Below are 140,443 nucleotides of genomic sequence, written 5' to 3' on the forward strand. Positions count from 1 at the left end.
GAGCAGCCAGCTTCCCCGCGGCTCTGAGCGCATCCCGGCGCTCCTAACGCGAGGGCTCGGGGCGGGCTCCGTCGTTGCTGCGGCCGAGGCCGCGACCCGCCCGGCGCTCCCCGCTCCCCGCCGCCCGCGGATCGCTGTGGCCGCGCAGCGCTCCCCGCCCCCGGCTCGCTCCCGGCGCCGCTCCGCAGGGAATCGCACGGAGCGTCTCCCCCCACCGGTGCGAGCCGCGGCGCCCCCCCCCCACAACCCCCCTCCGCCTCCCGCAGCCCCGCGGAGCCGCTGCCATTATGCTCCGCCGACTCCTGGCCGGGCCCAGCGGCGGGCGGGCGGCCGAGGCGGTGCTGACCGCGGCCGTGCCCGCCTGAGCCCGGCCGGGCCCGGTCCGCAGCAGGTGTGTGTGCGCGGGGGCGGAGGTTGCATGCGGTGGGGGTCGCCTCCTCCCGGCCCCGCGGAGCGCGGCCTGCTCCGCACCGCGCGGCACCGGCGGCCGCCTCCCCATCCCCCCCCCTTCTCCTCCTCCCTTTCGCCGCCCGACGCTCCGAAGGGCCGCAGAGGGGCGAGCGGGCCCGGCTCGAGGGGGGGGAGGGCGGTGCGCGGGGAGGGGTCCCCGTGCGATCCGCGTGCGGGATGGCCGCGGCCGAGGGAGGGCCGCGCGGGGCCGAGGCGGCGGAAGAAGATGGCAGCGATCCCCGGCGCGGGGTGGGGATGAGGGATGCGGGAAGGTGGCGGCCCCCGGCTCTCCCGGAGGGGAAGGCAGCGCGGGTCGTGCCCGACCTCGGCTCTTAGTTACAGGTGCGGCTGCGGAGGGGCTCGGCGGTGTCGCCGGGTTGGCAGCTGGCCGGAGGGACAGAGCGAGCCTCGCGCAGAGCACGGCGGCGAGATGGGGCTCGGCACGTAGCGAAGGTGGTAGTTACGGGGTGTGCAGAGCCCGGGGTGAGTAGCCAGAGCCCAGCCGAGACGGCGCTGCTGCCTCGGGCGGCCCGGCGGGGCGACGCGGCCCTGCTGACGGCCTCGGCCCCGAGGGCCGCAGGCAGCGCTGGGGCAGCAGCAGCAGCCATCTTGGCGGGGTGGGCCGCGGCCTCCCGTGGCCGTGGGGGCTGCAGGGCGCGGGGTGCTCGGCCGGGAGCCTCGAAGGGCCGAGCGGCAAAAAGGGAGTGGGGGGGGAGGGAGATAAAAAGGTGGCGGTGGGGGAATAAATAAACGTAACAAGGCCGCGTCGGCAGCCCGGCTCCCAGCCGTTCGGAGGGGGCCGAGGAGCCGCTCTGCAGGCATCTGGCTGCTGCGGAAATGGATTTCTTGAGGGGAGGGAGGTGCGTGCGTGGGTAATCCCTGCCCGTTCATGCCGCGCCGAGAAGGGAAAATGCCACCGAGCGGCCCCAGATGTGGGAGCAGAGGGGAGGGCGGCCGCCCCACGGCCCTGGGCGCGAGGGCAGAGGTGACGCGGCTCCCCCCGGGCACGGCCGTGTGCCCGCCGCTGCGGCCGAGCCTGCCTGGCGCCGCAAGAGAGATCCTGCGAGGGTTCTGAGCGCGGGCTCTTTTGTTAGCTGCGGCCAGGCACGCACGCGGCTCGCGGCCAGGTGGTGGGAGGTAAGTAGGGGGGGGAAAGCGGGGGGCACGGAGCGAGGGGGGGGCGGCGGGACGGGGTCCGGGGCTCGTCGGCCCCGCAGAGGCGAGCAGAGCCTTGCGCTTCCCAGGGACGCGTTGGCAGCTCCGCGAGGGTTGCCATAGCTTTTATGTAGGGTGACCAGAACCGGCTGGAACTGGTTTGAGGCAGATCAGCTCCTGAACACAATGCAGTCACTGAGCTGCTACAGTGGGGATAGCTTCCTCCCTCCATGGCAGCCAAAAGCAGAGGAGCTTGCAGAAAGATACCATCCCTAAACAGTATGTGAATGCACACTTAGACACACAGCACTGGTATGTGGCTATGTAGTCCTAAAGGGTTCTGTATGTAAATGTACATATTTGCAGTAACTGAGATGACTCGGGCTTTTTCTGCCTTTTTTTTTTTTTATGCTTAAGGAACGGGCAAGAGCTGAGATTTATGACCCTTATTAAAATATTTTTGCTTTGCAAGGGTGGGACACCGGTTGTGCAGTCTTATTTTAGAACTAAACTAAATAAAACGGATTGAATGATTTGTAATTGTAGCTGTGCTTGCGAACTGAAGAATGCCGCTTTGCATGCTGTGTTGTTTGCAGGGCACTGTCTTGTGGTTTTCTTCTGGAGGGGATGCTGGTGGGGGGATGCTGAGGGGGGCGGGGGGGTCTGAAAGGCCAAAAGGAAGCAATGTTGTTGTGGAATTGTGCGTAAAGCATTGCAAAGGTGCTGTAAGGCATACTGGTTTCTCCTTTTCCTTTCTTTTCTTTTTTTTCTCTCCTTGTAGGCCTGTTGATTGGGGCTGCCTTTAACCCTTTCATATTTGCAGAGGTAATCCGTCTGTGGCAGTAACTGAGCGTTGGCCAAAATTAACCCCCCTTTCCCCCCACCTTTCAGAGGTCAAGGTTCACAAAGGTGAGACGGGTGTGTGTGAGTGTGACAGTGGTGTGTGTGTGTGTGTGTGTGAAAGGCAGACACCGCTTCCTGCTGGCACACTTGGCACATTGGTGAGAGGGGACAGCGGTGTAAGCGTGTGAGTGAAGAAATACTGACCTCCAGGTTTAATGGGATTAAAGCTATTGTTTGTAAAGGCGTACTGATACCTGCGCTAAATACGGGCTGTTTCGTCTCAACGTCTCACACCCGGATGCACGCTTTTTTCACAACGCTGTGATAAAGGATAGGCCTCTGAGTGGCAATCGTAAATTGCAGACCACATGGCAGCGAACTGTTGGAGCTGCATTACAGCAGTGCCCGTCCAGAATTTGCTGTCTGCTTGTGCAAAGGTTGCTTGTTTGGCCGTATGTGAGTAACCCGATGTTTGTTTCTGAATTCAGGTCTTCGGTGTTAAAAAGCCTGTGCTTAATATATCCTGCGTAGGAAAACGTGCAGAATAAGGATGGTGTTGCTCGGGCTGCTGTAACCCAGGGAGAATTGTGGAGCAGCCAAGAGGAGAGATGCATTTCAGAGGTCTGATGGAGCTCCAGTGGGTTATTAGTTGCATGAATTATAATTTTGTGCAGTAATGAAATAAGAATAGGAAACCAGATGAGCAGTGCTTCGGCTCCCGAGCGATGGCCACTTTTAACTCAAAGCAGTGGGTAATGGATAGGATTCTTTTATTATTATTATTATTATTATAGATATATATTTTTCTCATCTGAAAAACAAATGTGTTCTTAGATGTGAGCTGGCATTTGCATCTTGTAGAGAAAGCTGAAGGAGTCAGAGGGAGAGGGGGAGAGGCAAGAAAGCAGTAATGAATGTAGCAAAGGGAAGAACAAAGGCTGTTAGAGCTTGCACTATTGGAACACTGAACATTTTTGCCTTGGGGATTCTTTTGCCAGAACTGTTACTTCCTTTAACAGGAAATCAGCAACTCTAGAATCTTAACGCTGTATGATTTATAAAAACAAAACCTGACCAGCCTTGGCTGTGTTGGCTGGTTTGGTAATCTGCAATCAAGATAAATATGGAGGCAAAATGGTGAAAACGTTCTGGTCTGGTGTGAAATGAGGGTCCTTCCCTCTGTGCTCAGCAGATTAAAGTAGACAGTCTTGAAAGCCCTGAAAGACTGTGGGATTCGGGTAAGTTTTATGGTGGCTGATGATAGGCAGAGCGCCTGCATCGCATCAGAGTGTGACAAATACAAGGGAGCCTTTTTATTTCTGACTGCAGCAGATTACATAAGGTACTTAGATATTAATTGTAGGAAAGTGAAAATAGCATGCCAGTGTTTCTCTCGCAATTGTGTTTCTGTGGGGTTTAATGCAGCTGCAGTGTATTGTTTCTCAGAATCAATGGGGCAGTAGGTAGCAGAATGCCTAACGTCACTATGCTGATCTCTTTCCATCTTTGCTGTGATTTGGGTGCGTAGGTTCTGTATTTCATCAGGCATCTGTAGCAAAATTATGCTTTACAAGCATGCGTTCTTAACTGCTTGATAGGAATTGTGCCCATTGCTACTGTTAATGCATGCTCTTTTCCAAGGGCCAGCTAAAATGTAACGTGAGAGCCCCTTTTGGGTGTGTTTTTTTTTCTCTCAACCGTAACAGTGAAGGGCTTTAAAGTTTAATGCACTTGAATGGCCACAAAAATCAGTGCATCTGTTTTATTTGGGTTTTTGAACAAGCTCTGTACTGTGAATTTTTGTTTTTAGCAAAGGAAGTTTCGAATTTGCAGGGCTTTCTTGTGGGCTGTAAGGTAGGAAACCTGAACAGATGCTGGAGTCTGCAGTGTTCTTGGTGAGTTGGTGGGTTTGGGGGCTTTTTATTTCTTACTTTTCAATAGATTTGGAAGATTTGTAAATACTCTTCACTGGGTTCTTTTGCACGTAGGCCAGCTTCCCTGCAGAAAATGCTGCTGAATGCATGGGGGTTGGTCCTGTCTTAGCAGTCATGAGCTCATCTTCCATTGAGGCTTGTCTTGGGTGTTGGATCCTGCGAGCGGGGGTTGTGATTTACCAAGTCCCAAGTCTCCTTTCAATTAACCAACTGTTTTTATTCATCTTCAAAGTAATAATGGGAAATAAAATGCGAACGTGCACACAGGTTGCTGGGTTTGTATGTTTAAAATGCTTTGCCTCTCGTTGCTAGCATTGCCCCTGCAGGCCGTGCCTGGCCTGGGGCTCTCACTGAGGCTGTCTGCAGCAATGTCATGCTGCTGCTTAGCAAGAATTGCCATCTACTTAAAAAAAAATCACAGGAAATAGGCAGGAAGCAAGTGTAGTTTAGCGTGTGGTTCAGAGCTGCACTGAGTGGTGTGGTCTAGCTGTAGGACTCAGTAGGTCAGATTGGTGGTTGGGCTTGGCAGACTTGAAGGGTTTACCAGCTTAGATAGTTCTGTGGTTCTGAGCTGGAAATCTTAACGTTCACGTTGTTGTTGTACGTGCAAATTACTGACGTTGCTGTACTGGCTCAGTACAAAATCAAGCTGTTGTAAAATAGCGTGCAAAAGAATGGTGTGGGGGCTTAGCAACTCTTCATTGTCATCCTACTTCTAAGAGAAATTCAGGGAGCTACAAGGCCCAACATTTTGGCTTGATGTTTTGCATTAATGACAGAGAAAGCTTCATGTTCTGTGTTTTTTTTTTTCTCCTTCAGACATCCAAGTTTGTTTAAAGCATCTTTACTGTTCAGCTTGCATGAAAAGACGTGCAGTCAAATGTGAACTGTTACTGCCTGTTGTGGAGGCATTTTCCTTCTACTCTTCAAATTTCACAATTTCCTTTTTTTTTTTTTAATAAAGAGAAGTGAGTTTCTCCTGTTACGCGGTTTATGTTTACATGTTATGCCTGAGGTTTGTGACCTTGAAACCTGAACTAGCTCTGTTGCTGCTAAGCAAGACTTCTGCAGGGCTCTGCTTGAAGCAGCGTACCTGCAGCTGTTCTTGGGTCTGGGGATAAAAAAGGAGAGGGATGTGGACATATTTCACATCTGTTTTGCTTAGAACCTGACAGCATGTAGCTAGCTTCAGTCTCAGAAAACTAAAGAGAACCATTATGTGTATCCAGTTGTGCCATCTGCTTTTGTCTGTATGTCTTTGTCCTTGTATGGTGAAACCTACATTTGTCGAAGTAGGTAGAAATAACTATTGCTGAAAGCCAAAAAACTTCATTTAGTAATTTGTCGCGAGTTAGCAACACAACACAGGGAGATTTCCTTACTGCTGTGATGGTCGTGATCATGATGTGTATCTGCATCATCTTCTGTATCCCAGTCATCCCATGTATCCCAACTTATTCTTCTAACAAGCCTTTTACATTCTAACACGTGCATTCAGTTCACTTCCACTGACAATCCATTGGCTAGAAAGCAAGCAAGCTCCACAAAGAGCAGAGAGCTCGTCTTATGCCTAGGTACGAAACACAGCTGTTCATTCAGACCTTCTGTCTCCTTTCTAGAGCCTCATTATTAGAGTTGACACCCGACCAGTCCATGCTGACCTCTCCATCTCCCACATCTCCCCCTTCTTTACCAATGAAAAAGGCGTGATTTAAAGAATCTTGGATCACTTCTGAACACATTGTAACAAGCAAGAATGCAAACTGAAACACAAAGAAAAGTAACAGGACAAACTACCCCTATATTTAACACATTCTGTATCCACACTCCTGGGCTTAATTTTACACCGAGCAGAGTGATTTCTGTAAGCAGATATAAACTAGAATTAACACACTGAGCTAATGACTGATTCTTTCCTCCATAGTTAAAATACAAACAACAGTCCACTGTAACTGAACCCAACAGTCCCACAGCGGTGGCTGGGTCATCTTTGAGATGGCAGCATTCAGCACCATTGCTGCAGCTGGTGTCCAGCGTGGCGGTGATGATAAGTCTGGATGTCCTTCCAGTAATCTGAAGTAGGGGTTTTGCATACAGGAGATAAAACACCAGCATCAAATTGTTGACAAATGGCTGGGCTGTTCTTCATGCCCCGAGGTAACACAGTCCAATGGTAATGACAACAGGGTTCCCCATTGTTATTGGAGGGAACCGCGTCAGAGCACAGTGGGATGCAGAGAAAACAGCCTTTTAAGTCTGTTACCATAAGTGGCCACGACTGTGGAAGCATAGTGGGGGAAGGCAGCCCTGCCTGCAAAGAGCCCATATCTTCAATAGCACCTGTGTCCACTGGTCAGAGACGTGACTTTACTGACCTCTCCATCTCCCACAGTAATTCTGCTGTAGCAAAGTTGTGTCTTTGACCAGTGGACACATGTGATTGGATGGCTGTGTTTTGCAAGGGGAGAGCAGTTCACTCTGCATTGCTAGCCTTCTAAATCACTGTTCCAGAATGTTCTACCTAATGGCGATAGGAGCTGGGATTGTGATCTGGATCCAAAGTCTGTGGGCAATTCTCAATAAGATTCCATTTAATGGAGCAATCTGAGAAGCATTTAGGTGCTGTAAATGAGTGTTAAGGCAAGCGAGTGCAGGTAGGTCTGAATGCTGGTTACTGGTCTTTGTGTTACGGGTGGTCAGACACTTGAACCTGTCGCCCTGAGAGGGTTTGGAGTCTCCATCTTTGGGGGGACTGACATCCTGCTATAGTTGATCTTGATTTGAGCGGAGAAGTTGCAGCTCAACCTGATTTGTTTTATGATTCAACGAAATGGCTGCTGAGAACTTCTGATGAAGAATAAATGTTGAAATTCTTCTGATTGATAGTGGCAAAAACCTAGAAATTTTAGGGTTTGAAATACTCTTTGTAATGCTTTCCTTCCTAAGCTTTTTCTGAAGAGGAGGGAGGGAGAAAATAGATAGAAAGATTCTTCTAGAAACCCAGAAATACAAATTCAGATGTCTCTGACTTGCTGAGGTTTGGAAGTGGAAGCAGACCTGGTTTTCTTTTTGTAAGGGGACTCCTCTGTAAAATGTTGGAATAGCAGAGTGCTTGGTATAAATTCTGGCTGTAAAACACACCAGTACTTCAAAGGGATGCCTAAAAAACTAAGGACTGGCACAGCAGCTGCCTGTAAAGAAAGTTACATTTCTGAAAGCAAGAATCTGTATGATTTTTGCGACAGTAACAAGTCGTGGGAACCTTGATAAGCCAAAAGGCCTGTATTGTATGTGAATGTGATCAGCACTGCTGATTGTGGTTGAAGCGGCCTCTTGCATATCCTACTTGCCTGCTGAGTATTTCAGACCGCACTGAGTCATGATTTGAGATGTGGTTCTCATTTCCTGACAAAGTTTTGGTGGCTGAGCTAGCGTGCTGCTTTTGTCTCTCCTTAGATACTAAGCTTTCAGAGTAAATAATAGATGTTGGTCCATCATCATTGCTCTTGTATGTTGCATAACTAATGAGCTGCTTGCAGGCTGCGTGTCAGGCTGACATGTGCCTTGGCTTGGGAGATTCTGCTGTAACTCTTATTGAATCACTTAAGTCTTCTCTACATGATGAAGTTTCTTGGCATAACAATACAGGAATAAAAAATATGTATTTTCATGCTGGTTCAGCTCGTCTGACTGTTTACACCAGAAAAGTACCTTTCAGTTTCAACAGAGGCGGCTTGGCCTTCCTTGTGGAGAATAACGTACCCCATTTACAGCTGTCCTAAAGCCCAAGCTACAGGATCCATCATCTTTAGAAAGTGGGAACAAATGTTTTATTCTGCGTGTATTTTTCCCTCTTGGCAGAGGGGAAAGGTAGGCCGGTACTGGAATGTGGAACCTAGAGCCAGCTCAGATACAGGGCCTGACAAAAAATGCCTTGCAGTAAAGCAGAATTGCCTACCATCCTTCAGAAGCGCTGCTTGCTTCTATGCTCTGATGTTTCTCCGGTTGCTGTTTATGCCATCACGTGTAGATGTCAGGAAGGCTCAAATACAAAGCATCATTGTAAGAAAGCTGTCCTTCAGAGTGGTCTCTCCTGTCTGTAGAAGAAGCTCCCAGGTACACTCTCCTTTGCATACGTTCTCCCCTTTTTCTGGTGCCTGCCTTTGAAAAATCTTGGAGTGCATCTTTGGGTTTTCATCTTAACAGCCAGGATGTGAAGGCCCAAAGGGCACACAGGAATGCAACTATTTCTCATCACATTCCTCTCCTGCTTGCTGACTGTCTTGCTGACAGTAGAGAGTTCTCACAGATGGGCTCTTGTTTTGACATAATTGCCCGAGTGAATGCTTCACAGGAATGTGTTATCAGATGGAGTGAAAAGGCTAACAGGAAAATGCGGAGTGAAGCTCGGGGTGCCTTCCTTGTGCTGCTCAGGGAGGTCCTTATTCAGGAGATGCCTTTCCAAAGAAAGAAAAGTCGATGCACTCACAACAGCATGCTTTGAACACAGAAACAAAATCATCGTGGTTTCTCCTCCAGAATTTAATTCAGACCCTGCGTTTCCATAACATGCTGATACACACAAAGGTATGGGCTTCGCTCCCAAGGAGATGAATGGAAACCACGAAGTAGGGATATTCTTACTGGTCCCGGAGCCTGTGATCTTTAGGTCTTTGGGTGATCTTACCAGAAGTCCGGTCATCTACCATCAAAAAAAAACAGAACCTAGAAGCGTTGTTCCTCACTACCCTACAGCTCTCTGGTTGTACGGTTCCTATTGACCATATTGACTTCCACCACTGAATCATCTAGAAAGCAACACTTGAATTTTTAAATAACTTTTTTGCTATTTTATAAAGTAATGTGTATCTTCTGACAGAAGTGACAGCTTTTTCCATGGCATCATCTGACAGTGAAGTGGAGAGGTGAGAAGTAAAAGGGGTGTTACGAAGTCTGACCACCATCATCTGGGCAGAGCCAGCACATCCAAGAAACAACTCTTTATATGTACCCCCAAAATTAAGGATGCTTAATTTAAGTTACAGTCTGTCCAGTGTGTTTTGTAGTATACACTTCAAGTGGTCAGTCATGATTTGAAGTGGATTTTGCTGTTCTATTACTTAGAGATTAAAAAAATGAGTATTTCAGAGGTGTTGGAGGAGGTGGAGGTCCTGCAAGTTGTTTATTTCAGTATGTTTGGTTTGTGAGGTCCAAGGAGTGTTTGCTGGGTTACTTGAGTGTCTCTTGGAGACGCTGGGTTTTACTCTCAGCACTTCTCAAAGAAAGCAGTTCTCAAAAGAAATTCCAGTTCCTGGAAAATGAGAGTTCCCAAGGGAGTCAGGAACTTGCCTTGTGTTCTGTCTGCAGTACTTGCAGGCTTCGTGCTAGGGCAGAGCAGGAACAGGCCAGCAGCTTGTGCAGCAGCCAAGGCCTCTGTTGGTTTCAGTCGTGGGTGAAAGGCAGAGTTTTGGCTTTAAGAGACAGGGTCGTGGAAGGGTTTTTGGGTAAAAAAGGGAGCAATGTGGCTTTGGAATCCTGACAGTTGTGATGAAAACTAATTAATGCACTGAAAGTTACACCGATAGTCTAGAACGGCAAGTAAGGGAGAAATAAAATGTGAAGGTTACAACTCTGTTTACGTGTTAAGCAAAACTCACCAGGTCTTTTTTCCTTTCTTGTTTGATTTGGATGGCTTTAGAGGTTTGCAGAATGGGAGACATATCTCGGGGTAAGTTTGAGATCTCAGTTTAAAGTTGAAGAACTCTATGTTCTTCTTTTCCATTTGGAATTAGCCTTAAGGAAATTTCTCAGTAAAAAACAAATGCGTCTCTTGTCTGTTATGTAGTTCTGCTCTTAAAGATACCTGATGAAGTTGCCTTTACTTAACGTTGCTGTTGCTAAATATTGATGACTGCGGCATATGTAATTGGAGGAAGTTTTACATGAGTGTGTTTAATAACTGCAGAGAAGCCATCCATGGATGGATGCGATGCGTAGTGAGACAGCACTGCGGTGTATTGAACCATGACAATCTGTCAGTTTAGGCTTTGTTTGTATGCTTTGGCTTTGGACTCAAGAACCTTTTGCATGTAATTCTTACAGGGAGTTTCTTTGTAATGTTAATATTGTGCGTGTATGTGATTCTTATTGTTTGTAAACAACAGAAAGACGTTAACACCTTGCAACCCAGGACATTGTAAGCAGAGCATTAAAGTTGTACTTCAGACAAAGTGAACCATTATGTAAATAGCACTGCGTGTTTTTAATCAGTCTAGGTATCAGCTTTAGCTCAGCATTGTTCCTCTGTGTGTGTTATGTTACCGCGGCTCTGGTTATTTGCATGGCAAATAAAGCATAGCTGGCGCAGGTATAAGAACACTGTAGACGTTTGTATTTCAGATTAGGTTCATGACGGTGCATTCAGTGTGTTTTCTTCATCTGTGCTTCATTTATGCTCAAGTTATGCCTCCAATTGGAGACAAGGGATGAAAGTCTGGTAGTTCTCAATGGTCTTCCATTCTTTGCTTTGCTGGACTCTGGGCCACCACCCTCTGTTGGTTTCTGTTGGTTCTCACTTCATATATTCATCGAGTTTCCTGCAGTATTTTCCTTTTCTTGTTCGTACAGTCCAGAAGTGAATTAAAAATCCAGTCATGTCCGCACCACAGCCATACGGACTGCCTCTCATTGTGCTGGTGACATGTTGTAGTTATTTGGTAGCTGCCTTTGTCACTGCACCCCTCTCACATGACTTTGAAATCCTCTGGGCAGAGGTTGGGCTGAAGTCCAGACTCCAGCACTGTGGATAAATATGATAATCAAAACAGTCTGATATGAGAAGGTGGCTGCTGATGCATTGTGCGCTGAATGCTGTGAGTTAGCTTCTGGTGATGCTGAAAGAGAGCTGAGCTGTACTGACTGCTTTCCTCAGATCTCTGTGTTGGTTTTATCCCAGTTACCAGTTTTAAATGGATGATGGCCAGAACTTTGCTTTCAAATAGATGGATGGTTAAAACTTAAAATTAAATAATAATACTAGGATTACCAGCATAATAAAACACTCTTACATCTGATAAATACAGCTTACAACAGTGTGATTTACAAAAGCAGTGAAACCTCAATAGTTTACTGCGATTCTCTTCTGTGTACTCGCCAGTAAGTAAAGAAATTCTGAGTTAGTTAAGGAAGGTGAATTCATGAATTGCAATAGTATAGTCATATTTTCTAAAAATCGAATTACGAATTCATCTCCACAGAATTTGGTGTAATTAAAATAACTTAGTAAGTTAGATATAAGCAGCGTAACTATTAAGCAGACCGTGTAAACTGTACTGTATTTATTTAAGGTAGCAAATGTAGTGGCAGTCTGTATTCCAGTGTTCTTTTCCTTGACAAGTTTTCCTTGTAGGCCTTTCTCAGAGTCCATAATGGCTCCCAGTTGGCCAGCATTGATGCACGGACAAATCTACAGGGTGTTTTTCAGGCGAAGAATTTATACTTTCCAAATAAACCACGTACATCTGCAGAACTGTTAAGAGTACCGTCCATCTTGATAAAGATTGGCATAAAAATGTGCTCTTAACCATAGCATCTGCGTTTTGACTGGTGCTTCTTGACTTCTCTCTATAAAAGACCTCAAGATAAACCACGAGGAGGAGGAGATGATGTGCTGGAGTTGTAGGATGCATCTCTGTTTGCAAGTGTGTTCCAACACGCCATTTTCCATGGGGTATAACGCAGTAGCTTCTCACTTACCTGAGCTAACTTGAGGAACTTGGAGATGCTGCGGTGGTTTAATCAGGCAGCGTCTCTCTGATGGACTATGCTAATCAATACTGGAGGCAGCATATTGAGCTGTATTGGAGAATGTTTTTCAGTCTTTCAGTGCTGGTACAAAGGCAGAAGGGCAGTTAGGAGATTGTGCTTTCTGTAACTGATTTTTTAGATCGGTACAAGGGGTTCATGTTGCACAACTTTGCATGTTCTTGAAATACGTGGAAAAGCAAATACCGTAGTGGGATTTACAATCTGAAAGTATGCACAAAAGTATTAGTTTTCTTTTTTTATGCAGCATTTATAAGGTTTCAGTTCTGACTTAGCTACTGCATTTTTGAATAGGAAGGAAAAAAACAATATTAGAGGCCAGTGGTGAATGGAAAGAATGGGATCTGGAAATTATGAGGATAAGAAATAAAACTAAAGATTGGTGTTGTTCAACTTAAAACTGGAGAGGGACAGTGGGAATTAACATGAAGTGCTCCTGTGGAGTGGAGAGGTGAATAGAATCACATGCAGTTCATTCAGGTTGCATCAAGAGACATTTGGGTTGTGCAGTGCGAAATGCACAATGAGGAAAATAGTGAGTGACTGCAGTAAGTTGCATTGGAGGTTGTAGGATGCAAGGTCTTTAAAAGTAGGTGAGACGCCTGATAGGAGTAGTGTAAGTACAGCAGATCCCTTGTCGGAGCTACTGGAAAAACACACTGTAGGCACTGGGGAACAAATGTTCCATAATTCAGATGAAGTGGTTTAATTTACAGAAAACAGTGCAATACTCTTAAGTTTGCTCTGCTGTCTTTGAGAAGGCTCATCAGGTTGAAAGTGCAAATACCAAGGAAAATCTAGGCTTAGGAGGGTATACAGATAGCTCATTATTTTTCTGAAAGCAGTATCTCGCTGTATTCATGGCATGGGTGGAACAGGGTAGGAGAGCAGTCAGGAATGAAGTCACTTGAAGAGAAGGTATGTCCCTAGGATGAAATTACTAGGGTGCAGCATATGAACTGGATGGATTGCTGTAGCTCCTGGCATTGTAATTCAACTGTACGTTACACGCCTGCACTGGGATACTGTTTGTAATATGTAATTGCTGAAAATGCCGCTTGAGAAGTGAAATAGCACCTTTTTGCATGGCACGTGAGAACGTGCGCTTATTTGTTAAGAGTTTGCTATTAGAGCTTAAAATACTGAGATGAGGACTTTCTGCTTGTTTTACAGATTTGCCTACAATCAAATAGATGACCATGGGGGATATGAAGACCCCAGATTTTGACGATCTCCTTGCAGCCTTTGACATACCAGACATGGTTGACCCAAAAGCAGCTATTGAATCTGGACATGATGACCATGAAAGCCAGATAAAACAAAATGCACACACGGATGAAGATTCTCATACGCCATCATCATCTGATGTTGGTGTGAGTGTCATTGTGAAAAATGTACGTACCATTGATTCTTCTGAAGGAGTTGACAAGGACGGCCACCATTCCACAGGCAATGGCTTGCACAACGGCTTTCTGACATCCTCAGCTCTTGATAGTTACAGTAAAGATGAAGGGAAGCCATTTAAAGATGATGGGTCGGCTTCTGAGACAACACTGAAGGATTCGGCTTTCAACCAGTTTAGTCCAATTTCAAGTGCTGAAGAATTTGATGATGATGAAAAAATTGAGGTAGATGACCCTCCGGACAAAGAAGAGATGCGTGCAAATTTCAGAACAAATATCTTGACAGGTTCTGTATCTCAGCAGGAATATGACAAACTAAAGGCACTTGGGGGAGAGAACTTGATTAAATCTGGTATCTCAGTTTCAAGTAGTATAGATAAAAATAAAGTTGCTAAGCGGGAAACAGAGACCAACTCTGTGAACTTAAGTATTTATGAGCCTTTCAAAGCTCGCAAAGCAGAGGACAAATTGCTAAAAGACAGTTCTGAGAAGCTCCTTGACAACAGAGTACTTGATGGAAAACTGGGTGCTGAAAAAAGTGAAACAAGTCTTGCCAGCATTTCGCAGTCCAAAGCAAAGTCATCGGCAAAGCTTTCTTCGTGCATTGCTGCGATTGCAGCACTGAGTGCTAAAAAGGCAGCTACAGATACCAGTAAGGATTTGCAGTCTAATTCCAGAGAGTCTTCTCCTTTGCCAAAAGATATGAGTGAAAGTCCCCGGACTACTGAAAAATCACCTGAATCTCAGAGTCTTATTGATGGTGCTAAAAAGCCATCTGTTAAACTGCCTGATAGTCCCAGAAGTGTATCGAGTGAAAACAGTAGCAAAGGGTCTCCGTCTTCTCCTGCAGGGTCCACACCAGCTATTCCTAAAGTTCGTATAAAAACCATCAAGACTTCCTCGGGGGAGATCAAGAGGACTGTAACTAGAGTGTTGCCAGAAGTTGATTTGGACTCAAGTAAAAAAACAGAGCAGACTGCTTCTATGGTAACTTCCATGACATCCCTCCTGTCCTCACCAACTTCTGCTGCTGTTCTTTCCTCTCCTCCTAGAGCTCCTCTCCAGTCTGCAGTCGTTACCAATGCAGTTGCATCTGCAGAACTCGCACCAAAGCAGGTCACTATCAAACCTGTGGCTACTGCCTTCCTCCCAGTTTCAGCAGTGAAAACAGCAGGTTCACAAGTAATTAATTTGAAGCTTGCTAACAATACTACAGTGAAAGCCACTGTTATATCTGCTGCTTCCGTGCAGAGTGCCAGTAGCGCCATTATAAAAGCTGCCAGTGCCATACAGCAGCAGACTGTTGTGGTGCCAGCATCAAGCCTTGCGAGTGCTAAACTTGTGCCAAAGACGGTCCATCTTGCCAACCTTAATCTTCTGCCTCAGGGTGCTCAAACCACCTCTGAACTCCGACAAGTGCTAACGAAACCTCAGCAACAAATAAAGCAGGCAATAATATCTGCAGCAGCCTCACAGCCTTCTAAAAAGGTGTCTCGAGTCCAGGTGGTGTCATCTCTACAGAGTTCTGTAGTGGAGGCGTTCAATAAGGTGCTGAGTAGCGTCAACCCTGTCCCAGTTTACATCCCCAACCTTAGTCCCCCTGCCAGCGCTGGAATAACGTTGCCCACACGAGGTTACAAGTGTTTGGAGTGCGGTGACTCCTTCGCTCTTGAGAAGAGCCTGACTCAGCATTACGACAGGAGGAGCGTGCGAATCGAAGTGACTTGTAACCATTGCACAAAGAATTTAGTTTTCTACAACAAATGTAGTCTTCTTTCCCATGCTCGCGGGCACAAGGAGAAAGGAGTTGTAATGCAGTGTTCACACCTGATTCTAAAGCCAGTCCCAGCAGATCAAATGATAGCATCTCCTTCAAGCAATACTGCTACACCCATGCTTCAAAGCCCAGCAGGAGCTGGCTCGCACACTGTAGCTAAGATACAGTCTGGCATAACGGGAACAGTCATATCAGCCCCAGCAAGTACACCCATCGTCCCAGCCATGCCACTAGATGAAGATCCATCAAAACTCTGTAGGCATGGTCTAAAGTGTTTGGAGTGCAGTGAAGTTTTCCAAGATGAGACATCTCTTGCTACACATTTCCAGCAGGCTGCAGACACAAGTGGACAAGTAGAGTATCATACGTTTAAATTCCAATGTTTCGCCTATAAGCCTAGGGGACTTTGGAAATGTTTTCTTTTCATTTAGCTGTTAATGGTCTGAACCTCCATGATTAAAAACATAAACCAAAACAACAGAAAACTTGCAAGCACTTTCATAGTGAATGTCGACATTTTGAACTAAGAGTTTATCTTAGAGTTTTTTTAGGCCCTGAAGTCTAATCCAGTGTATATTTTTGCTAGAGTTTAGCATAAGCTTTGTTGCAGCTGAGTATTATAATAATGAAATTCCTAATGGTCTCTAAGATTTTTTTAATGATTATTGCAGTGCTTTGAAATGAGATTGTCCTGTGGAATCCACTTAATTGGCACCCTCATTAGCAGCACACCTATTTAATCTGAGTAGTTGTTTTTAAGTGATTCATTCCTGATTTATCTTTGGTTTTTATGATTCTCATATAGCACTAGAAGTGAGTTTGGCATTCCTGTTACCTGCAGGGCGAAACAACTACTAAATGGCACGTTGATTCTGCTGAAAGGATATGCATGCTGGTGTCTTCAGGTCTTTTTTAACCAAAAGATGGTATTCACTAGCATGCTTATCTTGCTGTGTGACCATTTATTTGCTTCTGTTGGCTTTCATTTCCCCTCACAATTGCTACTGAGTTAAACTTACATTAGCAAAGATTTTTAATACGGTTTATATGTGGCCTGATGTGAAAGAACGCACCATTCAATAAAAGTATTGATCAGTGTGCAGTGTATTTCATAACCCTATAAGATTCCGATCGTTAATTAAATGATGGTGTGCCAATTAAAAGGAATTCTGGTTTATTTCAAAGCATTCAGTTAGTCTTGATGCAGCAGCTTGTTGCTGTGCATTGGCAAGGAGCTGAAAGGCTCTATCACTGCTCAGACCAATCAAGCCAGGAATGTTCTTGGAACCTCGCAGCAGTGTGCAGGATAGGAGCTTAAGTCCTTAAGTTAGGAAGGGAAGTCTTGTGCTGGTGCATGTTAATCTTACTATCCATACTAGGTCCTTTAATTATCATTCGTTTTACAATAAGATCCAGTAGACCTTAGGAAACCCCTGTAGCGCTTGGTACTATGAAGACAAGGAATTAAGGCAGTGCAGAAGCACAGCAAATCAAATGCATGAGACCGACAGATTTCCAGTGTTAATAGGTTGGAAGGATGAGGCAAGAATAAATCAGGAAAAAAAGAGCAACGAAGTTTAAATAATAAAAAGTTCTGTACTTCCTGAGGGGCCTGTTTTGGTACAGGACAGGGATGCCTTTCTGTAGAAACACCTTTGGCCTTTCTTGCTGCCTCTTCCCAGTGTTTTTTTTTTTGCCCCATTGCTGCAGAGGAGCAGAGGAAGGCTCATAGAGGTACAGGAGATAGCATTGCCCACTGGTGGTGTGTTTGTATCTCTTATTGGAAACTCACTGTCTTATGAGGACTGAGGTATGAACAAGGGCTTAATACCTGCATAGTAGGGCGTGCATTTCCAGATTTCAGGAAAAAAAGAAAAGAAAAAACAAAAAACAAAAAAACAAAGCACTTTTCATGTCATTGCATTTTAAAAGAACACTGTTAATAAACGTAGTTGTAAGAGTTTGCCTTAAAAAAAAAAAAAGCATTAAATATTTTTCTTAGTCATTTTGATATATCGATCATCAGTTTTCATTATGTTTTTTTAAGTTGTGTCTTACTGCATGCTGTGTGGTGTAGCTGTATGGATACATCGTGGGAGCCATCCAGGTGAAGGGTTGCGTTAGTGAGAGCAGTGCCTCCCGCTTTCCTGCCTTTTCTTCCCCTCCTCAGCTAGTGTGTGCACCTCTGCAAGGGCAGTGTTTGCTGAAGAAAGTCTTTGTGTAGGTTTGTTATAAGAATTAGTATGTCGTTCGTGACACGTTACCCCTCTGAAAGCTTGAAAAAGAAACTGATTTCTCTTTGTGCCTGGCACTGAGATTGTGTTGTTGAAACAGTGGTTATTTTGGGGGAGGAAAACAGGAAAGCTAGATAAAGTATTTCTACTTGGGGAGGAAGGAATGCGAAAATATTTGGATTGTGCAGCTCAGCGATGAGTTCTTAGTGTCCACCTACTCTTGAAATGGAAATTGCACACAGTTTTGTGTGCTGCATGAGTCTAAATAGGAAGGAGCTGTTACTTCTTTTTCATCTCTTGTTATGAAGGTAGAACGTTTAGTTTTGAATAATAATAATAAAATAACTAAAACATCCTTGGCAGCTAAAAAATCTTTCCTGTAACGTTATCTTTCTGCAATCCCTCGCTTCTGTTTGTAATCCTGTTAAAAGGAATGAGACCACCCAGTGATGGGTTTCATGGCTGAGCGAAGCCCTCGCCAGCTTACTGAGGCAACAAAGCAGCAAGCCTGGTCTAATTCATGTTGTTAATGGTTCTCTTATCTGCAGCTGTAAGTGTGTTGTTCTTGTGGGTGCTGTATAGCTCATTTGTCTCCATACTCATAGTTCCTGTCTATCTTTGTTTTCCACCTCCACAATTTTTTTTTTCTAACTCCTTTTTTTATTATTATTATTTTTTATTTTTTCCTGTAACTTTGGCTTCAGAGGCAGGCAGGTGATGGTTTTCAGAAACTCTGTTTTGTTTTGGTATGGGTTGAAATGAGAGAACTGGAATTTAATGCCACCTTAAGCCCAGAATAAAATGGTAAGCGAAAGTGAATTTCAGAATTTCACAGTAGATTCTTCTACTGTGATCAGTTTCAATTAAAACTGCTGCCGTGCTTTTCGAACTATCAAACCAGCAGCCCTAACAAAAAGCACTGCTGGCATTTTGTGTTGGTCTGCATTACTGGCAGATGAGTCTTGCAGAATTGGAATCTGGGATACCCTCATTTAGGGGTGGTACATTGTATGGCTGCGAAATAGCGTAGCATTCAGGTTTCTTTTTGTAGTGTTTTGGAAGGACTGTCATGTATATGACAAAAGGTACATTTTAGGAATGGTTCTGGATCTGAGTAAATGCAGCAAACACACGTTAAGCCAAAGTTAGTCAGGCTTTGGCCATCTTGCTCACAGGCAAAGTTGGCGTCCCATGGCAGTTCTGTGCAGTGTCAGAATGCAGGGCTCAGTGGCTCAGACTGTGCCAGCTGTTCAGCTGAGGACAAACACTGGTATTTCAGTGGATATCTGTTGGTGTTTGAGCACAATTTCAGCCTTCCTGTATTGTAGAAGTACTAATCAGAGCGATAATGCAAAATGGCTGCAGGTCAAATATCTCAGACAAAGCTTTATGCAACGATATGTACCAGTTCTTTAGCCTGGTAGCAATGCTGATATCCAGCCTGGGTTGGGTGAACAGTAGGTTTTCTTTGGTTAACTTCTTCTGTTTCAGGGTTTTGCATTTTGCCATCTATCATTCATCAGGATGTTTGAGAGCTGTGTTTGGTTGGAGGCTGTTCAGACACACAGTGCAGTGATCACAGAGCAAACATTAAACTGAGCCATATGAAAGAACACATCTGCTTTGTGTGACCTCCAGATATTTCATGTTAGCATTTCTCCCCAAAACTGATGTTTAAAAAATAATGTACAACTGCTTGTATGCAGCCTCAAAAAGGCATTTAGTTGGAAAAAAAAAGGAAAAAAAGAAGAGTTTGCAGGTCCCAGTACAAAAATACTCTTGTTCTTAGAACATCAGTGGCATTGTCAGTATATAGGGCAATTAAGAAATTACTTTTAGACCTCAGTATTAAACAGGGTTCTATTTGGGGGAAAAAAAACAATTGTACAGGTGTTGTGCTTTAGTCATTGCAGTTAGGGTCTGTCTTGTTGATTAAATGAGGGCTTTTTTCTTCTAGCAAAGTTGTCAATACTAATAAGACTGAACTCCATGAAGCCTGTTTGTAGCACTGTGTGCTTTCTTCTGTGACAGTAGCTTTGGTTCTGCTGCTGGATGCTCTGACTCTGACCATTTTTAAGAGACTTAAAGGAAAGGGGCCCAGATTGGAAGAAGGGTGTGAGTCCTGGTGAAGGCCCAGTGAGTAACTGCTTTAATGTGAGGAGAAGGATTTTCTTAATTATTTGAAGCTTTATTTGTCCGTAGGTTAGCAAACCATTTTTAATACAACCCCAGAGATGTGGTTTTGTCTGTGATCTTGTAAAACATAGGCATCCATCTGCAAGACTCTTACGGATAACGCTGCTAAAATATGTAAATCCCATGTTCAAAAGCAGCCGTGTCATGTAGGAGTCTTAGTTTTGCTTTCAGATCTTCCTAAGTCACTGATGAAGTTCGTAATTCCCCAGTCATAAGAAATAATGATTTAAAACGCCTTACAGAGAGTAAGGTCTTAGGAAATGAGGTTAAACTCATTGTTCTGCAAAGGCTTGTGCTGGTATTTCTGTTGGAGTCAGTGGAGCGACGTCCGTGATAAAAGTTAAGCTCCGTACAGACTGTCAGCAGCTGCTTAGAGCTCCAGAGATGTATTGCTGTAAGTGGAACCCGTGGTGTTACAGGTTCTGTTCTTTGTGCCCTCCAGGGATGGAAAGCAGCTGTGAGCAGCAGTGAACCCCGTTGACAGCTCCACTGCATCGTTTGTGTTTAACCCCAGCAGTGGCACAAAGCACCCAGAATAATTCAGTGTTTCTGACTCGGAAAATGGTCAGAAAAATTATTTCTGTGTAACAGGATGCCAGAAAAGACTCAGTATAGGAAGTAACACCCGCACTTAGGAAGATGGCCCTACAAAGACTTAGTAACTGCGTTAAATACCTGTAGTTTTAGATGCACTATAGGTTGATATTTTGTGGTGCAGATGCTGGAGTTTAGCCTGAGAAATGCATTTTGAAGTTATCTGCAGGCTTTCTGGTGGACAGTACCCCACTTATTGGTATTGAGGATATCCCCATTAGAATTCACTGGGAGTAGGGATCAAAGAAAATGAGTATGATGTGCTTGGTGGGTTTTTTTTCTGCGTGTTTTCTTGTTTGATTGTTTTTGTTGGTTTTATTTTCATTTCCATGGTTGAAACCATTAGATTTGTTTCCCAAGCTTCCCCTTGCACTAGTAAAGTAACCTTGTGAGGCAACTAAATTAAACGTGAGTAAACTACAATACAACTTCTGTGGTCAGTGATGAATGGAAGAGCTTTGTTGTGTCAGAGTCTGGCCCAGAATGCCAGTATATGTAGTGCCAGCGTGGACCGCTTCGGCCCTGCAAGGTTGGTCAGTAGAGTCTGAATTTAGACCTTACCTGGTTCTCTTGGCTCACATCACAGTCGTAACATTTAACCTTTTATTTATATTACAGTGTTTGACACGAGAAATTCTGTTTAGCTGAACCCAACCTTTTGTTTCATCTATTTTGGTTTATCGTTTAGAAGACATGCAATATCTGCCAGATGCTGCTTCCTAACCAGTGCAGTTTTGCATCACACCAGAGAATTCATCAGCATAAATCTCCATACACGTGTCCTGAATGTGGAGCAATCTGCAGATCTGTCCACTTCCAGACTCATGTCACTAAGAACTGCCTGCATTATACTCGAAGAGTTGGTTTTCGGTCAGTATTATGATTACTTTTGTTGTCAATTTATGTGTAATTTATGCTTTCAAAAGTAATTTTCCATTTTCATAAGCATTGTTTGTAGAATAGAGCTTCGTGAGTTTAAGGTTGTCATGGCAACAATTCTATTAGTACTACAATTTTTTGAGTAAATACTGCATTAGAATTCAGCTTTGTTTTGAGCATCCGCTCTTGTATGTTATTAAATCAGAATATTAGCTAATTTCATCCAGCCATAAAATGTCAGATTCTGGGCTTCACAGTTTCTAAGGTCTAAGAAAATTCAGATGTATTTTCTTAATTTCAGTTTCATAACAGGCTTCTTGATTTTTCTTTCAGAACATTGAATTTTAGACTGTTCTTTCTGGTAAAATAATCGTTTTCTTATTTTCTACCAGAATTTATTGTCAGGCTGTGGGTGGCCATTCTGGAACTAGACAGCTAGACAAAGCTAGAACAGCTTTGTCAAGTTGTTTTTAATCTATTTGCTGTGGGAGGGAAAGATTCCTCCGCTTTACACCACTTGAAGATGACGTTTCTCACCCCAGCAGCCTGCTCTTCTGGCTCCTCGTCGTTACTCTTTGGTTTTCCTTCTGTTCTTTTGTTTAACTGCAACTCACCGAGAAAGCAGGGATCGGAGGTGTATCATGGAAGTGCTGAGTTTCAAAAGGCTTGAGAGCTGTGTTATCTGGGAAGGCTACCAGCTGGCTGGCAGGCAGCATGGCGAGGGATGGAGCAGCCCACAGCCCTCAAGCATCACCGTTCTGTCCTGTCTGACTGCAGAAAGGAGAGCTAGAAATCCCACTGGGCAGGCAGCCTCTGCTCCTCATAGAACCCAGTTCCTTTGCTGGGGTGGCTGGGACATCTTCCATTCAGGAGGGAAGTATTCTGCTTGCATCCAGCCAGCTGCTACAGCAGTCAGTTCTCAGTCCGAATCCATGGCCTGACACGACTCTCAGCTCAGGTTTCTTTGGATTCCTTTATTCTTGTCTCCCAAGCACAGCAGTCCTTTTTATTACATATTCCTTACATCTGGCTCCTCCACTCTCCTCCTCTTTCCCCTCACCTGTGTCTCTCAGCATCATCTTGAGGGACTGCTGGCCTGCACCAGCAGCACCAGGAAATCTGTAAGTCCTTCATGCTGAATCACAACAGCGTTACCGAACTTCTCAAGATTTACCATTAGCATTTCATGTCACGATAAGTCAGAATTTCTTCATTTGAGGACACCAAAAATGCCCAGGCAAGGAGAAGTGGTATCCAGGAGAGTGTAAGGCCTTCCTTGCAGCCTGTCCTGCCTTTCTGAAGGACCTGCGAAGCAGCTGAACATCCCAGCCTTAAGCTGAATTGCATCCCTTGCGTGCTGAGAACAAAAGTGACCCAGCACTCCAGGAAAGGAAGGTTTGGGCCTTAGGAGCTGCTTTACAACAGTGGATGCTGAGGACTGTTTACAACTTTGCATCACTGGAGAATCACGGCCCAACGGTGGGGCAGGGAGGGATGAGATGAGAACCAGCACTGCTGAGGGATGCTGCAGCAGGCAGTGGGGCAGTAGGGACTCACTGCAAGGAGAGGGCCACAAAGCAGAGCTGATGGACTGGGAAAGCCGTTTACTTCATTAAATGCCCAGGAAGTGGAGCCCAGATGGATGCAAACTGAGCTAGTAGTATTAGAATGGAGTGTCAAGTGCTTAAAAAGGAAAGGGTGATATTTGATAACACTGAAAGCTGGGATGTTTGAACAGAAAAACAATTATTGAGTGCTTTTATTATTATTTTTTTGCTATTTCCCTCTTTATGTCTGTCATCTGTTGGAAAGCTTTATGATGTTTATACAAAAATCGTGCTGCTGTGGTAGGTGCAAAAATTATTGTTCAGGCAGTCTTCTGGGTTTAAATGGTACAGTACTGCAGGGTGCTGATCAGTGAGAAGTGGGTTGGTCTGAGAGGTGGTGATGTCGCTGTTTATTGCAGCATATCCATGTGCATACTGGGTAGCACTTAAATCCACAAGGTGCATGAAAGTCAGAGGGGCCGCCGTGTGTGGGAATGCTCGTGTGCTGATCTTAATCCCCCATTTCTGATGGTTTTGTTTTAGAATAGATGCGGGGAGATCACAAATTTCCCACATTGAAGAAGTATGTCTTTGAAATCTACTTTGAGAATTCCAATCCGATAACATGGTTGTGATCGCTGAGATTCGGTTTTAGTTGCCCTGAATTTAAATTTACTCTTTTTCCTTTAATCCAAGCGTTGATTTAATTACCGGTTCAGAAAATCATTATGGTTATGTCTTCATTAAATCTAAGCAAGGGAAATGGGCTTAAATGTTTTGCTTACTGGTTTTCCATTCTGGTGGTAGAGGTGTCCCTTGCACAATCTACTGCATGTGCAAAAAAAAAACGTGCAATTTATAAAAACTCTTAAAATTTGCAGAGGTTTTAAGCATTCTTACGATCAGCAGAATATTTCTCTGTTCACCCTTCTTTCCGTGCTGCTGTAATCCCATAAAATGCTCTGAATTCGTATCTCTTAAGATCTACAAAGTTAAATTTGGGAAACCTATTTTTTCGTGGTGGGTTTTTTGATTGGTTTGTTGTTTTTTTTTCCCTCCTTTTTTGATATGCAAATCTCTGCTTATGTTGATTCCTACTCTGTCGTTTATGCTTTTGAATTGACAGAATAATGTAGTTTTATCTGGTTGTGGATATATGCTTACCTCTCCCACTTGCTTGAAAACCAGTGTTGATTCCGTGTCTTGCAGTACTGCTTTTTGCTAGGCTGAACTGACTCTTCTCCACTCTTTTTGCAGCTGCGTGCATTGCAATGTTGTATACTCTGATGTGGCGGCACTCAAGTCTCACATTCAAGGTTCTCATTGCGAAGTCTTTTACAAATGTCCTATCTGTCCCATGGCATTTAAATCTGCTCCCAGCACACATTCCCATGCCTATACACAACACCCGGGTATCAAGATAGGCGAACCAAAGTAAGCAAAATTAATCTTTTACTGTACTTGCCTGCATTTTAATAACTTGTGGAATTGCATTCTGTCTTGTGCTTACAGCAGAAAGTTCTGTACAGCCAACAGTTTGTCATCCGTTGGTAACGTGTGGTGGTGTTGTGATGTTTTTGTGAGTTTTTCAATAGGAATTTGGCAAAAATTAACTTTCCATTCACAACGGCAGCAAAAGTTCTTTAAGCGCAGCACTACAGGAAGGTAATACAGTAAGAGAAGGGGGAGTTAGGTCGTTGTTGTGCAAGCTGCAAGCACTGGGTTTTAGCTCTGCTATGGCTGTCACGTCTGTCAAGCCCAGGCTGATAGGTTAGAGCTGCTGGCTGTGCGCCTTGTCCAGAGTTGCCCTCCAGTTCAGAATAAAAACATGCATAGAGCTGTACTGTGTAAGCTTTTTGTGACACACGAGCTCTCTATTCTGCATTAAGGCTGAACTGTTTCTGTTCTGCAGCTGGGAAGGTTGCATGTCACATCAGTGAGTGCTTTGCAGAAGGCAGCCGGGGCCATAATTAGGAAGTGAGAATCAGATCTCAGTTGTACAGATGTTGAATATTCAGTTGGTGGGAGCTGCAGGTGCAGCTTTGTGCTGTGCAGACCTCAGCCCCGTACTTGCAATCTTCTGCCTTCATCCTCTGCTGCTATGAGTGTGGTGCTGAGAGTGAATGCCTCACTGTGTAACTGCATTCTGTCCCTCTGAGGGGCACAGAGCACGCTGCGAGCACTGCAGAACCTTGTCACAAACAGCAGGCTCAGGGAAATGGAAGGGAGGTGGAAGAAACAGTGCATCGCGTGTTGTATTAATCAGGAGTCCTTCTTACCTCTTTTCCTCTTGGCCTATGAGAAGGAGATTTTTAAATTTTATTTGGCAAAATAGCCCCAAAATTTCTGCATCTGACACTGATTTAAGACAGAAAGTGCTGTTGACATTAAATTAGTTTTATCACGGCGCTGTAGGGCTTTCCCAGTCCCTGTGGTGTCTGGAGTTCCATGCTCCATCATCACAGGTGTCTGTAGGAGTGCTCAGGATGCCCGCGTTGATTACTGCCTGACCTTAATAAGGTCTGTCTCACCTACAGCTCACTATCAGTTGAAAAGGGAAGCTGTTAAGTGAATTGGCTCCTGAGGGTAGTTCTTGGCCAACTGTTCCTAGCACAAATTCTCATTTACCTGTAGTGTTGTGTGTTGCATTCAAAGAAGTGCATCCACATTTGATGAATATGCCATAATATAAAAAAAGTCCATTGCGGCAGCTCTCAAATGGTTGAAATGAGATCATTTTAATATAGAGCATTTAATATAGAGCAGCAAATGGCTTTCAGCTTTCAGTCCAGGCAGCTCTCTCCTGCAGCGCACCTGAGGTGCTTTTATGTGCAACCAAAGATTACGCGTGGTTTTATTTTTTCAGTAGACCAAGAGCAGCATTCAGGTGCTTTCCAGGGCTGATCTCTTTTTGAATACTGGATTGAACTCTTGCTTATGAAGGCAGATGATGAATATATACCGCAGTCCTGGTACGAAGTGCGTTGTCCCACAGGTACTGTTTTTTAGCGAGGGAAAGTGACAAGTTGACAGGCATGTCAGACTGTTGATCAGATGGACGTTCTCCTGCCTGCAGCAGCTGTGTGAGCGAGTGCTGTGCTGCTCAGGGCATTCAGTGCTCTGCAGCAGCAGCTCGGGTGCCCCTGGTGTTTGCAGGCTGGTGAGCAGTCAGCTCTGACATTGCCGGTGGAGATGCAGACAGCGCTGTAAGAGACAGCTCCTAAGGGATGGAAGAAAGGTGTCTGACACCCCAGAGTTAGGGAGTGTGTGCGGTTGGTACCAGCCCTGCGTGTGTTCAACAGAAGATTCGCTGCAGAGCTGCAGTACTCCCCTGTGAGCAGTGAAAGCACTGCCTCCAATTACCTTGAGCTGCTCTGCTAGGGTAGAGTGTGCATGGATGCTCAGCAGCCAAGGGATGGGATCCACTGCACAGTGAGTGCTTTGGCTCTTAGGGCTCCAGCAGTGCATCCTGCACAGCGCTGTGGCTGCAGTAGCACTCTGCCTGGTTGGGGTTCTCCTGCATCCATGGCAGCTGATCTGCTGGGCAGTGATCAATTCCTGCTTCCCTGGAGTGGTCTCTTGGGATCTCAGTTGAAACTGTTAGTGGAGTATGTGGGATTTATATGGATGAGGAGGTGTGTGAGGTGAAACAGCACTTCAGAGGTCTGTTCTTCTCCCTACCTCTTAACATCAAGGAGCGTTCCCTATTTCTGGCAAGCTCTTTAACGCCTTTCTTACAGGACTTACCCAGGCAATCAGAATTCTGAGAAGCAGACATCAGCAGTAATGTGGCAAACTGGAGTGCAGGTCACGAGTGACGTCTGAGGAGCATTTGTGCCCAGCACTACAGAGCAAGTGCAGCCAGCAGTGCTGCTCTGTGCTGCAAGGGGTCCCTGCAGAAAGCAGTGCAGTACAGGTCCTGAGGGGATGCAGTTTTTCATTATTTCCAGTATCAATGAATGTGTGGGACTTGTTCTTGTCACTTGCACAGTGCAGAGTGGTCTTTTGAGCTCTTTCAGACAGGGTGCTGTTGGAGAAAACTGTCTGGAGGGAAATAGGAAGGACTTTGGGTAGTTTATATGGATAACAAGACAATGCAGCGTGCTGACAAGGTCTGTGGTTGGTGCTTTTTTATGGGAAAGTCAATTCTTTAGGATGGAGATCGGTGTCAGGCTGGTGGGGCTGGGAAGGCTGCAGCCATCCTTGAGCTCAGCTCTTGCTCCTGGCTTTCCCTTATTTTATCTGCAGTTTCTCAGCAGTGCCAGTATGGATGGCCAGTGGATGATGTTTCTTTCTCACCTGCCCGCCTGTGGCAAATGTCTGTGTGACTTTTCTTTCATTCATTTTCAAAATCAAAGGCTGACGCAGCTTGAGAGAGGAAGTTGCAGTTCTGGTGGTGTCTGCATCGCGTTCATAGATGGGTTCTTAATGGCTGGTAATGGCAAACCAGGGAATTGTCACCCTGGGAGGTTTCAGTTTCAGAGCATTAATGGGTTCCAGACCTGGCGTTGCCATAGTTTTGTACTGGAGGCTCAAAGCCATACACACTGGTAAAAATGAGTTTATCTGGGGGTACATTACTGGTTATGGTCTTATGAGTGACTCCCTGAAAACACACTGCTTTTGCAATCTGAAAGAGGTACACTCTTTGTCCCACAGTTATTGCATGACTTCAGGAACTGACAGTGTTTTACCTTCAGAGTATCGTAAGCAGAAGTTGATGCTACATATGTAACTGGCATATGCTGTTGTTTTCTGGCTTAATGGTTTTTAATGTCTTCCCATTTCTCTTCCTTTTCTGCTGCTGCTTTATTTTGACTTTGGAGGTTGTTTTGAATTAGTTTGAAATGATTGCTTAAACGTGTCAGATCTTGTCTCTGCTGAGAAAAAAAGTTAACGTTATGATTCTTGCGGGTAGATGATCAACATGACTGACACTGTTTATTGTACTTCTGTTTTAGAATAATATATAAATGCTCTATGTGTGACACTGTGTTTACTCTACAACCTTTGCTCTATCGCCACTTTGATCAGCACATTGAAAACCAGAAGGTGTCTGTTTTCAAGTGTCCAGACTGTTCTCTTCTGTATGCACAGAAACAGCTTATGATGGATCATATCAAGGTGTGTAGGCATCTCTTGTTTTATTCTTAGATACTGTTTGTCATGCAATGTGTCATTTGGGAAAATACTGTTGAAAGGCTCACAATACAAGAAGGCTGCTGGAAGAAATGTTAGCGGTTCCAAAAGAGTAATCTGTGAGCAACAATCACCAATGCTAAAGTCATACATTTTGTATAACTTCCAGCAGCTGCACTGTAACCACTTACTGCGTTTTTCTGTATTGGGTGTTGGTTTTGATATTGCAGGAATATCTCATTGCGTTGCATTCAGTGTGTCATCTCATCAGAATTATAATGGGGTCAGTGAGGTAAGCTGCCCCAATCCTGGCAACTCTTGAGCCTTTATTTAGAGTGTCGAAGAATTATTCCCATTGTTAGGAGCTGAGAATGCTGAGTATGTGACCAAATCAAGTCTGTGATGTTCAGAACTCGCTGGTGGGAGCCAATGTGTTGCTTGAATAGGTGCAGAATGTGTGTGTGCATGCTTGCAAACACACTCACAGACACACATGAACACTTTCAGGAAGAGAAGAGAATCTGGAAGTGTAATTTCTCATCAGTATCCCTATAACTGCATGAATGAATTTACTCCAGATTTACTGTCATCCTGTTAACTGAGCATCAGCAGCCCCTGGCTCTAACCTGCTAGCTGTTCATTTTAAACACACTGTTGGCAGGAGCTTGTAAGCAGGATCTGGTACCCGGTCACTGTTATTTAAATAGTAAAATTTGTAGTAGTGAAAAGTAGGACATCTTTCTTGTCCACTGAAGCCATCACTTTGTGTTTTATCCTCAACTATGGTACCTTTAAACACCAGAAATCACTGAATTTGTGAAGAAAACAACATCAGAAGTTTTGGAGAGATAGTTGTCCTTAAAGCCAGTTTTAAATTGATTTGGAGGTAGGGAAGGGCTGATCCGAGGTGTTCAGGAATACAGCGGCAGTGTGCTTTCAGTGATTCTGAGCCAGTTTGTGTTTACAGTAAGAACTGCCTTTAACCTATGCCAGAAAGCACCATTACATCTGCACATACCTTCTTCTAAACCACTATGTTAGAGCATGATCTGACCATAGTTGGAGCCAGGAGCTGCTGTTGTGGGCTGGGGCTGCTCAGCACCTCACTGTAAAACTACTCTTTCACTTTGGATTTGGGTGCTTGTAACTCTTCTGGGTACAGTTTTTCCATGCCATAATTTGTACTGATGAACATTGTGATCGTTTATAATGATGTTTCATTATAAACGATCCAGGCCTTTGGAACAAGACTAGAGCATCAGAGCAAAGGCATTCAGTGACAGTATTACTGCTGTTATTCAGAGTCCCTCATGCTTTCACATTCAGGAAGCGTGCATATTAGTAGTAGCAGCAGCTGAGATGGGTTAGTTGGACTTAATGAGGAAAGAAGAAGGAAGAAGCATGGTACAGATAAAAGCAGAAAAGAACACAGAGAAGGGAAGGCTGCTGGACAGGGGCAGAGCTCAGCCGTTTGGTATGGTTAGACATTAACCAGTAAGGCAGAGACCACGTGCATGAAAACAGAATGGAAAAGGGCAGAAAGAAAAAAAAAAAAAAGCCAATCTGGGATAATTCCTGCTGCTGAGGATGTGTCTTGTTGGCAAAATGTGTATCTTGTTTTCCTCCGATGGCTCAGGAGAAGAAAAGGTCTGACAGCTGAGAGCAGGGAGCAAAGGTCTGGACTGGAGGTGTAACGTGCTCGGCTCTGCTGATGGTGTATGCAGTGACCACTGCTAGGTGTTGTGACTCATTGTTATGCATTAGTGCTTTTCTTGTTTTGTTTTGTTTTGTTTTTTAATTAAGAAGTTCGTTTTCAGGTATTTTATTTAAAAGTCATAGAAAGCTGAGCACCAGCATCTTGCAGTCTCAGGAGTTAGACTGGGATGGAACCTCCAGATCAGCCTTCAGCTGAGTGAAGTTAAATGAATATTCAATTACAAAAGTCCTGAAGCTGCAGGACACCCCTGCCTTCCACCCCACTTTCATCCTCCACATCCTCATGCAATAGGAACTCCAGGCAACCACTTCTTTACTGCACAGCTTGTCTTTGCTCTCGGCACCTGTCTGTCAGTTTGGTGCTCTTGGCTTTTTAATAACATTTCAGCTTTTTTTAAAGTGCTGGCTTTCTTTTCCAAGCAACTATTTGGTAGAAGAATATGTTCTGCAGGTCAGGTTGACATTTGCAGTTGAACCAGCAGGCAGTCCCAAGAGCCACATGATTTACAAAAGAGCTCAGTACAGAAGCATTATACCTGGGGGTGCAGATGGGTATTCCTACTCAGAATCCAGAACACGTTAGTTGCTTTTTGTTTCTGAAGTTGCCTGTGTGTTTAGGGTAGTCAGACACATCACCCAGGGTAGTTATAATGCAGGTCAGTGTATGAGATGATGAGAGTGCTGCCATTGTAAATGGCAAGTCTGTGGGATGGGAAGGAGCCCTTGCTAATGGGTCTGTGCTCAGCAATACATTCGCTCTAGGTTGCAGCCATCAGTCTCGGCCCAGAACCCTGCTGGCTGCTTCCTGTTGCATCCATGTTCATGTCTGAAATTCAGGCACACAGATGAATCCCTGGGCTTCCTCTAGGAGTTGTCTTCTTTGTAGGCTCAGGAATTAACGCTGCCATGTGGCACTGGCTCCAGGAGCTGGGAGAGGGGAAGTGGAAGAGTTCCTCCCATCTCACAAATTAGTTCTCTAATCTTAGATCCTAGGATTAATTGCTGGAGGGAGGGTCACTTCATGAGAGCTGCAAGGAGCTGAGCAGCTTCTTAGCTGTCCCCTGCACACCCTTGGTTCCAAGGACTGTTAGCAGTGTGAAGCCCTGAGCATGCAGTGAGACAGAGCTTAGCACAGGCTTAACATAAAATAACAACATACCCTAAAAAACATCACTGCCTGATCTTTCCAGAGTTGCCTTTTCTTGTCTTATTTACCGATGCTCTAAAATGAAACTTGTCAGTCAAAACCCTGCCTTCTTGGAAATCTCTCTTTAGACACCATAGTTTGAAACGAGGTTGTTAATTAACTACCTTGGGTAAGTAAAGCAAGAGGCTGAATGTAACCTAATGCACTCCTTGAGCCCTTCCTTTTCGTTCAGCAGCAGCCTTCACAGTCTCACCTTTGGGTGAACTGCTCTGTAGTGTTGCTGGCTAGTTTCTGCTTGTGCTACACGTTACCTTCATGTCGTCATCGTATTTTAAGTTAGGAATGTGATCTGAAAGCAGTATGACAAAGAACTAGGTAGACAGTTTGGATTCAGAGGGTATTCGGCATTTTGTCTGTACAGTTGTATATGCCTGTGTTAATTGCTTACCTTTTTGAATTTATTTTATTGTAGTCCATGCATGGAACTTTGAAAAGTGTTGAAGGGCCACCAAACCTGGGGATAAATTTACCTCTTAGTACGAAACCCACGAATCAGAACTCAGCCAGCCACAAGGAGGACACAAAATCCATCAACGGAACAGAAAAGTTAGAGAAGAAATCTCCTTCTCCTTTAAAGAAAGGAGAGCCTAAGAGAGTCAGCAGCCGTGGCTGGACGTGTTGGGACTGCGATAGGTTCTTCACGCAGAGAGACGTTTACATCTCCCACATGAGGAAAGAACATGGAAAGGTAAATGAATATTTAATGACGAAAGTGTGACTTAAGCCTAAAATATGAGGTTATGTTGTTGTGTTTTGGGGGTTTGTTTGTTTGTTTTTAATGCAGTTGTTGCTCTTTTGCGGATAATTGAGTTCCACCATTACTCTTCTTCGTTCTTACACGTATTTCATCTGTCTCTCTTTTGCTGCTTATTTCTTGGCAGTTTCTTGTAGCTCTTTTTGAGAAAACCCAGACACTTTTAGTTAATTGTGGACTTGTTCATCCGTTACCAGAATTTCTTCACGGTGGAAAGAATGAAAGATATTCCAGTACTTCTTCCAAGTTATCTCCTCTGGTCCAGGTTCTTACTTTTTTCCTTTGTGCCTTCACCATTCCCACCCCCCAATCCTCATTAGCTGCTAAGATCAGAGAATGGAGTCTTGTTTTATTGGTCCACATTTCATTTTAAAGGTATACTCACTGCAAGGTGAAGTCATTGCTCTGCTCCTTCACTTGCAGGTTCAGTCAACAAAGCAGATGAGTTAACAAGGTGAATTTTTTACTGAAAGCAGCGAGATGTGAGATAATGTATGCTAAGTTCATTGAAAGTGAAACATGGAAATGCGGTGTTCTCAGGTCAGCAGAAAGACAGCTGGGTGTCCTTGCTGCATCCCAGAGCTTTTCCAGTTAAATGAAAATGACTGACAGGTGGGCAGTAGTGAAACTGAACAGTTTCCCTCTGCTACTTCTTGCAGGGAAGGGAGCGATGAAATTGACTTCTTAAATATAGCTAAGGAGGAAAAGTGTAGTGATAAGGACAACACGCAGCTGACTCAGACTCCTCCATTCAGCCTCATCTCTTCTCCATATAGGTGGAGGGAGATCGATATAGTTAAGACCTAAAATATACTGTCTCCGTATCCTTGTGAACAGAACCTTTAAATCAGCTGCTGGTTAAACATTCGTCCTTTAGCAAAGGTGGCATCTTGCAAAACATCAGATGTGCTTGAAACAGTGGTAGGTCTTATAAAAACAAAACAGAATTAAAAGTATGCAAGGAAAATCTGTGTATTTTCCAGAATTTGAGGGTTACCAGGTAAGGAGCAAAAATAGCATTTCAAGGTTGAGCATAGGAACGTTGTCAAAGAGAGGCTTTAAAAGGCAAGTCATTATTTGTAGGAGTTGGTTAGAATGAAGACGTTTAGCATATAAAAGTAGAGTCTCTTCAGATTTTGCGGTGTGCTTTTACTGTTTTCATGAGCCATTGACCTGTAGGCTTCCAAACTAGAACTCTCCCTCAGCTGTTTTTCTGGAGAGGGGTAAGCAGGAGGCTCCTCATAAGAGAGTCTGAAATGCTCAGTTTGCAACCCTGAACATCTCAGTTTGTTTTATGACCAAGTGGTACCTGTGTCTTACAGCAGCGCAGTTCGAGGAATCCACCTTCATACGCTGCAGCAGTTTTGTGGTTAGTGATGAGCTTTCCATTTTCAGTTCAGATTTCATTCTTCCACGTGGTATCGTACTGTGGATTTGGGTGCCAAGTGCATTGAAGTCAGTGGGATTTTCAGCTTGGTGCAGTTTGGATCAGAGCTCGTGCTGCTGCTCCTGGCAAACACCTGAGTCCTGGGTGAGTTGTGTAGGTGGCAGCAGGGCTTTGCACAGGGTCACTCAAGTGCATGAGTATTTACAGCAGTGAGAGCAAAGAGCTTATTATCAGGCAAACATGGCCCATAGAGGAAAGCAAATGGTCCATGCCTTTATTTCAGTCTTGGGTTGCTTCTACTGCTGTAGAAACTGCACATAGGAATGAGGCGCTGGTTCCACGGAGCCTGGACCACTCTCTCCAGGAGCATGTAAAATATTGGTCAGTCCTGCTTTTCCAGTTAGTGCCAGTATTAACTCATCAGCGCCTTTACTGGCAAACATAAATATCTGCAGGACCAGAGACACTTAGATTTTAACACTGATGCAGTTCTTAAAACCAGAGTTCAGTAATGCAGACTGCCCATGACATTGCTTGAGAATGAGCTGGAAAATCACATCCAGTGTAATGAAACCCGCATCCAAGTGGCAGAAGGCACGTAAGATAAGGTTAGCACCATATTGATAATGCTTTGTGGTAATAACTTTAAATATATATCTTCCTCACTCTCGTCTTTAATGAGAATGTGCTTGTAACCTCAGGAAGAGCCCTTGTTGTGGAATACCAGATAATTACTGCACTCAAACACTGGCCTGGAGGGCCAATTCGTTGCTTATATTTGTTTACTTATATTTTATCCCTATTAAATGGCTCCTTGATAAATGGGAGGCAGATGTAGACTGAATAGATACCCCTTTCAGAGATGGGTGATAAAGGGCAGTTTGCCACTCTTCTTCCAGGCCTCTTGAAACTGTCATTGATTTTAGCTTTCTGAACGGTTGTATTCAAAACATACTCTGTTACAGACGCATTTTATTTTAGGGAGACTAGAAATGGTCATAAGATAAAGGAATATATGAAGTGGGTCTAATTAATAACTGCATTAATTCGTAGTCCGCTTTTCTTAAGAATGCTAGGTAAGGATTATTTGCTCTAAAATTACCTACGCAGAATGTGCATTATAAACTTTAATTAAGCAATTCATGAGCTATTTACAGAACGCACTGTCAGGCAAAGTACTTGAAGGTAATTAGTTTCAAACTCTTTAATTGCTGCTGTATATTCGCAGTGAAGGTGTGGAGCTGTAACCCCCTTTTAGCTGATCCTGGACCAAATTATTCAGACAGAGGAGAGGTACAGCCACGTATGTTCTCTTTGGGCTGATTCCTGACAGTATGGGGAAGCAATGGCAGGTACATACATCCCCTTCCTGAGCTGGCTGAAGGATAGCCAGATACCGGAACGTTTGTAGCCAGTGTGGTGTGGTTCTACCTCAATGCTGTGTCTGAATAAGGAAAGTGCTATCCCCAAAATTAGTTTATTCTTCTTTTTTTTTTTTTTTATTGGCCTTTAAACATGAGAAGAAAGTAATCTATGTTGAGGAACATGGTGCCTCTAAGGGCATTATGTAAAGGACTATCCCTAGTATGATAGCCATATCTTGATTCCCAATGGGAGGAATCCCATTGGCATCAGCAACCTTTCAGAAACCCACTTCTTCCCCTGCATTCCCTGTGATGTTGGTCTTGTTAGCAAAAGGTCTCTCATCTCCATCAACACTTCGATGTGACTTGAGCCATATATTATTTGGGCTTGAGAATTGTTTTGTTATTACTATTACTAGTTTAGATCAGGCACCAGAGAATGACTCGTATCACATTAGAATTTTCATGTGAACTGTTGCCTGTCTCCACTGTGTAGGAATGTGTTGCTTCCTCACAAGCTGAAACCAAGCAGGCCAAACCCTTAACATTCTTCTGCAAAGATCATCTTTGCTGTTGAATGCTTGGGAATGTAGGGATGGATCTTGTATGGATTCTCTACAGGAGCTAAGTAAGGTCCAGTCCCAAACGTTGATCCAAACCATTGGCTCAGTGGCTTCAGCTGGAATGGCAGAATGAGGTTGCATTATTTGTTTGGGTTTTTTTCCAGTTTCCCAAAGAAATGCAGGAAAGAAAATATTATCAGGACTATGAAGGAAAGCTCTGATCTCCGCTAGAGAAGGACGAGGCAGTCTGGGAACATGGGAGTTTTTCTTCTAGATAGCTGGACTGATCTCATAAGTATGTCCATTCCTGCAGCTGAGTGTGGGGCTCTGGCCTCAGCTGGATTGTCAAAAGGTTATCTGAGAAAGTCTGGAATGAGATCTGTTGGGTCACTGTTTGGCTTCAGTTGTCAAGATGTTGTGTTGGTTTCATTATTACTACCTGGACAGTAGAAAGTTACAGATAGGAGCCTGAAAAATCTGTTTAATTCTAGAAGGTAGGAGATTTGATTGGGAATATCTCAGACCCCTTGTTGCAGCTACTGATAAGACAGGCCAATCTGGGCTGAGTTCTAAGATAGTGATGTACTAATAAACGATTAAGACCTAAAGTGTAGGTCTGTGTCATCTGTTCTTGGGTCTTCTATAGTTCACAGCTTTGGAGTCATTTCTTCAGATACCAGAGCTCCTGTGTTCAGCTGGAATGGCATAGATGGAGAGTCTTCCATCCCTCCTTCCTTTTCTTTCTCCTTCCACGTAACAAATAGTGATATAAAACACACAGAATTCCCCAAACAGGTGTTCCTCAGGTTGGCATCAGACTGTATCTCACATATCCTTGTGACTTTCCTGAGCCTTGTTGGCACATCAGTATTCATGATGCTTTGCTTTGGTCCTTATCACCCCTCGTCTTGTGGGCGATGGGTAACCTCTTGCTCAGCAGAACTTACCAGGCAATGGGAAAGGTGACTTTATGGTGAAAGCACATCTCTGCTCATTCTGCCTTTGCCAATACAGAGATCGCCCCCTGATCTCCCTGGCCTCTTTGATGGAAGAGCTTCAATTCACCTTGCAGTCTGGTTTCTGTTTGCAGTCTCTGGTAGTGTGTGCAGGCCACACTGCTTTGAAAAAGATGTAGTTCCTGCAGTGCTGCTGTAGGAATGGTGTGTGCGTGTCAAAATGTACAGGTAAGTACGTTTCTTTCCTGTTATTGGAGGTTTTGGCACACGGACTGCTTTCACTGAGGTTTTTTTAAAGGAAATTAATGTGTTTTTCTTCTTCTTTTAAAGCAAATGAAGAAACACCCTTGTCGACAGTGCGACAAATCTTTCAGCTCATCCCATAGTTTATGTCGTCACAACCGTATCAAGCACAAAGGCATTAGGAAGGTTTATACCTGCTCGTAAGTACGGCTTCTGTTTTATTTTTCAGTATAAACCAGCAACAAACACTATGAATTGAATTTCTCTTCTTCATAACTTCTCCAGGCACTGAGGTTAGACTAACCCAACCTAACCTCAGTCTCATGGGCTAGCTCCATGGAGATAAAGAGTTGGGACAGAATTGAGACTCCTTTGGAGCTAGCATCATCCCTCATGAAAAGTGATTGCTTTCTTGCTCAAATTTAGTTAGGGAGAACTTGACAAAGTGTTAAATTGAATGTATAGTTCAGTTACGTTAAGAGAGGTACAAGAAATAAACCCATGCTTTGTTGTGTGTGGGTGGCAGTACCCACTGTGTGGGGCATTGTCTTCAGAGAGCTTTTCTCTCATTAGCTGTGAAAGAGCAAGGAGGTGCTCAGACATTTCTAGCTTTGTTTTTAGTTGTTTTCCCGTTCTGATAGTGGTTGTGCAATTGATTGGAAGAGTGCTGTCTTTGCTATTATCGTTAGTAGATTGGACTTGTCTGCACTTATTTGCCAGCTCTCTTCTCATTCTTCAGAGCAGCACATCTCTTTCTGAGCATGACATTTGGACCTCTGTATGCCTGCTCTGTGTTTATACAGGCACTGCCCAGACTCCAGACGTACCTTTACCAAACGACTGATGCTGGAAAAACATATTCAGTTGATGCACGGCATTAAAGACCCCGATGTCAAAGAAATGGCTGAATCGACTAATATGGAGGAAAGGGAAGTAAAAGAAGATGCAAAGGTAACTGCTTAGAGGATTCATTCGGTCACTGAGTTTTTGTGGGGATACATTCAGGATCTTTACACAGATATTTCGATTCCCATAAAGTTCTGCTTTTCAAAACTTTGGCAGCTAAGTCCTCTCATAGCAGTAGTGAAGTCGCAGGTTGCAGAGAAGCAGGGTGAGCTTATCCCACATGCCCAGCCTTGAGCTAGTCTGACAAACCACTGCAGTCACTGCGTATTTATGCTTACAAAAGTACTATGTGTGACTCTTTTTAGGTTCCTAGCCCAAAGCGTAAGTTGGAAGAACCTGTCCTGGAATTCAGGCCTCCTCGAGGTGCAATCACGCAGCCACTGAAGAAGCTAAAAATCAATGTTTTTAAGGTTCACAAGTGCGCTGTCTGCGGCTTCACAACAGAAAATCTCCTCCAGTTTCACGAACATATTCCTCAGCATAAATCTGACGGCTCTTCGTACCAGTGCAGGGAGTGTGGACTCTGCTACACATCTCACGTGTCTCTCTCCAGGCACCTCTTCATCGTACACAAGCTGAAGGAGCCGCAGCCAGTATCAAAGCAGAACGGGTCTGGGGAGGATAATCAGCAAGAGAACAAACCCAACCACGAGGACGAGCCGACCGACAGCGCGGTGTCAGACAGGAGATGCAAAGTGTGTGCAAAGACTTTTGAAACTGAAGCGGCCTTAAATACTCACATGAGAACACACGGCATGGCCTTCATCAAGTCGAAAAGGATGAGCTCGGCCGAGAAGTGATCAGATCATTGGGGATATGGAAATCTCTCTCTACATTGGAATACTAGTGACGTTTTTGCTACAGAAAGTTCAAGGTATAATAGTGTTAACAGTACTGTTCAGGCTGTTGCAATATATTCTGCATAACGATGCCCCCCTCCCCCCCACACCTCATTGTCTATACCCTCGAAACATTGAAGCAGTATTTGAGTTGAAAAGAGTTTGTATATATTTAAACTAATAACTTTTATACTCTTTGTTACGTGTTTGTATCGGTATCTAGTGGACATTTTTCGTTTGTTTTGTTTCTGTTTTGTTTTGTGTTTTTTATTGTAGTAAGTTTCTCTAAAAACAGAGTTCTTAATGCTGGCTGGTGCAGTTTCCTGGGGTCTCTTAAACTGTTTCTTATGCGAGTGCTTCTGAGGGGACATTTAGCAAACGGAAGCACAGCAGAAGGCAGCGCCTGGAGGGAGAAAGAAGCAAGGAAGCCTTGGGGATATGCCACATCCTGCAGGACTCTGGATGGTTCTGCTTGTGGCAATAAGCTTTCGGGCTTTCTCTCCAGAACAAGTATCCCTGCACGTGCAAAGTGCAGTGATGGTTGAGGTGCTGATACCAGAACAGATGCAGACACCCCAGGGTGAGCACATACTTCTGACAAGTGTAATTGCACAAGTATATATATATATATATATACATATATGTATCATGAAGTAATGTGTAGCCATCAGGTGCTTGTGGTCAAAGCTCCGATAGTTGTAACAAGGCTGGGCTGCTCTGATTTAAACAAGTAAGATGTAACTAGAGGCATAGATTTATCATTACAACGTTTTGGGGTTGGTTTTGTTTTTGTCATGTAATTTATTAAACATACAGAAGCTATGACACAGCATTCAGTATTTTCCTTTATCTCTGGTTATCAAAAGAAAATACCCAACCCTCGGTGATGGGGTTGGCGTTTCCCAGCTCTGTTTGCTAACACCAAGAGTTCTGGCACTCAGTGTTCAGCCACAGCCATTGAGGGAGCAAACACACACCAGCCCAGGTGGGTACGACTGGCACTTCACCTTTAGCACAGACCTCACGGAGCTTCAAAGTGCATCCAGCATCACTGGTGAGCTTTCACTGGGTACGGAAAGGTACCGCGCTGCCCCTTTCACACGTGGTTCTCTGTGAGAGTTATATTTGTGTTTTCTTTTGGCATTTTATACCTTGTATGTATCCCTAGAAAAACCTTTTTTGTACCTTTTTTTCTTTTTAAGAAAAAAAAATAAAAAGAAACAAATCCTGTACATATAGATAGCTGCATGATATACGGTAGTAATTGTTCGGTTCCTTAAAAGTCTTGCTGCTGTCAGATGTTAGTATACACTACGTCCATTACGACTGTATTAAGCGCATTTCTATGTAAATAAATGTGGAGCATTTTGCCCCAAAATATTTGTGAGATTCTGTTATTTATCGTTAAATTTTAGCAACTTTAAAAATGGAAGTGTATGGGGAAAAAAAAATACAGATCCTTCTCAGCCGCCTCCATAAACCTTCTTAATCACTCTGGAAGTTGTGTATCAGATACATGAATTCTGCTCTGTCTCTTCACCCTCATTCATACTAACTTGGTTCGTTGGTAAATGCTTCCCATCCTGTTGCTATTACTCATACATGAGTGGTTGTGAGGTGCTCCTCTCCATCCCAGCATCACCCCGGCCACCACCGCCCTCCTCGCTGAGTGTATACCTCCGACACTTGTTTGTTGATGTGCACTGTCAACTGTACAACAAATGAGTTATCACTATGCAGAACGGTGTTTTGTATACGGTGAACAGATAATAAAAATTAAATTTTCACAGCCATTTATAAACACTTTGGTTTATTTCACCACCTCGTGGTCCCACGCCTGCAAGGGATGCTGCGAGCCGTAGAGTCGTGTGTGCGTCCCAGGGATGCCAATGAGACGGAGTTATGCAGGGCAGTGAGAACAGAAAATGAATGCAGAACACCAGCAGGCAGAGCAGAGCTGGGCAGGCACAAGGCAGGGCAGACAGCAGATGGATTTTACACGTGAGCATTGGATGGGGCAAGGGATGGGCAAAGCAGACGCTGCAGAGACCGCTGAAGCCGTGATGATGATGAACAGGGATGCCTGATACCTTCGTGAGAAAGGAGGGCGAAGGGCTCAGAGGTGCTTCTCCATCTCATATAAGGGACTCTGCGGCAGGATGCTACAGATCCTGAAGGTTAGTAGAGATTAGAGGGAGCAATGAGCAGGTCCCTCAAACACAAAGACAGCTTTCCTGCCTTCAGGAGTCCCTGTCCTCAAAGCCTTGCTGGTCACCCTGGTTTTGTCTTTCTCAGAGGCACAGCACAAGTGAGACCAACCATTGCTCTGCTTCGGGCAGGCCCTGTTGTCTCTTTCTGGTCCAAGCTGTACCTTTTTCATGCATGCTGAGCTCCAAGGGGCTCTTCCTGCTTATTCCACGGGCTGGGGGGTGGCTCATGCTGACCACAGCTGCCGACTGTTCCTGGCTTCCACCAGACATTTGCAGATGCAGAATTCGACCTTCTGAAGGCCCCTGACTCTCTCAGTTCTCAACTGCTGAGTATCCACGGGGAATTCAGTGTGCCGGGGCTATTTAGTTTTAAAAGGATTTTTATTAAACGGTGACCTTTTCATTCTGTTGGTATTACCTTTCTCAGCACGCTGGCCACGCACGCACACGCGCGGCTGCTGGGAAAATAATGGGACAAAGGGGAAAAAAAACCCTATTTCACTGTAAAACCTTTCTCAAATATTGGGTCAGTTGAGGAGTGAACTCCTTCTGTTTGAATATCAGCTTATTGCAGAAAGGTTATCTGCCTGGGCTCCCAGAAGGACGAGGGCTGGGTAACGCAGCAAGGAGAGAAATCAGAGCACGGGGTAGCAAGAACAATAAGTAGGTCCCTCCTTCCCTTGGAGAAGAACAGTGCTGTCTCCTCCCTGGTGACCGCACTGATCTGCTTCATTAATGCTGCCGTAGCAATACTGCAGGCTGCACACCTGACTGTCAGCTCAGCACCAGGCAGCGCTGCTCTGCTCCTCTGCTGCTGGGAGAGCAGGCACTCGGGTCCAGCTGGAAGTGGAAGCACTGCTGCTCCCTGCTCCAACAACAGAGTTTATGGCTCGAAGGAAAAAGGATGTATTCCGAGCAGTAACGTGACCACCCACAAAATAATCCAAGCGCTGTATCCCTCACAGATGCGTCCCCTGAACGTGGTGCGTCAGAAGCCTCCATCCCGTTAGTTTATATTCTCCAATTCTCCCATTCTGTTTGCACAGACTGTCATCAGACGGCAGAGCTGTGGCTGTGCTGCCCTGCAAGCAGAGCCCTGGGAGCACGGCCGGCACCGCCGCGCATCCATAAGCACGGCCACAAGCCGCAATATTTCTGCTCTAAGTGACCGCTGCCTTCTCAGTTAACATGCAGAGCGGCTCCTGATGAGCGCCATCAGGACACAACTGGAGGAGCTGCTTTCTCAGCACACCACTCGATCATTGCATTTACATACTGCTGCCGCGAGCGGGGCCAGCAGAGCCCCTGATGTGCACAGAAGGTCTTCTCTTCATCAGCCGCCTCCACGCAGCCTCGCATGGTTTGCCTGGCCAAGATGCTGCCCACGTATGCTGCCCTCCCATCGTGTAATGTCAAGCTCTTCCAAGCACTCATAAAAGTCAAGGCAGGAGCTATGCGCCCAGAGGCCAAATTTATCTCCATTGAACTTAGTTAACATGGATCAAATCATCTCTGATTGAGGCTCCAAGGGCCATCGCAGGTATGATTTCTTGGGCAGTGCTTTAGGCTCAGCTTTTGAAGCAAAAAGCAAAGCAAATGGATGCCATTATCAGCCTGAAATGCTGCTGATCTTCCCAGGTCAAAGCTACGGCAGGGAGAAAGGTACATGAAAGTTACAACTATTCCAAGACAGGATGATGAGAATAGAATCACAGCATCATAGAATCGCTCAGGTTGGAAATGACCTTAAAGATCATCACATCCAACCACAGCCTGACCATCCTACCCTAACTAACAACCCTCCGCCAAATCCTGCCCCTGAGCACCACATCCAAAGAAAGAGAGATAGAGAGGGCCACCACATCCCCTCATCCCAGGAACCTGGAGTGCACGTGGCCACAGCAACACAGAGACATTAACCCTCCTTGCACACAACCTGCTGATCCTGCTTTTCAGCTCAGTGCTCTCTCCCTGCCTCATCAAAACGCTGAAACCAATGCACACATCCCAGGCTGACCGAGGACAGCACTGTGTTCATTATGAACATGGGCCCAAGTTGCTTCCAAAGCACAGGCTTAAGGGAACTGCGCTCACCCCAGGTGGCTGCAAATGGAGCTTTCCTGTTAGCCAGCATTGCTCAGCTCAGGGACGAGGTGTGAGCTCTTTGCCAACACCCGGACTCTTTGAACACAAAGAGCCGTAACTCAAATATTTTTCTATAGGTAACACTCAGGTCCGGCTGTTTGCACAGGGCTGGTGGAACAGACAGAATGTCAAAGAGCTCCATTTTTTTCTGCGGAAGAAAAAAAAATGAGCATAAATTTTCTAACAGCCGAGCTCCCGAAAGAGCTGCTGTACAAACATGGAAAGCAAACAGAGAACAGAAAGATTCAAGGATACGTGTAACCTTGAATAGCCAAAACCATCCCAACAGGAGAGCAGCAGCCAGCAGCACAGCAGAGGGTGGAGGAGGAAGAAAAGCGCAGCCCTAACACGGATCCCTCAGCTTGCTAAGTGTGCTCTGAGCCCTGCAAGGCAGATCACAGCGATGCAAACCCCATTCATTGTCACTGCTTGTAATTGCCTGCCGCTGTTGGGGCTGAAGTCGGTCCTGCCACACTAACTCAGCGCAGCACTCACTGCAGGTAGAAGCACTGATGGGGCTAACATGGTGGGGCTAACATGGTGGGGCTAACAGGCACAGTTTGGCTCTCTGTTGGCCTTAATAAAGCAACCACCTGGGAGCGAAATGCACTTAGACAACAAGTAGCTCATACGATGTACTTTAATTAGCGGTTTTCTGGCATCTCTCAGCTGTATAAACACCAGTGAAGCGGTAAAGCCCCGTTCTCCTATAGCCCATCTCGGCTGTCACGGTTAAACACGGTATAAACCCTTCTGCCTTTTGGGGTAGGCAACAGCCCACCCACCAACCCCTCCTGCCGCCACGGCCGCCAATCCGCCGCGCCCACGCCACGAGAGCTGCCCGGCAGCCGCCTGACCCAGCCGGTGCGGCCCTGCAGGAGACCCCCCGCCGCGATGCTGCCCCGCGTACCGTCTCCATTCGCTCCACGCCGCCGCCCCCACCGCCCCTCGCCCCCAGCCCCCATTTCCCTCGGCCGACGGAGCGTCCGGCATATGTGCGGGCAGGCGGGGTCCTCGCGCTAGGACCCCCCGTTTCGCGGTGCATGCTGGGAATTGTAGTCCTCACGGTTCGCTCTAGACTAGGCGCGGTGTGGAACAAGAACTACAACTCCCGAAGAGCCGAGCGCTCCGGCTGTGGGAGCGGTAGTGCTGCGGGGCCTCGCTGGCGACCAGGGTTGCGAGGCGGGGATCGGCGCTTCGCCGCGGGCCGCCATGGATCTGTTCGGGGATCTGCGGCGTATGAACAAGCGGCAGGTACGGCGACATGGCGGTACGGCGGTACGGCGGCATGGAGGCCGGGCCGGGCGGGGATGGGGGGCGGCTGTCCGCGGGCTGGCGGCATCTCGGGGCCGGCATCGGTACGAGGCCTCGGCGCTGCGGCCCGTTGTTGTAGGCCGGAGTGAATGTAACCTGGTGTTAATGGGACTCTGTACTCATTAACGTGGTCTCGTCCCGTCTAGCTGTATTACCAGGTCCTGAACTTCGCCATGATCGTCTCCTCTGCCCTTATGATATGGAAAGGGCTCATCGTCATCACCGGCAGCGAGAGCCCCATCGTTGTGGTGCTCAGGTGGGTGACGGTGCCGCTCTCGGCCCTGCTGAAGGCCTCGGGCGCCTTCCCTGCAGGGCTGCATTGCACACACATAGAGCAGAGCTCCGTCCGTGCTCAGCAATGGGGCTGTCAGTGACGTGTATGGAGCAGCAGTGGTGTGAGACCTCGGTCTGTTGCCTTTAGGTGTAGAGCTTCTTTCTCAGTGGTAATTTCTGGTATTCAGGACCTGCAGCCCCCCGAGTGCTGTTCACATCAATGAAACTAAATGCATGTTCGTGGAAGGCTCAGCCTTATAGAAACAGAATGTGCATCAGTTAGGAATGATGCAGGAATAAACAGTGTTTTAATGGGAAAAGTCCACTGATTTGACCAGTGATTGGACCCGGAATCCTACCTTGAAGACTATTACCAAAATAACAGTGTTTGACTCTGGAAGAAAGGCATCAGTTTTTTGGATCCTTAATAGCAGTCAGTGATGTAAGAGCAAGCTGCACTCGGGTCAGATAAACTCTAGCCAGAGTATTTCCTGGGTTTCTGTGAAACACTTATTGGATTTTGCCTATTAGATTGATTGTCTTAACCTGAATGGCTCGTTTTGTTCCTTTGTTGGTGCTGTCACATTTCTGTAGAGCTTATTTATTACTTTCATTGAGGCAGTGAGAATGTCTTCTATGGACTGTCCCAGCCTGGGGCTCACTGGGGTTTGGGTTGTGTGTTAACTTGTCTACGTGGTATTCCTGAATGGGTGAAGCTACAGATTGCAGTTAGAATTATGGGTTTATATCTGAGAATGAAATGCTTGTTGTTTGCCTGGTTGTTCTCCTGTTTGCCATAGTGCTAATGAACTCTCTCCTTCTCTGTTTGTTTGTAGTGGCAGCATGGAGCCAGCTTTTCACAGGGGGGACCTCTTGTTCTTAACAAATTTCCACGATGACCCAATCAGAGCTGGTGAAATAGTCGTCTTCAAGGTGGAAGGCAGAGACATTCCGATCGTTCACAGAGTAATCAAAATTCATGAAAAGTAATGCAGTTTGGCGTTTTCCTTCTTTCTAAATGCAGTTTCTCTCACCACGACTTCCACTTAGTTTTCAATTTGGTAATATCTTGTGAAAAAGAGCAGTTGAGGATTTGCTTTAACATAAAGCTGGTCTCTAGGATGTGATCTGCTCCCATCCCTCAGCAAAATTACTAGGGTTCAAAGTGGGTCAGCGTATGCCACAGGGAGTTCTGTTGTTTTTACCCTTGTGGCCTCACACAATGAACAGTTCTTCCCAAGTGTAAGAGGCAGTTTTACTTTTTGCACAGTGAAAAGGTGGTGTGGATATATAGGAAGCACTGGAGTGTTTGCTCCTTAAGAGCTCTGGGTGAGCGTTGAACCAGAATCCTGCATGTGTCATCCATACATAGTGCTAGAAAGGGAACAAAACTTTACAGATTTTCTAATGCCAGCGGTTTAAATTATATCAAACAAAGTACAAAACACTATTTCCATTTGAAGCAGTGGGGAAAGGTTATTATATGGGTATGTTTAGGGTTGAAAATCTCTGTTGCTGCAAAAGGAATGAGCCTTCTTAATGGGGATATCAGCACTGATGGGCCCAGAGCACTGCATGCAGGATTTCCCATGCAGTAACAGCCCCACAGAATGTTTTGTCCACTTGATGATATTTAAAGACTGATTACGTGTATTTTATCTTCCCTTTTACAAATATCAAATGCAGCTGAGGTTTTGCTGTGTTGTTTAACTAAAGAGTAAGTGACCTGAAAGTGTGTTGCGGTGACAAAACATTGAGTTGGATGCAGATTTGCAACTGTGTTGAAGTGCCTTTGATTTTTATTAGCATCAGAGGAGGACTAAGCTAAATGTTGTGAGATCCTCCATTAAAGAAACACTGTCTCTTAGGGTTGGTTTTATGGTTGGTTGCTGTTTGTTTGTTTGTTTTTTTAATTAAAATTTATGTTCTCTTGCAAATACAGAAAATAGTATCTTTGGGGTTTGGTTTGGTTTTTCCCAGATCAGCAAATACAAACAGTAAAACTAAAAGATAGATTTAAGATGTTAAAATGAGCACCTTTCATATTCATCACTGACATCAGGGGACAGTCTAGGACTGTTTTATACAGCATCCCCTGTTGAAATTTGTTGTCTTTCAATAAAGGCTGTAATGTTAATGACTTAATGGGGCCTGTTAAATAAGCGGGAGTGGAAGTAAACATTGTTATCTAATCTTGTAGTACTTCCCGTTTCCATTGTGTGCTTTCAAGATGTTGATTGAAGTTTTCAAATTAAGTGGTTCAGTTTTATCACCTCGTTGCCTTTTAGAGAAAATGGGAACATCAAATTTCTGACCAAAGGTGATAACAATGAAGTCGATGATAGAGGCTTGTACAAAGAGGGACAGAACTGGTTAGAGAAGAAAGACGTTGTTGGGAGAGCAAGGGGGTAAGTAATGCAAAATGGCTGTGTTCTTTTTAACTAAAATAGAGAACGAGTGATGAACTTAAATCGATTCCGCTGGGTACAGAGTGGAAAGCATGGTATTTCTTTTAACTTCTTAAATAGGCTGGTAGTTCAGCTAACTCCACTGGAAAAGTTACTTGCTGCAATCTCCTTGCCGTTGTGGGGAGGGAATTAGTTTTGTTAAGAAGTATAACAAAAATAGTTCACCAATGAGTAACAGTCAACCAGTCAACCTTGCAACTGCTGGGAACTGCCAGGAAATGATTTCCACATCCCACAGTAATTTTGTGCAAGGTCTCAGCTTTTGTCCACTTCCCCACTTGAAAAGGGGTTTTTCCCAAACGATCTGTAGCTTCATGTAAGAAATATGTATTTGGAACACTCTTGCTTGGAGCCTTGTGCCATTTAAAGGTGCGTGTGTATTTTTAATGCTGTGAATAATATTTAGCAAGATGAAGCATTTGTGTGATGGAAGGAGTGGGGTCTGTGAGTTTGCTTCTGAATTTGTGTTGTCAGGCACTCATCATCTTTAAAGCCCTTGTTGTCTGAGTGTTTGTTTTCTCTGAAATCCATTATCTAACATTTTCTAGACCGAGTAACATTGAAACTCTTGAGGGTTAACTTTGCATTCATCTGTTCTGTCCATTACAGATTTTTGCCTTATGTTGGTATGGTGACTATAATAATGAATGACTATCCGAAATTCAAGGTATGTACACAGACAGTTTGAATACTTAAATGTAAAGCTATAAAATACCAAGTAAGGTAATAAGTAAAGAGTCTTGCTTATAATAATACTTGTAAATAGGCTTAGTTGTATCACTTGTTGCCTTATGTATAATGATTGTTCTCACGTCAGCTTGTCTGCGTTCTGTCAGAATGTGGTGTTTTTATTGATTTGGAAGCAGTTTACAGCTACCATGAGTTAAACACACAGTTGTAATGCTTATTTATGAAGAATTTGGTCACAGCGAAATATTGCTGCAATTCTGCAGGAACTGTAACTGCTCGTCTGCCACCTGTAATGTTGTAGAGGGCACGTTTTGAGCAGTTTGTAATGTCAGAACTTCTCTAAGGAGGAATTGTCATCATTCTCCATTCTGTATCTTCTTCTGCAGTATGCTCTTCTGGCAGTAATGGGAGCTTATGTACTGCTGAAACGGGAGTCCTGAGGCGCCAAAAAAAGTCAGCTTTCCAAGAATGACGTACAAAGTTGAATATATGGGGATAAAAAAGCATAATATATTTCAGATGTTTTAATTTCTGTCTACGGTTACAGAGCTGTGCAAACTTTTGTCTTGTCTAAATAAAGGGCGTTATTGATGAGTTAAGCTTTTGGCTCTTGGTTTATTACTGAGTGGCGTATTTACCACGTGAAATAAGTAGTGCTTCTAGTTGGCCTTTTGCAAAAGGAAGATACTGACCGTCCAGTGCTGGAGCAGCTCATGCACTCAATATGCTGTGGATGCAGTGCCCTCAGACTGTGGTGTGATGGAGGCTCTCCTTGCTTTCTCCTGCCTGCCTGTCCAGGTATTTTGCTGTTTCTGTTCCCAACCTTATGAGGTGTTCTGTCAGCACTTAGAAAGACACAGCATACATGTTGGAACAGGATGAGTTGTAGGAGCTTGGTCACACCAATACCTAAAGAAAACTATCTGGATATGACCTGGAGGAAGGAAAAATGACAAGAAAAACAATAAAACAGGAAGAAATTTTCACTCTGAATTGAGAAATAGAAACTTCTTTTCTCTGAACGTGAAACTTGCTCCTTCATGTTCTGGAGACGAAGAAGGGAAGGACCTGATTTTTTGGGTCACGACATGATTCTAGAATTCAGGCTGTTGACCTTCTTGCCTTTGTGTTTCTAGCTGTGAAATAAAGCCAACAATTTTTTTCCTGGGGCTTTACAGGTACCCAAATTACTAGATGAAAGGCACAGTTGTGTGCTCAGTAATATTACCAGTAAGGGAAAAGCATAACCCAGATTCCTGTTTTGAGGATGTGTTGTTCTGTCTATGACACCTGAAGAGTGTCAAATATAAAATTGATCTTTCGTTTTAAGCTAAGAACAGTCTTAAGTGAAGTGCTGGGTCTTCTTGGCTTCCAATGTCAGTATTGTACCCTCAACAAAGCAGAACTTGTTTTCTTTGCACGCTTTGTTTTTGTAGCTCTGATGAGGAACAGCATGATGCTTTTTTTCCTACGGAGTTTTGTTTCTTCTGTAATCCCTCACCTCTGCAGAAATACACCGTTATACAACAATGGCACCCCTTCTGCTCTAACTGAAAGGCAGGCAGCTGCTGGGTTCTTCCAAGTACTGTGCCTCTTTTGTGTCCTACTAAGCAGTTTTCACAACAAATTCTAATATAAAAATGAGTTATTCCATATCAATTTGTGTAGAATTAGAATTGAGTATAATAAAGAGCCTGTCAAGAGTAATGTAGTTACTCTTAATGCAGTCTTGCTGGAAGTGTGCCACCACGGTTAAATAAAAACACAGTAATTTGGGGGTTCAGTGTATGGGTGGTGTTCCTCAAATTAGAAGTTACTTCCACTCCCCTACAGTCGCAGTTCTAACTTTGAGAGTGGGACTTTGCACGCAGCTCTGATGATCAATTCATCCCATTTTGATAGGGATTTTGTGTTGAGGAAACACGAGTCGGCCAAAAAGAAGCCAGAATTAACTTAGCTGTGCTCAGAAGATTGTAATTCTGGAGAGAGAGAGGCTGCATCTCACTTTGACTCCCTGATAACCCCATCCTGTGGAACTGACTCGCATGGTAGGGTGAAATGCAGATGTACCCGCATTCCCTGCTCTTATTATACTGCCTTATACGTACCTGCTGTACCTGCTCTTCAGTGGTGTGCATGACAGCGCAGCTCCATTTACCTTCCTGATTTCAGCTGGGTACCTGGAGATCTGCTAATTGCATCCAAATAAGCAGCTTTTGTAAACTCTGTGCAGCTTGTTCGACCACGCAGCACAGCCAATCCACTTCTTGGCCTTTGGGGTCTGCTGGGTCTGAGGTGGAGGTGTTGAACTGGGACCAGTCTGAGAATAGGCCCTTTCCCAATGCCTGCCTCCAGAGGGCTTCATGTTAGTGTAGGAATGGGATGTCTGATGCTGATGACTTCTTGCTCCTCGCTGCATCCATTTGTTGAGGTATCTGAGAACTGAAAACCAGACTGCTACAACATGAGGGCCTGTAGTGCACCATTTAAACACCCACGTTCAGAGGAGCCAGTGCAATTTGGTTGGTTGTTCTCTGTTGGGTCTGTGAGTAGAGCAGACTCACCAAAGCACCTGGGAAAAAGAAAAGCAAATGCTGGCTAGCCTGAGAGATCCTCATATCCAGGGTGTTGCTGGAGAAGCAAAGAAACACCATAAGATAGGTCACTGGTAGCATCTGAAGCCATAAGGCACAGAGCTCTGTGGGCACCATGTGAACCCTTCCTTGCACTGAAGTTCTAGCTCACGGCAGTGAGCGGATGTGAAATGAAACCACCTGAGGGTTTAAGATGCCTTGCAGTGCCAAGGCCTTACATGGCTCCGTGAGAGCATTTGTGCTGTAATCATAGTGCTTCTGTCAATGCAGAATATGAAGCCTCTTTCTCAGCAGAGAGGAAGCGATGCTGTATATTAAGCCTGGTTAATCACGTCTCTTTTTCTCAGAGAAAAAAAATGCAAATGATGCAGCACATGCTTTTTGCAGAAGGAATGCTTTACACAATGCCAACAGCCTTGCTTTTCTGACTCGGAACACCAGTGCTGCTGACAGGGTTTACACCCAGGGGGAAATGCTTTCAGCACTCACCTCTTCACAGCGCAGAAAAGACAGCTCAGACTCCTCTTTGCCTTTTCTGTTAGTCACACATTGCTCTCTCTGTCTTTTCTTACTCAGTCAAGAGCCCCAAGCTGAGGGTGCTTTGAAAGGCAAAAAGGAGAGAAAGCAGAAAGCTGCTGTATGTCTGTCCTGCGATGGCTGTCAGTCCCACCAGGAGGAGATGGGGTGCCTACAGGACCAGCCCAGCCTTGTCAGATGGTCCTTTTCTCTCTGTGTTTAGTCAAGATAGTGAGCAACAAGTGATGAAAATGGTGCTTTCCTCTGCCTGTGTGGGCTTTATCAGTGTTTCTTTGAACATCTCGTGGGCCTAAAGCAAACAAAATGCAAAGGACAAAAAGTTAATGTTTCCCTGCTCTATAGCTTGGCTTAACTCAGCCTATTTCACCCCTCATGTCATTGCTTGTACTCCAGCACCTTGCTTTGGTACACAGAGACAACTCTGCTTCTCTATCGTCTGTGTATGGTGATGCTACCAGCAGAAACTGAAAACCTGTATGGGGTGTGTGTGTCACCTATAGAGATATATGAAAATCTGATGTGGATGTGGGTATCGTCCCCATTCTGAAGCCATCTGAAAACTGAACATACATCTGGATCTGAGTTTGACAAGCAAAGCTGCTCCGGACAAAGCTCCATTCTGTTTGTGATGATGTTAGGGCAGCAGCTTCCAGGACAGTGAAGGTCACACTGGCTGAACTGAAAGGTGTGTTTGGAAAGTGGGATGCCTGCAGGCCAGCTCCAGCATCTGCTACGTGGCTGGGGCTGTATGTGCCCCGAGGCCCAAGGAGCTGCACTGGCTCCTGCTTCCAAGGAACATCTTTTTGCAGCTGCTTCACTGCTGTGCTTTGTGGCTGGAGCCTGGGGCTTCCTTGCTCTGCACCTCCTGTCACCTCTGCTTGCACAGTGCTCTGCCTAGCAGCAACCCAGCCTTCTGCAATGAAGTTTCCTCCGTTTTAGTTTCTCAAACACAAACAGAACTTATGAATTCAGCACCAGCAGCTATATATGGAAGGAAGTTGGCACTTGGGAGGATTTGTTTCCTAGCAGCTGGAAGGTCCTAGCAGGTGAGACCTCCAGGTTCACTACTAGAGAGTCCAGCTTTTATACTGCTGATTAAACAAGCTTACATACCTCCAAGTATGGGAATACCTGATTTAGTTCTCCCTGTTTGGATCCTACCTCCAGCCTGGCCAAGGCTCAAGGAGGAACCAATGAGTTTGTGTACTACTGAGCCTTGACATCATGCCTCTAAACAAAGGAAGGTCAACGCATTTTCATAATGCCTTATCTAAGCTACATCTCTTGCTAATGAGACACCGTACCCAAGATATGTATTTTTCTAATGGTCATATCTATTTGGTTAATGACTGGATGCTGATGATGTGTAACGTGTTGTGAGATTCATCTAAAGGCCCACATTGGTTCAAGGCCTACAGTTCAAGCCTTAGTACTTCAGCATCACAAAGAGCGCCAAATTTCTTAAACTTCACCTTGTTAAATAAAGGCACACCACACCGTTCACTTCTGCAAAGCTGCGGGGCTCCTTTCACGGGAACATCAACAGGATGAAGCTCTTCACAATAAGGGCAGAGAGGCGGTGCTGCCCCATCCCTGCACACAGCCAAGGTCAGGCTGGGTGGGCTGTGAGCGCTGATGGAGCTGTGGGTGTCCCTGTGCATTGCACAGGGTGGGACCTGAGGGCCTTTAGGGGTCCTTTCCCATAGAGAAGGTTCTGTAGTTTTATGGATTGTCTGTTTGCAGAGCGCTGCCCCCCACCTCGCCCTGCACCATTCAGCATCTCCAACATTTGCAGAGCACTCCCCGGTGATGGCTCCGTTATTACACTGCTGATATGCTTAAACCCCTGTTTGCTCTGTACATACACCAGAGCTATCTGTAACGTCAGAACCGATACAAAAGGCGGTGAGAGGCGCAGCGTTTTTCTTTCGTCCCCCTTTTATTTCCATAAAATCTGATTCACTGATGGTCCACGTTTGTCTGAAATGCAAAGGATGCAAAATAAACAGCGGTGCTGTGAGAACAGCATTAAACCCAGTGATGCTTTCCACGCAGTCTCTCACTTTGACATGTGGGCAGATCAAGGAGAGCTGCTCCTTGAAACTCACATACAAGTAGATGTTACTGGGTTCCTTCTTTGGGGCAGAAGAGTATCCCATAGGACTCAGTCCCCCCACCTGTTCTCATTGACTTTCAGGATGACTGTAAGGCTAAAAAAAGGCAGGCAGGCCTTCAGAGTTGCTTCCATTTTGCACAACTTTTGGTTTTCTCTTCCAAAAAGACCCAAACCCCTCAAGTGGAGTTTTTGTTGCTGGCTTACTCAGCTGAATGCCTGAGGAACATCAACAGATGTCTGTATTAGTGTCTTGACAGAGAAAAAAAACACACCTTAAACCCTACTTTGATTCCCCCCTGCAGATCATTACTTTTCACCATAAATGTAATGACCTACAGGGAAACAAATTAAGACCAGAAGACAAGATATAAAAACAGAAGTGCTCCAGGAGCAGCCTCGAAGCAGAGCAACCCAAGGCAATGTGAAGTGAGACCCAATGTGAGAGCACATAACATGTGGGATGAACACGGACGTGTCCTGCACATGCAAAGTATGAGAAAGGTGCAGCCGCTGTGGCTGAGGAAAGCCAAATGCTCTGCTTTAATGCTGTTGTTTTTCTGAAAATAAACTTATTTTCCCCCCTTTTTCCTGAATTTTCCACTTCCTGGCTTGAATGGAGATGAGCAATTGGGATGTCCCACGGACGGCGATGCTGTCACTCAGCACAGAGCACTTGTTTTCCATAGCCGTGATGCACAGTGAAACTCCTGACTGAGGCATGAGAATACCATTGTAAATTAAACAAGAATGCGTAATGAATAACCAAAATGAAAGAGTGAATCACATGAAGCGATAAAAGGAGATGCAATAAACAGAGACTAAACAAGGGAACAATTTAGCTCATACAGTAGGGTACACGACTGACTTCAGAAGTGCTTGAGCCGGATAATCTGCCCAGTAATTGCGTTACTTTACATCCATGGCAGCTTCCAGCAGGAAGCACTGTGGGTACGGCTTGGTGCAGCCCTGTGGGGTCAGCTGAAGGACCTGGCAATGCCTCGCAGTCAGCTCTGTTAACAGCATCTCCAACCTGATGACGTTTCTCCAGACGCAGAATCGCCACACCAACCAATTCCACGTGGCTTCACCCCTGTGGCCCGTTCCCCTCGGGGACAAGCAGCACATCAGGGCTGCACTTCCTTCTGACACTCATCCACCTTCACTCCACTGAGGCCTCTTTGAAGTGTTTTTGTGTTCTGCCTCTTGGTGGCCTTTACAGCCCTCTGTCATCCCCTTCAAGGATTCACCCACCCTCTCCTTCTGGCTCTCAGCAGGGTGGAAATCTTTCCATTCATTAACACAGCTGCCCAGCTCTGGAACATCACGAGGAGAAAGTGCTGCAAACCCGAGTTATGTTCATAAATACCCGAAGCAGTAACTTCAGGTGATACTGGAAATTAAACTCTTTGCCTCGGTGCTTAAAGTCACTTTCTGTTTTGAGTTTGGTCATTTTCCAGTTCGCTTTTACTCTGAAGAAGATAGGATTCATTTTGACTTTTGTCTTCTTCCTGCAATGGAGATGTCACCCGGCTCCCCGCACCAGGACGTGATGATGGCACTTTGCTTTAGGGTGTAAATTAGTACCTACACATGAGAACCTGCGCCGACGACGGTAAAACCGCACCGTGCTACGGCCATCCCCCAGCCCATTTCCTCTCACCCCCGTGTCCCATTCTGGGTCCCTGCAGCAAAGCCCCCCAGCCGCTGCCGGCCCCGCGCCCTCCGAAGGGACCCGAGGGGAAAACCCACTGCTAGGGAGTTTCTGTTTTGCAAACAAAACTGCTGGTAAAAACGGCCCCGAGCGCCGTTTTGGGAGGTGTCTCCATTAGAACGAGAGCTGCCACAGCCCGGCTGCCTGCGGAACGCGGGGACACCCCGGAGCGCCGACGGCACCGGGACAGCGAGCCCAGGGCCCGGCGGGGAGGGAAGAGCGGCACCGGGAGGGACGAGCGGCACCGGGACGGCCGTCGGGCAGCACGTGCGGCGGGTGGGAGGCAGCGCTGGGGCTGAGCTCGGGGACGGAACCCCACCGCCTCCCCCCGCCGGGAGCCCTCCGGGGCGGGGAGGCGGGCGGGGGGGTCCGGGCTGCTCGCGGAGGCACCCGCCCCCGCCGGAGGCAGGACGGCGGCACGGGGGGCCGGGGGCGGCCGCAGCCCCGGCCCCGTGAGGAGGCGTCAGGCGCCGGAGCTCCGCTCGCGCCCGGTCCCGGTTCCGTATAAATGGGGGTCGGCGGCTGCAGCGGCGGCAGCGCTCGTCCCAGCCGCAGCCAGAGCCGGAGCGCGAAGCCGGGCGGGGGCCGGCCCGCAGCGAAGTGCGGCTCGACGGCGGTGCGGGCAGGGAAGCGGCACCGGCACCGGCACGGGCAGGGGAAGCGGCACCGGCAGGATGGGCGGCGGCGGCCCCCGGCGGACCGGCGCGCTGCCGCTGCTGGCTCTGCTGGCTTTGCTGGCTGCTCAGGGCGGAGCGGCCCCGCTGCAGCCCGGCGGCTCCCCCGCGCTCACCAAGATCTACCCCCGCGGCAGCCACTGGGCTGTGGGTAAGTCTCCGTGCCGCCCCCCGCGCTCCGCTGGCCGCTCCGGGGGCTCCGTGCTGCCCGCGGGCCGCTCGCTGCCGCCGTCGGGTCTTCTTACCGGCTCTCTCCCGGGTGCTCCGGGCGGGCTGTGGATGCACGGGGCGAGTTCCCACATCCGACATCAAGGCATGAGAAGTCTGAACTTTCAGCTTCTCCACCCACAACTTCCTTGTTCCACCAGTTCTAACCAGGTGCTTCTCCCTAGTTCCCGGCAAAATGCTTGGTTCTCTCTGTCCGGTTTGTAGCAGCGTTCCCATTGCCCATGTATGAAATCAGTTGTGTGTAACACTGACAACACCTTCACTACCTGCTGTGCTTCAGTTTTGACATCTCCCTTCCCTTCCCTTCCCTTCCCTTCCCTTCCCTTCCCTTCCCTTCCCTTCCCTTCCCTTCCCTTCCCTTCCCTTCCCTTCCCTTCCCTTCCCTTCCCTTCCCTTCCCTTCCCTTCCCTTCCCTTCCCTTCCCTTCCCTTCCCTTCCCTTCCCTTCCCTTCCCTTCCCTTCCCTTCCCTTCCCTTCCCTTCCTTTCCCTTCCTCCCCCCCCTCCATGCCATCCTAGCTGATGTTTGAACTCTTAAAGCCATGTTTTGCCTGTTTGGATGGATTTCATGCCGCAGTCCTTGTTCTTCCAGGGCATTTAATGGGGAAAAAGAGCACTGGGGATATTCCTTATGCATATGAAGAAGAAAACAAGAACTCATTTTCAGCATCACCTGAAAATATCAAGCAGATGGATGACTATCTGCAGCGGGAAGAAATGTCCAAACATTTGCTTCAGCTGCTGGAAGGGAATGAAAATAAAAGTGCTCACTTCTCGAAAGGAGGGCTTCCCTGGCACACCAGGAACTCTTGGGAGACAGATGACAGCAGCAGCTGGAAAGATGTAAGTAAGACAAGATGTGTAAACACATTCCTTACAGACACCTTTTGTTTTAAAGTGGTATACCAGCTCCATCTGACTCCTGCATTGTCCTGAGTGTTATGTGTCTAACATGGCAATTATTTGTTAAAGCAGGATTTTGCTCTTGATTAGGGATCGTTGGTCACATACAGCGTGCTTTATGAACTGATTTGCAGTTGGACATAAACTCAACAAGTGTTCTGCAGGTCTCAGTGTCCGGATTCCCTTCCAGCTCCCTGGTTGTTAACATTTTTTTTTTCTCTTTTCTGGCACTTTTTGTCAGCAGCAAGTTCTGTGTCAACCCAGCAGAACCCAGCTGGTGTGAAAAACAAGTGTGCACGCAGGGAGAAGGCAAAGAGCACCCTGTATAAAGCTGCCCCACATGGGCTGTGTGTTCTGGCTGCTGTTACCTGCTCTGGCTTCTGAGGTGCCTCATCCTGGAGCAGAGCAGCTCCCAGCTCTGTCCTCAGTGCACCCAAATCCCTTCCCCAGGCATCAGTGTGTCTGTCTGATGATGCTGACCGCTGCTGTGGTCATGTTTGGTCCCACAGAATCGATCTCTGCCTTCAGGCGAGCTTTAATGCACGCCATCATTAATCCAACCTCTTCTTCCCTTAAGCAATGGTGCGTATGAGTGCCAGTTCATGGGATACGGCTTTGGTACAGATTCATACCTATTCCTCTGGCTTTGGTACAGATTCATGCCTATTCCTCTGGAAAATCCCGTGAAATGTACTCAGAAAGATGTTGGTGAGGTTTTACAGAAGGTAACGGAGATCCAAAAGAAGGCTTGCAGAACTTACAGCACAACTCCTTTCCTTGTAAAGCATCAGGTTCCAGGATGGTGATGGAGCTGCACGGTTCCTTTGAGCAGCATTGAAATGGTATAGAAAGGGTGACGCACACTGTTAAAGGTGTTGGTAAGAAGGGTTTTTCTTCCCATCTCCTTCAGCAGTGCATATTCCTGAGCTAACTTCGCCCTGCTCTCCCTCCTGAATTCCCAGCGCGCTGAAATCATTGCTGCTGACTTGAGGAAGGATAAAGATTTACTCATTAAATTAAGCTGTGATTTAAGTCTCTTACAGCACTGATGTGAACGCTGTCTGTGTGTTTGTTTCTGGCTGTGGCTTTATGACAGTGATGTTTAAAATAACTGTGATTGATACGGTCTAGAAAGGAAAAGCTGTTTGTCTCCTCCTCAGTTCTGCAGTGTGCAGCTCTGTAATCCAGTTAGACAAACTCCATTATGCTATACGGAGAGGGAAGTATTTTTACTTCTAAAAGCATCTGGTAATAAATCGTACTTAAATGGCCAGATGTTGCCCTTATTGAATTCTATTCACATCTGTGTGCTTTTGCTCTAAATTAATATCCACCTTTTTCTCTTCTTTTTATTTTAATTTATTTTTTGGTCATACACTGAATGTATGTGTGGAATAGTAATGGAGTAATAACAAATGCGTGGAATAACATTGCCTTAAATCTCCAGAATTATCAAATGAGGGGCAAAATAAATCACATTTCCCATGATACATGACCAGCAGCAGAGCCTCGTTTTGCCATAGAACCTTTAACTTCCAATGTGCAAAGTTATTTTGTCTCTCTCCTACCCCATTCTCTCCTCTTGCTGGATGCAAACACCCGACTGCACGCAGCCCAGAGTGAACAGGATGCACCGTGCTTCCATCAGCTTCCAAAAGCAAAACCCCAGCACTCAAAAATCAAACCGTCCCTCTGCTGAGGTCTGCCTTCCAGGTGCAGAAGGTCTGAAGGCCAAAAGCGACGTGCTTTGATGTGTGCTCAGATGCTGTCCCGGGGGATGTGGTGCAGTGGGATATGCTGGCAGTGTTGGACTGGATGGTCTCAGAGCTCTTTTTCAGCCTTGGTGAATTTGCGATCCTTTCCTAAACATTTAAATAATGATTGCTGTTATTTTTTCTTTACCAATGAAGCTATGTGGAGGCAAATTCTGGTAGATAGGAAATTCAGCCATATGTGTACATGGTGACATGAGAGCATAGGTGACTTCTGGATTTCTGTACTGTAGATCTCTCCGGGTATGAGGGGTTCCACCTTGCACACACTTAGCCCAAACTCTTCCTGTTAATGTTCTGTGGAGGTGCCTGCCTATGGTGGCTGGGAGTCAGGTGGCTGGTTAAACTGATAGTGATGGGGTAGTGATTATGGGATGTTTGCATTTGGCTCTCAGTGCTTTTCCAGCCGTAATGTGTTTGAAACAGAAACTGGCTGTGAGAGGAAGCAGACCCTGTGTTTGGAATTGGCTCACTGTGAAACTGCCCCAATGGGAGGTACTGAAATGTGAGCAAGAGTGTTTTGTGAGCTCTGCTGTGCAGCGATGAAATACCTTCCCTGGGACCAAATAGTGACCAGGGCAGCTGCAAGCAGGGAGCAGTGCTGTGGTGCTGAGCACAGGGAGCTGCTGTGCCCATCCTCTGAACATCACCGAGGGCAGACCCTGTTGGGAAGGGCTCTGTTCCATGGACTCTTTCAAGTTTCACCAGTGCAGGTTTTGAATCTAGAATCATAGATTGGAAGTTACTGAAGCCAAAGGCTGCAGCAGTAAATTCAGGTCTGCCCTTCAGGTAACTCAACTCAGAGCCTTGGATGTGAGCTCATTTGCTCTGAGCATTATCTACTGTCAGTGCTCATGCTGTGCTGTTCAGTTCTCGAGAACAGCAATAAGAAGAAAACCATTTCTGAAAGACCAAAACACAGTAGGATGAGTATCAAAACAGTCTAAATGGGAGAGAACTGAGCAATTCAGCTGCAGGTGGAGGACCTGAGTTCCATCCTTGTGCCTTCACATAGCAGTGGGCAAAAGGAAGACTTTGCCTGCTCTTCATTCCGTGAGTAAATTGCAATTGAAATACTAAAGATCAGAAAGGAAATCTGTCCTGCAAGCTGGCCTTGGTGTAAGAGTAAGTTGGAAAATGAGCTTTAAGCTGTTCCTGTGTCTTGGCTTTTCAACAGTAATGAGGCATTATATCAACGAGATGGCAGACAGAGTTCCCTGGGAAATGACTTTCCTCTTACTTTGCCGATTGGTTATTAAGCTGATCAAGACAAATTATGCCTTTCTGTATATGAGGCTGATGAGCTTAGAGAGTAGCTTCTGCCAGGCCTGCTCTATAAATGCCATTTTCTCTCTCTCTCTCTTTTTATCAGATGATGGAGTATCTGCTTCAGGTTGTGAATATGAAGGAGAGCACTCCGAGCTGAAAGAAAGTCTCTAAACGTGAAGAACTGGAACACTTCCCATAAGAGACTTACGTTTCACAAGCACTTGATTGTATCAGATAATCAGCGAGGTTTCTTTCCTGTAAACAAGATTTCCGTTGTGTAAGATACCTAAATACACGTATTCTTCTATGTTTCGGCAACGATCACGCTCCCTACTTCATTTCCTACTTCATTAGCCCCTCTTGGTCCGGTCGGACACCGCACGGCGTCCCGGTGCTGCAGCAGATGGCGCTGATGGAACGGGCCGTGCGGGCTCTCCCGCTGTGCCCGCTTTGACCGCCAGGGGGCGCCGCAGCACCGCGGTTACGGTGCCTGCAGCGCACCGGGACCCCCGCAGCTCCATCAGCTGCTCAGCGCCTCCATCGAGCCTGACCTTGGGATGGGGCACCACCACCTCTCCGGGCACTCAGTTCCTCACCACCCTCAATGTGAAAGACTTCTTTTGTATATCCAACCTAAATCTGCCCTCTTTAAGCTTGAAGCCACTTCCCCTTGTTCTGTCACCGCAGACCCTGTTAATGAGTCCGTCCCTTTCTTTCCTGCAGCTCCCCTTTAGGGAGAGGGTTTCCCTGGAGCCTTCTGTTCTCGATGTTGCACAGCCCCAGCTCTCAGTCTGTCCTCATAGGAGATGTGTTCCATCTCTGGGATCATTTCTGTGTCCCTCCTCTGGATGTGCTCCACATCTCTCCTGCACTGAGCACTCCCCATCTGCTTGCAGCACTCCAGTGCAGAGCAGAGGGGCAGATCTCCCCTGCTGGCCACCCTGCTTTGGATGCAGCCTGGGATACAGTTGGCTTTCTGGGCTGCGAGGGAACACTGCTGGTTCATGTCCAGCTGCTGTCCACCAATGCCCCAGGTCCTTTTTGGCAGGGCTGTGCTCCATCCTTACATCCCCCAGCTGGGACTGATGGTGCAGGTTGCCAGAACCCAAATGCACTCCTTGCACTTGGCTTTATAGAACCTCATACAGTTTGCATGGGCTCACTGCTCAGCCTGCCCAGGTCCCTCTGTATGGCATCCTGTCCCTTGGGATTGTTGGCATCACACAGCTGGGTGCCACCCACAAACTGCTGAGGGTGTGCTCTGTTTCTCTGCACGTAGGGTGGCACTCTGTTCAACACACTGCAGGATGCTGGGTGTGATGTGACACGGAGGGACATAGCAGACATGTGCCCATGGCAGCTGTGTGGCTGCAGGACCACGAAGCCCTGAACAGCCATGCATGCAGACTGCCATGCAGGCCGTGCTAGGACTGCATCCTCTGTGCTCACTGCACTGCTCCCTCCCATAAACCAGCAGCCTGAGCTGCAGCTCTGCTTCCTCCTAACGCCATCCAAATCCATGCTGCCCATCACTGCTCTCCCCCGGATGCCCCAACCTGCTGATTTTAACCTCTTTTCTATGCAGGACCAAATATCTCAGGGCTTATGTCACAGTTCTTAGTGGGGCAGGAACCTCATATGCCAAAGGGCTGACGTGTCAGCCAACATTCACATCATGCATTAGCAAAACAGAGAAGACACAATATCGGTCCTACCAGAAAGCCCAGCAGTGCTGTCAGGATGGCAGAATCTCCCTCTAATCCGTTTCTCCTCCCTGGCTTCTGGTTGTGTCCCTGCACACGTGCAGGCAGGTGACATCAGCTGCCCCTCCCACGTAGCCCAACAGCTTTATGTTGTGGATGAAACAGATGCAGAGATGGGTTTGGTCCCCAGGTCCTCTGCCCACCCCCCAAAGGTGGAACGGGCACAGCTCAGCCAGGATCCCAGCACGGTGCCTTCAGCGCAGCCAGCACCCAGCGCACCCTCCTGCCTACAAACAGCTCCATCACAGGGTGGCCGCATCTTTTAATAGCTCCATTTGCAGCTGCTTTATCGGTGCGACTCTCCCTTGGAGCTCTGGTGCTGCACAGGACGGGAGCAGGCGTTGTCAGTGAGGTCCTGCTGATGGAATTGAAGCAAAAGGAGAAAGAGCTCCGGCAGAAATGGCCGCGCTAAGAGCCTTAGCGCAGTTAGAGCAAAGAAGTGGTTAAGGATCTAGATGATTTAATCCAGTTTTAAGAAAAGGTTTTACAGTGAGCAATTAGATGCTGGTTAAGGAATTAATCACTAATGGGTCATTAACTCTGACTGCTATTGTACAGTTAACAAGCCGAGGCAGGATTATTAGACTCAGCACCCAATTAAGGAGGAGAAGATATTTACAACAAACGGAACAAATGGGATTTTAAAATGGAACGGGACAATCGGAAAGTGCAGGAAGACAGAAAACCAGACGGGGTGCGGGCGTGTTTGTGCTCGGCCCTTTATTGGCTCCGAAAACATTTACCTTTCCACGTTCAGGTGGCTGAAGTGCTAAAGCCGTCACTTTCGTCGGAGGATGCGGCTGCACGCAGCGGCCGGTAATCCAGTGCGGGCTTCGGGGGGACCGCAGGCGACAGAGGAGCTGCTCCGTACGTCCGTGGATGAGTCCCGTCCGCACAGCCGGACGCGGCGCGTCTTCTTTCGCCTGCGAGTTCTGGATAAAGAGCTTGATGAGAGCGAATGGGTGTCCGCAATGCCCCGCCGCGCCGAGCAGAACGCAAAGGGTCCTCCTGGCGGCCGTGCGGGATGCGGGAGGCAGAGGGGAGAGCGGGAGGGGGGTGAGGGGGTGGGAAAAGGTGAGCGAGCACCCCTGGACCCCAGGGAGCACCCCCAGATCTCTGGGTGTTGCTTGCTGACCGTGATCAATGAGAGCAGCAGGGGGTGTTCCAGCCAGGTGATGCACGTGGGATTGCGGAGCAGGAGGGGAAGCGCTTCCGAAATAGGGGGATCCCAGTGATTAACTGCACCCGCTCCATGGACACCTCGATGGGGGGGGAGGTGGAAGGAGGGGGGGGCTGCTGCGAAGGAGGCTGCAAAGGGATGCTTAGAAACTGCTATCTGAGGTTAAAGAGCTCCCCGAAGTGAAGCTGAGCGGAGCTGACATGCTTGCTCCTGACAGGGCTCTTAAAGATATGCACAGATTGTGAAAATATAATTAGAAGCCAGCCTTTGTCTGGCCACAACGAGTGGGAAATGGTGAAAGGAAAGGCCTCCCGGCCGGCATTGAATCGTCCCTGGGACACAATAAGGGCGCTTGTGCATCCTTCTCCTTTCCCTAATGAGAAACGTTAATTGCCACAACCTCCAGAGTGTGCAGAGCGCCCCGTGCCCAGCGGAGGAGAAGGGCAGTTTCATTACAGCTTCTCAGCCCCATTACGGGCAGTAACGGAGATAATGGAAAAAAAAGGGGATGCTGCAGCTATAGCTGAGGTGGCTCAGGAAGGGTGCTGTGCTGCAGGGGGTGAGCGGCCCTGTGCCCTGACAACATTCAGCCCCACAGCTTTCAGCCCCGCAGCACTCAGCCCTACAGTTCTCAGCTCCACAACCCAACAACATTCAGCCCCACAGCTCTCAGCCCCACAGTGTTCAGCCCCACAGTTCTCAGCTCCGCAACCCCCAGCCCAACAGCATTCAGCCTCACAGCTCTCAGCCCCACAGTGGCCCTACAGTGCTTGGCCCTGCAGTTTTCACCTCCACAGCTCTCAGCACAGCATTCAGCCCAACAGCATTCAGCCTCACAGCACTCAGCCCTGCAGTGCTTAACCCCACAACATTCAGCCCCACGGCACTTGATCAGCCCCTCAGTGTTTGAGCCGGCAACACAGCCCTGTTGTGCTCAGCCCCTCAGCATTCAGCCCCTTGAAACTCAACCCTGCAGTGCTCAGCCCTGCAACATTCAACCTCGCAGCGCTCAGCCCCAGAGCCCTCAGCCCCCCAGTACTCAAACCTGCAGCACCCAGCCCAGCAGCCCTCAGCCCCACAGGACTTGCTCAGCTCTGCAGCACTCAGTCATACAGTGCTCAGCCCTACAGCTCCCAGCCCCGCAGCTCTCAGACCTGCAACACTCAGCCCCACGGTACAGCCATCCCCCTCCCAGTGCAGCCACTGGGGAGCACAGGGCTTGCAGGACCCTCCAGTCCCCTTCTCTGGAGGCAGTGCGGGCCAGAAGCATGGGGTAGGGTAGCAAAGGGAATTTAGACCTGCAAAACTGTGTGAGGATGGCAACCACCACTGGGCCGCGACCCCGGCGGAGCCCTGGAATGGCTGAGGGAGCATCATGGCCACAATGGGGGTCAGGAGGACCCTGGGGGCTGGTAGCCCTGGCAGCCCCTTCGTGCACACACCCTGTGTGCCAGCGGTGCTGCTGAATGGCACAAAGCAGAAGACCCTCCCCAGACCCCGTGGGCCGCAGCTCCCAAGGCACTCCATGCAGCTCTGCGCCCTACTGCAGCTTTTATTGCAACTAAAACATCCAGCCAACGAGGGAGGGTGGGAGAGCTTTTCCTAAGCTACAGCCCGGCCCCAGCTCCGCAGGGCACACGGCACAGGGGGTTTAAAGAGGACCACGAAACACAAAGTCGGGACGCGGGGTGATGACGGCGGCAGAGCGGGTCGGGGGCGTCCCACTGCCTCCCGGACCCGGGACCCTCAGCGGCCGCATCCCAGCGCAGGGGAGGAGGGGGAGGGGGTTCAGATGGTCTGCCAGGGTTTGCCGATGGACTGGATGTGCTCCTTGGCCTTCATGCGCAAGGCGGCAATGCTGGTGTTGCGTGGATCCCCTTCATCCAGGGGGAACTTGTCCACAAAGGCGGCCCCGCACTGGTAGGGCGGCGGTGGTCCCATGGCTCCCAGGGGCTGCAGCGCGTGGGTCACGGCCGGAGAGTTCAGGAAGGGCGGTGGTGTGTAGCTGGCAGGCAGCCCCTGAGGAGGGGCCGCGAAGCCGGGCAGGCTCTGCAGGGCCGCGCCGCCGGGCACGGGCGGACCGAGCCACGTCTCCAGCGGCAGGCTGCTGCCCAGCGCGCCCACCGGGGCCGCCTGCGGGGAGCGGCTGAAGGAGAGGATGGGCGAGTCCTGCAGCTTCATGGAGCTCACCTCCAGCTTCTCCTGCCGCCGCCACTTGGCCCGACGGTTCTGAAACCACACCTGCAAGTACAACCGCGTTACTCGGAGCGGCACGGCACCGGGGACCGCAGAGCAGTGCGAACCCCGTGGCGGAGCCGTCCCGCCTTCCCCGGCCGTCCGTCGTCCCGGCACGCAGCGCCCGAATGGGGACACGGCGGAGAACCGGCGGCAGCCGGGCCTGCGAGTTCTCACCCGCGACCGCTCGGACGGAAAGCGGCCCCGCGGCTTCTCCCGGCGGGGAACAGCCGGGACGGCGGAACCGACAGCCGGGACGGCGGAACCGACAGCCGCCACCGCGAGTGCGGGTCTGCGCAGCGCCGGGACGGGGCTCCCGGGAGACAGAACGCGGGGCCGAGCCGAGCCGAGCCGAGCCGAGCCGAGCCGAGCCGAACCGGCAGCCGGAGCGCGGGCGTTACCTGCACGCGGACCTCGGGCAGGTTGACCTTCATGGCCAGCTCCTCGCGGCTGTACACGTCGGGGTAGTGCGACTTCTCGAAGGCGCGCTCCAGCTCGTGGAGCTGGTAGGTGGTGAAGGTGGTGCGGTTCCGCCGGTGCTTCTTCTTGGGCTGCTCCTCGTCCGACGGCTTCCCGTCGCCGCCGTCGCCGGCGGGCAGCTCGGGGCTGGCGCTGCTCGGGCAGTACGGCTCTGCGTGGGGAGACAGACGGGTGAGCGGCGGCGCGGCCGCCTCCGGGCCCTCCCCGGCTCGTGGGACACGCGCCCGCCGCGCTCACCCTGGAAGCGGCCCTGGTGCTCGGCCGGCGGCGGCTCCGCGGGTCCCTTCGGGAGGCAGTGCCGCGGCCCCCGCTTCTCCGCCGCCTCTTTGGCGCTGCCGGCGCCGCCGTCGGGCTGGAAGGGGCCCAGGAGGCCGTCATCCTTGGTGAACCCCAGGATGGCCTCGATGCTGTGCAGCCTCGACGGGTTCCCCCCGGGGCTGCGCGCCGCCGGAGCCGACAGCGAGAAAGCGCCCTCGGCCATGGCGAGCGGGGCGCCGGGAGGGTGCATGGGGCGGCCGGCCCGGGGCGGCGCGGGCGGCTCTGGCACGGCACGGCGCGGCGCGGCGGGCTGCCCTCCTCGGGGCGGGGGAGGAGTGCCGAGGGGCGGTGGGCGACGGGGAAGGCCGGGCCCCGCGCCGCTCCGGCCCGGCGGGGGGAGGCAGGGCATCCCCAGGGCCCCGCCGGCGGAGCCCGCCGCCCCCCCCCCCCCCCCCCCAGCCCCCCGTGCCGCCACGCCCCGCCGGCTCCGGGCGGCCCCGGGCGATGCCATCCGGGGCCCGCGGGGCGGGGAGGGGCGGCCCCCGGCTGCCGATGGGGCTGGACCCGGCCGGGCAGCCCGACGCGGACCGCGGCTGCCGAGCCGGCTGAGCGCCGTCGGAAAGCGTCGCGGGACGGCGGACGGCGGGGACCGGACGTTCCGCGACGGGGCTGCGCTGGAACGGGAGCCCCGGGATGTTTGGGTCAGGGGCCGGTGGGCAGTCGGCTCCGAGCCCTGCGCGCTCTGCGGCCTCCCTGTGTTGCCGGGTTCCCGACTGCCGCAACCTGCGTTTGGAAAGCACGTCGGCCCCGGGGCAGTTTCGACGTGGCACTGCCCGGGAGTTTAGTGCACAGAATAAAACGTACTGCGGGAAAAAGGTGTTGCTGTCGGGGTGCTACCCCTGCGCCAGACTGCCTTCGAACTGGTGTTTACTGACCAAGTGCAAATGCACGTGGGTGGGAGCCGCCCTCAAACTTTCGGCCCTCCTCGTGAGGAACGCTGGAAGGGACAGTGATGGGGACAGTTTCCAAGTTGTAGGTATTGCTTCTGATAGGAAAGGAGTTGGTTTCACATCCCCATACCCTGCGGAGGATGTGGGGCTGAGGGTTAAGAGGGCAGGGCTGTCCCTTCGGTCTGTGCCCTCCTCCCAGTTTGTGGGATTTCCTTCTGCCTTTGCCCACACCTTTTTAAGGTTTATGGGCTGATGTCTCAGAGTTAATTCCTTCCAGATCCACTCAGGTTCTTCTAATAGATGCAGGTGAGGTTGGCTGTTGCCGACTGCTGCTTGGAAGAGATGGGGGGAAGGGAGAGGTGTACAGAAAGAGCTCAGCCATCCATTGGCAAAAAGGGAAGAGGCCAACAGAAGAGACAAGAAAAGGTTAGTGTGGCTTTTGTGCACAATATAAAAAGCAAGTCAATACCATTGGAGGGGCATTGGAGGGTACTCAAAGCAATCAGCCAGGGGCCATTGTGTTCCTTTAATCTACATGTGTATTTCCCAAGAACTCTATTAGTGAAGATGAATGAACTGTGCAATGTCCCTAATTTCTTCTAATTTGGAGCTGGGTTTTTATGGCACTCACAACCAGCACAAAACATGTCTGGCCCTCCAGAAGCTCTGGGCACGCTTGGGAGTCCTTTTTGCCTGTTGTAGTGAGAAAGGAGACAGACAGCAAGGTGAGGTGGAGAGGCGTAGCCGTGTGGACAGACTCTGGGCTGACAGTAAGAGCCATGAAGGGAACTGGGTCCTGGTGCAATTGCTGCCTCTTGAGCGCCTGTCAGAACTGGCAAACATAGGAACAAGACCATTTTTGCTATTAATCACAATGTAACATACAGGAAAATACTTCCACTCCCAAACTGGTGTCTATATCCCCATAGCTGTCCCCTATGCCTCCTTCCTGTGGATGCATAATGAAATCTAAACGGGAATAATTTTGGTCCTATTGATGTTTTTGAGAGAAATGAATGGTGTGGGGCTTCAAGCCATGAAATCAGCACATAAAATGCCGTAGGTTTTGCTTCCTTTCCCCTGGTCTTTATGTTGAATGGGAGTAATGAGGTCAGCCTGCAGGTGGGACTCTGCAGACCGGTGATGTGCAGCAAGGATCACTGCCCTGAGTGACGGACAGGACAGCAAATCATGGAGGGGAAGGTGGGAGTAGGGTGAAAAGGGGAATGTTCGTTATCAGGAGCCTGTGCCCTGTTTGCTGGTTGCTCTGCATCACCCAATGAGCTCAGGCATTGGGCTCACCTTGCTGATGTGCCCCTCCGGAGCAGGGGAGTGGAGGTTCATGCTGTAAGGCTATATTAATGCAATCCTTCTTTACTTGTTTTCCAATTAGCCTAATTGAATTCGGATTGCTTAAAAGTGGGCACCAGAGACATTTATCTTGATGGGATGACGGCCTTGAGCTCTAGCGATCCTATTAACTGTAAGAACACAAATCCCAGGTAGGGCCCGTCCAGCAGTAGCTCCCATGTGACCTAATGCCTTTAATCTTCTCCTTTTCCATGCAGCACACACACACACACAGACAGGCATGCACACACGTGCACACATGCGCACCGGTGCATGCGCATGCATACATGTGAGTTTGTGCACACATGTGCACATAACACACACATGCAGTGCCTGCCTGTCAGGAGAAGTATTCTATGCAAGGCCTTTGAGAAAGGCCTTTTATTATCCTTAGAAGTTCACAGAATTGGAATCAGAGGCTTCTTAACTGGTTGGGATGGGCAAGGTCCTCTGTCCCTCCCCCCCCCAGTCATGCTGCTGGGGGCAGAGGCAGCTCCTGGGCTTCAGGCTGTGCCCAATGCACTGGGCAACACTGGAAAGACCTGGCTGCATCTTCATCGCATCGTCCCTTCAAGTGTTTGTGTGCACTGGTTGAGACATTCATAAACATGGAGGTGTATTTATATACACTGAGTTGGAGCAGTCAGTGTGCTGCCTGTCTGCTTTGCTGCCCCACTGTCTGACCCCAGGGCTCAGCACCCACTGAGCTGTGCAGGGCTCAGTGCCCCCAGCTCCATGCTGTCTGTTCAGGGCTGCAGGATGTGGGCATGCTGCTGGCCCTGCCATTGCTTGGGTCCCCTGGCTTCACTCCAAGCCAGCTGCTGCTACTTGCAGGTCAGTGCTTTCTGGCGGTGTTAGGATTATGCTTGCACTGCATTACATTGCACTGAATTGCATTGCATCTTCCTTCATTGGCTTGCATTGCATTTGTGTTAGGGTTAGGGTTGCATTGGTTTTGGCTTAAAGTTAGGTTAGGGTTGCGTTAGGGTTAGTAGCAAAGGTGATCTTGAGGTCTTGGTGACCACAACTACATGCTGTAAGCTCCCACCACCCAGGGACACTCCAGCCAGGATGCCATCCAGCACCTTGTGTGACCTGACCCTGCTGTGCCAGGCTGAAGCTTTTTATGTCTCTGGCTCTAAAAATGGTGCCTAAGGCACTGCGGGACCTGCCAGCAGCAGATCAGCTCAGCTGTGCCCAGTGCCTGGCCTGGCAGTGTCCCTCATTGCGGGTGGGGGGCTCTCATCCCACTCATCCCATCCCCCAGCCACCCCCAGCTCCACTCGCCTCTGCTGACCCAGACCGCATTTTGGAATCTCGTTAATCACTCGTTTGGTGTTTCTGACTGTACTTTCTTCTCTGACCCTTTAAACCACAAAAACGCTGATCCTGTATGTGCTTACGAACTTAATTAGCTCCTTTAAACCACCAGATGCTTTCAATAAGATTTTCAGGATGTCCCAGGCACATTTTAATTCAAAGGTCAAAAGTCTTAGGCCTGTTTACCGCGGCGTTTTATAGATAGGATAACTCAGCCTGAAAAGCAGCAGAAGAGCACAGAGGCGCTTAATAACCTTGTACAAATGCAGAGGGAGGTGGATGGATCCTTGCTAATCAAAGGCCAATGGAGCTGGAAGGGAAGGGAAGGGAAGGGAAGGGAAGGGAAGGGAAGGGAAGGGAAGGGAAGGGAAGGGAAGGGAAGGGAAGGGAAGGGAAGGGAAGGGAAGGGAAGGGAAGGGAAGGGAAGGGAAGGGAAGGGAAGGGAAGGGAAGGGAAGGGAAGGGAAGGGAAGGGAAGGGAAGGGAAGGGAAGGGAAGGGAAGGGAAGGGAAGGAAAGGAAAGGAAAGGAAAGGAAAGGAAAGGAAAGGAAAGGAAAGGAAAGGAAAGGAAAGGAAAGGAAAGGAAAGGAAAGGAAAGGAAAGGAAAGGAAAGGAAAGGAAAGGAAAGGAAAGGAAAGGAAAGGAAAGGAAAGGAAAGGAAAGGAAGGAGAGAGGAGGGGAGGGGAGAAAAGGGGAGGAGAGAGGAGGAGAGAGGAGAGTAAGGGAGGGGAGGGGAAGAAGGAGACAAACCATATTAGTGCATTTATTCATTTTGAATGAATATTTTTATTTGACTGGGTGGAGACTGAGAGAGAAGAGACTTACAGACCTGTAGGGAGGTGCTACATATCCCCATTTGCATATTTAATTAATTCACAAACCTCCTCTTGAAGAATTTACAAAGTGCTTCGCTTTACATATTATCAGGGCCCTGTATGAGTGCCATTATGTGTATCAGCCCTCTGGGAGGGCAGTGTAGCTCTTGTGTGGGGTTTTGTGTACAGTATCTCATTGCTATGAGTGTCCTGCAGGTCCCCATCACAAACACACATAATGACACGGTTGTCCCAGGTGGCAGGTAGCATTTTATGCTTCGCTTTTTGCCTTTAAATTTACAGCAGTGGTGATCAAAAACAATCTATTTTTTTAAAGGATCCTCACAAAACGTTTGAATATTGCTTTTGCTTTAAAATGTTTGAGTCGAGGTGTTTTCGATCACATACGTATATTTCTGAGAGCGGTATTAAATGAGTGGTTACCTGTAGGTTATGCAGTGGAAGCACAGCTGTACTGGACAGTGACACATTTAGTTGCATTTTGAACACTTTGGAAAGGCACGCTTTTCCCCCCAGCATTTCCATTTCTTTTTTTTCCTTCTTTCTTTCTTTTTTTTATTTTTTTTTTTATTTTTTTTTTGTTTTGTTTTCAAAGCCATCTTTTCCTTGAGGAAAAATGTTATGTTAAAAAATAAATAAATAAACAAATAAATAGAATCATCATTTCTGCCTTTACACTAAGCAACTACAGCACCTAAATATACCCACCCTGGAGGCTTTGATCTCTGTCTCTCTCTCCTATTGACATGTATTACCATAGAGATAGGTAGGTGTACCCCTCTGCCCGCCCTCACCCCCACCCCTGTGAGGTGGGGCTGGATTGACAGCCCTGGGGTCTCCCCTACATCACAGAACATTTCTGCTCAGCAGCCTGTTTGATTTCGGTGAAGGTGGCTTGTGCCTTTTCCTTGATTGCGTCCATGTCCATATTCTGAATGTTCTGCAACTGTCCCAGGATAGAGTCCTTGTCTTCTTCTTCTATCTGATCCTCTGCCACCATCTTCTGGAGGTCTTCTGGCAAACCCACGTCGTCTCCAGCCATCTGTATTTGGTTCTCATCCAGTTCGCTCTGACACAAAGAACAGAAAACAAAAGCAGTGCTCAATGGGGTTTCAGGACCTAACAACGAGTCCCCTTTGGTTTGTTTGGCTTTGTTTGTTTCCACAGAGCCACAGAATCACCAAGGTTGGAAAAGACCTCCAAGATCATCCAGCACAACCACCCACCTACCATTACATATCTATGCAAAGAGACCTGCAAAACCAAGCACAGTGATGGGGTCTACCACAAACCCATAATTGCAACCACAGCACCCGGGTCTATATTCCAGTTAGTTCTGACACCTGTTTTCTGTTCCCGTCTTGGAGTTTCATCCTGGGAGGTTGCTCTTAGTTTTGCATTTTGTGTACTTTCTATTGGGATGAAAGGAGTAAAAGGTGACGGTCCAACGTCACATTAAAACAGGGAGCACTTCAGGCGGTGAGCTGCTGTCTGAGCAGCCAGACGTGCAGAAGAGAACAGACCATTTTTTGGTCTGCAAAGAAAATCATTGAAAGAAAAGAAAAGAAAAGAAAAGGAAAAGAAAAGGAAAAGAAAAGAAAAGAAAAGAAAAGAAAAGAAAAGAAAAGAAAAGAAAAGAAAAGAAAAGAAAAGAAAAGAAAAGAAAAGAAAAGAAAAGAAAAGAAAAGAAAAGAAAAGAAAAGAAAAGAAAAGAAAAGAAAAGAAAAGAAAAGAAAAGAAAAGAAAAGAAAAAAGGTGTAAATAAATTGGGTTTCTGGCACTGAGGTCTGAGCACTGCTCTAGGCTCTAGGCTTGCTTCCTGCCCGCCGGCTGCAATGTGCTATTGCTGCTGCTGTGTCAGCTTTAAACAATGGTGATTCTGTTCACATTTCGTGGTGGATTCCCGACGCATCCAGAGCTCAGAAGGACGGGATATTTTGACACAGTTCACACATCAAAGATAAGCATTAATGCCTCGTTACATCTCCAAAATGAAGCATGACAGCAGCAAAGGGCTGATATGAATAAGCGGCAATGCTGTCAGCAGGAGGTGTTCTTGAGAGTGAGGGTTCTGCGTGAATGAATGAATGTACGAGTGAATGGAAGGATGTATATGAGCAATGGCTGTGTAGTTTCGGGGCTTTATGAGGACAAGGCAGGTTGGTGTGCTTGACTGCACAGACATTATTTTAACATTACGTTTATTTGTTCTGTTTGCAGCAACTGTGCTGCTCTTAAGTCTCATTTCTCCCTGTATCTCTTGTGAAAAACACGGAGGGGTTTTTCATGATGGATGTGGCTAAGGTGGATGAGGATGCTGCCAACAGATCTGTGGGAGATAGAAACCACATCCCTATCAGAACAAGAAGTGTTCTTTACTGGTGGTGTAGCAGGAGCAATGTTTTATGCTTTCCATCCACAAGCACTGGCTATAGGACGAGGTACCCCTCTGAAATGCTCAGTACAGGGAGATAAAAAGATATGGAGTTAGTTATTGCAGTCCCTCTAAGCAACCCAGCACTCATTTTCTTTCTTTTAGGGAGACTTAGCGAAGATATCGTCACTGCATGCTACCAGGTATTCTGTGTAGATATGGCCATACAACACACACAGTCCACTTTGGCATTGCCAAGTACTGCTTGGCATGGCTCTGCAACAAAGCCCTGTCCTGCTGAAGCCTGAGATGTGACGCACAACACTGTTTGGGGTTTCAGAGGGATCTCTGACCTCAGATTTGGACGAAGGTAGCACAGTTCTGCCAGAATCACTGAGGTTACACCTGCTTCTGCATTCAGCCTGGCCCTCAGCAGCCCTAACGCAAGCTTCAGCAGCAGGGGTTTTGCTCACCAGCAAATGAAAAAAGCCTAGTGAAAAAAATGTGCATGGCCTCTTCTTCTTCTGAAGTTTGTCAGATCTGGCTCTGTCACTTGAGTACTTAAAATGAGATGTTGCATTAAATGTCTGAATACGGGTCTGAGTTCTGAGTTTGTTTTCCTGCGTCTGGCTTTTAAAGCCTGGTGGAAATAAGGTTTGTTTTCTCATGAGGGGAGGTGAGATTTTCCCACAGGACGTTCTTAAAGTCAGTCTAACACCACAAGCTCCAGGCACTCTGCATGCAGTGCTGATGATGCACTGCTGTGCTGTCCTTTGGGGCAGCAGTGCAGGTCACATTGCAGCTGGGACTGCAGCTCCCTGCTGTGCCAGCAAGCACATGGGACAGCACTGCCCGCCTCCCAAAGCCAGCTACAGCCCTGTATCAGGATATACCCATCTCTGCAAGGCCTCAGTCACCCTTTTGGGGTCTCTGCCAGCCCAGGAGAACATCTATTGCTTGTCCATTAAACATGCCTGGCACTGGCCTCTTGCCCCAGGGCCAGCTGGCCTGCAATGAGCCGCAGCCGTGCTATTGAGCTCTCTTGCCCTACAAAACAGGGTGCTCCCATCCAGCTGCCCATTGGGAATGCTTGTCCTCACTCCCAAACCAGCCCTGTGAGCTGCCTGGGAGGCTGCCCAGGCCAGAAGTGGGGCAGACATCGCTCTGACAATTCAGCAGCACAGATGATGGAGCCCAGCCTGGGAATGTTCTTTGGTCCTGACTGTCCTCCTGATGCAGTCAGACCCAGCCAGGTCAGTTCTGTTACAGGAATGATCCAGCAGAGCTCTTGATACAAGCATAACACACAGGCATAAGCAGAAATGAGTCTAACTATATGCTGTAAGCAGAAGCAATGAAAGCTTGCAGATTAACCACAGTGCATCCGGAGCTGTTCCACTTCGGGCTGTTAACGAAAGATTTGGATCATCAAGAAGACTCTTCAAATTCAGCATTTTTGTTTGCTTGTTTCTTTGTTTTCAGGTACTCATCTGAAGCCTGCATGTATTGAGGAACTCCTGAGGTAAGTTCTTCTTCCTGCCTGGTTAATATGCATCTCCTTTGGCACAGCTAGAGAGCGGTATTCATTACACTGGGGCTTCACAATATTCCTATCTCAATGCAATAGAGCAAAAGCTTTTTGAGATGACATGACTGCATGTTCTGCTCACCGTGAGATGCTTTCCTTTCAGATGTCTTTATCAGCACTTGCTATTGAAATGGCACCTGATGGCATCTGAATACTCACTCCCTCTGAATACCAGCGAATGACAAACTGTTCAGCAGCAGCATAGAACTGGGGGAGCAGTGCCCACATCAGCGCATTGGGCTGGGGCAGGGATCCACCTGCCTGGAGCAGATGGCACAGCCTCTTCCTGAGGTATGCAAAGTTCAGGTGTCAGCACAAACCCTCATCACTGGGGCAGAAGGTGCGCCCTGCAGTGACCGTACTGTGACAGAGTGATGGTGTTTGAGGAGACACCGTGGGTTTATGTGCAGATTGATGGCTTGAAAGGGGCGATGGGGCCATGGGGTGGGGTTGTGCTACCAATGCAGTCCTTGGGCAGATTGGGTGGGTGCAAGAGTAGATATTTCTCTCCTGCATCACATGCACCATCACCTCAAGCTCCTCTGCCAAGACCTTGCAGAATTCAATTGATTCCTGGACTCTGGCTCAGAAAGAAGGCAAGAACTGAATGACAGTCTTCTTGTGGGTTGTTTTCTGTGTGTTTTGTTTGCCTCTTTGCTAATTTAGCACCAGTCATCACTTGCATCAGCATGCATTAGCACAAGCTTAGCATGCACATCTTCTGGCACTGCACATGGAGCTCCTCAGCCACCTGCAGCAGGATGGAGTGAATCCCAAGCATCCCATTCGGAAAGATGCTGGAAGGAATCTGTGTGCAGCCCAAATGTGCACCCACTGGGGCCTTCTCGTTTCCTCACTTGACCTTCTCTGTTGCATTCACAGGTTGTTACTGATGTCTCTTTCCTGGTTCTAGGCATGCGATGTCCTGAGGCAGTTCCATGGTTGGATACTCTAGACCCATCCTACTCATGCTTTAGATGAAGGCCTTTCATAAAACACCTCTAAACTCCATCAGACCAGACAAACAGCTTTCAAAGTGTATCTGATGGTGGAACCTTTATTTTCACCCTTTGTCAGGTACCAGATCTGTTCTTAGGTGACCCTGCATCGAAAGCTGCTTACAAGAAAGCAAGCTGAACAAATTTATCTGGCAATATCACACGAAAAGCAGTAAAAACGCACTTTCTTTTGTATGGAACTGATGTGCTGACTACTCTGCAAAGGCAAAATTGTCCAAAGATTGAATGTCTCATGGCTAAAAACATCTTTCTGATGACAAACCTAAGTTGACAATTCTGTTAATAGGATTAGGTTCATTAAGGGACTGCTTTCTCTTATAAATCTATCCCAGATAGCACGGAGCTTTAGATTTTGCACTGAAAAGGAGGCCCTGCTCAGTCCTGAGTTTCACACTTTCATCTACAATGCGTGCTTGGTGGATGATACTGGCAATATTCAGAGCTTCTCATCCAGGCTGTGCTACCTGAAATAGCATGGAGTTTTCATATTAAGGAATGCATTTGGGCTGCACTATCACAAGTTGCAGCACAGAACTGTACCCTGGTCTGCATCCAAAGCAGAGTGGCCAACAGGGCAACTGGGGATTTGTAGTAAGAGTGGTGAGGCCCTGGCACAGGTTGACCTGGAGATGTGGTGCCCCATCCCTGCAGACACCCAAGGTCAGGCTGGGTGGGCTCTGAGCACCCAGCAGAGCTGTGGGTGTCCCTGTGCACTGCAGGGAGTGGGACCTGAGGGCCTTTAAGGCTCCCTTTGAACATCCTTATGCCATTGACAATATCACTTTTGAGGGTTTAAACTCACATCCTTACAGAGCATGGTGAGGCTGCTGGGAAATGCTCTTCAGCAGCTGTCTCAGCCTCCAAAAAGGAAAACAAAGCCTAACAACAACAAAAAAGATCTAATGATATTTTACTGCTCATCCACTAATTAAAATGCTGGTGTTTAGAGATTTAAGCCTACAATCCAATCAACCACTTAAAATCTTGTACTTCCCTTTTTTACATAATTAATCCTCCTGTAATTAAAGTTGCCCTCAGGATATCTTTTCCTCTTTCTGTGCCTGTCACTCTGCTCAGCAGTTGCAGCCTGGAACAAGAGGCATTTAGAGGAGGAGCGTGGTGGGTCTTCCTCATACCTGGGGATGTCACCATCCATGCTCAGAGGTAAGGTAACATACATCCACATTTCTTGCGGGAATGGGAAGATCCACCATATCTGTGCAGACCTACAGGCTGGATGAGCTCTGGGCACCTGGTGGAGCTGTGGGTGTCCCTGTTCACTGCAGGGAGCGGGACAGATGGCCACTGAGAACCCTTCCGACTCAAGCCATGCTATGATTCTACAATCAGTGCTTATTAGCAGCAGAAGGAATAATGGTGGAGTCCACACTTTAATGATCCTGTGCTTGCTGACTTTCTGCGTTCCTGTACAGGGACACACAGCCTGTATGCTGACATCCCTGGGTAGTGACAAAGAGATCAGAGCTTCAGAATTCCTCCATTTGTGAAGACAGAAAACTGTGCATCTTCAGATAGCTTGAAAAAACAAACGCCCTGACAGAGAGTTTGTCGATCTGAAATCGTTTGTTGTACAGAGCTGCATTCACTTCCCATTTGCTAATGACAGCTTTTTTCTGTGCTGTATATCCTGAGGGAAGGGCAACCCTCACCTGGAGGCAGCTGAAGTGAGGCTTTCTTTGCAGAATCAGTTCTTTTTCTTTTTCTTTTTCTTTTTCTTTTTCTTTTTCTTTTCTTTTCCTTTTTCTTTTTCTTTCTCTTTTTCTTTTTACCTTCTTTTGTATTTTTTCTTTTCTTCTTTTCATTTTGCCTTTCTTTCGTTTTATTCTTTTCCCCCCTTTTTATTTTTTTCGTTGCTTTTTCTTTTTCTTTTCCCTTCTTTGCTTTTTTTTTCTTTTACCTTTTTTCTTTTTTCTTTTCTTTTTTTCCCTTTTTCTTTTCCTTCCTTCCTTCCTTCCTTCCTTCCTTCCTTCCTTCCTTCCTTCCTTCCTTCCTTCCTTCCTTCCTTCCTTCCTTCCTTCCTTCCTTCCCTTCCCTTCCCTTCCCTTCCCTTCCCTTCCCTTCCCTTCCCTTCCCTTCCCTTCCCTTCCCTTCCCTTCCCTTCCCTTCCCTTCCCTTCCCTTCCCTTCCCTTCCCTTCCCTTCCCTTCCCTTCCCTTCCCTTCCCTTCCCTTCCCTTCCCTTCCCTTCCCTTCCCTTCCCTTCCCTTCCCTTCCCTTCCCTTCCCTTCCCTTCCCTTCCCTTCCCTTCCCTTCCCTTCCCTTCCCTTCCCTTCCCTTCCCTTCCCTTCCCTTCCCTTCCCTTCCCTTCCCTTCCCCTCCCTTCCCTTCCCTTCCCTTCCCTTCCCCTCCTTTCCCTTCCCTTCCCACCCCTCTCCTCTTCCTTCTTTTCCCTTCTTCTCTCTTTTTGTTTTCTCTTTTCCTTTCCCTTTTCCTTTTCCTTTTCCTTTTTTCCCTTCCTTCCTCATCATACCTGTTTCAGAACATCCTGTCCTGCTCCCTAGGGATAACACTCCCCTCCCTTGGGAAGTCAGTCAGCGAGGTCCTCGTCACAAAAAAATATATATAAAAAATTTAATAATAATAAAATTAAAGCCCATTTGATTTACAGAAAAACGTATTTTTCACCCCAGGATACGAACGAGGGCTCCCAGACCGCCTCAATACAGACGGCACCGCTTTCTCTAAGTCACGAGGCTGGCTCGTTGCTCAACCAAATCGCAGCTCCGCTTCGCATTGAGCCGCTCTGGCAAGAGAAGAGCGGTGCAGTTCTACCAGCACGGCACCAGAGGGCTGCTGGGCGCCCACGGATGGGCTCGGCATCTCCAGCTCCGTCGGAAAAGCAGGAGGGTGGTTTATAACCTGAGTTTTACATCGCGCAGCCGAGAGCTGGCAGTGAGGGCTCAGAACAGCCCTGGAAAACGTTGGAATTCCCTGCTGGGAAAGGACCGGATTTGTTGGTGGGCTCTTGAATGCGTGGGTGAGGCTGCAGAGAATTAGGACAGGAATAGAAATAAAAGCCATTTTCAGAGCAGTGCTTTGATGAACGCGAGCAGTACCACACCACACTGCTGGAACAGAACAGCGCCGAGGTCTGTCCTGTTACTCAGCAAACATCATGGAAGCATCCTTCATTAGCAGGACTTTCGTTGAGCTCAGCTCCTCCTACAACTTCTGCTCCAATTTATGATTTCTGCACTGAAGGCCATCAGCATAAATACAAACAAAAGGCAGGCAGCCCTACCCTGAGGGATCCTGACCAGCTATCCCACTCGCTGTCTCACATTCCTTCCGTATCAAGGGTAAGAAACTACATGAAACACCATCAGTGCCCTTGGCCAGGTGAGATTCTTCCCTCTGTTCAAAAAGGCAGCACCAAGCTATTGGCACAAAGGTGCTTGATATTGCTGCTTGGGTTGGCAGCAGTTTTTGACACACACACACAAAAACCCAATTTATGTAGAAATATATCAGCGGGGCACTTTTACTATATTAAAGTTCTGGCATCAAAAAGCCCCACCTGTTTTAAAATAATATATATGATTATTATTTCTTAAAACAATAACTTCTGGATATCTTTTCTTTCCAAGAAAAAAATAAGTGTCTTCACAAAGTTTTCTTTTAAATGGAATTGTTGTAAAGTTGTTGTTTAAAATATTTTGAGTAACTTAAAGAAGAAAAGGGGGGAAAAAAAGGGAAAGAAGGGGAAAAAAATGGAAAGAAAAAGAAGGAAAAGGATGAGAAGGAAAAAAAAAAGATTATTTAAAATAGAAGAAGAAGAAAGGGGAAAAAAGGGGGGGAAAGAAGGAAAGAGGAAGATAAAAAAATAAGGAATGTCTCCCTTCAAACCGCACAGAGCCATACAGCAAGAAGAAATGCTTGCACACTCTTTTCCTTTGGTAATTTTGGGCTGTGGATAGGCCTTTGTAACACAACTTAATGAGTGCCGATGAAACCAGCGTTGAGATGAAAGGAGGATCAGAAGAAATGGCAGCACTTTTTTGTTTTCAGGTAACTGATGGTCAGTGAAGGATGTAGCATAGATCGGGGCGGCAGCAGCCATCAGATGGCAGAGCCCATCCACGTAGCAGGACAACCTTGCTTTTATCTTCCTGACTCCCTTGCAACGCATCCCTCTGGTGGGTGTCAGCAGGCAGACTCTGCGCTGCAGCCCCACACAACCACTTTGCAGGGCTTGTGCTCTGTCAAAGCTGAAATCATGAGAGCTGACAGCTCCCAGGAAGGTTTCCCCTCTGTTTTTCTTCAGGTTGGGTCACAGTGGGGCAGATGCCCGCAGGTTTTGGGGTGACTCAGAATTCCCTGCTGTGACAGCAGCCCTTGAGCCTTTATGAATGAAATACACTGGAGTATTAATGATTCGTTAACTGAGGATGTCCTGAATGTGTTGGACTCCCTCTTGATAGTTAATTTCATTACTGCTGCTGAATTAATGCAGAGATTAAAAAGTTGCATGGATTGTTCTCACCCCTGACTTGGGCCATCACCCCCATTAAACGCCTCGTCACAGAACAGAAAGGGCTGGGAAATGTGAGCCACGTACTAATAGGACATTGTAATTACACAGAAACAAAAGCCAGGGTTCTAACTACCTGGGCTCCAAATTAACAGGGAATATAGATGGGCTCTTCTACCCCCTGGTCAGTATTGGTGGTATTTGGATGGTTGGTCTGCATGATCTTAAGGGTCTTTTCACACCTTGGTGATTCTATGGTTTATGTTCTTGAAATTCCTGAGTGGTCAGCACACAGATACCTTTGTAGTTATGCACAACAGAGCCAGGAACACATGACTTAAGTTAAACACATCCCAGTTCATCCTACTTGGAAGCAGGGTGATACAACAAGGGCATAAGGCAGAGAAGTGCGTATCTTCATGTGATCAATGGACCAGCAGGCCCTGATCTGAGCTGACTGCAAGAAACGGAATAAGAAATACACAGAGGCTACCAGATCACAAGGTTGTGGTGTTATCTGCAAAGGGAGAAGCAGGAAGATGAGCAATAAGAACATGGAGTGGATAATGATAAAGTACGCTGGAGGTTTGAATGGATGAAGCTCCAGGTGCTGATCTCTCTTCATTGATGATAAAGTCCCCATACAACTGCTTTGGCTTGAGTGCTCTGTGTTGGAGCTGACAGTGCAGAGAGCTTTGAACGAAGTGGAAAAGCAAAACCAAATGCCACAGAGCATTTGGGTGAATGGAGAGGGTTTCATTCCTGTGGCCCAGAGGGGAATCTCAGGTTTTAGGGAGTCCCTACCTGCAGAGTATAGCATGACTAAATGCTTACAGATAACGTGGACATATTGCAGCAAGTGGAAAGCAATGTCCTTTGGTGGTTTGGGGTTGTTTTTTTTTTTGGGGGGGTGGAATAAAGAATGGGGGAATTATGACATGTTTTTCTATATTTCCAGAGGGAACAGGAATGGGATTCCTCTCCTCTAATAAACAGCAAAAGCCAGGCACCTAGCCTGATGTTAGCACTGGATGGAAACGTCCTGTGGAACACTTTCCATCTCATCTGGTGTTTGGAAGCACGGGTAAAACTGTTCCCTATTTACTGCCTTCAATGACCCTCAGTCTGACAGCTCCATTGTATGCCCTCACATCTGATGCTCCTGTGCCAAAGCTGTGTGATACTTCATCACTTTTGCTGTTCTCCTGCCTTTATTTTGAGACAGAACAATTAAAACCACATTCCTTTTACAACTAAAACCCATTAAAACTTCAAGCTGTTAAAGACAGCTGCTGCCATCCAATGATGTTTTCTGGTTTTGCCATCTATTCCTTTCCTAATGATTCTTCAGTCACCTCTTTCCCCTCCATGGCTCCACTGATATTTCCAGTGACCCACCTGCAATCCCTCTGAGCTCATTCCCTGAGCAGCAGCAGTCCATTTGGAGTCACTCACCTACACTCCACAGAGACAGAGAGGGCTTTCCTCCCCTTCCATCCCATAGCAAGGCACTGCTCACATCACCAGCTCTCCCTCACTGTGAGCTTTCCTTACAACACCCTGAATGCTTCTGTACAGCCACTGACCTCCTGCTCCAGCCAATTATGACACGAAGAAGCACAGATTTCTGTCAGCACATCTCTGTGTTTCGGTTTCCTTGGCAGTACTTTGCAGTGTCAGACAGCTCTGAGCACTGATGGAGCTGTGGGTGTCCCTGTGCATTGCAGGGAGTGGGACCACATGGCCTTTAAGGCTCCCTTCCCACTCAAACCGTTCTATGATGACTCTATAAGAAACATCACCTGGGCCCCTTTGGGTCCCGTACTGCAGTGGCTGCAGAGCTGCCTGCTCCACATGCAGCCACTGGGCAAAACGGGGCTGTGAGCTGCACCTCACCTTGGGGAGTCGGTACTTCTCTCTCAGGTGAACCCTCAGACAGGCTCTTTCTGCCTTCTTTTGTGCAAACGCCGCGTCTCTTTCCATCCTGGAAAATAAGAAGGGGAAAAAAAAACAAACAACAACCCAGAATTTTCTTCAAGGTATTGATAAAATAGCTGTCCTTTACATTCAGGCTGCTGCTTCAGTAGCTGAGGAACTGCTGGTGCTGGAAATTGGCCCTACATCAGTAACAGTTTCAGAGCTTCCTATCACAGATAATGGCAGTTTCTCCTCTATGGAAAAGAACTTCCTCTAGCTGTGATTTTATAACACTTGCTCGTTAAATTTGAGATTCTTGGTTCAGTCACTTACACCTGCTTGCACAGTGTGTATCTTCAAAGATGTCTGGTGAACCCTCTTTGGTTCTCATTAACTGGAAGCCAACTTAAGCACCATTCGGGCAGTGATTAAGGGGATGGTTCTGAAGAGAAGGTTTGTATGCTAGTGGCCTTTCTCTTCCCCAGCCACTTCTCCACAGGAGCAGTCAGTGGTCGCGCAGTGTTGGGTTGTACAGTGTTGGGTTGTACAGTGTTGGGTTGTACAGTGTTGGGTTGTACAGTGTTGGGTTGTACAGTGTTGGGTTGTACAGTGTTGGGTTGTACAGTGTTGGGAACGTCCCCATTGGGACATCACATCCTTTCCAGTGACAACATTGGGTGCCCTATGAGACGTAGAAGGGGAGGATGCTCTGCTCAACCTGAGCTTTTCATTTGCTCTGGTGTTGCAGGAAGACTCGGCACCCTTCCACCATCACCTGGGCCCTGGGATGCTGCAGGTTTAATTATGGAATGCAAAGCAAAGTGCTACAGCTGTGGGACTCAGGTATAGGGGCTGTTGCATGACAGCCAGTAGCAGGTGTGCAGCACTACCTGGTGGCCCCTTCTTGCCCTTAATGCTGGAGATTGCCAGCAGAAACAACCTGTTTGCTCCTCTGTATTGCACGTTCTCCTAAGAAACAGCAATCCCCGCCTTTCTGGTGGGTTTTGTTGCATTAAAAGAAAATAAATGAATAAAAAAGGCCAACAAAGCACAGAATCCTGGCCAAAGCCACGACATCCATGTATCAAAGGCCACAACTCCAGCAGTGCTCATCACGTCTCTGACCTCTCTTATATAACCCTTCAGCATGGACTGTCCTCAGCAAACTTCTTTCTGGAAGTGATTCCCACCTTCCAAACTGAAGCACTCCTGCACTGACTCCTCAGCACGTTTCTGTGTGCCTGAAGACACACTGGTACAAATAATACACTTTACAAGAGTTTTCCCCATCCCAGGGACTCGGGTTTGCTCTCCAGTCTCAGCAGAGAGCCCTCCCTCCCACCCGCATCTGATGACCAAAACATGAAGCAAAAACATCCTGTATTTTATTCCAGATCAAACGATACCTGCTTGAGGTTATATGATAGAAAGGGCTGCTGCTAAATACAGACCTGGGTACCTCAGATTCCATCGGTCATTAACCTTTCACCTATAATCATCTTACACAGAGGATTTACACAATCATTATGTAATTGATCATTAGAAGAACAGATGCATCTCAGATTTAAAAGTCAATTGTTTTCTCCATAATTATGCATGATTTGAACTCCCACATGCCAAAAGTCCTCTGTTTTTACTCCCATTTTCATACAGAAAAAGAAATAACATCCATAGGATTTAACCAGGTGGAGAGTACTGATCGATTTAAGTTGATATTACAAAAAGTAACCAAAAATGCAGCAGTAAAAAGGAGCCACTTAATAACTTTTCTCTAAGCCGACATCACCCTTGTGGCATAACACACGTTGCTTTTTCTACATCTTCCACCATCATCGTGGATAAAGCAAAGCTCACACCTGCACAGCGTACTCTGCACACAGTTGTAGTGCACCCCATGAGAATCCAACCCTGCACCACAACCATCCTCACACCTATGGGGAAAAGTGATAGATAAAGCAACCCCTGCTCAGATCGGATCCAGCACATCAACCTGGGGAGAGGAATGGAGGAGTGGGGGGGGGGGGTGTCACAGAATGAGGGGAAAAAGGGCAAACACAGCATTTTGCCATCTGCAGTTGGTGAGCTGCTGCTTTGGAAAGCCTCTAGCAAAGATTTCTCTACTTAAAGCAAAGAGGTGGATTGGGGAGCTGAAGTTTGGGTTTCTCTTGGGGTATCTCTACCTGCCCAAGGTCACAAAGATGCAGCCCCCACTGCTGCTAATAAGGGAACAGGTACTCACTTCTCCTCCACCATTTGCTTCTGGTACTCCTCATACTCTTCTCTGGTCATTCCTGCAGCAGCTGCTGGGTCGGAAGGAGTGCTTTCTTCTTTACTTTCTTCTCCTCCGCCTCCGAGCCCCAAATTCTTCACCTGGTTGCTCAGCATGCTTTTCATTAGGAAGGCCATCCTCAGGAAGAATGGAAGCTACAAGCAAACCGCCACGGGAAAGACAAAAACCAACCAACCAACACAAGAGCAGTTTCCAAAATCAACAGTCGCAGGCAGGAGAGTTTCTACAGCCACAGCAGCTCCTCGGGGGCACAGTGCTAGTGAAACGTGAATGCCAAAACCAGTTTGTCAGCCATAATCTGGATTAAAGAGTGAACTCCTTAATATCTAGAGGCAGATGGTTCAGATTACACACACACACACACACACACACAAAAATCATTAGATGCAGCTACCTACTTTTTATATTAATACCTTAAGCTAATTATAGGTCAAAAAAAAACCACCAAAAGAAGAGTGTGCAATGGCACTTTGACTTCTTGCATCTTAAAACTCTCACTTTCCCCAAGGACCAAAACAATCCCAGGGAGACAATGGATCTGAAATAAAACCCTGGTCCTGCTTTGTGCTCCGTATGGTTTATTCCATTCTTCCCCATCCTTCACCACGGCCGGTGCTGCCCACAATACCCGTTGTTCTGGATTTTAACTCACAGTAAGGGAGAAATGAATCTGAGCTACAGGGCATCCTTTACACAGATCCTTTGTGCAGCCTCCTCATCTTTCCGACTTCTGGTCACGTCATTAACCCCACGGCTCCGTTCAGGTGAAGGTTTGCAGGACCTGTGACTTAGACCACAGGTTATTTGGGGGAAAAAACACCACCTGCTAGGTCTCAGAAGTTCATGATTTGGGGTTGTGAACATTTGCTTTGCTATGCCTGACTGCACAGGGCTTAATGGAATATTCTGTGGTCTTGATTATCTAAATGGTTCTCTCAGCACTCTTGTAATTTCACTGAGATGGGAGGATTCCAGCCTGCCTAATGCCTTAATCTGTATTAGAGCCTTTCTAATTAAAGCAGGCCTGTTACTATTTAAAAATGAGGAAAAAAAAAAAAATGATAAAAACGAAACAAAACAAAACAAACAGGACCTTTTGTAATCCTGTATTATTAATGGCTAAACAAGAAACCTGGAGTCTGTTTTTCAGATAAGAGTTATCATGGCAGCAGGAACTCCAAATCACAACAAAATGACTTTGATAGGAGACAGGTAACAAGGAGGTTGTTCGATTGTTTTAACCATTTCTGATACTTTCTGTGTGTAAACGGGTGTCATGAACTTGAGAACAGGCATTCTAACATTAGACTTGAACCTGATCACAATAGAAAGCGTTGTAAGATGCACTGAAGTTACAAACCAGTGACTGCATCTTGCTGTTGACATGGATCACTGACTTAATAAGAACTTACAGACAGCTGCTTCTAAGTGCTGGTGCTGCTACTTCCTCAGATATAAATCAGTGCCCTTTACTTACAGCTTAAATGCAATCAAGACTAAAGGCCCTGTTCCTGTGATACCTGCTGGAATTGAGCAACAGTCAGAAGAAAAAACGCCCCTGACTTGTATATCCAAACAACAGAGACATCTCCAACATCAGAATAGACTCTGGAGTCCTGAGACAAGCAAATCAAAGTACAAAAGCCCATGGAAAGGACAGCACAAAACCACTATAGATATGCAAGCATTCAAAGGAGAGACTGTGCTCCCTAAACAGCAGCAGCAAACTCAGCCGTATCTGTGCACCTCTGGAAGGCTCTCTTCATTCCTCTAGAACAGCCTTTCATGCAGCAGTCCGAACATAAGGTCACCTATAAAGAGATAAATGGGATATTTGAGTCTTTTTCAGCTTGAAGAGCCTCAATTAAAGATACATCTGTGTATCAGTTTGCTTCTGATTGAGGAAAGCCAGCAGCAAATGAGATTGTTCAGCTTCTTGCAGGTTACTGCCAGCAATTACTGGACAGGATAAATGAAACAAAACAGACATGCACACACAAACCATCATGGAGACTGATCGAGGAGACTGGCTAACTTGTTATGGGCTGTTGTATCCCAAGAAACCAGACCAGAGCACCCAGACGAGGGCAGTTAGAGAACCTGGAGGAAGAGCTACAGGTGTATGTGCAACCTTCAGCTCAGAACAGGTCATTTGTTTAATCAAAGCAGCCAGCAAGTTACTTAATTCACTGTTAGTAAACCTCCAAGCTGGGAGGCTAGTTTTCACTTGACCTTAAACATCCAGCATCAGGCAGGGCTGAGCTGCGATCCTGAAGCTCCCTTGGATGCTCCCCTGGACTTCAGTGACACGTAACAGATTACAAGAAAGAAGTTTATTAAAAATATGCATCTTTATTCAAATAAGGTTATCTCTGAACTCCAACCCTCCCTTCACATCAGTCAGAAACAAACGTCAGGAAATGTCAGCTGCGTGTTTTGTCTTTTTTTAAACAGCAGAAAGTCTTCAGCGTTACAGTAATTGATGTTCTGATATCATCTTCCCCAAACAATCAACAAAAGTAATTCACAAGCGACTGAAATTTGCTTGAGAGATTCAGGCGTGACCATTTATTTAATAAGCTTTAACACAATGAGATCCCCTTGACACTGCCAAATATTTGCTACTTCAAATACTGTTATTTTTCTTGGCCTCCTCCGTATTGTCAAACGTACTGGATTCCAAGTTGCCTTCATCTGTGAGTCCTGAAATTTCACTAGACAAAATGAAACGCCCTGTCAGTGTAGAAAGGAAATTCTAGTATCCCACCACAAGAAGAGGCCGCACTGACAGACAGACATTCTCAAAGTCCAATTTTGTTGCTATCACCTCAGGAACAGACGGGACAAGCTTTGGGCTGGGTAAACTGGGAGTTTTCCTTTGATCCAGTGAGTGGCGAGGCAATTACTGACGTTCCAGGGAGTGAAGACTGTGAAATGAAGCAAAGTTATCACTTTTAGGATGGTGCACTTCATACCTTCTGCTCACTAACACAAACGATCCCCAGTTGCACACGGACACAGGTCAGATCTACTAGCAGCATCAACACACAAGCCGAGCCCCATACCAAGGATACAATTGTAGATTCAAGTATGTTGCTAGCCTCTATCCCCATTTTCCTTTACAAGAAAAGACAACAGCATTGTTTGTCCAGCTTTGAAACAGAGTTGTAATTGGAGAAATTCACAGTAACAAGAAATGCAGGCTCCCTCCAACTGACACATTGGAGATGCTCATCACCATGTTTGCACCTAACCTTCCAGAATACACTCGTTAGCCTTCCTGCCTTGCAAAGCCTGTATTCAGAGAGGGAGCTCACTTAGGTGTTGCACCGTGCAGGAAAGCTAGCAATTGAGAAGAACAACACTATTTCCAGAGCAATTTAAGAAAACATATTCAGTTGTAATAGCTTAGACTCAAGGCACCTGTAAATATTTGCTGGTGTTAGAACTGAATGGATAAATTCCTGTGCTGTTCTGGGTTCTTTCGTTGGCTTGTCCTGCTTATCACAGCAAGATGAGCCCGAGGCAGTGGTTTCTCCAATTATTACAGCAAAGTCTCAAATTCTGAAATGAAAGTATAAAGCTCTACCATTTACAGCATGCCACATACTGTAAGAACGTAAATAGGTGCGTAGGTAGCATCCATTTATTGGTATGGCACAAACACCCACTTTTGGAGCACTGTATTTCGGTAACAAAACGTATTGCATAGATTTATCATGTCTCCCAACCGTCAGGCACAATGCTAAGAGTGTTCTTCATTACAGTGAACTTGGCAGCGAGGGCTGCACTCTGAGAGAACAGACTGTGGAACCGCAGGAGTAGTATGCTGGATTACAGACACATTTTGCAGGCCTTCAGACAGACTCGTCGTTTAAAAGTGAAATATCCAGACACATCCGTGTGTATTATAGAATTGGAAAGAAAAACATAAAAGTATCATAGAATCACAAGGTTGGAAAGGACCTACAAGATCATCCCGTCCAACCGTCCTCCCACAACCGTCATTTGACACATCAATCAAAGTCGCCACAGGTAAGTAAACAAGTCAAAACAGATTCATTTCATGATTCTAATTTGAGCTTTCTCATTTGTTTCACTCCCGAAGCAAAACATTCACCTGATGAGCAATACCAACAACACGCGACCAGCCTTATGCTCTTGATATCTGTCATGGTTTTGTATAACCCGTGACAATATTGAACTGGGAACTGACACACAATACTGCTTCTGCAGTAGCTGCTGGGCTAACAAACATGCCTGAATCAACAGCTTGTGAAGAAACCCTTTCACAGTCAGTATGAGTAGTTTAGAATACTTGCCAGGTCAATACTTAAAAGCATCTGTATTTGATAACACGAAAGACACAAGACAGCTTTATAACAATAAAGGCATACTCATCAATTAAACACACCCTTAACAAATTCAGATTGGAAGAGGTATCAAACTATGGCACCTTTCTTAAACACATTCCAAAAATCTCTAAAATTAGACAGATTTCAAACTACCAAAAAAAACAAAAACAAAAAAACAACCTGGAAATCTTTCAATATACCAGAAGAAACTACGTTGTGTTTTCTCTCACTGCCTAAGAACAGAACAAGGAGACAAACCCCTGTCAGCTTGTCCCATACAGCCTGCTTGCATTCTATCCCAGATACCAACAGGCTGCAAAAGGCCTGTCTTTGTGTCCATGCACTAAAAAAGAACTTAAAAAAATCTATACTTCACGAAGAGCTAAATTCCCAAAAATCATTCTTAAGCTATTAGATCCAAATAGTAAAGAAATGAAACGTTCATAATAAATTTTCACCAGAAAAAAAAAATAAAATAGAAAAGCGTAATTTTAGTGAGTTTTGTTTGTTTGTTTTTGGTTGTTTTTCCATTTTATCTTGTTTCGGTTTCGGAGGGTTTTAGAGAGCAGTGGTTGTTTTGTTTGTTTGTTGTTGTTTTTCCTAATCTGACATGGATTCTCAGTGGCAAGTTTTCGGCACACATCATTGCTTTGCAGATTCTCATGATCAACAGCCACCTAACAGGGGTCTTTCAAATCCCTATGCTGAAATTCTGGCAAAACAGGAGGAATTCAGTGTTTGCCTTCCAGCATCGATCAGAAATCTCACTGAAAACAGAGACCTAGACAGGATTTACAATCTTCGCCCTACCTAGCATTTGCTCTGCTGCTCCCAGGTCTGCTTTAACTCTAGAATTAACAGCCTAAATAAGAACACATTTTGTTTGACAGAATTACGTAATTCACAGTACTGAAATGTATCAAACACTAAATTTTTCCTCTTGTACAGAATTGCATGATTTTCTGTGCATACATACTGCTGTTATGTACACACAAAAGGAAGAGGTCATCAAAAGAACTTTTTGGCTGCTGCTTCCTGTTGACTCCTGAAAGAAAAAAAACAGAAGGGTATTCATTAAGCGTGTGAAAAAAAAACAAAACAAAAAACAAACGAGCCACCTGGTTCAAACAAATATTTACTTTGTTTTGGGATTAAATCTATTCCACTTCAACAGAAACTTTGGGAGGTGGACAGTAAGACACAGAACCACACAGAGTGGCCCAGGTTGGAAGGGACCTCAAGGATCACAAAGCTCCAACCCCCCAGTTACATGCAAGGCCACCAACCTCCACATTTAATACCAGCCCAGGCTGCCCAGGGCCCCATCCAACCCACTGAACACGTCCAGGGGTGGATGGGGTATCTGCAGCCTCTCTGGGCAGCTGTTCCAGCACCTCACCACTCTCACTGTGAAGAACTTCCCCTTGACATCCAATCCAAACCTCCCCTCCTTCAACTTAAAACCATTCCCCCTTGTCCTGCTTGTAATGGGTCTTCGTTTTTCCTCTGAAACAGTGTATTTTTATTTTTCTAGGTGGATAAGGGTGCCCATTAGGGTGGATTTATCATGTACAAAACCTAGAATTATAGGGCATCAAGAAGAACAGAAGGGGACTCGCTCATTTAATCCTGGAAGCCACCTTCCCCACTGGTGGCATAACGTGACATACATAAGTGTACCCTCTTCACTTCATGGGGAAGCAGACACACAAACAAGAGTGACACCAGCTACATTAGTATCATATTAATAACAGTTGCATTCCACAGAGAGAGCAAACTGCATTTACTCTTTGAAGAGTACTGCAGCTATCTTGGTCCCTTTATTTTGATAGCAGTATGCACCAGAGAAATAGGAGAGAGGACCACCAAACAAGTCCTTACTCTCCATAGTTTAGAAGTTCAGTTTATCCTTTCCATCAGTATTTAATTTGAACATCACGATGTCACACGGAGGAAGAAGAGAGTTGAGCAAACATTCCAATTCAAAAACAAGCAAACAAAAAAAAACCCTCACGACACTCAGAGCTCCATCAACAATCAGTGACCCTTTATCTCTCTCTCTGCATAGAATTAATATCATTAAGAAAAAGCTAACTGAGGGTTTTGCCAATTTTGCCCAAACTGCTGGTAGATACAGACAGTAAAAATTCAGATCACATCAGATTTTGTTGAGATATTAATAAACTTCAGTAAATCCAGTAGAGGACCACAAGAATGGCCAGGGACTGAAGCGCAGGCCTCAAGAGGACAGCCAGGGGAACTGGACTTCATGCTGGACAAAAGCAGCCTCAAAAGGCCTTGACAAAGCTTTCCAGTGCCTGTGGTACATCATTAACAAGACTAAGTTTCTTTAGGGAGATGCACATTATCAGACAGAGAGACAAACTGAAATAAGAAAGGTTTCCACTAGATATAAAAGGAGGAGGGAAATCAGATGAGCCTCATTACACTAACGAAACATTGAAAAAGGGGTCCCAGAAGAGTGGTGAGTTTCCCATCCTTCAAGGTTTTAAAAGATCTGATCAGTGCAGACCCTACATGACCTGGTCTGAATTCAGTGCTAACCCTGCTTTGAGCACAAGGCTGAACTAAAGACCTCCCAAGGTCTCTTCCAATCTGAATGACTGCTTGTTTTGAAGATTAACATGCTCATATCACTGCAATTCTATTATTTCTCCTCGGAAATTCTAAAAATCACTTGCCCTGTTGGCTTTAAAGAAAAATATACTTACCTGTACATGATATAAGCAATGAATAACACTGTTTGCACTGCTACAAATATGAAGAAGTGCAGCGTAGATAAGCACGACGGAAATGGTGGCAAGTCTGGACATTTTGGTTTCTCGTTAGATGGCTAAAAAGATAAGAAAAGCAGTATGTGAGGAGAGAGAAAACAGGACACACCATCAAAAGGCTGGTACAGAAGATACAAAACAAAGCAATGTGATCTAAAAATTAAAGTGCAATCAGAAAAAAACAACAGCTACTCTGAGTGAGTCGGAGTCTGACTCTGTTTCACTTCCCTCTTTATGTTTCTCAAGCAAGCTCAGCGACATTAACCTGAGGGTCAGAGGGGAAAGAATAAGTCTTTAGTAAATTACTGCAGAAATTAAAGCTAATTCAGCTTAGTTGTTACCTCAGCAAGACTAAAGGTGCCCCTGAATGCTAACACTGTCATCTTTCACACTTAGAGACCTTAAGTAGCGTTTGCCTAAGTTCTCCCTGATTAAACCTCTCCCTTCTGTGCTTAAGTTTAGACGTCTCCTCCACACAGAGCTGTTAAGCAGGGAGACAAACCCAAAAAAGCACCTAGAAAAACTAATTGCATGACCTTGTTTCCACAGGAATTAGAGTAAAAATCCTGTTCTTTGTGCAAAACTTCTCATCAAGACACAGATCATACAGTTGGGTCAGGGCAGTGCAGTTTTAGCAAAGCAGCTTAATGAAGGATTAATTGCTCTGTAAATTGCATGCTGGCTCATCCCAGCTTTTTACTAACAGCCAAATAAAGAAGTATTACAGTCGTGCCTTACACTAACAGCACATAAATTACCATATTCCGTTGCACTAGATGCTCAATGTCCCTTTTCACTACGTGAAGGTGTTCTTTGATGTCATTGAAATGCTGTGTTGTTTCGTAGACTCCCGCGGCCGAGCCAGGATGCTGAGCTCCACTGATCAACCTCAGAGTGTCAGCCATGGCATTTCTGAAAAGAGACAGACAACAAAACATCATTCAACACACAACAGTTCTTAAATGCACAGCGTTTATGCTGCAAATACCCTAGCCCATTAAGATCAGTTTAAATTACCTAACTGCCCCAAAATAAAGATTTCTAGCTTCCAACAAAACCCATCAAGAGGTAATTCCTCAATCAAACTATCACATTAAATGCTTGATTCCACAGACAGTTTCAATTTGTACAGCACAGCATCTCCTAAAGTCGCGCTGAAAAGGAGATCTGGCAAATATTCTATTGCTAAACATCTGCTTTGCCCAACTGATGAAGTCCAAAACAAGTCTTTCATCCACGGCTCCCGCCAAGGCTTTAGGATAAACAGAGAATAATACAATCTTTGAAGAAAATCAAAGCTGTTTCAGAAAAGTAAATAAATAAAGGCAGTCATGTAAGAAATAAAAATAAAGAAGAGGCTTTAGGGATAAGAAAAGATTTAGATACAACCTTGTTTCATGATTATCATTTATGCGAGAAACTCATTTCCCATACGCACTGTCATAATACTTAATATTGCCTTCACGTGAATTAATTTTCCTGCTACAACAAATCAAATTAAATCCCTAAAAAGTTCAGGCTCCGTAACTAGTTTACCTCAAACAAATCTAATCAATGAGAGAAAAACACTTAATCTCTAATCAATACATTTACAGAGTTTGTTGCTGGCTGTGATGCCTCTTTTCAGTTGCAAAGAGGATTATTCTTCAGCTAAAATATTTATCATGTGAATGTTAATCTCTCCATTATTAACAGAATAATGAATCCAAATGTATGTCTTTGGATTCCTTTTTAATTCGCTTATAACTTTACATCTTTGTGCAGATGAGAGCTTGCTTTGATGACTTCGAGGTAAAGTCCTATCTCCTTGAACAGCAGTCAGCAGTTTAATATTAAACTGAACCTGAATGTCACTGGGCAAATCAGAAACAATACATCATCTCAAGTGCTATGTATATATTATAGTGATTTTAAGCAGTTTGTATTTGATGGAAAACTTCAGGTTAAATACCAAAACCTAACTGTTTCATAAAGCATCTTCATAAAAAACAGCACCCATCTTTCAGCTTTGCATCAGTTGCTCTTCAGGAAACAGAAACAAAAGAGATAATAATAATAATAATAGTAATAATAATAATAATAATAATAATAAAACACACAAAAAAGCTTTCAAGGCATGACACATATTCAAAGGCACAGGGACAACTCTAAAAAACCACCCTGAACTGGTGCTGTAACAACTGATTTTACAAGTTCTTCACTAGGAGGCTTCCTTAAATGACCCACGCAAACCCCAACACAAACACTGCCTAATTAGCACTGACAGCACTTCTGTCCACCCACATCTTCAGCCGCTGCTCTCAGTGCTAAAGCAGAAGTGAGAGTGGCTGGGGACATCTCCGTCCCAGTGCCACCATCCCTGCGCAGTGAACACAGCCAGGCACAGCCAGGCTGATCCACTTTCTCTGATCAAGCAAAATAACTTCCCTAAACAGACACGGCTTGTATCAAATTTAATTTACGTGACTTTGGCACAGACAATATCATGCTGTTAAGTTTCTACTGTATGAACATACAAGATTCTTCTGTAATCAGATGATTAAGAAATCCACAAATCTTGACAAGAGAATTACTTAGACCGTAAGTCCTTTTCCTCCGGGATGACCAGCAATGCAACAGCAGGCTGTTCATTTCTATCTATAACATTCTTGTTTTTTTCCCTTTTTAATATAAGAAAAATATTAAGATGGCGTTACACAAACTCATACCTACTAAGCAGTCACCGAAAGGGCAGACTGCCAACGTTAACAAGAAAATCTAATTTGCATGCGAGGTATAAAGATTTGTCAAGAATATTAACAAAAGCTTTCGTGGAAGAACAAGTGCAAAAAAAAAATGGAAGCACTAATCTTTATTCTACAAGAAGCTGACCTACTTAGATGAATTACAAGATCTGCCCTTGAACTAATACTGGAAAAAAGCAACAACATCAACGACAAAAACAACAAAGCAAAACAGAAAAACCCAGTTGCTTGTGCACCACAATGTCCAGTTGTTGGAATGGTTTCTGTTTGGGGTTGCTTTTGGATCGTTTGCTTGCTTTTTTTTTTGTTTTCCTTTTTAAAGCTGAAGATAATAAATGTTTTCACTACTGTGAACTAAGTGTTAAAACTTAAAGACACTGCAGCTAACAACAGCAACCATTAAACACCTTGGAAGCAGCATACAAACATCGCCACCAAGCAGGAACGGTCTCAAATCCATTTCACCTTCAAGACAAAGACTTTCACTTCTCTTGGTAACTATCTGAACTGCACGCTTCATCAGTTTTGAAGACTTCACCTTAAAGAACAGAGCTATTAATCATTTGGGAATGTTGCAAGCGTCCCTGTAGACACAGAAGTTTCCTGAGAGCATTAACTGGCAAAAGTCCCTGATTAAAGACAAAGCAAGACCAACACAAAACTGAGAGTCCTAGTGTTTAAGTAAGACAAGCTCCACAAAACTGTCACACAGCTCCAACCATCACCGTCTCCCTTACTGTGATGGCTTTTGGTAGCAAAGGATACTGATGTATCAGTTGAGAAGTAATAGAACATAAATATTTACACCATTAGAATATCCAAAATACCTTCAAATGATGTAGCCCATAGATGAAGAACATGCACTTTTATCACAGCTGAGCTTGAAACTGTTTGAAAATATTTTCCTCTCTTCACTAGCCCACAAGAAATGAGGATAAGTAAAGAAGCTTGCACAATACAACGTATGTTAAAAGAAAACCATCTTTGCCATCCCTACATATCATAAGTGACAATTTAATACATAGCGTGGGGAGGCTTTTTGGATATATTTCTGAGTGCCACACAAATCGAGGTATCTTCAGTCACAGTCATTATTCCAGCACCTCCAGAGGTGGAGGCCATAAAACCTCTCTTGAGAAACAACCAGAAAGTTTGGTTTTTTTTTGGTGTAAAAACACCAACACAAACTGAAATGCAGGAATTTCTGTTCAGACACGAAACTTTTGTTAAGAAATTCCTGCATTTCAGTTTGTGCCCACTGCCTCCTATTCTGTCATGCAATGGGTCTGTCTGGCTGTCTTCCTTCCCCAACCACCTCCACCAATGTCAAACTCATTATATCCACTGGTAATATCCCCCCTTCTCTCCAGGCTTTACAATCCCAGCTCCCTCACTTTTCTTTGTACGACAGATTCAAGCCATTGATGATTTTCACAGTCATTTGTTGGACAACTTACAGCATGCCCACATCTGCCTTGTACTACAGATTCTCAAGGAACCCTGGACTCCAGACATGGTACCACCTGCAATGATTAAAGTGAACTATCTCCAATGGCTCACTAGAAATGCTCTAATGCAGCCCATGGTGCAGATGGTGGTCTTTGCCATATAGGCACACTGCTATTCCACATCCAACCTCTTGTCCCCCAGAGTTCATGTTCGTTCCTGTAAAGCTGTGCTCCAGCTGATCAGTTCCCTGCCTGCACTGATAAGTGGAGTTACCGCTTCACAGCTGCAGGACTTTGTAACCAAGGTCACTTCAAAAGTAATGACTCCTATTTATTTCCAAGGAAACTACAACAGATACGAAGAGCATAATGACACTATTTGATACAGCAAATTCTAAGCTGACAAACGCTTTCCCAACATGGTCACCACCATCAGCTCTACATTTTTGGCAGCAGTGAACAAGAGCCTTCATGCTGGGCTCATAAAAATCTAAACCAGAGGAGGAGACCCACGACTGCTACTGCTGAAACCCACCACCTACCATCTCACTGTGCTAACATTCACTCTTTGGTCTCCACAATGTTGGTCAAAGTCAGTGGGTGCCATTTTTTCCCCTCAGTGGTGGAATTCAGTTCTACACCTTTGCTTCATACAAAGCATATCAGACACCATTCAGTTGGACTGCCCCTCTGCTGCCATCTGTTGTGTGGTGACAACATGTAACAGAGTACAGAGGCAGGAAGGTTCAACCTCTACTGCCAGAGAACCACCTCTGACTTTAAGGGCCAACACCCTAACACAGCAGGTCTTCCTTTTGGAGTAGCCTTCATACTTGCCTGTGTTGAATCTCATGAGGTTTCAGAAGGAATCAGGTGAAATCCTTCTGGAAACTCATTTCCCCAGGTCCTACTGAACCACCCACATGCACAACCATTCCAGATATGCATTACCTGTAGAACTACTGCACATATCAATGAAGATGCCTGAAGAGCACCAGCCCCACTACCAACCACTAGTGCACCAATAGTGACTGGCTTCCAGTCTTTGAGCTACCAATGACAGCCCTTCGAGCCCTAGAACCTTGGCCAGATTATTATTTCTTTTTTAAGATGATAACATCATGTTTTGAAGCTTTTCCCCCTACTTTCCACCACGCTTCAAGTTGAGTGAGCACATCATTTTTTTTCTCTGCAAAAGCCTAGCCTTATTTCAGCTGATTAAAAACAGTCAGTCTACAATGGAACTGATAAGGGGAAAGGAAAAACAAACAGTAAGGAAACCTCTCCAAGGGTTGTACACGCAAGCATTCCTAAAGGCTATTAACATATATATATATATATATATATATATATATATATAAAAAAAAAAGAAATAGTTTGTGATGTCCAACTCAATGATGCTAAGAGTTATGAAGCAAAACCAATATATATATATATATTCAACAGATGTAAGTTGATGGCATTTACATATTGCTATCGATGCCCTAAAAATCAGAGCAGCAAGTTTCCATGAGGTAGCAGGTTATCAAACCAGCCATCCTATGGAAACAGACTGTTTTCAAAGGCACTGTACTCACCTTATCATTGCAGTGAAATCTCATGATAAACTGAGGCCCATTGGGGAGACTTAATCACCTTACAGACACAAACTCATTTCATATTTACAACAGAAAAGGAAACAGTCACCACTGAATGCTGAACATACAAACATTTGGATTTTGTCAATATTCTCCTACTGAGGTAATAAATACAGGAAGTGTAAAATTCAGAACACATTAGGAAGCACTTACTTCATTTCATTTACTTGTTTAATGACCTCTTCCTGAGTTTTCACAACTGTATCAATCTCTTGCTGGGAAACCTGGTGTAGAGCGGGGAGGGAAGGGTGAGAAAAACAAATCAACGTGGAAATCACTTGTAAAAAGTGATTGTGCTTTTTGAAGTTAGGCTGAACTGCCAGTTTTAGTGCATTTTTTGAACATACCTGTCCTTGCTGACCTGAGACAGATGCTCCTCTTTTAGCAATCTCCTCTGTGACTGCAGAGACGTATCTCCGCTGCTCATCAAGAATCATGTCCAACTGCCTATTGAGCTGCTTGATTTCAAGATGAATTCGGTTCTGTCCTTCAAAGATTTGCCTCAGCTCACGATCGCTTACAGTTTCAAAAGGATCATCAGCTGGCAAGAAAAAAAACAAAGCACAGGCAGCTGTTACACATATGCATTTCTCATCTGTTAGACTGTCATTCCTGTACTGCTAAAGTTTCCACCTGAAATCAGTGGAGAAACTCTCTAAACCAATACTTGCTGAGAGCTGCAGGTGCATGTTACCAGCATGTAAAAAAGGGCTAACCCAACACTCCTTGCAATCAACTCATTCTGCCAGTATGCCACAGCATCAGGCTCTTGTTCTGAATATCCTTAAAAGCAAACGTTTTCCTTGACTACTGAAAAGCTGCTCTAATAACTTGCCTGGTTGTCCTTGCACATCAGGATGTTCCTTTTGAAATTCTTCTTTCTTTTTATCCAATTCTTGTTGAAAGTGTTCAAATTCTTCTTGATACTTCTCTTTATCCTTTTCAGGAATTTCTGCATCTGGTGTGGGCTTTAATACATTACCAAAGGTAAGAAGAAAGGAGGAAGAAGAGGATTTTAATGGTCTCTACCACCCATACATGCACTCATTGTGCAGCAAATGCTGTTCAGACTTCAGGTTTGATGACATGAAAGCACGCTGAAGTCGAAGTGAGGAACCACAACCCCGTGGAAAATCCTATCTTTCTCCTGAAAGGTATACTTTCTAAAATCACAGAGTCAAGTTTTACAAGGATAGATGCTGTCTAACAGTAGAAAAGCATTCAACAGGAATGGGAAGTTGAAAGCAAAACCAGACTATCTGTCCACGTTCTGAAAACAGCGTACTTTTTTTTTTTAAGTTTATTTGCATGTTTTGTTCTAGTACCACTATTTTCGTTCATTTGGTGTTGTTTCAAGAGTTCTGCTCTCAAACGTAAGTAAAATGCTACTAAAACATTGCAGTATTTATCTCATTTTTTTCCAGAACAGGCAACAGCACAGCTATGTGCAAATATCCTACACCTGAATACACAGCCAATGCCAAGATCTGGCGCTTAAATATAAAATGTACCAGCACATTTTACACATTATGCACAAAAACACTTACTACTTCCTTCCCGGGCTCAGTCAACTGGAAGGTCAGGAAAGACAGGACGTCATGGTCATCTGGATAAAATAAAACCAAAAACCAACACTGTGAATTGATACTGTCACGCATCATGAAACATCCTGCAACTTCCCAGGTCAACCTTGCAGGTGCAAAGGATCTTCAGCTGAATGTATCCTCCCAAAGGTTTACACAGTACTGAATGAGACTGATTAACACCTCTCTCAGCTCTAGCTAGGAAAAGGCCTAAGCGTATCAGAAATATGGGAGCAGGAGAGCATTAGTTACTTTATCGTGACCCAAAATTGGTATAATGATCAATACCAGCAGCAAAATAAAAGCTATCTTGTAAGCCTTGCTAGTGTCCATACTGTCGGCCATAATGCTTAACCTAATTATGTTTTACTACCTGCAAGTCCCCCCGTTGCTGCAGATATTCCAAAATATCCTTGTGATGGCAACACCATTTCTTCTACTTTAGCACAAAATTCATAGTCTTCCTTATCCGGAGTAAATCCATTGTTAATTAATACCTACAGAGAAACACACCTATAGTTATTAACCACAAAAATCTATTTGTACCAGTAGCTTTGCTTGAGGAATTTCTGCATCTGGTTGTTAGTTCATACTAATGGTCACAAATGTAACTCATCAGATAAACCTGTAGCCGGTAACAGAAACCAAGGACTGTTTGGTCTCTGAAGAAGTTTCCACTATGGAAATGCATAAGCTGATTCAAGTTCAACATGAACAAAATTCTACATTTTCTGCTCATCACTCCTGAGGAAATACTCTACGGACATCAGATTTATATTAAAATATATTCATCTCAGTTGCAAGAAGCATCGTAACAATTTAATATAAGGAAACACTCATCAAGATCTAAAATCATTAACTCTAGTTCATGAAATTCCTGACCTGGAGATCACTGAAGGTCAGACTCTCAAGTTCACATCCCATTATGAGTCTGGGCAACACATGTTTGGTAGAGTCTAGTAGAGTCATCCCTATTGTTCTCCAGTTAATCAGAGCTTAAAGAGACTGCCTTTTTCCCCCATAGAACTGCTAGGGTGAGCAGCACCACCTGGGTCAGGAGTTTTCAGATAAAGCAGCTTAAGAAGAGAGCTGCCTCAGAGTCCAAAATTTCATTTTCACTGAAGACAAATGCTCAGCCTTTAACATTACCACACAGTACAAGGTCCACTTTCCTTTAGGTGCCCTCATGTTTATTTTGTGGAGAAACTTTTACTAAATGACAGATGCGTGCTTTAACTGGCTAATAGTACAAATAGTGTCTCAACTACAATAGTGACTTCTTCATAGAAACCAGAAAGAAAAAGCAAAACTTCACGGCTGTCTCAAACCAGCACATTTGTATTTTTCTCTCCTTAAGAGGTGCCCATAACCATCTGAATAGCACTTAGGAAGTCTCGAGTCTGACCTCACACCAACGCTCTTCTGTCTTCTTTAATATTCTAACACCTACCACACCTTGAGACAGGAACCCTCAAGCAGCAAATTTAGGTGTGCTGTCAAAGAGCTTTCTTTAATGAATCACATTTCAATTATCTTCAACAATCAGCTGGAAAACCCTCTGCAGCTCCACAGTCAGCTTGAGCAATGCTGTCCAAGCTCAGCCACTTGGAAGATGAAGCACATGGGCTACCTTGGAATACTGGGCAGGTAGGAGGACACTAGTGGGACTGACCTCTAAGAAACACCAGAAACATCAGCAGCATTTGCTGAGTCAGCTCAGGAAACTTCAGATGTACCGTAAGAACTTGTGTGGTATTTGAACACAGGGCACCTCATTCCAGCTCCTGAGTTACTAAGATCAACATTTAACATAAAAGGTGGGGTGGTGGTGAAAAACAATTGCAACCACCTCACACTTAAAAAGCTGAGGAACACGAGCAATTACGTTATTTCAGAGTACTTACAGTCAGTGTTTTTTGGTAGTATGTGATTTTTGCTCGAACAGGATAGGGCTTGTTACGAAAGTCCCTCTGACAGGAAGCCAGTGCTTGTGTGGAACCATCACTGTGCAAGAAGACAACTTGCATAAGGCTGTATCTTATGATTTATCAACCAATGCAGAAAAGCATCAACGTACTGCTAAGGACCATCACTCCATTTTTTCATAACACAAAAGCCGTAGCAAAATATGTGTCCATTGCATTGATTTAAGTCTGGGCTCAATGGTGCTAGATATTTTACACAGAATAGAACAGATGGAAATCAGTAAGGGGGGGGAGGGGGATCTGTTTGCTTTAAGTCATTCCCACACAAATCAATTACTTATAGTCCGGACCGACCCCAGCTAAGCTAAATAGTTCTCAGAAAACCCAAAAGTAAGTTAATTTTGCTTTTGACAATAAACCATCAGAAATCAAAACCAAACCTATCAATTTACAAGCAACTAGTTTTCAGCTAGTCATTCCTTTCAGTTATTCGCCATCTATGGAACGCACCCATAAGCAACAGAGGTAAAAGGTCTGTACATCCACTCATTTGAGCTCATCCATCCCCAAGCCCACATACCACTTCAATATCCATTCCCTGTTCCTGTGCTCTTACTGCCAAGACATCATTTCAACAGACGGAAAAACCCAAACACAGGAAGAGAAATGGAAAAAGAAGTTTCATAATAAAAGAAACCTTTAAAACATTTCTCAAAGACTTCCATGCAAGATCTTATCATTCAAAAGAAAAGATCCACGACAAAGCCAAGGCTGAAAATAAACTTACTTCTGATGGTCATACAGAAGCTTCCCATCGTTGACCACAACAACCACGCCAGGATTGTTTTTCTAAAAAATAAAGAGAAAGAAAACAACTATCAAACAAATGGAGCAGGTTAATTCAAAGTGAAATACATGTAACACCACTGATAGGCTTTTGATGATAAAGCACGTAGGCTACAGTAACACCACAGCTGGTTTTATTCTGATTTCATCTCGATGTATAGAAAGCAAGATGTCTGAGGCAGCATGTCACACTGTGTGCTTCATAAGAGACGGCCACATTCTTTGTGCAGCCAGGAGTGGGGAAAAAAAGGGTTTTGGCTACACTACCAATCAGCATCATTTCACAAACATAAAATCCAAATGTACATGCAGCAAATACACTGATCTTAAAAAGCGCAGGTGATTGCATCTGACTCTGGCTATATAACTTGGAAAAACATCCCAACAGACAGCACGGTGGCATCCCACACACCTCACCAGCAGCTATCTGTCAGAGACTAAACAATTTGTCACACGCATCCCCGGTCATTCAGACCAACAGAGACATGAGAACATGCTGAAGTAAGAGCAGAACAGACTTAGTGTTCTGCCAGTTGAGTTTAGAAAGTTAACTCTTCTCTTTATAGGAACACAAGATCTCAGAGACAATCTCCCCTTCAGCATTCCTATTCACCATCTGCAGAAGGAATATGCTGTCCGACTGGACAGACTCACAGTTCTATAGAAAAGAAGACAAGCCTTGCATTTCAGGAGTCCAAGAAAAACCCAGTCCTCAATTCACAGCATGGGGGATGGTGGTCCTTTAAAACCTTAAGAAACCAGCACAACTAAAGTACACGATCGCTTTACTTCATCATGTATAGCGTGGAGACAACAGAACCGCAACCAACACCAAGAAACACATCAGTATTTACTTCTCAGCCATGGAGTCTGGTTAGATACGCTGCTTTAAATCAGCATTACACGCTCTGTACGATCCAAATACTTCAAACTCATCTCCTTGCAGTCTGCTTTAGTGTAACAATGGTGTTAATTCTGTATCAATTCAGAACAACGCCAACAAGAATTAATTTCCTCCCTGGAGTCGGAAGAAAGCAGTAGGCTGTCATAAACAAAATAACAACTCTCACAGCTCCATGATTTAGGATCTCAGACCAACACAGGCATGGCAGAGGATTCTGTTTCAACTGGATGTTGCCACTATCTTAAACACAGGTAAATTTGTATCACACAGACTGAACTCATGATTGGAGAGGCAGTTCTGGACTCCTGGCTAACAGTCTTGTTTACATGCAGCTTTGGACAGATGGCACCTTTACCCAGCCAAGCTATTCCAGGGTCTGTGTCCCTGACAGCAGCCAGAAGAGGGGGGAAGAAAAAGAAGAGATTTCACAATTCTTATCAGGTTGAACAATATTCCACTTCTTGCCTTTTTAAGATGAGAAATAGGAATGCCACCCTCAGCCTGTCAACTCCTATGTATGATGCTGACTGTATTTTAAAACCCATCTGTAGGAAAAACAAACGGAGCACCCTAAATTGCTATACCTACAAAAGCAGAGCTAGAAAACTGGGGGAGGAAAAAAAAGAAAAGAAGATGAAATAGTACTGGAAAAAGCAAAGCAAATTGTTTTATTAAATTCCTGAGGATCTTCAAATCATTCTGGAATAGAAAAAATAAGTAGGTGCAGCAAAGCTACCAAATTTTGGGGGGGGAAAAAAAGGAAAGCGCTGCCATCCTCACTGCCACCGACTGTTTGCGTGGAAAAGGTCTAAATGAAATTGTATTAGAGAAATGTGATTGTTCTAATGCATCCCTACGAGAGGTGAGGGGTAATAGAAAAGCAACGTGCAATTTTTTTTCCCCCAAAGCTGTAAGTGCCAAAAAAAGCAGGACATCGGTTTTATCTTCACAATAAGAGTTTGCTTCCAACCAACCTTTCCATCATTGTCAAAGGAATCAAAGAAAATTCCAACACCATTCCACTTGTCGGCTGCCCCAAACACGGGACCTTCCATGCCTTGCTCCTCCGTGAACCAGATTGCCTAGTAGAGAAAGGAAGGAAGATCTGTAAGCCTACATCCACCTTTTTGACTGCGTCTCTTTCTTAAATCAGATCAAACTCAATACCAGTCCATCGGCTCCAATGCGGCCTCTGCCTGTAACTCGAAAGGTCACCTCGACTTCCCAGTATTCAAATATTGACTTGTTTTTGGTCCACACTGATCCCTTCTGGCTTTTCAAAGACGTCGTTATACGAATCTGATCCGCGCTTGGTATGGCATCTGGAAAGGAGCAAACATTTCAACTGAGCACTCGGCTGGGGAGGGAAAAGAACTACAAAACCAAAACGTGAGGATGGAAAGGATGATTATTGTAACAGGTTAATGACTACCGCACGACGAGGCATTTTTTCACCTTCTGTTTGGTATAACAATGTACAGCTGAAAGAGAAGGTTGGTTGGATGGCTAAAATATGAATATATATATTTATATTTATATTTAAAGGGCTTCTTTTTGGTTTTTTTTTTTGCTGGTTTTAACATAAATCGCTGTATTCTTGGCTAAACTGAAGGTCTCATCGTCTGTTCGACGGCTCAAAGAAAGGTGGGCCCCAGTGTGGGGATAGGAAGGAAGCAATGCAGGCGGTTCATGCCCGGAGCGCTGCCTGTTTGACACGTGTAGCACAGTGCCACATAACTTTCTGACTCACAGCCCAGCACCGCGACGGGCCCGGATCAAACTCACACACATAAAGGGGGGGAAATAAAACAAAATAAGGCAGAAAAAAACGACTTTAGGGACAGTCAAACAGGGCAGGTCCCCGCCGCCCGCAGTGACACATCAGCACCACGTAAGGGACGGGCCGAGGCTCCGCACCGCCGCCGGGAGGGCTGCCCGCCGCCACACGGCCCGGCCCCGCACCGCCGCCCCGCACCACACGCCGCCCGACACTTACTGCCCGTGTGAGCCCAGAACGGCACCGTGCCGTCCGCCTGCACCAGGTGCGGCCCTTTGAAGCTGTACTTGTACTCGAAGCGCCGGTGCGGCCCCGCCGAGCCCGCCGAGCCCGCCGAGCCCTCCGCCGCCGCCCTCCCGAGGACCAGCAGCACCGCGGCCACCGCAGCCACCGACAGAACAACCCGCTGCGCGCGCGCCGCCATCTTGCACCGTGCTGCGGGACGGCGCGCGCCGCCAACAGGGCGCCACGCGATTGGCCGAGCGAGGGGGCGGGGACGAGGGAGTGGCCTACGGGCCGGAGGGGGGCGTGGCTTCCGGGTGGGGTGGGCGGAGCTTGAGGGGCGGCCGCGCCTCCGCTTCCGCTTTCGTATCCACGTGCTGAGCCGCGGGGCGGGCAATGCGCTCTTCAGCAGTTCTCGTTGTAATATATGAAGTTAGCAGGGAATGGAGCGTTCCGAATTGGGCGAAGCATACGTGCTGCAAGGATGATGGATGGTAGAGAAGTATCTGTGGGATGGACGTTGGAAGGACTTAAAAATGTCCTTTGTGTTCTTGATGAGTGTTATCTGAGAAGGAAGTGCTTGATTTCCTTGTATAGCGTCTGGCTATGTAACATCCCTCGGTAACTTCAGGCTGTTTTGGGCTCTGAGGGAATCGGGGAATCAAAGGGAATGCTAATGGGGGATATGAACGGAATTGGGGTTTTCCTTGACAAAACTCAGCTTATGTCCTCTGCTGCATAGAGATCTAGAAGGGGATTGATAGAATCATGGAATCCTTGAGTTAAAAGGGACCTCTGAGTGCCACCCAGCCCATCTGCAATGCACAGGGACACCACAGCTCCATTGGATTGATCCAGCCTGGCCTTGAAGGACTCTGTAGCAATGGGGCATCCTCTCAATAGAATCTAGAACGTTCTGGCAGTAGAATGTGTGGCAATTACTTCAGGGGGGGTAAAACGTCATGAGTGTCAGAGATGTGAATAGAGCAGCATGAAGCCCTGTCCTGTACACACCGTGCGCCTGGCAGCAAAAGCTTGGAGCTTACAGTGCCAGCAAAACAATTGAGCCATGCTGAAAGGACAGAAAAGGCCAAAGCACTAGCCTTGAAACGAATCTCTCTGTTACCCCCACACATAAACATGTCTGAAATCCTACAGCTTAAAGGAGCAAGCTTGGAACAATTCATAATTTAAGAGAACAAACAGAGGACTGCAGAACTTCATGACATTACATTAAGGTTTTTCATTGTGCTGGTGGGTAAAAGAGAACATTATGCAGCTGCTTTTGCATATGCCATCGCTGCAGTCAACTCATCTGTCATTTGACTGATTGTGCCCCTTTGTTGCACGTAGTAATTCATAGTTGTTTCGTAATTGTTAGAGAACATGTGAAACTCCATTCTGCTTCACAGCGGTCTGTAGCCAGGGAATAGGATCTTCATGAACGGCCATGCTGGCTGTAAAACCTACTGTTGAGATCATCGTGGTCTCAGTTATAACTTCTATCTCAGAAAATACCTTTATTGCTGAAGATCTTTAGTTCTACAAATACACATCATGCTTCGCAGAATATTCTGTTACCATGAGCTTATTTATGGATATTCTGTTACCATGAGCTTATTTATCATCGTGCCAACTCTGCATAGGTGTTGATGTCCAAGTTTTTCTAGAGGAAGCACAGTGCTATGCACATATATATATATATACCAGTGTAAAGGACTCTCACTGATACATGTAAGGAATCTTCTTTAACAGCATAAACTGACAGTAAACTTCGCAGGTTTTCTTGCACTTCAGAACTGCACATACATGGCAAAGTTGGCAGGTGTAATTTAGTTGAGGACACGACCAGAATACGTTTGTCACAGAATCACAGACTGGCTGAGGCTGGAAGCACCTCTGTTCCATCTGGTCCAGCCAGTGCCCTTTTGGTGCCACCCAAAACAGGTTGCCCAGGCCTCTGTGTTCAGGGACAGTAAAGTACTGCTTTCTGTCATTAACGTAGGCAGAATTTTTGAACGTGGCCATAGCCTGAGATAGTTGGTAATTGGCTTGTCTGTGGTTACGTAGTAGATTAATCTGTCTTCACTTCTTGCACATCTTCATCTACAGGATAGGCATTTACCTCTGCGGTGACCATTCTGGACTCCTTGTATAATGAGCACGGTGAAGTGAGCAAGGGTCTTCTCATCTTAAGTGGATGCCTAAAATACATCAAAGTGTACCTTAGAAGTACCATTTTCCTCATATGAGTGGTAGAGAAAGCAAGGTCTGCAGCAGACATCTCTATCACGTGTGCCACCTTTTAATTTGACACTCACATCATACGGCTTGGTAGCTGATCTTCCTCTCTTCACCATCCTTCAGCACCATTACCTGTTTCTCTGTTGCTTCTTGCACTCTACAGCAGTAGGAAAGTGCTTCTCAACATCATCCGTATTTGTTCAAACACAAAACGAATCTTTTTAATCTGTTATATGAACCTTTAGATTATTTTAAAGCAGTCAGAGACATTCCAGCAACCATGCTTTTTTCACATACCAGCCTTCCAAAAGGGAATCTTAGTTTACAGATGCCTACATTTGAAGATGTTTCAAAGCATGCACGTCTCAATCACTCTCTGCCACTGGCTATAGTAATGACTGAACATGGTGTGAGTGGTCCCAATGAGCTTTGTATACATAGCTGTGCAAAAGCAGAACAGATATTGCTACGGTTATTTACAATTTTCTACAAGTAAAAAGAAAATCACAGACCTCATTTTTGTATGAGCATTTATCTCATGCCCCTTTCTGGCTTTTCTCACAGTGTAAAGTTTTTATCTACCCAGTACAAAAACAGAAACAACCCCCTAGGCATTAAATAATCAAAAAGCAATGCTTATAGCAGCACAGCTAAGGCTTTAAATGTTCAGAATAAGGACTGTTGTGAACAACCAGTTTTTCTCTACTTAACCCATACTCACTTCCATCAACTTTCTTAGCCCTGTTCTATCTTGAAGATGGATGTCTGTCAGTTTTTTAGGCCTGGCTTGTAACCATGGGTCTGTTTATAGAGAGACCTGGGCAGGCTGCGGGAATGGGCCAGCAGAATTTCCTGAAGTTCAACAAAGGGAAATGCAAAGTCCTTCACCTGGACTGGAACACATGCACCAGGGGAGGCTGGGGAGCAACCAGATGGAAGGCAGCCCTGTCCTGATGGACAACAAACTAGTCACAGAATAGCAATAGCTCTCTTGAAGCAAAGACATCCAACAGCACCCTAACAGAAGACCATTGCTAGCACGTCAGGGGACATGATTTTTCCTCTCTACCATCTAAATAATAACAATCTGTATTCTCTCCCTAGACCAAGCAGGGTAGTGCTCTTGCACTCTGTGGTTTGCACATCCTTCCTTACGCATAAGTTAGGTCACTAGCAGACTCCTTAAACACCAGAGGCGAAGAGTCCTTCAGACTAAACACTGTCAAAATACAGTTCTTAGCATTAAGTACAGCACTAACGCACTTACTTTCCAGCAACTTTCCGGCATCAATACCTAGTAGCCGCATAAAAAATACTGCAGACATGCTTCCAGTAAGATCTGTTGATATTATTTTTAAAAATTATTATTATTATTAGTAGTAGTAGTAGTTGCTGTTGACTCAAAGAAAGCAGTGAAAGAAAGCAGTGAACCCTAGTTGCATATTTGAGAAAACAAAATATTCCATGGTCTGAGGTCTGTTTTGGCCTTGAAACAAAGCAAAAGTTCCATCCCCCTGGGCAAGCCTGCTCTGGTGCTTGGAAAGGTTATAATGGTGCTAGAGAAGCTGACCAGAAGGAGAGTGTACTCCAGCCTCAGAGAAGTTTCTTAGTGCAAACTGCTGACAAAGCTGCATTTGGAATTATATGCTGGGCTACAAACTGGAGCAGCTGACGTGGCAGCACACAGCCCTCGCTGCTCCCTGCTGAGGCAGTAGTGATCACGGAAGGTCCAGAGGAAGCCTGTGATGATCATGAGTTGAAATGCTCCCCCAAGATTCCCCAGAGCTTACCTGCCATACCCTGCAGACTAAGAGACCCCACTGGCAGGGTCTGTTGCTCACCATAAAACCCATCGAAGTCTTTTTTGTAGGTGAGTTAATTGCCAGAGTGGGCTAACTGAAGGATCTTGATGCCTCCCTTCCTAGATCCCTCAAGCACTCTTTGTTTTGTTACTCTTTCTTTTTCGAACTAATTTGCTCCATTTTTGCTGCGGGGAACTGAAAAGCTTTTCCAGACCGAACTAAACTTAGACTGAAACTATTCTTATATGCTCACAGACCTTTTGTTAGGATCCTGAAATGGAATATGCCATAGGCTACAAGGCATTATTGTATGACTATTTTCTTTTTCTAAGCTGGAGATCAGAAGGATATAAAACAAAGAAATAAACAAGGAATGCAGATATCTTAAGAGCAGCTGGACACAATCTCAAGTGCTTAGGATATCCTTTTTTTTTCCCCCCCTCAAATTGATTATCTTATTTTCTGGTAGTGATGTCAATCCAAAGGTATGAGAGAATCAGTATTTTTAGAGGGAATCTCTTATTCATATACCTTCACTCCCCCGTTGGTTTTGCTGTGAGAGAAACCAGTCACAGCTTGCTGCAGCTTTGTAGCCAAGCACTTAAAAAGATTATTTATATGGAGCATGTTCTTCCTTTCTACGCTTCTCTGGTCTGATCTACACAAGGGGATAGCAGAGGATGTGACACTTTGCTGGTTCTTTTTCATGTCCTCACTGGGCTGAGGGAGAATGGTAACTGTGCATTTCCTTTGTCCCCAGGGAATCTGTGTCACCAGACCCCATGCTCTCCATTCATTTATTTATATATTTAGTCTCTTTTCTTATGGTAGCCACGAGGTTCCTGGAATGAGTGTGAAATTCTGGCCCACGCTCCTGAACCGACCCTTCTCCAAAGAAGGCAGTGGTACCAGGAAGCTCCCTGGCTTTTTCCTCATGTTGTATGGAGGATGTGAAGGCAGAGGGAAATCACTGAATGTCAGTGACCTTGTTTTCCATTCTCATAGTATGAATGCAGAAACTGAAAGGAGTGTAAAGTAGTTATACGTAACATAGTTATATATCTTGTATTTATCTGTATTTTAGATATCTCAAAATTCTGTGCTTCAGTGAAAATCAGAACTTTTGGGAGATGTGTTCAAAGTGCTCAGAAAGCGAGCGACCCCTTCAAGCTGCTCAGTGCTGAGCTCATAGAGTTCCTTCCTGCTAAGGAAACAAAAATGGTCGCTTAATTGTTAGAACTTCCTTCAGTGCTGTCTTGCAAATAACACAAGAATGTGAATTCGAACGCAGAACAGAAAGAAAATGAAAAAAGAAAATGGATAAATAAAAAATGAGGTCATGGCGTCGCCTCTCTAAAAAGTGCTGAGGGAGCCATTGCTTACCATGCCAGTGGCAAAGTTCTGAAACATGCTGTCTTGAATTCAGTGGGTGAGCACATCTGCGTGATGTGCTCCGTTTCTTACGACTCCATTTATCACACCGGTGAAAGAAAGGTGTGCTACCAGAAAAGAGAAGTAATGTTTTTACAGACCAACTGTTTTGTCTCCTCGAGGGCATGCAGAGCTAGTAAAGTCACTTCTTGCATGAAGAACATCTTAAAATCTACAGTTGTTTTAAAGAGATAATTAATATTTTGACCCTCTGTTGTTATTTCCTCACTTTCCCTGTGACAGCCTTGAGGATTCTCCTGTGTTGTTTCTTTTAGTCCAGGAATCCATGTATGAAGCGTGTTACTTGATTTCAATGACCGTGTTAATTATAGAAGACAAGCAGTTACTGAATTTTGCACCATAATTAATCAACCTGATATTTACTTACTACATTGTTCATACCAGATTAAGCTGTAGCTAGACAAGCAGGACAAGGAAAGTGAGTGACAGAAGCATTATCATGGCACACTGCCTCCTATTGGGAAAGTTCATCTTCCTTCTGAAAGAGACGCCTTCAGGGATCATGTAATTTGAATTCCCTGTGAATTTAGTGTCATCTTAGCTTGACCAGCTCTGGAAGAACATATTAACCTCCCCTTGTGATTTTCAGAAAACCATTCTAATTTAGCAAGTAATTAAGGGTCACATGTAGGATAAGGAGCTGGATAAGCTTGGATTACGCACAGGAAGCTTTGTCTCCAGGGCAACCCGAGCAGAGGGCTGCTGGAGCTGGGGTGGGAGGGCAGGCAGCTCTTCCACCCCGCGAATCAGTGCGAGAAGCAAATGCCTGCAGAACTGGCCATCACCGGGATGCTGGGCAGAAAGCTGGGCTCCAGCGGGAGCGTTCCGCAGAGCGAGGTCAAGAGAAGTCCAAAACAATGACGCCTGGCAAAGCCTGGGTTTTATTTTTTCTTTTAAGCTGAAATTGCTTCAGTCGTCATCGAGGGATTTTGCTGTGCACTCACTGTGAGGCTGCCAATGTCCATGTAGCTGCGGCTGCTAACGCATGCATCCGTGGGCCCTGCTGGGCCGGAGCAATGCCAGCTGGGCAGCCTGAGCTGCACACTGTGCTCGGGCATAACACTGTGCTCAGGGGGCTCTCCTCACACAGCAAGCATGGAGAGATAACATCACGGGCAAGGCCAGGAGATCCCAGCTGCTTGGCTTTCATTTTTCACTTGGGAGTTATGTACACATGAAACGCTTTCTCAGTTCATTTGTATCTTATTGATTTCTTCTTGATTTCTTCTTGATTTCAGAGATCTTATGATCTCTGAGAGAAACAATCATGGGTGTTTTGCACAACTTTTTTTACAACAAACAAGTGCTCCCTACTGTTTGCCTCCATCAGGTGACACTGTCATATGATGTACTTTAACAGTTGGGCACTCCTTGCATCAGGAAGGAAGGTACACTTAACTTGGAAATGCTCACCCACTGTAGATATGTTGTCTTCTCTCTGCTATTGTCATGTGTAACCTTTGCATAGAGGCAGGCTGTTCTGCATCAGACCACCATTAAGGGCATGGGGGAAATTTAGACACTCCACAATCTCTCATACATACTGTAGAACCTGCCATAAAAAGCCAGTTGTGCTGAAGGTAGTTGATAAAAAGGATAACAGTCTTTAACAAAAGCACTGGGTTCCAACAACTGCAGGTAGAACTCATGCAAAACACAACAGGGAACATTGCATTTGTTGCAACTGCTGGGTACCTAATGAGAATGCTGACAAGGCCACAGTACTTGCACAAGAGTGTTTGGGAGCAGCTTCCATGCCCTTAGTAGGACAGGTCACCCTCAGAATCCCTTCATTCCTGCCTGCTTCCTGTGATAAGCTTTGCTTTGCTTTATTCGTGTTTCACAGTTCCAACTGAAAGAATCACAATAGTGTCTTACTCATCAAGTGTTATTTTCCAGGAAGGTTAAAGTACTTGAGCAGTGTTGTGATACTTTCTTTGCAAGTGAAAATGCCCTACAGGCTGAGCCAGGGACAAAAAAAAAAGGACAAAGAAGGTTCTTTTTTTCTAGTTATTTTAAATGCAAAGAATAAAAAGTAACGGTAAAATACTTAGATAAAGAAGTTCATCTGGAAAACCCAACATTCACACTATGTTTTTGGATTCCCTGGCCTGGACTAACATCAAAGCCCCTGGAATAATGTAGGGTTCAAACATTATGGTGAAGCCATTTTGTTCCAGAAAGGGTTCAGTGTTGCTCTTGGCTGTGTGTCTCCCACACAGTGCTATGGTGCCTACCGCCCTATTGCATGTGACTGCTCAGTGAGCCTACAGGAAGCTGTCAGATGTGCCAAAAACCACTTGGGAGGCTCACCGGTATTATTTGTTCTTGGCGTGAAACAAATAAAAACATCCTGCCTGGCTGAATAGAATAGAGCTCAGGCTGCAACGTAATGTTGGTACTTATATTCTTATTCATATCGATGGTTTTAGGCAGTCTCAGAATCCCAGCCCCACTGGGACACTGAGATATCAGGAAAGCATTTAGCTTGACCTGATTCTCAGTTCAGCACCTGATCTGGCAGACTACCAGCCAAAACTTCACCAAGGGTAACAAACGAACTCTGGGGTTAACTGAGACGTTGCACAGATTAAGAGGTGGGAAACATGCAAACAAAGTTATGGTGAGGTTTTGTAGCTTCCACAACGGGTATCAGATACTCTTCAGCAAGCCTTTGACTTTCAGAATGATTGCAGGACTCTTTAGCACTTCTGTTGGGGAAAGACTTACTGTTAATGACACAGAATAATAATAATAATAATAATAAATAATAATAATAATAAATAAAAGTATATATTTATATATATATAATATTATATAATATATATATATATTATATTATATATACATATAAAAGTATATATATACTTTATATATATATATATAAGTAAGCAAATAATTTACACTGTTCAGAAATGTTTAGGTTCCTATTTACTCAGATTCTCACAATAAACAGTAGGCTGGTTAGTGAAGGTACAGAGATGAGGTAAAGGCAAAGCCTTTCCTTTCTCAGACATCAGCTCAGGGATGCTATCACAGATATAGAAAAAATAAAAGAGGAGACATCATTTACTAATTACTATTCCCAGACCAAGACTAACACCTAGGAATAATGCTTTGTCATCAACTATGACCTGCTTAGTAGAAGGGGCTAGATTTCAAAAAGATGCATAAATTGGGTGGCTAAATCCACGGGCACAAGAATTAATGAAGTGCCGAGGGCTTAACATGTTTCAAAAGTCAAATGACTTAACCTAAGTGTGGCCTAAAGCTGCAGAAACCCCATGGTGGTAATTAATTATAGTTTTAGCTTTCATAAACATCTGCTGGAAACTGGTGGGTGCATCTCACCGCACAAGAATCCTTTTTTGGTCACCAAGAGGCAACTGGAGTGGCACAACAGTTCAGCCCCTCTCATACCCTCCTACCTTTTGTGCTTTATTCAGTTTTAGGACTGCAAAGTAACAATATTCACCCAGCTCTTATGTCATTTTATTGAGCACTTTGAATACTGAGCAGAACTGATTTGGAAATGTCTGAACTGCTTTGAGCATCAGAAGTCATCAAATTTAGAATTTCCTAAAGCAAATGACCTGGAAGTGAATCACAAAAAAACACAGAAGCATCTCCAGCTTTGGACTTTTGGCTACTTGAGCTCGTGTGATCCTCATTGCAGCACAACAGGAACCACCCACTGCTCTCACTGCTGCTTCTATTCTGCTTAGTGAGTCCTTCTCACCTGCCAGGTGTCCGTCCCACACTATTTACCTCACCTCTGCTACGTTCCTGTTATCTCATTAATTTTACTTAACCTCTCTGCCTTCCCCATTGTATTTGTCTGCCTCCTGACAACGGGCCTTCCTTCAGCCGCTGGGCATGTTTTTAGTTACTTCATTGTTTCTCTAATGCACTACAGCTGTTAATTTGTAATGGATAAGATAATTTACGAAGTGATCAGTCCCTAAAGCATTACTTGTTGGATAGAGGACCATCCAAATCATTTTCAGCATAAGAATGTGCACTGCACACTTTTGCTCTTATGTGTGAGCAGGAAGATTCCTCAGCAGTGTTGGTACCCAAAGGGATAACTAGTCAGATAAAAGCTCTGTTCAATTTAGTTTCATTGAGACTACTGCCTGAAGCAGAAGCAACACTCGGAGTTCAGAGGAAAACATATACTCTTACCCTGAGACATGCTGACAGCATCCTGGTCACTGGACTGACTGATGGGATCCAGGGACCAAGAATATCAGGGCTCCCAGCAGCAGCAAGCCTCCTGATACAACACTGGGTCACTGCAGGAGGGTTCCAGAGCACATCCAGCTCTCCTTTCACCCACCCAGCTCTTCTCTGCTGCTTGCATTCCCTGCAGGCATTACTGATGGCAGTGGCTGTGGGGAAGTGTTTATTTTTCTATAGCAGGTGCTGTTGCCCTGTATTGGGAACATGAAAGGACAGCTGACAAATCCCCTCAGAGGTCAGAGACGAGAGCCTTCTCATCAGTTGGAGGCAGAAGCCACTGGTTTGGACTCTCATGCGATCTGACCCGAAAGTAACCCAAGCAACAGGTTTCAGCAGAAACAGAAAGACACCTCTGCTCTAGCAGGTGCAACATTCATGAGAAATGTGATTTTGCCTTTACCACGTGACATCTACTACATGCACTTTGCAACCACTAAACTGCTCACCACTTCCAGAGGAAAAGGCTTCCAGACCCAAACCCACCCCAAAGAGAGGTGGTTCAAGGCACTTTAGCCTCCTCCTTAGCAGAAGGTGAGATATGCCATCCTATAGGCTGAGGTATGAGGCTCCTACTTTTCTTGCTCCCCTGGTTGGTAGGGCTGCAATCATCCTCTGTATGTAACCCTAAGCTGTGGCTGATGAAGTGGCCCCCAGAGCAATGAAGCTACCACCTCATAGGGCTGGGAACACTAGGAGCTGGGGAAGTTCCCCAGCCTATTTGTCTTTGCTTCTTAAAAATAGGATCACCTTCAGAAAATGAAGGTGATTTCTATTTACGTTCGCCATGTTGTGCACCAATTTGTGGCCATGCTCATTAGGAAGGCAGGGGGTCTGGGAAGCACCTTGCCTAACGGCAGCAAGGCAAAAAGTGAACTGGAGGAGGAAATGGAAGGAAGGTAGAATATGTTTAAGGATTACATCTTGGCACGCACAGCATGTGATTTTACAACCCAAGTCACACTGGCTAGGGGTAAATCAGCAGCTATTAATCCCATGGGAAACAAAGGAAACCCAAGGTACTACCTCCTGCAAGGATTCTGTGAGAACTCAGCAGGTAACCGTGATGAGAGTGCAGATCTCTGCAGGCACAATTATACCTACCATGGAAAACACATGAAGACTTTTCAGTGCATAAATTGGAGGCAGGAGGAAGATAAGATATTTGTTCAATTAGACTGAAAGGGAACCGAAAGATTTTTTAGCTTTGCATCTTTTGGGGCCTCCTAAAGCAAAGTGCTCTGCCTTGCTGAGCTTCCATAAAGGGACAGCACCAGGAACAGATGTTTACAAGAATTAACCCTAGCTTCATCCACTGGGAAGTTTCTTTCTACCAGCCTGCAAGAAATCCCTGGTTTTCATGATGACAGAAAGAAAAGCAAGTGCCCACGTGTAAGAGTGAACAGATCCCTGTTCAGAATGTGAATAGAGGTACGAATTACCAAGCATAAACATGAATCCAAGTAACTGTAAACCTTCAAGGTCCCCTCCAACCCAGCCATTCTATGAACCTGTGACTGTGTGACTTTATGACAACTGCTTGTCTTTAAAGTCTCTCAGTCAACACATACAGTGCTGCATGAAAGTCCTTTTTTCTTACTCGGGGTTGTGTATTTTTGTGACAGGTAAAAGTAGGGAGCACCAAGCAGTGTAGCAGCTTAGCTGAACTTCAGTTAAATAAGTGTTTCACACACATGACAGTTTTCATTCAAGACGTAATTTAGTTAGAGCTGCCCAGTGAAGTCCACCTTCCATGGGGGGAGGTCTAAGAGATGCATGGCTATAGCACTAATGGACGCAGTCTGATGTCAGGTTGGTAGTTGGACTTGATGAGCTTGAAGGTCTTTTCCAACCCTGATGGCTCTGTGATGGGCCAGCTTCTCCCTGGAGCCCCAAAGTCATCACACGTATGCAAAAAACATAGCCATAAGGATACTGAAAGATTGTTCTGTGCCACGACTGCATGACTACACATAAGCAGACTCAGACACGACAGAAGACTGCTCACTGGGTACATTTGCAGCGTCACGTTCAATAAACCTGCAGGATTATTTTTGCCTCTCGCTGGGCAGCATCAGCAACGGATCGGATATTTTTTTCATGTTCTTTCTCTGCATGAAACTGTCAGCCCAGAAACAAATCCCACGTGAAGTATTCCGAAGAGAGGCGTCCACCGGGTGCCTGCCATGCAGCCGGGCTCTGCCGTGCCTGGCGCTGCCCCTTTTCTCACCAACCCTCTCGTGGACATATACCTAAATTCAGTCCCGTCCCTTCACGTGCTCGTTTATACCGACAGGAAGGCATGCCTATACATGGCGGTGGGGCTGCTTGAGGTCTGTGGGGTGCTAAGCCCTCATTAACTCCACTCACGCTGTCTTACTCTGCTTGCCAGTGCTTAAGCAGTGCTTTTTTTAAAAAGCAACCAATTAGCACCTCATCAGCTCCAATTAGAGGAGACAAAAGCAGTGTAAAGATAACTCAATGAGAGGGGGTGGCACAACATCATGTAATCTTTTAAGACAGCAGTGAGCATTCACTGGGCGAGCTGCGCTGGGCCTATTCACCTTTTTTACTTCCCTCTGGATGCATTTAAGTCTTTTTTTGCTGGGAAGCCGGGCCTCCCAGGAGTCCCAGAGTCTCTCATTCAGGGCTACCTGTTTACAGCTCACCGAACAGAAGGACCTAAACAATCCTATATTGTACGCCTGTTGCTTCCTTAAACTTAGGCCTCCACAATGGCATGTTTTCAGAAGCTGGGCAGAATAAGTTAAAGGCTGGCTTTATACTCATTAAGTGTTCTCCTTGTACTGTCTTCTAATTACATGGCAGGGCAACAATGTATTTTTTTTCTTCAATGGAGTTCTTTGGAGCAGTTAATTTGGTGCCTATACTAAATGCCCCAAAACATTAATTAGTGTGGAAGGAACCCTAATTTCCTCGGTGGCTTTCCTCTCCATTTACTTCCCTTGTTTTCACATAGGCTTGGATGAGCCTCTATAATGAAATTACCTCATTAATGCCTTTATTCTCGCAGAGTAACTCATTCAAGATCTACCATTTAGTTTTAATTTAATGCTGTCAAAAGCAAAAGGTGCATTCATGTCTTTGATTAGTGCTTTTTTCCCCCCTCTCTAAAGAGTGGACAGATTTAAATTATTAAGATGGCAAGTAGTGAGTTATAATTGGATACAAGCAGCACTTCAGTGAATATTAAATGCTTTCAAAGCCTGGTCTATGTGGTCTGCTGACTATTAACTGTGTCCAGTGAGTAATTTGGTGGGTTTTGAATTAACGGCACCTTAGCCACTGTGAAGCAAATTAAGTTTAATTTTGTTTATAAAAAACAATGAAGCTGCATTTATCCACATGACGGTCGGTCGTAACAGAGTTCAGTTTTTCCCATTGTCCTGTACTGACCTCATTGCTCGGCTACTTTTGCTACCACGGGGTCTCATCCTGTACGTCACAGTCACGCAAAGTCTAGAGGGAGACCTATTTATGTACGGCCAACAAGGCACAGCCTTTCACTTGCAAGAACAACTGGGTTCTTAACACTGCCAGGGAGATGCCACCCCATCCACACATCACCACGTTTTCCCCTTCCTCCACACCATGCATTTCCACAGCAACCATCTTCTTTACACAGAATGCAATGAGGTTTATACAGGAGGTGGTGGGCAGTGGTTGTCCTGCATCTGCACAGTAGTCTGTACCCTGCATTGCTGCAATGCAGCCTGCCCTCCCTCTGCGTTTCAGCCTTGCGCCAAAGGGGTCATGGCTAAGGGCAGAAGTGTGACGATGCTAATGTTGCCTCTGCTCTTCTGGGTTATGAGCAACTGGATCTCAGGCTACTGAGGGCTTTCATTAACTGTAGTAGATTTAAATTAAGCTTTGTCCTTTTTTTTCTTTTTTCCTTTTCTTAATAAATGGTTTGTGTTTATGTATGGATAAACATCGTTTCTCTAACAATGAGGATTACCAGTTTGTTTTACTCCAGGAAGGAATGAAGGAGAATCCTTGAGCAAATAGAAGTCTGGGTTTTTGGACTCGTGATGTTTCCAAAACACTGGGCTTTCCCGGTGAAGCACACAAGGGAAGTACAGCATCTTTAGGGAGAGATTTTTCTTTTCTTCGCTTAGGATTTGGTGTAAAATTTCAGTCTGGCTTTAACTACATCTGTCCTTCAAGGCTTAAAATATGACAACACTTTAATCCTTATTTTTATAGATGTAAGTACTTCCTGCTGCAGATTTTCAGTTCACTTACAGGAACACTTAGGTTTGGATATCTCCCCATTATCTGACGTATAACTCCGGGTTTCATCTGGGCTGCATGAGAGCCCTCTCATTATACACGGTGTTTTTATGCATGTGTGTTTTCCCAGATCACAGTGCCTGAGACAGGGCAAGCACTACAACTTTGGAGAGCATACACTGCCTGCTGCACAGTGTGGCACTGAGGTGTGCAGTCTGAAGTACGAAACCTGAAGAAGGCGGCAGCAAAGAGTTTGGGAACCAGTTCTGATACAGACTCATGTGCACTGTCAAGTGCCAGCTCTGTGGCACACCAGATCTCTCTCATAAGTTGCTATTTAGCACAGCAGTATTAGTGACAGGTCTCAAAGTGGAGCTAGGTCTCTGTCATTGGCTTATTTTGCAGTAAGAGCATGCCATAAAGTCCTGTTTCTGTTCTAGGTCAGCTCAGAATGGTGAGGGTGGTTTAGGAAAAGCTAGTTTTGGTCCTGTCATTGTGCAGATGGTAAATGTTCCTCTGAGCCACATGAAGACCCCAGTCCAGGTATTCTTCTCAGTGTAATATATGCTGCCAAATTTGTGTGTTTATGAACATCCAGCAGCATTCACTCCCAGGCACTTGCCCAAGCAGCAAGGCAACCTCTTTTCATCCAAAGGAAACATGCATATTTCAAATCACCACACCATGTCTTTCCAGGAGGAAGGGTAAGGAATGATCTGGCCATTCACTTACTGCCTTTTGAGGCAGGTCATTGTGCAGAAAGAGAGGGCAGACAAGACCCTTCAGCTGGGAGCTGTTTGGTGTCTGCTCCAAGAACAGTTCCCGTACTTTATGTTTGTGTGAAATACAGAGCTACAGGCAGGGGTTGGGAGCCTTTTTTCCAAGGTTCACGGCCTTCCTGTAGGATATAATGATTGTAGGAGTCACCCAAAGAGCTCAGCTTCTCCCTCTGGTCTAGGGAGAATCAGACAGAGAAAGCAGCTAAGGAGCTTGTTCACCAAATGAGCCAGTTGCACATGGCAAACCCAGAAATACAACTGCATGGCTACAGATAGTGGCTCTGTGAAAATCTGGGCTTAGTATGAGAGCTCATCCCAAGCCTTATTTGCCACAGCTTGAAGACACTGTAGGACACAGATGTAACCTCTGATGGGTGTCTACGCTCAGGAAAGGACAGGCACAGGAAAGGAAGTGTAGGTATGATCAGCAAGAATCACAATTGAAAAACACTGCAGGGATAACTGAAGTGACATACCATTTCATTCCTCAGCAGGTATGCAGCAAAAACAAACAGCGGAACCTGTGTCTACAGAGCAGATCCAAGAAGAGAAGTGAGGGAATGGCGTGCAAAGGGCAGAAGGCTGGCACAGCTATCGGGCAATGGGATGGGCACAGGGTTCTCCAGGGAAGCTTGTGCTGTGCAAAGAAAGAAGCACAGCAGGGTTGGCCTGGTTCTGTCCTTGCTGGCCCACAGCAAGCACCTTGAGGCAGCAGAGCAGGCAGTGCTTCACTGTGCAGATGTGCCATGTGTGGCAGCTCCTTTGCAGATGCCATGTGCTTGCACCTTTGGATTGTGGGGCCAAGCAATGCTGCATGTGAAAGAACTGAGACGGACTAAAAGCAACTGCTTCAACAGGTTACTTTCAAATCCCCTGACAAAATTCTTTACACCGTGCCCTCCTGGTACTAGTACTGATATGCAGGAGAAAGCAGAAAGAGAAGCAGGGAAGGATGAAATGGGATGAAAGGGTCTCAGCCACTGACGGAATGAATTGCTAGTCTGTCCTAGAGTTGGAGACAGCATAAAGCAACTTAAGGGAAGTTCACACAGCTGGGGAGCGCATCATTGCCATCCGTTTTTCAAGGAATATTCTTCGCATTGGCAGTAAGTTGCAAACTGGAGAATTAACCACACGGTGACAAATGACTGCTTGCCAGAGAACAGATAAGACCGTTTGCGAAAGTAGTGTGGCCGTGCAGAGACTGCAGTGCGAGAGTGCCCCCTGTTGCTCCAATGTGACTTGTAAGAGCTCTGAATCGGTCATACACAGCAGTGGTGCTTCACACGTTGGAAGGTGGCTTTCACAGTGGAGAAAACGGCACGTAGTGGGAGGCTGACAAAGCCAGGAGGGTGTGTGGCAAAGCACTGGAACAGCACAACGAGAACCAAGAGGCATGTGCACCCACAGGGCAGAGCCCCTTGTTACTCTGGCAAAAACACGGCTGTAAAGTCATGCATTACTCAAGCTATAGTGAAGAGTCTGAAAAGAGGTGGAAAATCTCTGCCACATCACATAAGAGCAAGAGAAATACCACCACGAAGTAACATGTCTGTGCAGCCCATGCTTTGCTCCGTGCAGCACAAGAACAGTCTTACTTAGGCACACATATGTGCCTCTCCCTGCTTTCCACTTAGCAGGATACCTTTGAAAGGCTTCTAAAGGCAGATAACATCCTCCTTTGGCAAAATCTTTCCTCCTGTTTGCTGGAACCCTGGACATCATCTACCCTGCATACTTCAGAGAGATTTTATTTTTGCATGTCATCCCTGTACTATTGAATTCCTTCTGATGACCTGGGGCTATGAGGAACACCTGGTTAAGTCTTTTATTCAGTTTGATCAAAGGAATACTGACACAGCCAAGCATTTAGCTGAATGAGTGCTTCGCTATGAATAGCAGAGATATTTGGACTCAAGTGTATGTTAGCAGCAATCAATTGAAATCTTCATAATGAAGGCCTGTGGGAACTAAAGGTGGATGAAAGAAGAGGAAAAGATGCTTTGTAGGGCTAGGTTAGGTTGTAAAGACCTGCATCTTATAAGCAGGTCAGCTGTTCCACACAGAGCCAGCAGCGTGCAGACACTGGTATTCTGCCTCATCCGCCCCCATCACCAATAATAAGGTGGTTATGGTGAATGCAGGCTGAAATTCATGTCACATACTGGTGAATGTGGCATAACCACCCAGGACTGGGTAGGCTGAGTGACTGTAGCAGAAGAAAGCTAGTGATTAATGTGTTCCTATGATGGGGAGGCTTTGCATGCTACCCAGGTCTATAGATTAGTTATTCGCATGTGAAATATAGAGGGGTTATTAGAAGCAGCAAGTGAAAGCAATTGTTCTCCTGACAGCAAAAACAGTGACATTAGTGGAAACTAGCAAGCAATAGGATGGTGGTTCCTGTTTTGAAAATACTCAGTGTGTACTGCTTTTGAAGATATGCACTGGGGAAGCAGAGCAACACCAATGAAGAAAACAGGCAGCAAAAAGCTATCTGATTGAGCTGTTACATGGGCTTATCACTTTGAGATAAAATGGGTCTTTCTGTAATGCCTATGTGTGCTTTGAGTTAATGGAGAGTAACTTTTTGTCACAGAACCTAACAGGGAACGACAGTCAAAGCTTAGGAAAAATGCTATAAAGGTAGAATCTCCCAGTGATCTCAGTAGTTTGATTAATTGTAGGAGAATCTCCTGAGATCCAGCAACTTGAAGAGCAGCTGTTTGACCCGTATTGTTGACTGCATTCAAATTGTTTAAGGAAGAATGAACAGAATGGTCTTAGAAGGTGTAGGGAGAAGAAAGGAAAGTTTGGGGAGAGAGGGAGAAAGAGAGGGAAAACATAAGTGCTCTGAGTGACCAAAGTTGTTAAGGGTGGAGAGATTTGTTTGCACATATGAAGGTCTGCCACTGGAGCAGCTCTTTCCCATGCAGATTTCATGGCTGTGAGAACAAAAACCACTGAGGGATGCAGCACTGCTCCCGGCAACATAAAACATAGATATTTTCACTGATCTACTCAGTGCTATAGTTTTCACTAGAAAGGGATGCAGGTACACTCCATGTTTGTAATCACAGTAACAGATGGGTCACCTTTCCCATCAAAAGAAATATAGGTTCACCTGTAATCAGACTAAATGACTGACAATTTTGTTTATCTATAAAGACCTCTAGTTCTTAACCCTCCAGCCATGGTAATTCCCCTGCAAAGTTTTTTTTTTTTTTTTTTAAAGAGGTTCTATCTGCAGTTTTTATGCACATGGCAAAGAAAACATGAAAAAAATAAGTAGCTTATAACTAGAAATATCTATTGGGTTGCAAGGCAGTACTGAATTTTCTCTGCTACCGATTATAGACAAAAAGAGCAAAGGTAATTAAGAGTTCTGTTTGCAGCGCCCATTCTGGAGCATCTCTCAGTAGCTGGTTAGATGTTTTGGCTGATATTAAAGGCCCTATGAGCTACCTTTTGGATGTTGTTCTGAAAAGGAGAAGCTGCAGTCCCTGGCTGCACAGTAGTAGTGAGTTTCAAGTGAACAGTCAAAAAGACAATCCAGTAAGTTTACTGACAGAGATGGATATCTCCTTAGCCAGTGGTCTGCAGGGCATACTGGATGAGCTCCATGCTCTGAAGATCTCCATGGGAGCCTGAGATATCTCTGATAAGGTATTCTGAGCAGAAGCAAGAAACCATGCTGAAAAACAAAGCCAGCAATTGATGTCCTAAGTCTGTTTACATTTGTACCTCAGAAAAGTATAAACAGCAACTCACTGTCAGCCAAAAACAAAATCCTGTACAAAATCACAGAATCATAGTATAGCTTAGGTGGGAGAAAAGCTTAAAGATTACCTAGTTCCAAACCCCTGGCCATGGGTTGGTTGCTAACCACCAGTTCAGGCTGCCCAGGGCTCCATCCAACTTGTCCTGGAATGTCTCCTGAGATGGGGCATCCACAATCTCTCCAAGCAGCCTTTGCCTGCGCTTGCCACTCTTTGAGCAAAAAATGTCTTCCTAACATCTCACCTAAATCTCCCCTCTTTTAGTTTAAAGCCACTAACACAATCAGACTGTATAAAAAGTCAGTCGTCCTACTGCTTGTTAAGCTCCCTTCAATACTGGAAGGCCACAGCAGTCTGTTGTAGGGTGCCCTAAAGTACACCGAGGCCCTTGGGAGACTTCTTGGGAAATCTGGGCAGCTCTTTGCTGCCTTGAAACGTGAGAGGAGATAGATTGAAGTGGTGGGATCTGATTGGAAGGGATTGCCCTGGGAAAGCTCCCTAGAGTGCACTTATGAGTGCGCTGAGAGGTCTCTGAACTGCTCTATGGCACACTGTGGAGCTGATGGGCACATGGGGTGGGGGTGGCCTGTCATGCCCTGCGGGAATGCACAGCAGAGTGTGGGGACAATAGAGGACCTTGGGGTCCATAGGGGGAGAGAGGGGAAATGTGAGGGACTGATATTAAGGAAGACTTGCTTTGACATAAAAGCAGGGGGAACGTGATGAAGACCTGAGGTGGGGAGTAGGACGCTATCCAACATCAGTGCTCATGTTAAGGTTATGTGGTGTGGCTGACCTTGTTAGTTTAAAACTGATTCCTTCATCTTCCTTAGAGGCACTTACCAAGAAGCGTTTTAAGAACGCAGAGAGGAGTTAACTGAGACGATCCGCATCGCCATCAACGCGCCGCCACGTAACTGTGACCAAACCCACCAGGAAGTAAACACAGCGACTTCCTGCAGGCTGTGCTAGGCTCCGGGTCCCAGTAGGCTCTATGGTCATCGGTCCTCCATGGGAATCACACATCGCGCATGCGTATCGGCTCTCTGCTGCTCCCCGCTGACCGGACCGCTGTGCTCCCAGCAGTGGCAGCCGATTGGCTGAGAGCCGCATTTTAAGATTATTATGTGCCACTGTACCCAGATTCATGAATTCTAGGATGAATCTCGAAATAAAATGTTTTTTTTTAGAACTCAAATTCTTTTAGAACTCAATTTCACGGAAATTACACATTAAAAAGTGTTTCTACCCATCCTCTGTTTTATGGCAGCCAGAAGTGCTGTGGCCAGCACTTTTTACTCACACAGATGCTACCTCAAACATCAGAGCTTCGTTCTGGGGGTTATTCCGCACCCAAAACAGGCCCGAGGCGCAGGGAAGCCGCCTGGAGATACCAAACACCCCGCAGGCCGCTCCGCCTGCGGCCTACTCCACTGCCGTTGCTAGGCAACGCACTGCCAGCCGCCGTTTCCCCACAGCTGATTCATCGCCAGACGCGGGTGGCCAGCCAGCGAGGAAGGAAAGAAATTAAGTCAGATTTAAATAAGTATGGAAACGAATAAATAAAATCAGATTTATAAGCGGCGCCTGTGCGTCGATCGATCGGTGCCTTCCTCTCTCGCAGCTTGGCGAATGTGCGGCGGGGCGGGGCGGGGCGGAGCCGAGGGGTGGGGCGGGAGGAGCAGGCGGCAGAGCGGAGCGGAGCGGGCCATGGCGCTGCTGAGAGGTGAGGGTTCTGCTGGTGCCGTTCGGCACTTTTCGGGTCTTCTCGGCGCCTTTCGGCCGCTTTCGGCTCTTGTCGGGCGGCTCCCCGCCGCCGGTGGGTCTCTGAGCTCGGCCTGGGCCGGGGGTTCCCGGTGTAGGCAGCCCGGGGTGCGCGGTTCGGGCCTGGCAGTGTCTTCCTTTGCCTCTGGTATCTACCCACTTGCAAGCATGCTGGCAGGGCTGTGGAATTAGGTGATCTTTGAGGTCCATCCCAAGCCATTCTATGGTTCTGTGATCCAGTTCAGGCAGTTGAGTGCTTAAAACCGCATGCAGGTGTTTTGTCAGTTGAGCTTTTGATACGGGGTCAGGGTGACCTCTGCTTTCCTGCCCCATGTGCGTGTGGTAATGTCTGCTTTCATGCAGTGTGTATCACCTCAGGGACAGCCGTAGTATTGTAGGGCAGTGCAAATTGAAGGGCACTTGGTAATTGCTGCTACAGGCCCAGGTCCTTCCTTACACAGGACTTGACTGCCTGTTGCTTCCTCCTGCAGTTCAGAAGCATCTGTAGGAGCTGTATCTCCCATCATCCAAAATCAGAGTAACTCCACTCCAAACCCTATTGCGATTGGTTGAATTTGACATAATTTGGCTGCTGGGTGAGGTTGTGGTTTCCTTCTTTCCTTGCTAGTTCGTCCTTGTTTTCTCCCTTTGCCTGGAATCAGTTTTGTGGAGCTGCCCCCTAGCAGCTGGGAGATCTGGGCAGTGGGGATGAAAGAGAGGTGTTGTAAAACAAGGGCTGAAGTGCAAAGTCCCCCAGCCCCGGTCTGTTTGTAGATCCATGCCGTGTGATTCAGCAGATAGTGCAGATACCCAACCTGCTGGTCAAAAGGAGAGAAAATTCTGCTGACTTGGTCAGGACCCCGTGCTGGCAGCAGCTGTGCAGGCACAGTTATGGAGGAGGTGGGCAGGAATCAGTGAAGTGGTGGACAAGAGGCACAGTCATGACCGTGCTGCTGTGAGAGCAGGCTTAGGAACATCAGCAGGCCTTTAAAACGAGGTTTGACTTATGATTAAAAGAGCGAAAAACGACAATGGATATAGCAGGCAGCCTCGTTTTGCTCCAGTGTGTGCATGTGAAGGGTAGATTTGTAGTGTTTGTTCCAAGCCCGCAGCACTGCCTTCGTTCCTTTTTGACATCTGAACATGCAGGGACTTCTTCAGAGATGCATATTTTAATGGCTACTCTTAAAAACCTGAAGAAGTGGGCTTTCTTTTTTTTAGGGTTGCTTTTGAGCCAAGTCGTTCTATGGTTCAATAATCATACTTATTCCTTGGTAAAAATAAATGCTGCGTCCTAAAGTTTTGGAATAGCCAGCTTATCAGTGCTTTAAGGGAGTAGCAGCAGTGTGCTTAGCAAAGGCTTATTTTTAAGATCTCCCCAGTACTGTAGAAATAAGCCCATGGGCAGCATCTAAGTGTGCGGGATTGTTTTGTTTTCCTATTTTTATGGTTTAAAAATCCATGTTGTTTTTCACATTGTCCTTGAAGCTGAAGTTCTTGCTTAGTCTGCACTGGGGTATTTCCCAAGTCATCTTCTGAGCATAACTATTGCAGTGCTAGGACTTGGCAGTGCAACAAAGCTGACCTTCAGCAGTTTGGAAAGTCCTTCCCTGTAAAGTATGCAGTCTGGGATCTGAATGTATGAGAGATGGAGGAGCACCCTCACCCTGACAACTGAGCGACAAAGGCAGTGGATGGGAAACTGTGGAAGCAATCAGAGCGATGTTCACCAGCAGATTAATAAGCAGATCTTTCCATTTGCAATTATTCTTCTATCTGCATCTTTCTCTCCTGCATTACTTAATATACCAGCGGGCGTTCTGTGGCAGCTGCAGGTGGGCGTGTGAGCTCTGTTGTTCAACTAGGGGAAAGTTCAGAGCCTGCTCCTGCTTGTGCTGGCACACAGCAGCTCCCTGCTGTGAGCAGGAGGTGTTCTGGCTGGAGCAGATCTTTGCCTGAGCTGAAATTCCCTCTGGGTCCCTCTGGTCAGGGCATTGACAACAACACAACAACATTATTTCACAGATGTGTCCACTGTGGGGTCTTACAGATATTTCTTTCCTGCCTGTATTACACTGTCATTAACATCTGGTGTAGTATGTCTGCTCCGTAGCCAAACTGTCTCCTTTTTCCAAACCTTTTCTTGGAAAAGGGATGCTCCTGGAGTCATCCCAGCTTTTCTTTCTGACATAATTCTGGCATACTTTCTCCACCTGAAGTATTGCTGTATCCTACATCACTTGTATTGAACTGCTTGGCTTCTTGCAAATTTAGGATGTTATTCAGTTGAGGGTAACATGCTTATTTTCTCCCTAGTACACTCTGCTTATATGTACAATTATTTTTAAGCATTCTTTGGTATCTCATATCTATCTGTTATCTCATAGAAAGAAACATAAGGCAGACCAACCCTGCTCTGTCCAGCTGCATAATTCTTGTTTCTCTTGCAGGTGTATTCATTGTCGCAGCAAAGCGGACTCCTTTTGGCACCTATGGAGGGCTGCTGAAGAACTTGTCAGCCACTGATCTGACAGAGCATGCTGCTCGGGCTGCGCTGGCTGCTGGCAAGGTCCCCCCTGAGATCATTGACAGTGTAATCGTTGGCAATGTCATACAGGTTGGTAGCATGGAAATTTTGCTGGTGGGTGAATATTTCAGTCATCTCCTTCACTGTGGCCCTATAGATAGTTACCTCTGCTTTGCAGCCAAGAATAAACCAGGGGGTGGAGATGGAATGGGCGAGTAGCATTCATAGTGTAGTGTTTCTTGTTCATGTCTAAGGGACATACTCTGCATGATATGGGACATTGTTGGGAGCAAGGCTTAGCTTGCTTTTTTTAGGACCACAGATATAGTTTTAAGTAGGAGAGGCTGATCTCTGCAACCATACAGATTAACTTAGTGGCTTGCTGCTAATCTCCTGCATGTTTTTCCTGTTTCCATGCCTTGAGCTGGTATGAAATCTTGTTAGAACAGGCCAGCGTGCAATCAGAGCATCACACTTAAAACAGTTCACAGTCAGTGACTGCAAAGCAGCAGTTGTATCTCTGTGTTTTTCATATTTGAGTTTTTTTTTTTTCCCCTGTCAATCTGAGCAGTTCTAATTTGTCTTGAAGCAACTGCTGCTTCCTGGTCAGAATCTGGTCTTACGTCGGTCTTTTGTGTGTATGCTTGAAAATAAGAAAGAAGAGAAAAACACAAGACATTTGAAGCTGGTGACTTCAGAGTCTTAATGTCTGTAGCACCATTTTTGTCATGGTGTTTCACTCTTATGTCACAGCCTTTTCATGTTCACACATTAGTCCTTTTTGATCATATCAGTTTATTTTTTTGAGGTGAGTCAGAACTCTTCTTACAACTAGAAGGATTTCTGTTGAATATCCACCTGTCTTCTACCAGTAATTTTACTGCAATGTTTTGACTTTTGATCAAACCTCTTACTTTCAAAAAGAATAATACAACCTGCTGTTTGTTCTGCCTGCAGAGCGCTCCAGATGCTATTTACATTGCAAGACACGTTGGTTTACGTTTGGGAGTCCCTATCCCAGTTCCAGCCCTCACTGTCAACAGACTCTGTGGCTCTGGTTTCCAGTCCATTGCTAATGGATGCCAGGTAATAAGCTCTTTTTTGTCTGTATTTCTGTATTAGTTGTAACTTTTATCATGTCTGTAACGTGAGGTGTGTAGAAGCACATACTGTATGTTTGAGTCTTTTCTAGCTACCACTGGCTTACCACTTTAGAGGCTTCACCTTGTATGTGCACAGTTATGTGTAAGAGTTCAGCCTCCACAGTGCCATTTTTGATGGCTGGCTTTAAAAATCATAATTGTAGCTATTTTGAGTTCACTGTAAGGAATGCAACAAGTGTTAGCCAGTGAGATAGAATTCAGCTGTGCAGTGGTTGTGTTCTGTGATCCTGTTGGCATGAGTTAAAATTACTGGGCGTCAGAACCACAGATGAGGACTTTTATCTTTTGCCCATTGTTTATATTCCCAACTAGTTAGCTGTGTAAGCAGCAATCTGTGCTTTTCAAGTGTTTCTTCCTTCAAAGACTCAAACTCTTTCATGGGTACAATAATTTATAGCAACTAGGTGAATCACTTGAAGAATTTTTTAGTGGTCAGGTAGTCTGTTTGCAGTTTAGGACTTTCAGGCTCTGCAGTCTGTAGCAGTGATGAATTAGTGTGTGGTTGGGGTTTCTTTTGACAATTTACTTGGACGGTGTTTTCTAAAACTTCTTTTTTTTTTGAAGTTGCTTTGGTTTTGTGGCAGGGATATTTAAAACCAAGCCAAAACAAATCCACATGCTCAAACATCTGTTAGCCTAACCATACCACCATGGAGATGCCATCAGGTTCTCAGTCCTGTCATGTAGGTGAACCCAAATTCTCTTCCCCTCTGCTGGTATGTCTGTTCCTCACTGATGGGTGAAGGGAGGAGTGTGAAGACAGAGCCAGACCCCAATCCTTATGGAATGGTAAACCTTTTGTAAATATATCAAGCAGGAGTTCATTCTGTGTGTGGCTTCATAGATGGCAATGTATTTTTGTGAAACAGTTGTTACTACCTTACAAAAGCAGTGTTACATCCTAGGTCTTTTGGTTTATTGGTCTTTGTTCTTGTTGTTAACAGGAAATTTGCCTTAATGACTCAGAAGTGGTTCTGTGTGGTGGAGCTGAAAACATGAGCCAGGCGCCTTATGCAGTTCGAAACATCCGATTTGGAACCAGGCTAGGAGCAGAACTCAAGGTCTGATACTTTCTAACAATTTCTGTTCTGTAAATAAAGTTGTGTTTATGGAGGAACACATGCGGTTCCTGTGCAGCCATATAGGCACTACACTCTTGCTCTTGGAAGTGAATTTGTTGGAGATTACATCTAGATTTAGATGTTCAAAAGACATATCCAGTATTCAAACATCACCAAAATAGTAGGTTCATGTAATTATTAAAAATGCCAATTTTCTCCCATTTCTAAAACAATGCTTGAATTCCTTTACCAAGATAAGCGTGTTAGTAAACTCCTAGAGCCAAAATGTAATTCATTTGGTGCATCCCATCAAAGTACTGCCTACAACATAAAGGCTTCTCCCATGCATCTCAGGGCCATGTGTGAGTGGAAAGAACCACTCTAGGACCTGGTATAAACTGAAATAGCAGATGAGAACTTACATACTGCTTTGTGGTGTCTTTGTTCTAATTTATGTAAAATATCTGTAGGTGACTTGGGATAACTTTATAAGGTGACGGTAGTTCCCAAAAGGCTGGTGGAATAATTAGAAATTAATAATAATAAATGTTAATATTGCTCTACTTTAACATGTTCTTTAAATAACGTCCCTTGCAGTTGGAAGACACGCTGTGGGAAGGTCTAACTGACACGCATGTTAAAATTCCAATGGCAATTACAGCTGAAAATCTGGCTGCAAAACACAGCATCACACGAGAGGACTGTGACCGATACGCACTGAAAACACAACAGAGATGCAAAGCTGGTTAGTAAATGTAGGAATTGAAGTATTTTACTTGAGACCAGCTTCAAATCTTGATTTTTAGCAGTAATTCTTTTTCTTTTTTTTTAATTTTATGTAGCTCATGCACATTAGCATCATTTGTCTTTTGATTTGAAGAGGCTAACTCATGCTGTACATTGCTGTGTGATAGAGTGCACTCCAGCAGGGTTGATTTGGAATAGACTGAACAGTTAGGGCAAACAGAATCTGAGGATGTATCTGAGGAGGGAATATTTGTTCAGAACCTGCATTTAAGCTGTTTGCTGGACACTTTAAATGGCCAAGGCCATAATTCAGAGGTGTTGCGTTATTGCAGTTGATTGTTAGTGTAACAGATTGTAGGGTAAAGGAAAGTAGGATGTGCAGTGATCCTCTTGTATTACTACATACATTGCAACCCATAAGAAGGAAAGATCTAAGCATACTTTTAGATTCTAATAATGTTGATTTTTAACAGCTGCAACTCTTGAAAGTAGACTTAATACTTTTTTAATGGGAGTAGAAGTGCTGTTTTTATCCCTCCCTCCTGTTCTAAATGAATTCCTGGAGCCTCCACTACAAATTGTGCCACTGAAGAGACTTTTGCTTCTTTCATGTTTTATGTATGACTCCAGCTTGCTGATTTTAGTTCTATTTGTGCATTTGCATTAAAGAGACAGTTCATGGCTACTCTGAAAAGAAAAGCATCTGTTAAACTTGTTGAAAAATGCCAGAGGTATCCAAACAACATAAAACATGACAGTTTCTGAGAGTTGGAGCTTCTTGGCACTCTGATAAGCTTGAGAGATGCAGAATGAAGCAACAATACACGAGTGTATAGAGAAAATCTAGTGGTTTAAGAAGGGAGAGAAGTGTAGTTATTTAAACTTGAAATAGCACGTTCTTTGGAGAAGTTTTGGAATGTGTTTGTATAGTCTTTGTGTTCTAAAAACTAAACAGTAAACCCCCAGATGGCTTATTTCATCAAAATGAAGCATAAACAGCACGGTCTCTAAAGTTGTAGCTAAAACAGATCAAAAGTTGTGTGCATATGGAAATGGGATTATGGGTCATGCAGGACAGTCATCTCCTGCTATTTTTGTAAGAGACCTTTTATTTTTCTTTTTGTGGTTTCAGCTCAAGATGCTGGTCACTTTAATGCTGAGATGGCACCAATTGAAGTGAAAACAAAAAAAGGGAAAGAAAGCATGCAAAAGGATGAGCACCCAAAACCCCAGACCACTCTGGAACAGCTGGCAAAACTCCCACCTGTCTTTAAAAAGGATGGGACAGTCACTGCTGGGAATGCTTCAGTGAGTACGTCACTGCCTTGGATTATGATGGTGTCACCTTCAGTGCTCTCCTAATTTGTTGTCCCTGTATTATCATAAATCGGGCATGCTGCTGCTCGTCTTTGTAGCACAGTTAGTATCCTCTGGAGTCCAAACCACGTTATACTTTTGCTCAGAGCAGACTGAGAGCTTAGCATCATGTCATTAGGGACAGTTTCTCTTCCAGTCATTATCTTAATTAATTGATTAATGTTTTTTAGGCCAGAATGATGATTGTAGTAATCATATAATCCAAAATTCCTGCCTAAAATAGATTGTAACCACAGTATGAGTGTCTGTAATGTATCTTCTACGATTCATTGTGCATCCATTATCTAATATTAACAGGGCCCCTGCAAATATACAGAATTATGCTTCCAATGTAAGGGAGATTTAAGTGGAAAAAAAATTATTTTACTTTTCTGAAACATTAAAATTAATCATCTGTTCATCTCTCTGACTTTCATAGAACACAGGAAAGTGAAAAATTACTGTCTGTTTTGAATAAACACCAATACAGCAGCTTATTACATTTTAACAACAGTGTCATGGACTCAGGTTTTTTTGAGGCACATTTTTAGTTTAAAATTTGATTTTTATTTTGATTTTTTTAATATATATTTTTAAAATTTTTGTTTGTTTGTACTCTCTCCACTAAGAGTATTTTTCTCTCTTTGTTACAAGGGGGTGTGTGATGGAGCTGGTGCAGTCATCATTGCCAGCGAATCAGCACTTAAAAAGCACAGCCTCACTCCTCTGGCAAGAATAGTTGCCTACCACTCATCTGGCTGTGACCCTTCCATAATGGGCATTGGTAAGTTGCAAGAAAACACATTTTCTTTCATACCATTAAGCAGAGTTAAGCTTTTCTTCTGTTGGGCATTTTAGGGAGTACGTGCAGTGCCTGACCTACAGTCTTAGCATTGAACCACAGTTCCTGCACCACTTTCCCCCATTTTTATTATATTTGTTAGTAAGTCAAGAAAATAGGTATGCTCTCATTTAAAACAAACAAAAAACAGACAGATTTTCTCCTGAAATTTGCCATAGATTCCCGTTATTGTTTAATTATGAGTTGTTTTGCTGAAGGAGAACTGGCTCTGTCTATCCCTTAAGTTGAGACTAGGTTCCAATATTAGATGATGGTTTTTCCTAGTCTCATATCTTAAGTTTTCTAATCAAGTAAGTTGTTAATGCAAACAAGCCTTCAAAGCTGATCCAGACACACCAGGATTTTTCCCTTCTCTTGAGTTTGCAGACAGCATTGTACCCCAGCATTACTTTTCCTTTCTGCTGTTTTCTTCAGAGAAGTCATTGTTGACTGGTTTCATGTGTCAGTACAAATGCAAATGAAGCATTGTCAGATTTGCTTTCTTGCTCAGGCTATCTGACTAAGCCAACCTTCAAAGCAAATGCAGAGGGAGGGTTTCATTCGCTAGGCTTCATGGTATCATTGTGCTTTGTAAACCAGACCATTGTTTGCAAGTCAGGCAACTCTTTTAGCCTGTTTAAAAACTTCATAAATCATACGGAGGAACAGCGTTTTCAGTCCTTAACTCCACAGCAACTGTGAAAAAAAAACAGATGAGATTCATAGACATGACAGCAACAGATCAGAGAACAGAGAAGCTCAGACGGAGCAACTACCCTTTCACATACTGATAGTGTTGGGCAGACAATGTGTAAGTGATAGAATGCATTATTTAGAAAAGAGGCTGGGGAGGGAAGTGCCCTTGGCCATCAATGATGGTCTCTGTATTGTCCACCGGAGACCTTCCCATTACTCTCACACATAACGAGCATACTAAAATCAGTCTATAAGAGAAACATTTAGGCTCTGGTATTAAGGCTAAGCCATTCTAATGATCCACTGAGCTTTGACCTGAGCCCTTTCTTCTTTTAATGTTTTCGTCTCTTGGCTCATTTGCTCATTTTTATGTTTTTTATTCTTTGAGCTGTGTTGTCAGCATCATTTCCTGGTAGGGAGGTGCTTAAGTCATGTTTTATGATCATTCTTCTTCATCTAGCCATCAGCTCCCATCTAATATTGTCATCTTTGACCCCCAGGCACATGTCTAAACAGCCCTTTCAAATTCTCTTTGAATATCTGTTTCCTTAGGTAGCTGTGCTTTGAGATGAGCCTCACCTACTGAGTTATATTGTGTTGTAGCTTTCTTCTAGAGACAATTTTATTAACAAATTCTGTGATATTATCCAAAAAAGTCCTATTTGTTTCTGTTCTTCAGTTGGCTGTTACAGTCTGGGTCTTAGGCAATGTTTTGTTATGTGGTGTTTTTTATTTTATTTTAATTAAAAAAAAAATATTTTTAAAGTAGAAGTTTTATAGTTTTATCAATGACATGGAAATATCAGTACCTATAAGTAAACACGTGACCACCAGACCCCTAAACACCTGCCTTTTTCTTTTTGTATATAACTGGAGGCTGCAAGTGGTGAGGAAAGAATAAGCTGAAGCTGAGAGAACTGGAGAGGAGGAGTTGCCTCCAAATATTCTTGAGGTCTTTTTTGTCTAGCATCTGTCTTGACTTGAAACCTATGTGTGTGTGTTTGCCATTGTAGCTATTCAGCAGTAATGGCACTCCTTACTTTCCTCAGCAGTTTGTAGATGAGGCTGCCAAATAGTTTTTAGATTTTTGGAGTTCTTTTGCCCCAGTAATAGAGCAGCTGAGTGACGTACCCACAGTTCACTGCCTTCTCAGGGGCTTATGGGAGGCAATCTGATGAAGCTTTATGAAGGTATGGTACATATAGCATGTTTGTAAGGCTTTATTTATTTTTCATTTAACTAACAATGCATACCATTTTCCAAATAGGCCCCGTTCCTGCAATTACTGAGGTTCTGAAGAAGGCAGGACTGACTTTGAAGGACATGGATTTGGTAGAGGTAAGAGTCTCTAATATGGACAGTGGGTTTTTAGAAGGAACACAACACTCATTGTGTTTCTAGTTACCACAATGTAGGTGTTTATGCATACCTGCAAGCCCACCTGTTCTTGCTTGCCTGTCTGACCTTTGTCCAGCTTGTTTCAGCCACATGGTTGCATGGTCATAACAAAAGTTTCAGACATGTGGAGACCGAAAATGTCGTGATAGCATTCTGTAAGAAAAAAGCCACAACATGAAGTTGTTCTGTTGGCTGTATGTCATAAACACATGCATCAGAACTCTTTTATTTTTAATAAAGTATAATACATATTTGCTGTGTGTCAAGTCTGCCAGAAGGATGCGAGTTTGTTTTGTTGACGTGATTGTTTATATGTTATCTGAATACATGTCATAACAAGTGTTTAATATTTTTCTCAGAATGGCTTGGAAAAGTGCATCTCATTTAATCTCGTGTGCACATGCTGCTAAAGCGTTTTGTAGGGAGTCAGTGTGAGCAGTTGTCTCATTTCTCCCATGTTTCAGGTGAATGAGGCATTTGCACCTCAGTATCTGGCTGTTGAAAAAGTGTTGGGCCTGGACCCTGAAAAAACCAATGTCAATGGGGGAGCCATTGCTGTGGGTCACCCCTTGGGCGCTTCAGGGTCACGGATCACAGCTCATCTGGTTCATGAATTAAGGTACGTTTGTGACTTATAGCTGCTGGTAGTGAATAAAGCACTGCTGTATTTACACCTACACCTACAAAGGGGTTTTAACACATACACTGTGTGGCTAAAAATCTTCCAGTCCGCTGAGTTTGTAATCACCTTCCTCCTTTAGACCATTTTCAGAAATTTTGATTGTTTTTGCTTTCTTGGTATGCTTAGCACAATTTTAGTCTAAATTTTCCCATTTTATTCTTTCCCTTTTTCCCCCTTCCATTATCTTCAGAGCATCTCTGGGCAGCCTGGTCTGGTGGTTGGCAACCCTGCACGTGGCAGGGGTGTGGAAACTAGATGGTCACTGTGGTCCTTTTCAACCCAGGCCATTCTATGATTCACTAATTCAGTCTGTGAATATTTTGCTGGTGCTTACAACGCTTGCAATACAAGAGCTCAGCCATAAAGCTTCAATTTGCATCTTGCAAAAAAAAAAGAAAAAGTTTGCTTGTGGCTGTAGAAAAAGCAGCTTTTAAAAACTTCCACAGTAGTAAAATTTTACTTGAATTATGCCATTTTTAATATGAGTTAAAGCAGTAATTATACCTTATGGCATTCCTTGCCATTTGGTACGTCTATCAACAATATGAAGTACCATCTTTTAGAAGGTCCAAGACCTAGAACTTTGTTTTTTCTACAGAAATACTTCAGCAGCAGTGGAGGCTTTGTGATATTCTCCTAGAAAAAGAAGAACATTCACATTCCAAAGGCCCATCATTAGTGGTACCTTTTGAAATGCTGATAGCTAGTTTCTGTTTATAAAATCAGGACCACTGCTGCTACGGATTTATGAATACAAGTCATTCTCACTGTTACTTTTTCGGTACAGGCGTCGTGGTGGGAAATATGCCGTTGGGTCAGCTTGCATTGGAGGTGGACAAGGTATTGCTCTTCTCATCGAGAACACAGCTTGAGAGGTTCTGGAGCTGGCAATTTTGCCTGAATTTCCAGATCTCTGAAAAACTTTGGTGTTTATGATGGTAAATCATCACCGAGTCCCTTCACATAGTACCATTCCTGCAAAGTAAAGGAATGTCTGAGAGGTCTGTATTCTAACCAAGAAGATTCAGTAATGTCTAATACCAATATAATTTCACACTGATTTAGTGTTTTCTAAAAGCCTCTTTTCAATCAAGTTTAATGTGTTGCTGTAGGCAAAATTCTTATCATTTCCTGAGGAAATTGCCTGTCAAACTTTCACCAAATCTGCCTTAAGTAGCAGTGCAGCTTTCTCAGCAAGTACTGCTTCAGCTTGTCTAGCTTTGGCTGCTGTCTGGCACAGGTGCCTCTTTTATCATCAGGAAGTGTGAAAATGTCATGGGAGACCATCTGAAGTACGTATTAATTGGGGATTGATGGCTCCGAATTGTACTCTGCTATTTTGTAAGGAAAAAGAAAACTAGAAGTTGAGATTTTTGTTTGTTTGTTTGTTTTTGTGCCTCTCGAGATCAATAAATTGAACAGATAAAAAGAACTTCCTGTTTGTTTCTTATAGAAGTAAACCACTGTGAGAGTTGTGACTCTTGGTACATCACTATTTATTATTGGTAATGCTACTTTTCCTGGCTGCAGTCACTGGCACTTTCTGAGCCCTTTTAGAAAGCTCTAGCAAATCTGCCAGCCTTCCATGAAGATGATGCTACATCTAGCAGTGATGTTAGATGTTACCATGTACCTACTGCAGCTCGTTTCGTAACTTCCTCTGATAGTATCACATAGCTCATCTCTTGAGCAACCTCACGTGAGGCTGTTGCCAACTCGTCTGAGAATTCCACATTTGAGCAACTTCCCTTGGCTCTCACAGGCAGCAGAGTTCAGGTGGTGAATTATGTTGGATACATTTGTTTGAAGTGAGGTTGCTGAATGTAGTCTCTGAGCTCCTCTAGGATCACTTTGCAGTGGAGCCATTAGCAGCTTGCTCAGATAGAATCACAGAATAGAGTCATTGAGGTGGGAAATGATCAAGATCATCTAGTCCAACCACCAATCCAGCAGTGTAGATGTCCACGCTGGATGCACACAGTGAGTTGGGCAGATCCCTGGTCAGAGACAGAATGTGCTTCTTTGTATTGTCTTCTGTGCTACATAGGCAAAAATAGTAGCAAAGATTTCAGTCTTCAGTTTCTTTCATCCTCAGCCTACTGTTAAATTTTTGCTTATCTGTGAATCCTAACTGCCCTGGGCTGTGCTGATTGTGAAAGAAGGGAGGCCATTCAAAACCAGAATGTCTAGATTAGCAAGAAGTTCAGGTCAAGGCAACTTGTTAGAATGGATGGATAACTGTTGAAATATGCTTACTGCAATTCCTAGCATTTCCTATGGGTTTGGTGTCCTTAATGACAATAGTGCCATTTATTTGGACTAAAAACCTAGCTGCTGTAAGGCAGGAAGCCAGTCTCTTTTTTTCCCCCTTTCTACTGTATTTCAGTAAGTTAGGGTTACCGGGGTTTCATTATTCAAGGTTTAGTTGCCACGTAGATTTTATAAATCAGGATTCATGGCTCCTTCCACAGTAATTAATTTTTCCTACCTTTCTGACTGCGGATTATAACTGAACTCTTATTTTTCAGGGATCCGGCCAGTTTTTCCAAGGTTTCTTTCCTGTGTAGTACCAGTTGCTTCAGAGTTCATTCTGTAGACAGAGCCTCCATCCAGGCTGGATGGGGCTGTAAGCAACCTGATGAGGTGGGAGGTGTCCCTGCCTATAGCACAGGGATTGGTCTTAAAGGTCTTTTCCAACCCAAACCATTCTATGATTCTACGATTCTGTGTAGTAAAGAATAATCCCCTTCACACGCTTTATTTTGCACATAAAGTCTCATTCCCATCTTCTATCACTCAGGCATTTTAAATCCATGTGTTTTCTTGCTGGGAGAGTTGCACTTGCTCATTCTGCAAAATGCATCATGGTATTCACTCCTTTTCCCAGACAACTTATGTTATCAGCACAGATCACTGTACATCCTGCCAGAAGCCTTATTTCGCTGCATAAGTCAACGATTTATACCCACGTCATTCCATCTTTATCCCATTCATTTCCTGTAAGAACCTCTAACGAGGGGCTTTGTCAAACCAAAGTGAAACCCCTTCCCGTGGGGTTACTGGAGCTCAATATGTTGCACTTCCAAACAGCAGAACGATGGTAATATCTGATCCTTGCACACTTTTCAAAGCATGCTCTGTTTCCCAGATACTGCAATAACGGAACTGTTCTCTTGCCTATGGGAGATGAAGACATCTTACTGACAGCAGGCTGGATTAGGGGAATTCTGCAGTGTCCGAGAAGATGCAGGAGGGTTGTAAGGAATGCATTAGATCTTAGGGGAAGCATTATTTATGGCATACGTTTTCTTTTTAGCCTCTGGAGCGTTCATCATTTTTGTGTGATTAGCCCGCATGATGAAATATAGGAAAAAACATGGATTTTTTTTTATCTTTCTCAAAAAGCGTGGGAAAGGGAAGCACTTGTAGAAGCACTCGTTGTCCCCGGGGTGCTGTGCGCTGATCGATGCAGATGCGGCTCTCTGCCACTCGGTGGTGCATTTTGGACACTGTAGAGGTCTCGATGCATTCAAGAGGCATTCGTCCTCCGTAGTGTTGCAATGCTTTTATTGCAAGTCGGTGTTAACCTTGAAAGTGAATAACACAAACTTTCAAGTCGTGGTCCTCCCGGGTTTTAAAGAGGCAGGTGTTGTGATACCGGCACTTATTGATTTTGAATTAATTGGATAATATTTGCTTGAGAGTGAGTTCCAGCTGTGATCTGAGACTTATCTAACATGATGACAACCGAAGTGCCGTACCTGTGTCCTGAAAAAAAGCTATTAAAACTTGTAAGAGAGAGGGAGAAGGTGTGGAGACTTGGTGGAGGCAGCTGGAGGGGGATCAGTGGGGAGGTGAATCCTTCTGTGAGACCACAAGCTCAGGGTTTAACAACGGTGCTATTTCCCTCTTCTATTATGAACCAGTCCTAACAGTACTCCTGCCGAGTGAAGTACTTTCACGTGAAAATCTGGATTGAAATGAGTAGGTAGACTGGACCATGAGTTAATTCTGAATTTTGCTTGCGTTTGTTGTTTTTAATGTTTCAATAGATGAATGTTTCTCATGGAATGGGAGTGAAGAAGATAAAAGGTATCTTTTTTTTAAACATATTTAAGGCTGCCATTTGATAACGAATAGTAACGCCAGGTCAGAAGGCCTTAGAAATTGCAGGGTGGGTCAATGTAAACTCAAATAGCTAATCCACAGCTTTGTGTAAATGCCAGCGCGATACTGGCAGGTGCTATGGCAGAGCAGCTACTGTTTATCCTCAAGCATTTGTGCTTGTACAGTGATCCAGCAGAAGAAGGGCTGTGTGTTCACACCCTACCTGGACTGAAGTTGATTGCTGGGAGAGCAGGAGTTACCCAAATGTGGCATGAATGGTTGTGAAACCACAGCTTTGATCTCTCTGAAAATCAGTGTGACTGAGCTGCTGCACAGAGGCTGAAAGTGACGAGCTCATGCCAGCTACCTTACCAGTTCATGGAGGGATTATCTGAACTAGAGGTACCTAAACTGGACATCAATAGGCAGACCGAACTCCTGTCTCTCGGTGTAGAGGTGGGTGTTGTAGGTTAACTCTGGGCTGAGCGCCATGCTGCCACTCACTCCCCAATTGATCTTCCTTAGGAGTAGGAGAAGAAGAGGGAAGACCAAAAATGTTGTGGGTTGAGATAGAAATTGCTTAATAAGCAAAGGAGATGCAGAAGAAGAGTGAAAGAAAACAATCACTCACCACCTCCCATGGGTAGGGTGATGCACAGACAGCTCCTGAGCTAAGAACCAGCCTCCCTAAACTCCTTCCTCTCCCTTTTGTTGCTGAATATGGAGCCTGGAAACTCCATCTGACTGCATCTCAAAGGAGGACTCACCCAGCATGTTCTGTTCTGAGATTTTAACACAGGCAGCAAGCTGGAGCTCCACATTTTTATAGCTAAGATTCTTCTGCAAGTACTCTGTCCAAACACGTTTTATTGGTGTTCAGTGAAAATCTACTTCCCTCATCTTCTCTTAGCAGTGTATTTATTGTAGCTGTTGTCAGGGAGAAAAAAAAAATGAGAATCCCTTCCTTACAAATATTTATCTCTGGCATAAGATGCTGCACCGAAACCCTCACATGATAAATTCACTGTTTTATTTGTTCAGTTTGTAAGAATGTTTTACACTACAGTGTTTACATCCTCTGCTGTGGTTATTTATAAACAGAAATTCTTCTTCGGGTCTTAGAAAGGGGCTTGCAAGGGATAGAAAACGTGAGAAGCAGAAGGCGGTGTAATTTAAGCAGAGAAAGCTGTACGTAAGAGATGGCAGAGTGCTGAGAAGTCAGATTTATTGGACACTTGGTCATTAAATTAACCATTGCACATACGGCACAGTCACGAGGCTGAAGTTCCTCACCTACACAAAGCTGGGCAGGGTGGGGACCAGAGAGATCTTGAGGTCTTGCCCACCCCAACCACTGTGTGCTTCTGTGATCTGTCAGGTTCCCAAGGACTTTGTGTTGCTTCACCTTTCGTTCTGAACAAGCTGGTGCTCCCATGAAATGTCTCCCTGCTATCTCAATGTTGGATTCTGTCTGTTGATGTTTCTTGAGCTGGGTTGGTTTCTCTTTGGCCATCAGTGTCTGCCTTTTGAGTGCTCTTGGAAAACTGCAATTGCGGGCCCAAAAATAGCTGCCCTGATTCAATCAAACCTGTGGCATGCTGCTACCACCTGCGTGATTCCAGCCTGGATCACTGGTGTTGGAAGGGTTGGACTGTGGCTCTCCTGGGAAGGAAGAAGTGTTGGGTCCCTACTGTCAACTCAGTGTATTTTACTGTCAGAATCCAGTGTATTTTAGCCACCGTTCCAAAAAATAATTAATCAGCATTTGAATTTCACATTCACAGCCCCAAGCTAATTTTCCATTCCAGCCCTTAAGCTCCTCCTGGCACTAGGATTGCTGGATGCCTGTTTCCCAATGACGGTGCAATTGAAGATTGCTGCTGAGGTTGGCCAACAGCAGGCTGCAGGTGGGAGCTGGGTGGCGTGATCCAACACCTGATGCTCACATCACTCCCAAGCAGCACCGCCAGCTGCAGATCCCTGGTGATAAATGGATTCAGGTGATGGAAGGAGGTGCTTAAGGCCCAGGAGATTTTGCTCCCAGAGTAAGAGATGTGGTTGTTGTCATGCTAAAAGACTGCAGGTTTAACAGTGAGCATAAACTCTTAATTTTGAGCAGCTGCTTGGTTCATGCGAATCTGCTGCTTGAGCTCTTCTCTGCATAGCACAACCAACTGTGCACCGCAGTCTGAGTGCACAATGAGGTAAGGCAAGGTTATAGTGCTGTGTGCCACACTCACAAAGGCCAATGAAGAAATGAATGTTCTCAGCACTTGCTGAGCAAATACATTTGTGCTGTTGTCCTGGGGGAAACTTCATTTCTTACGTAAATTTATTATTTTTGAGGCTGGTTGAGGCCAGGACAGGGTCAGCGTGGCATGTTTTGAAGTGACCATCAGCTATTTTGATATTAATGAAATCCCTTTGGTCAACAGCCCCTTTAAAACAGTAGTGA

At 45.4% G+C, this 140,443-nt stretch overlaps 7 protein-coding genes and 1 long non-coding RNA gene across 18 annotated transcripts; 5 read left to right on the top strand and 3 right to left on the bottom strand.

Annotated features, from left to right (window-relative positions):
• The first annotated feature begins 251 nt into the window (after window positions 1–251).
• On the top strand, window positions 252–39,127 carry ZNF532 (zinc finger protein 532). 10 transcript variants are annotated; one of them, XM_072359477.1, is made up of 10 exons: window positions 596–933; window positions 2,387–2,514; window positions 13,380–15,739; window positions 21,099–21,280; window positions 24,094–24,270; window positions 27,798–27,960; window positions 31,311–31,586; window positions 36,253–36,365; window positions 36,969–37,116; window positions 37,377–39,127. In XM_072359477.1, the coding sequence occupies exons 3-10, from the start codon at window positions 13,400–13,402 to the stop codon at window positions 37,869–37,871; spliced, it is 3,894 nt and encodes a 1,297-aa protein (XP_072215578.1). In that variant the 5' UTR covers window positions 596–933; window positions 2,387–2,514; window positions 13,380–13,399; the 3' UTR covers window positions 37,872–39,127. The 10 variants fall into 10 exon arrangements, with proteins under 10 accessions (XP_072215587.1, XP_072215578.1, XP_072215580.1 ...); XM_072359480.1 differs by lacking the exon at window positions 596–933 and adding an exon at window positions 1,178–1,587; XM_072359478.1 differs by lacking the exon at window positions 596–933 and adding an exon at window positions 1,646–1,917.
• A 4,193-nt stretch (window positions 39,128–43,320) lies between these two features.
• On the top strand, window positions 43,321–47,609 carry SEC11C (SEC11 homolog C, signal peptidase complex subunit). Its single transcript, XM_072359640.1, has 6 exons — window positions 43,321–43,519; window positions 43,726–43,835; window positions 44,689–44,838; window positions 46,141–46,260; window positions 46,930–46,987; window positions 47,397–47,609. Exons 1-6 carry the CDS (start codon window positions 43,478–43,480, stop codon window positions 47,448–47,450), a joined length of 534 nt encoding a protein of 177 aa, XP_072215741.1. The 5' UTR covers window positions 43,321–43,477; the 3' UTR covers window positions 47,451–47,609.
• A 6,877-nt stretch (window positions 47,610–54,486) lies between these two features.
• GRP (gastrin releasing peptide) lies at window positions 54,487–59,133 on the top strand. The gene is made up of 3 exons (XM_072359918.1): window positions 54,487–54,793; window positions 55,461–55,711; window positions 58,916–59,133. The coding sequence occupies exons 1-3, from the start codon at window positions 54,643–54,645 to the stop codon at window positions 58,967–58,969; spliced, it is 456 nt and encodes a 151-aa protein (XP_072216019.1). The 5' UTR covers window positions 54,487–54,642; the 3' UTR covers window positions 58,970–59,133.
• A 4,177-nt stretch (window positions 59,134–63,310) lies between these two features.
• Window positions 63,311–65,035, bottom strand: RAX (retina and anterior neural fold homeobox). Its single transcript, XM_072360041.1, has 3 exons — window positions 64,708–65,035; window positions 64,392–64,621; window positions 63,311–63,996 (listed from the first exon to the last, which is right to left on the bottom strand). Exons 1-3 carry the CDS (start codon window positions 64,976–64,978, stop codon window positions 63,544–63,546), a joined length of 954 nt encoding a protein of 317 aa, XP_072216142.1. The 5' UTR covers window positions 64,979–65,035; the 3' UTR covers window positions 63,311–63,543.
• Window positions 65,036–70,024: 4,989 nt separating this feature from the next.
• Window positions 70,025–82,977, bottom strand: CPLX4 (complexin 4). The gene is made up of 3 exons (XM_072360281.1): window positions 82,811–82,977; window positions 80,551–80,638; window positions 70,025–70,252 (listed from the first exon to the last, which is right to left on the bottom strand). Exons 1-3 carry the CDS (start codon window positions 82,975–82,977, stop codon window positions 70,025–70,027), a joined length of 483 nt encoding a protein of 160 aa, XP_072216382.1.
• On the top strand, window positions 72,715–76,965 carry LOC140264508 (uncharacterized). Its single transcript, XR_011906057.1, has 5 exons — window positions 72,715–72,810; window positions 73,040–73,079; window positions 73,249–73,436; window positions 75,242–75,328; window positions 76,814–76,965. It is a non-coding gene; the product is annotated as an uncharacterized lncRNA (long non-coding RNA).
• Window positions 82,978–85,195: 2,218 nt separating the features above from the next.
• LMAN1 (lectin, mannose binding 1) lies at window positions 85,196–103,324 on the bottom strand. Of its 2 annotated transcripts, XM_072359257.1 has the most exons (14): window positions 103,095–103,324; window positions 102,266–102,420; window positions 102,073–102,180; window positions 100,136–100,197; window positions 99,328–99,427; window positions 97,797–97,920; window positions 97,388–97,446; window positions 96,676–96,808; window positions 96,188–96,381; window positions 95,994–96,064; window positions 90,770–90,923; window positions 89,949–90,070; window positions 88,193–88,261; window positions 85,218–85,788 (listed from the first exon to the last, which is right to left on the bottom strand). In XM_072359257.1, exons 1-13 carry the CDS (start codon window positions 103,297–103,299, stop codon window positions 88,225–88,227), a joined length of 1,524 nt encoding a protein of 507 aa, XP_072215358.1. In that variant the 5' UTR covers window positions 103,300–103,324; the 3' UTR covers window positions 85,218–85,788; window positions 88,193–88,224. The 2 variants fall into 2 exon arrangements, with proteins under 2 accessions (XP_072215357.1, XP_072215358.1); XM_072359256.1 differs by having other exon boundaries at window positions 85,196–88,261.
• Window positions 103,325–123,311: 19,987 nt separating this feature from the next.
• On the top strand, window positions 123,312–135,305 carry ACAA2 (acetyl-CoA acyltransferase 2). The gene is made up of 10 exons (XM_072359525.1): window positions 123,312–123,372; window positions 125,861–126,027; window positions 126,895–127,023; window positions 128,045–128,161; window positions 128,759–128,906; window positions 130,041–130,216; window positions 130,919–131,048; window positions 133,069–133,139; window positions 133,664–133,818; window positions 134,669–135,305. Exons 1-10 carry the CDS (start codon window positions 123,357–123,359, stop codon window positions 134,751–134,753), a joined length of 1,194 nt encoding a protein of 397 aa, XP_072215626.1. The 5' UTR covers window positions 123,312–123,356; the 3' UTR covers window positions 134,754–135,305.
• The last annotated feature ends 5,138 nt before the right edge of the window (window positions 135,306–140,443 follow it).

The sequence above is a fragment of the Excalfactoria chinensis genome, chromosome Z, assembly GCF_039878825.1.
Source record: "Excalfactoria chinensis isolate bCotChi1 chromosome Z, bCotChi1.hap2, whole genome shotgun sequence".
NCBI classification, from domain to species: domain Eukaryota; kingdom Metazoa; phylum Chordata; class Aves; order Galliformes; family Phasianidae; genus Excalfactoria; species Excalfactoria chinensis.

Bases quoted from the DNA above. Each gene is read 5' to 3' on its own strand.
- ZNF532 (XM_072359486.1), top strand. From the start codon at position 13,400: ATGACCATGGGGGATATGAAGACCCCAGATTTTGACGATCTCCTTGCA. The intron at 27,961-31,310 runs GTGTGTAGGCAT...ATTTTATTGTAG, and splicing joins TTATGATGGATCATATCAAG to TCCATGCATGGAACTTTGAA. The intron at 31,587-36,252 runs GTAAATGAATAT...CTTCTTTTAAAG, and splicing joins TGAGGAAAGAACATGGAAAG to CAAATGAAGAAACACCCTTG.
- SEC11C (XM_072359640.1), top strand. From the start codon at position 43,478: ATGGATCTGTTCGGGGATCTGCGGCGTATGAACAAGCGGCAG. The intron at 43,520-43,725 runs GTACGGCGACAT...CGTCCCGTCTAG, and splicing joins GGCGTATGAACAAGCGGCAG to CTGTATTACCAGGTCCTGAA. The intron at 44,839-46,140 runs GTAATGCAGTTT...GTTGCCTTTTAG, and splicing joins GTAATCAAAATTCATGAAAA to AGAAAATGGGAACATCAAAT.
- GRP (XM_072359918.1), top strand. From the start codon at position 54,643: ATGGGCGGCGGCGGCCCCCGGCGGACCGGCGCGCTGCCGCTGCTGGCT. The intron at 54,794-55,460 runs GTAAGTCTCCGT...TTGTTCTTCCAG, and splicing joins CGGCAGCCACTGGGCTGTGG to GGCATTTAATGGGGAAAAAG. The intron at 55,712-58,915 runs GTAAGTAAGACA...TCTTTTTATCAG, and splicing joins ACAGCAGCAGCTGGAAAGAT to ATGATGGAGTATCTGCTTCA.
- RAX (XM_072360041.1), bottom strand. From the start codon at position 64,978: ATGCACCCTCCCGGCGCCCCGCTCGCCATGGCCGAGGGCGCTTTCTCG. The intron at 64,622-64,707 runs GTGAGCGCGGCG...CTCCCCACGCAG, and splicing joins GCACCAGGGCCGCTTCCAGG to AGCCGTACTGCCCGAGCAGC. The intron at 63,997-64,391 runs GTAACGCCCGCG...TTGTACTTGCAG, and splicing joins TGCCCGAGGTCCGCGTGCAG to GTGTGGTTTCAGAACCGTCG.
- CPLX4 (XM_072360281.1), bottom strand. From the start codon at position 82,977: ATGGCCTTCCTAATGAAAAGCATGCTGAGCAACCAGGTGAAGAATTTG. The intron at 80,639-82,810 runs GTGAGTACCTGT...CTTATTTTCCAG, and splicing joins AAGCAAATGGTGGAGGAGAA to GATGGAAAGAGACGCGGCGT. The intron at 70,253-80,550 runs GTGAGGTGCAGC...TCTTTGTGTCAG, and splicing joins AGAAGTACCGACTCCCCAAG to AGCGAACTGGATGAGAACCA.
- LMAN1 (XM_072359256.1), bottom strand. From the start codon at position 103,299: ATGGCGGCGCGCGCGCAGCGGGTTGTTCTGTCGGTGGCTGCGGTGGCC. The intron at 99,428-100,135 runs GTAAGTTTATTT...CTTCTTGCACAG, and splicing joins CTTCTGTATGACCATCAGAA to TGATGGTTCCACACAAGCAC. The intron at 90,924-95,993 runs GTAAGTGCTTCC...GTCTCTTTTCAG, and splicing joins AAACAAGTAAATGAAATGAA to AAATGCCATGGCTGACACTC.
- ACAA2 (XM_072359525.1), top strand. The intron at 128,162-128,758 runs GTCTGATACTTT...CGTCCCTTGCAG, and splicing joins GGCTAGGAGCAGAACTCAAG to TTGGAAGACACGCTGTGGGA. The intron at 133,140-133,663 runs GTAAGAGTCTCT...CCCATGTTTCAG, and splicing joins AGGACATGGATTTGGTAGAG to GTGAATGAGGCATTTGCACC.